This window comes from Mauremys reevesii, linkage group 6 (assembly GCF_016161935.1).
Source record: "Mauremys reevesii isolate NIE-2019 linkage group 6, ASM1616193v1, whole genome shotgun sequence".
Lineage (NCBI taxonomy): Eukaryota > Metazoa > Chordata > Testudines > Geoemydidae > Mauremys > Mauremys reevesii.
In genome coordinates, this window is record NC_052628.1 from 59,643,571 (window position 1) to 59,787,749 (window position 144,179).

Genomic DNA, 144,179 nt, shown 5'->3' on the forward strand with positions numbered 1-144,179 from the left:
TGTCAAAATCAAGGCCATCCAAAAGCACTAGCTTATTTTACTAAAGGGGGACAAAAATGTTTTTCAAGCCTCAGTGCCTCTGCTTTCAAAGAGATATGCTCTAGATTCCTTCAGTGTATAAAATTTGCTTCAGTTTAGAACCAGTTGAGGTACAAGCAAATGAAAAACAGAAACAGACCTGCTTCATTTCTTATATCTGATCAATGGTATGTGGCTTTCTGCTACAGTAACTTACACCATCTCAGGATGTTTCTCTCTAGAGCACACTGATTCATAACCTGAGTCTGTTGAGTATTTAACATTAAAGAATAAGATCAATCCTGGCAAAACAAAATACACATATCCTTTGCTCTACAGTTTTCAGCATGTGGGCTCACCCTAGATCTAAATCTAAAAATCTTTTCTATCTGACCCAAAGCTTGTATTAAAGCTTCGAAAGCAAGACATTAAAAGAGACTTTAACACAAGCCTTTAAATATGTTTTTATATCCTACAACTCATTATGATAAAGCTTTTAATAAGAGGCCCACTTTCACACTAAATACCTTTAAAATTACTGAGTTTTACATTTTTGTAATCTACATTGTAGCTATGTAAACAACCTCAAGAATTGTGCAAAGAGGTGTGGCCATAACTGATATTAAGAAACATTAGTAGTCGTCAAGAATTCATTTAATTATGGCCTGAGGATACCAAACCATGTCCCGGGAGATATCAACTATACTAATTCACTCAAGTTTGGGGATTAATATTTTTGGTAGAAATTCTAAACAGAACAACATTTCATATAGATTTTAGTCATTAGTGTATGTATATTTTCACTGGTTTTAATGTGAAAACTCCACAAAAAGGAACTAAGCTGTATCAGAAATTTGCAGTTCAGTTTTAACAGACCTGATACAACTGGATTCATTTTCTTAAGGTGACAAAACAGGAGCTAACCGGGTTTCAAAGTGGCTACAACAGACATACCTTTATGTTATTATTGTAAAATATTCAGTTACAATGTTTTCCCCTGTACTTAAACAAAATAAGAGAGGAAGTGTAGTCTAGTAATTAGACAATCAGACTGGGATGTAAGCATTCTGGATTCTGATTCCATCTCTGCCACTGACTTAATACATGATTATGGTTAAATCACTTACCTTCTCTTTGGTTAAGAATCTCAATATATAAAATGGAGATAAAAATTACCTACCTTGGTTGCAAGACTTCATGTCTATTAAGGGCCTTGAGCGTCTTGTATACATCAATGGAAGAAAACAAGTCAAATACCTCCTCAATAATAAGAACAAAGAGTACTTGTGGCACCTTAGAGACTAACAAATTTATTTAAGCATAAGCTTTCATGGGCTAAAACCCACTTCAGTGGAAAATACAGTAGGAAGATTATATAGAGACTGGGAGTGGATGGGTCATTACACAAAGTAGAACTATTCCCCCTACTGTTACTCACACCTTCTTGTCAATTGTTGGAAATGGGCCATCCTGATTATCACTACAAAAGTTTTTTTTTCTCCTGCTGACAGTAGCCTACCTTAACTGATTACTCTTGTTATAACTGGTATGGCAACACCCATTTTTTCATGTTCTCTGTGTGTATGTATATATACACATATCTTCCTACTGTATTTTCCACTACATGCATCCGATGAAGTGGGTTTTAGCCCACAAAAGCTTATGCTTAAATGAATTTGTTAGTCTCTAAGGTGCCACAAGTACTCCTCGTTCTTTTTGCTGATACAGACTAACATGGCTACCACTCTGAAACCTGTCTCCTCAATAATGCACACATCTACAAAGTAAGTTTAAGTGAAGTACAAAGAAAAAAATCTTAACTATGCTTACAGACTACCATTACTTTATATATTTACTAATAGAAATATTTACTGACTGCTGCATATTAACATGGTAATTCTGCATGAAGAATTCTATGCTTCTATTTTACTCGGTTCACATATGCCTGTATACAATGACAAACCTTTGGAATGGACTGAAATCTGGGATTTAACCAGTCAGCATAGCCTCTTAACCAGCCTCCACAATTTGTCCTCTGGAATGGTGGCCGAAGCATGAAGAAGCATATGAATGTTTAGCATATCTGGCATGTAAATACCTCGCAACACCAGCTACAAAAGCACCATGCAAACACCTGTTTTCACTTTCAGGTGACATTGTAAATAAGAAGCAAGCAGCAGTATCTCCCATCAATGTAAACAAACTTGTTTGTCTTAGCGATTGGCAGAATAAGAAGTAGGACTGAGTGGACTTGTAGGCTCTAAAGTTCTAAACTGTTTTGTTTTTGATGCAGTTATGTAACCCAAAAATCTGCATTGGTAAGTTACACTTTCACAACAAAGAGATTGCACTTCAATACTTGTATGAGGTGAACTGAAAAATACTATTTCTTTTATCATTTTTACAGAGCATGCATTTGTAATAAAAAATACAAAGTGAGCACAGGGCACTTTGTATTCTGTTTTACAATTGAAATCAATATTGAAAATGTCAAAAAACATCCAAAATATTTAATAAATTTCAATGGGTATTCTATTGTTATAAGTGCAATTAATCACAATTAATTTGAGTTAATAGCATGAGTTAACTGCAATTGACAGCCCTACTTATCACCCTCAATTACTAATGGGCTACTGTTTTTATTTGAACAAGTTAATGGCTCTCTTGTCCTTTCTTGTTTAATTTAATATTTCTGTGCAAATTAACATTTATAATAATCATTTGTCTACATGAAACTTCTAGAATTTAATTCATTTAATCAGGATTTCTCTCTCAAAAAGAGATACCTACAGATTTCGCAATTTAAAAAATTACTGAAAGTTACCTACTTACAATGCTTAACTACTGTTCAGGAAAATGAAGAGAGTAACTTGAGTTCTTCTGGATGCTTTTGCCCACATGGATCCCATTGAAGGTGTGCATGCAAGCTCAGAATCGTTTAGCTAGCAATGTCTGTTGGGGCTATACGTGTGCCTTGTGCATCTTTGTGTCCCCCACAGTGAGGGTATAAAAATTTGAGCAGTCCCAACAGCCACTCAGTTCCTTTCCTAACATAGAAATACAGGCAAAGACTCCAGATCACTGAGGAAGAAGGGAAGGGGTCCATGGGAACAAAAGCATCATGAAGAACACCAGGTACTGTAAGGTAAGTAACCTTTCTTTTTCAAGCGTTTGTCCACACACATCACAGTGTAGGTGACTGGCTAGCAGTTTCCCTCCAAGGAGATGAGTAATTGGAGTCCCTATCTAAATATTGACTGTAGGACAGCCTTGCCAAATGGGGCATCATATCTAGAAGCTGTGACAATGGAGTAATGATTGGTGTATGTGTCAACCAAACATTGGTAGCTGTGCTACAGATTTTGGAGATAGGGAACCCTCTTAAACAAGCCACAGAGGATAATTGGGCCTTAGTGGAATTTGCCTTCACTTGAGAACTATCAATTTTTTCAATAAGTAGGAAATTTTAATTTACATAGCCTTTGTGATGTAACAGCCTGCCCTTTAGACTTCTTAAAAAAGGCTGAGATGATTTACAGAAAGACTGTGTTTTGGAAAAATAAAAGGACATAGCTCTAAGAGTAACTAACATGTGGAGTTCAGCCTTCATCGGGGAATCACCAGGCTTAGGAAAAAGTATTGATAGAAGAATAAATAGGTTTGTATGAAAGTCAAACTATTTTCAGAAGAAATTCTGTGTGGTCTGAGTGTTATGCTGTCCTTATGAAATACCACTTACAGGCAATTGACCCATAAGAGCTTAAATTCACCCATCCTACAAATTGAGATGACAGTCACTAAAAACATCATTTTAATAGAAAGATGTTGCACAGAATATACCATAGATGCAAAAGAAGGGTCCATCAAAGATGTGAGTACCACAGTCAAGTCCCAGGTACTGAATGGTTCTTTAATTGGTGTGTTTTGAGCATTGGCCTGCTAAACTCAGGGTTGAGAGTTCAATCCTTGAGGAGGCCATTTGGGGCAAAAATCTGTCTGGGGATTGGTCCTGCTTTGAGCAAGGGGTTGGACTAGATGACCTCCTGAGGTCTCTTCCAACCCTGATACTCTATTCTATTAGACATTTTAAAAACCTAGAAACCTTAGGATGGGGAAAAAACATCAAGAAACAGTCAACAGATGGATTATATACTGATATAGCAACCATGTTTCAATGACAACAAATAATAAAATATATCTTAAACAAGAGACTCCAAAGGCTGAATATGATTCTGGGTAGACCACAAAGAGAAATACTTCCACATGGCTAGATATATTTTTCTGGTAGACACCTTCCTGCTCTGTACCAAAACATACTGTATACTGAAGAGCTTCTGCCCACAGAACAAAGCCTCCATTCTGTCAAATGGGGGGATTCTTGGGCTAGGTAAAGTACCAGGCCCTGGCTCTGCAAAATTATGTCTTATGGGTTCAGAAATGGAGGAAGTGGACTGATTGATAGCTGCATCAAAACAGAGTACCAAAATTTATGCACCCATGCTGGAATTATTTATATTACCTGAGTTTTGTCTTAATTAATCTTCCTTAGGACTCTTGGGATTAACAGAATGGGGTAAAAAGGGGAGAGGAACAGATTATTTCCCCATTAAATTAGAAATGCACCCATAGACCCCATGCTTAATCCTGCCTAGAAACAGAACACTGAATGCTTCATGTTCATAGCAAATAGATCTGTCAAAAGGACTACCCTTTTAAGAAAGACCTGAACTAAGACCCAGTCTTTCAATTCCTACCCAAGAGATGGAGGTATGTCTTCCCTGCTCTGGGCAGCAGGAGCCACTGACTGACCTAAGAAGGGCTACGTGTTTGCTAGCAGCATGAGGACTCTTAGAGCTAGTATATTTCTTACTACTTAGTTTGGCATCACTGGTAGCTAAAGCAGTCAATGAAACCTGCTTTGAAGCAGGAACAGACTGCTGCTCAGGGGGTACCGCTGAGTTAGGCACACTCCATGTAGATTTTTCCATTAGGAACAAATTTAAATGAGCATAAGCCCTCTGTGTGCACTTTGAAAAAGAATTACAGGTGGCACAGTATACTTATAGGGGATATGAGACTCCCCTGAACAAAATAAGCAATTAGAATGTGCATCATTAAGCAGGCATAGCAATCTCACAGGCAGAGCAGATTTTAAAACCTGAAAATTTGGTCTCCACCTTTGGACTTTGTTCTCGGTACCATGGTGAGACTAAACGTAAAAAAATTCAATAGCCAAAGTACTTAAATAAAATAAATAAATTATCAAAACCTAAACTACCTGCTAATACCACCATCCAAGATACAAAGTAAGCAGGACACAGAAGCTCCTCTTTTTTTTTTTTTCTTTTCCTTCAAATGTATGGCAAGACAGGTGATTAGCAACATTCAGATAATGAAGTCCAGATTAGCAAGTCAGCGGGCAGCTTCAGGAATGACTTTGTAAGTCTGAGCCACACACCAGCGCTGTGATTGGCCTCCAGGAATAAGGTATATCAGAGAATGCTTTTATAAATTTTTGTTATGCAGCCTCTCTTTGTTTTGTTGTGATGAGCTCTCATCGGAGCCCGCTCTGTACCTGGCTGTAAACAATCAAATGAGAGGCAGGCAGGCAGAGTGAATGAAAACAGAGCGGCCGACATCAGCCCTTGAACTGCTTATCTATAAAAACAAACACTGATGCAGGCTGTTAGGGTTCACAACATTTTTGTGATTTTTTTTTTCTCTCTCTTCCCCCCTGTCACAGTACAACATGTTGGCTCCAAAATCCACTCTCTATCTTCCGCTCTCCCTGTCACAGTACACCCCCACCACCTTTTGCTGCAAATGTGGCCACACACCAGCGCTGGTAGCTGTGAGTGTGGCCACACACAGCGCTGCTCTACACAGCTGGGACTGAGAGGCCACTGACACATGATCAAATCGGGCACTGATTTAAAGTTTGGTACATAATTCATGACTGGTAACCACAGTCTCATTGTGCATTTTCTCTTCTCTTCCGAAGGTATAAGAGATGACAGTATCTGCCATGCAATGTTCTAAAACAGTTTAATGGTGCGCAATATTCATACTGGTGCGCAATGTTCAGCAGTCAAGTATACCAGTGCTCCAGTCAGTGTTTGAAGAATGTGGACATCAACACCCCATATTGAACCCAGGAGTTTTCAGACAAGACTAGTCCTTGCTTTCACTTTTCCAGATGGGCTTTAAAAATCAAACATCTACCACAGATGGTGAGAAAGAACTGAGTGGTGGTTGGAGCTGCTCTGCTTTTTGTACTTTACAGGGGGATCCATGTGGGTCAATTCTTGAAGAACCTTCATTTCAACTTTAATATTTTCAGAAACTGGAAAGTTTTATTTTATACAATTAGAGATCAGAATGAGAAATCTGAGTAATATATAATCTGACATTAGTCTGAAAGGTAGGGATGATAAATTCCCTGTCATGCACAATTACCAAACCAGACCTAACTGTTCTGAGGTATTTTATATTACAATTTTATTTTCGCTCTATAAAACAATCACATTATTTAGGGAAAAGCTTATTTTTCAAGTTTTATTCTGTTCTAACAAAGCCAGCTGACAGATAGATTGTGGTTAAAAATAGGGCAGCTATCAATTATTTTTTATTTGTTTCAAATGTGATATATATACACACACACACACACATATACACACACACACACACAGCCAAGATCTCAACCTTAACTTCTTCATTTTGTGTCTAAGTATATTGGATTTTTGAGGATAAAATTTTAACAGACAAAAATGAGTAACTGTCATCTTCAGGAAAAAGTTTGGAAAAAAATTCTGCCTGCATACCTTTTTCTGTAATTTGTCTTCCGCATTTTATTAGGAACATTCGTATAAACATCCGGGATCTTTGACTTTTCTTAGATTGCATCTGCTTATTATCCTTCTGGACTCTCAACCTCTATTTGTGACCTCACAAATAATTGCAGTTCAGATGATGATCATAATGTAAAAAACAAAACAAAAAAAATCCACAAAGACAAATTGTAGGCAGGGATCACAGAACATGAAGTAAATTAACTAAACAACAGAGATCCTGGTTTTAGACATATGGCCTAAAAAACCATGGAAAATAAAGACAAAAATATAATCTAAGTACCCTAAAGATATAATTTGAAGTATTCCATCAAGTCAGTGGGTTTTTAACCTTATTAAATTATTCCTCCCGCCATACATTTCAAAGTACTATTTTGCTACAATATTCTGAAATTTGATATAATCACTAAAATTAGTATACATTTAAGGGTAAAACATTTTAATAATGTTTAACTTATAAGGAACGTAACACCATACGAAAACAGCATCAGAAAACTACAAGAGCCCATATATCCTTTAGTTAAATTTAATTTGTCAGATAGAAGTTATCTGTTTACAATCAGTGTGTATTGTAACAATTTCTATTAATAAAGTCACTCAAATCTTCTAAAATATTAACTGGCTGCATAGCACATTTGACATTATTGCCTATACTGAAGAGGGAAAACAAATGGATTTACAATAAAATTTGGCTGATATGGATTCTGAAGGGTTCATGTGTTGAACTCTCCTCCTCCTTTTAAAACAAATACACCTAAAAAAATTTTTTTTTCAGAGCCTAATTTAGTTGTATATTTCTCACCATTTCATTACAACAATCACAACATGGACAGTTTAATAGAAAAACAAAACAAAACATGTATCGCACACAGTATCTCAAACAAAACAAAACCAAACCAAACCAAAAAGAGCACTAAATGGAATAAAGTGTTCCCTTCCCCCAATTTTACATTCTGAACAGTGATTCCATCAAGATATTTTATTCAAAAATGTAATACACTGATTTTGTTTCATACTTGTGACAAGAAGGCCTGAGTTGGTGGGGAAAGGAACAGTCAAAAAAAGCCTGAGAGGGGGAAAAAGCTCATTTAATTAATTTACAATAATTTACAGCTCTTTTTTGTAAAAAGGCATTACAATTGATCACAAACAGGAGAAATCCTGGCTATTTTACAGTTCTAGGTACAGAATTTAAATATTCAAGCTTGTGATGAAAAGCGGCAAGGTGGTCGCAGTGTACAATGTAAACAAGTAGCTTTGGAAAGTGAACAAGGTCCTTGAGAGTTCTTTACTAAAAAAAATAAAACAAAATAAAACCCAAACGCCTCATTCCTTCCTGATACACGATCACAGGTCAGTGTGTAAAAGTTCATTTACAAACATAATTTAAACTGTATTCAGCCTAAAAGCACTTTGACATGAAGAGTTTTATAATAAGATCCAGTCTGAATGGGGCAGTGTTGAGGTCCCTGTAAAAGTAAACATCTTCCATTTCTTAAAAAAAGTGCCACAACATTTGCAGCACTGTGCAGCATAAATTTTAAATACAAAAATATTTTTTTCTTCTGTTGGGATAATAGACCTTGCATCCTGGAAAGAAGTAACAATACTGCTACTGATAGAATATCCAGTCCATGTCTTTCAAGTCATGTAAGGCAATTACTGTGTTAGTTTACTGTATATGGCTAAAAGAAGGTCCAGAAAATGTTAGTCTTTGTTATGTTTTCCGGCTACTCCATGTATGTTCAGGTGTACTTTTGTGATCTGCTGAGTGTTCAAATGGAGATCTGTGTCCTAAGGGAGACCTTGAGCCATAAGGAGACCTCTGATCTAGTGGTGACCTTGGGCCACTACTGGAAGCTCTATGGTCCATTTGCCAGTCTGAGTGGTATCTATAGTCCCTGGAAGATTTATGATGGCTGTACTCTGAACTGGATCGGTGATCTGAGTGTATCCGGTGGTCTGAATGAGACCGGTGGTCTGAATGAGACCGACTGTCTTTTAAATTTCCTTCCAGGCTTGACCTGTGATCTCTACTCCTGTGGTCATCCAGCTTTCTATGTTTACTATCACTGTAGTATCTGAAAGATAGGATAAATTGTTATTTTGGTAATAGTAATGAAAACAAGAGTTAAAATGGTAGCAATCTAGCAGAATTACTTTAACAGCTCATTCTTTGAAATTCTGCACTATACACAAAAATTAAGCTTTGGTGCTCAGAAACTTGGATATTCTTGTGTTTGTCAGAGGGAGCATATATATAAAAAACAGATGAGATATATAGTTTGTCAAATTCAATTAGAAAAGATGGAAGTGTTATAAAATGGAGATTCCAACGAGCCTGGTAACCATATTTCATTCCATGCTCTCATGCCCCATCATCACTGATGTCTTACGTGTCCAGTGTTACTGAAATAGGTCTACCTCTTATGATATCAGAATATCAATTTTTCCTCCCATCCAACACAATTTCCTTCATTTTGATTGCCTATCACTTCCATTGTCAGCCATCCTGTCTTATGTTGTCGTCTTCTGCCCTTTTTTTTTTTTTTTAGGGTCACAGTATTCACTCTATCAGAGCTTTCTTTCCCTTGGACTGACTTCAAATCTTACCTATATTACTATTTATGATAAAAGTTTATAGCAGAACACAATGTGCTAGGTGTTTTTCCAAAAGAAAAGAAGACAAAGTCCTTGACAAAAGGAGCTCACAATCTAAGAGATAGAGATTAGGGGAAGTAATAGAGAAGCAGAGGATTTGTATATGTAGATGCATAAGGGAATGGAGGTGTCCAGTTTATTGGTTTGATCCTGAAATTATTAGAGTTTCAAAATGGTGCTTAGCTGCATCTTGGCAAAATAAGGTGTCTGTCTGTCTGTCTGTCTGTCTGACACACACACTGACACACACACACTCACACTCTTCAAGCGGGATTTAAATGCACAGAGGGTAGGTGGTCTTGTGGATGAACTCAGGGAAGGCATTACATTATTGGCTAAGTGTAGAAGAAGTCACGTTTTAACTATAGCACAGTATTCTAATCAACTGAGTTTCACTAAGTTTCTGAAATATTTTTATGTGAGAACACGTCGGAGAAATATCTACAATGACCTAGCAAACTGGCAACTTGTTTTTGGTATGAACCACATACTTAACTGAAATGCAATTAAAAAATCCTGAGAAACAATACCAACAACAAAACAAAAAACAAACATCTCTCCCCCAGATTTCTATGGATTATTAGCAAAACTCACCTGCTGTCCTGTTTGTAGTGATCCCAATCCCTGTGATCTTTTCCATTACTGAAGGCAGAATAGGGCCTTTTTCTAGAGTCACTTTTTTTGTAAGCATCTCCCTGATGTCTGTCTTTGTGATGATCGTGGTATTGTGACAAATGTCGGTCAGAGGAATAACTGTCCCTGCTACTGTCATCATGGTTTGTATTCTCTTTCAGTCTTTCCACATCTGCTTAATAAAATAGATAGCTATGCTGAATGTGTGTTTCTGCGTAAGGGAATTTCATAAACTACAAAATTTCTAGTTGAAAAGTATGAAAGGATTATTGTACAGGACAACACGTCAACCTCTTAGATTTAACTGTGTGAGAGAAATACAACGATTTGCAACAGAACCTGACAATGGGAGCAAAAATGTGTGAACTGAGAGAAGTTGGGGTTGAATAGGCAGAAACAAGAATAGAAATGCAGAGTGGAATTTAGAGGTGGACAGATAGAGATTATGTAGGATCTAGAATGAATGGATGAAAAGTTCAATTTGATTAATTAAAGGACAGGAACCCAACGAAGTTTCAATGAGAGGTCAATGTGGGTGATGTTGCCTTTACTAGCAGAATTTTGAACAGTAGTAGAGGGAGCAGAGAAAGTTATAGTATTCAAGGTGAGAAATCACCAAGGCATGGACAAAAGTTTTAGTAGTGCAACTAATGAAACAATGGTATTTTTTATTGTAATTCAGAGGAAGTAGTACCATGGCTTCATGAGTGATTGGATATATATATATATATAGTGAAAGAGGGAACAAAAAAGTCAAATATTGCATTGTGGCTGCAAGCTCATGAGATTGGGAGGACAATGTCACTGTCAATGACAAAAGGGATATTTCATCCTACACCATAGATTGCTGGTCCCTGCTTTAAGTGAAGACCTTAGAATTCATGATAGTGATTACAACAACTGCAAGAAAACAAAAAACTAAACAAAAAAGCTTGTAACAAAACAAAATAAAAAGCAAAGAAAAAACCCACGTTGGAGCCTGGAACTAGTCTAGAGGCATCAAGCATTTCTCTTTCTTAACATAATTAAACACAAAAGTGTATTTTCAAATGTGGTCTAATAAAAAGGATTGCCAAATAGCGAATAACTGTTAAAAACACCAGCTGCAGTTGGATTTGTGCTTGACTTAGTTTCACCAGCAAAAGTATGTATGCTGGGTCTCACTAAGTAAATCTAGCTGTAGGGACAAGTTCACTTAATGCTAGGAGGAGTTTTAGAAGGTTTCAGAGTTTCAAACACCCTACTAGAAAACATTTCAACACAACACCACCATGCAGAAATTCGTACCTGGATTTCTAATCACATGTGTGTTCACATTGCTGCTGATGTTCTGGTCATTGTGTTGCTAAGAGAAATAAATACAACAATTGGCATTGCTAAATCTCAAAATTACAAATACTAAGTGCTAAAACATTCCATCTGATCAAAAAGGTGATATTAACTCACAAAAATATATCCTTTAAATCAGACATTTGTAAAAGATAAATTCAGAATCCATTAACACTTTACCCCCATAAAACAAGTTTTAATATGTCCAAAAGAAAATAATTATATCTATCTATCTATATCTATCTCCATTCAGAATGTCTCAAAATATAAACATAATATATTACCTGAGATTCCTGGCGTTTTTTGATTGCGTGTTTATATAATTTGTGGAGCTTTCTGGCATCGAATTCTGTAAACTTTGAAACAAAAATCCACAAATTTCTAGAGAAAGGAAAATAAAAAAAAAGACAGATTAGCCTTCCTGCATACACTAGTTTTCCTTTATACCATTTTGTATACAATGGGCCTGATACACCATTGTGATATTTCAGTGCCACACTGGTGTAATTACATTGAAGTCAATGGAGTTGTACTGCAGTGGTGAATCAGGTCCCATCGCATGCGAAGGTAGCATATCTAGCAATACAACAAAGAATTTTGCATAATTCTCTGAAGATATAAAGCACTAAATGCTACACACGTATTATTAATTCCTCTCTTTTTCTTTACTGCTGTATGATGTTTATATTAGTTTAGAATGCAGATATGGACCATGAAGAAGTAATGGACATCAGTGAAAACTCTGCTAGTTAAAGGTGGGATAGACCTGACTTTACAATAGGAGTTGAGTGCTCAATTCTCTTAAGAGAAACAATGGGTGATGTAATATCTTTTGTTAGACCAATTGTTAGTGTTGAACAAACTTTTGAGCTCTGATCTCTTCAAGGTCAAAAAGCCCCCTTTTTTGAAAATTCCCTCTAAAATGGAAGCTGTGTTACTCAATGATGTAACTTCCAAGATTGATTTTTCCCGCAGTGCAAGACTTTTGTGCCACATGCCTAATTTCCTGAAAATAGCAGAGGCAGATAAGATGCGTCCATATGATTCCAAGGGTTGGTCATACATCTACTGCCTTGAAACCAGATGAATTTTCACAACTGAGTAATCACAAAGATACTAGTGGAAATGAATCCTAATTCATTTTCTGGACGCTTGTCCAGCCTGGAAGAGGGAACAATTGGTGATAAAGAGTTTGGTGGGAGGTCCCATGTGGGGAACAAAGTCCTTGAAATTTCAGGCCCCATTGATTCAAAAGAGAGCGGGCAAGAGAAATTTCCTAGCTGCTGTCCCCAATTCAACTTTAAAAGCCAGGATTGCAATATAGAATGTAGAATATTAAACTGCCTCTTTAATTTTCATGGTTGAAAAAGAAATTTGAAATAGAGGGGGGAAGTGGCAAGGGTAAGCCTGGAACTATTCTGAACTACCTAACACTATTTGGAAGAAAGTAATGAGGTGCAGCCCAAGTTCTTGTGGAGAGGCCAAAATCCTTTTAAAAAAAGGTCATACATATGGTCATACATATCAGTTCTGGAGAAGACACTGTACTTGTGAAGTTTGCTGATGTACTGCTGAAAACAAACCACAGAGCATTCATTGATGCTCTCACGGGGTTCCAAAATACATCTTTAGTGCTTAGTTTACTACTACTTCAGTACACTAAACTTTGCTTTTTCTGGCAAGTGATTCATTATTACTACCTTGGCCTAAGAGCTTTACTTAAGTACAAGTATCAGAGGGGTAGCCGTGTTAGTCTGGATCTGTAAAAGCAACAAAGAATCCTGTGGCACCTTATAGACTAACAGACGTTCTGCAGCATGAGCTTTGGTGAACTGAAATTCCTTCTTCTTCTGCTTTGCACCCCTGCCTGCGCTGCAGTGCAGTCTGTGTTATTCTATAAAAAGTGCTTTTATTTTTACTTGATAGCTGTGTTTAATGACACTTGTATAACTGGTCACACATGGAATCTCTGAGAGCTGGAGGGAATGATTGTCTTTAGCATGCTGTGTGTCCAATCAGATATTGGTGTAGTTTGTCTTTCAGTGCCCTATGTATGGCCAAGAAGAAGCCAGAGTTTGCATAGCCACTGTATGATTAAATATAAGATAATCTACCACAAACACCATGCATGTTATGGATAGATAAAATTTCTTAATATTTGCTGGTAGTTTTTATGACAGTGATACATGGCTAGAGATAAGGTAGCCTGGATGATCTTAAGTGTGAATGTTTATCAATTTTTTCCCTTAAAAATAGAATAAAATTGTCTATTTAGATTGTATGGGTTTTGGGACATGGATCTTGCTTTCATACTTGTCTAAAGTGTTTAACAATGTTGGAACACAATAATTGAGTAAGAGCAGCAGCATTTTGGAAGTTGAGGATTTTTTTTTTCCAATTAGAATTAATGACTGAGGACTTAGGACTTTTTTAATCTATTTAGAATTGTGTGAAATGCTGAAAAATATCACCTTAACTTTTTATTTGAAAGTATAATCTAGGTACACTGAAGTCTTTGGTTTATAAATTAAGCACAAAAACACATTCAGAGATTCTTTCTGATCCTTTCTTGCCGTTATGTTAGAAATTTTAATGCTAATATTAATAACTAAGTAATTTTTTTAAAAAGTAAAACATCTTATTATATGGTGCCAAAGTTAATATTTCATTGTAAAGCCATAGCTGACAAGCAATCTAGTTTCACAATATATTTTAGTATTTTTCTAGAATGGAGGCTCTAAGCAAATTTACATAGACAAAACTTCAGAAGTGTTCACTATGAAAGCATAATGAATAATAATCAAAATTAAAAATTAGATGCCATCTTCTGTCTTTACAGATAAAAGTTCTTTGCCACTAAAGTTACTTATAAATTACTCAGGAACTTATGATTTGCTCACTTCCAGTCCTTTTTAAAACCAGGAGGAGGCTCCACCTAGTGGACAAAATACAGCTTGCAGGGGTAGTCAATTGTTTTTTGTCCAGGTCCAAATTTCTTGGTCAAGATATAGTCAATGTCCAGACTCCAGAGAAAATAATACAAAAACAACAACAATAATGATAAGAAGAAGTAAATAAAGATTTCGGGGTCCGTTAAAAAGCATCTGGCGGTCCGGATTTGGCCCACAGTTTTCCTATTGACTATCCTAAGCTTACACAATGATACACAATTCAGCATATGGAACATGAATCTGGCTTCAAAATCCACTACACAATTCACATTTTTTCCTTATAGGTCCTCATATGGTATTTTAAAACATCTGTAAGTAGATTCAAAAATGTAAGAGCTGGAAACCAACAAAAATGGACAGAAATCACTCTAGTTAATAGAAACAGTGATGATTTTTCCCTTTCATTCATGAAAAATGTAGAATTACTTACTTCCTCCACTGCTTAATAAGTTCAGGATTTGTGTACTCTTTTAGACATTCAGTGATGTGATCCCCAATTTTGATCAGACACTGTCTAGTATGCTCCAGCTGTTCCCTTTCTGAAAGACCTTTTTCTGGTCTATCCAGCTGTTTCAGCGCTGCTTTGACAGGCCTCATTCTTTCTTTGCACTGTAAAGTGGAAAAAGGAATATACAAGTCAGGAGGGAAGGGAAAAAAGCAAATTCTACAACATGACTCACCTTACTACTGTGCTATTTACACAGGAAAAGACAGTGCTACTCTAAGCCAAATGAAATATCAAGCCTCTGGCTCACAGCTCTTAAAATTCTTTTTTACTACAGGTTTCCTTTGGAAAAGTAATAATTTAAACCAATGCGATATTAGCTCCTTTATGAAAGCATTAGATTGTATTTAAGATTTAAGAAAATATTTTTCTTAGAAATAAGATATTACAAACAGATACGATGACTCTAGGTATTATAATTCTAATCTGTTGTCTTTTTTGTTGTTGACCTTTCAGCACAAATACACAATACTAGACCTGTGTTACTTTCAAGAAACTTGTATACAAATTCAGTGTCAAGATCATAAATGACAGTATTCAATAAATCCAGAATAGATGAATCCTGAAACAATTGGAGCCCAGAGGCAAAGTGACATTCCACTCAGGAAAGGATCTGCATTCCTCTTCCTCTCTTGTTGGGCGTGGTTCCCTACTCTTCAGAAAAATCTCTGCAGCTCTCTCTTGCCAGTGGATTGATCCCTATGAATGAAGCTAAGACTACCAAAGAGATGCTGGTATGGACAGACAGATGAAACTCAGTTCAAGCTTTCCTTGCATGAGGAAGAGTGGAAGAGGCTGGCTCTCCTTATCCCATATCCAGCCCTCCCAAACATTCATTTCTTCATGAACCAATGAGAAAAAGTGGAAAGACAGGGATATTTGGCTCTCCTTGTACGTTTCTTGATTCTCTAAGTGAAAAGAGAGAAGGGGGGAGAAGAGGGAAGGGGAAGAGGACAGATTGAACTGTAACATCTTATAGTGGAAGTGATGCTTTCAGTAGGTGAATAGGAGAAATTGTCAAAAGCAAGGCCTGACTGGACTATGTAGATAAGCTCCTGCCTGGTTCACTAATATTAGGAGGACTTCTGGAGAGACTGCAGCAAAAGTGCTATGATCTCCAATACAACTTTGTCTCCTTCATCAACCTGTTCAGTATCTTGAGCTCTAAAAGCACCTGGACTACTCTTTTATCTTTTTCTTATTATGACGAATATGGGGAAGAGTGTATTTAAAAAAAACAAAACAAACAAAAAAACAAACAAACCCCTCACATGGCCTGAGCATTCAACAGATACAAATTGATTGTTGAATAAAGAGTAAGCACCGAGAGGGTAATAGGATAATAAGCAATAGCCAGCATAGATTTGTCAAGAACAAACTGTGCTAAACCAAAATAAGTCCTTTCTTTGACAGGGTTACTGGCCTAGTGAATGGAGGGGAAGCTGCAGACATGATAAATCTTGTTTTTATAAGGCGTTTGACATAGTCCCATATGATATTCGCATAAGAAAACTAGGGCAATGTGGTCTACATGACATTGCTATTAAATGGGTGCAAATCTGACTGAAAGACTGTACTCAAAGAGTAGTTATCAATGGTTCACTGTCCATCTGGGAGGATGTATCTAGTGGGGCCCCACAAAGATCAGTCCTGGGCTGGTGGTATTAATATTTTCATTAATAATTTAGATAATAGAGTTGAGGGTATGCTTATAATATTTGTGGATGACATCAGGCTGGGAAGGATTGCAAATACTTTGGAGGACAGGATTAGAATTCAAAACAACCCTGATAAATTGGAGAAATGGTCTGAAATCAACAAGATGAAATTCAATAAAGAGAAGTGAGAAGTACAATAGATTTCACTTATCAGCAACCCCTCCGTTGCCAGCAAAGTTGCCATTATCTGGCAGTTGCCAATAAGAAAAAGGCAGGTTTACAAGGCTGCAGCTGGAGAAGGAAGTGCTGGGATGTCCCTCCCCTGGCCACAGATCTTCTTGCAATTAGGACAGCCAGTGGGGAGGGGGGGACTGAAGCCCAGATTCTGGAGCTTTCTATATGAAACAGGGGGTGCTGAGGGACCACAGAGCTGTATGATAACTTCCCCTATGCTCTCCAGGGATTGGGGCTCAGCATTTCCGAGTGCTTTCTTCCCTGCATGCAGTCACCGACAAGGCAAAGCCAGGAGAGTCAGGGAGTGGTCTGACATCCAAGCTTCAGCCCCACTTCATATTACTGCCCTGCCCACAGCCTCCCCTCCCAGCCCACAGCCCTGACCTCATGCACGTCCCCATGCACAAGCAGGTTTGTGGGGCTGTAGTCCCAGAAAGAAGCACTAGGACATGCTGAGCACTGGTCACAGGCAGCTTTGTGGGCGACAGGCAGGGAGGCACGTTCTCGCAGCACTTTCTTCCCTAGCTGCAGCTGGAGTGTCTCTTCCAAAAAATGTTGTTAATTTGTTAATAAGCTGCGTGCTGATGCCAACATCTGAAGCTCCTTAACATAAAAGGCAATGGGATGGGATTGGTTCTCAGCAACATGTTGCTATTAACTGGAAGTTGTTAATATCCAGGTTACTATTAAGTGGAATCTCCGTATTACATTTACAAGGAAAAAACCAAATGCACAAATACTCAGTGGGAAATAACTTCTAGGTGGTAGCACTGTTGAAAAGGATCTAGGGGGGGGATTATAATGGATCACCAATTGAGTATGAGCCAACAATGTGAAAAAAGCTAATATCATTCTGGTGTGTATTAACAGAAGGATCATATTTAAGACAAGGTAATTATCCCACGCCACTTAGCACAGGTGTTCTGGACACCACACTAAGAAAGATGTGACCAAATTAGAGAGATTCCAGAGAAAAACAAAAATGACAAAAGGTTTAGAAAAACATACCTGTGAGAAAAGGTTAAAAAAACTGGGCATGTTTAGTCTTCAGGAAAAAAAGACTCCAGGGGTGAGTTAAATTTCTTGTTACCTATCTCTCTCTTATGGCCCCAACTATAAGTTAAACCAATCTGGGTTCCTTTGGATATAGCAGGCCCAATTCAGGAGGAACGTAAAAGGGTGTGTAAACTACACGGTTGATAAATTGGGTATGGATGTTAGTCAAAGTCTGCACTGGTACAATATACACAGAGAGAGTAAAAAAGATGTAAATCATCTCTGAATCTGACATGTGCTACACCCAGTCTGAAAATTCAATTCAGGAAGTCTAGGCAGTCTGAGAACTCCATGTTGCGCCTAAGGTAGTCTGACACAACCTTCCCCATTAACATTTTCTATTAAGGTAAGATGAGAAACCAAGTGACAGTCAGCATGATAGTCAGTGTTAAGAAATGCTTCTTGCGCATGAACCTGACTGCTGGTTTGAATGAACATGGCATATTGTGTTTCAGTATGCACGTATTATGGCCAAACAATGGGCCCAGTACATCCATCCCTCCTGAACACACACAGGCCCATTTTATAGATTGCAGGCCACAGCTCCCTCAGCAAAGGCAGAACCTCAATGATCAAGACAAGACTAAACAAAAATGAAATATTACATTCATCCATTCCTCACATAGACCTACAACAAGGATCCTCACATATGCCTACAACAATCCAAACTGGTTCTAACCTATCTTGTCTGTGAAGCACACAAATCTCAGGATTTTACATTTTTAAATGTTATATGTTGCTGGACATATGCATATCAAATGATCTGTGAAGAGATCAGAGCATATTTAGGCACCACAGTATCATTGGAAGATCACTGTCATGTTTTCATAGGACCTCACTAAAAAGGAGAGTGCATATTCAATATATAACTCAGAAGTGCAAACACATCTGAAAAAGCTGGTACTGGGCTTGTGAAGAAATTCTGTAATGTTTGTCTGCATGAAGACAGAACTGAACCTTTAATATATATCTTACCCACACATTTGGTGTGCTATTCTGAGACCTCACTGGCAAGGGATCAAGTGCAACAATGCCTAAGCACATTGGCGTTAACCGAGCATATAGAAGCAGTTTTAATTCAGAACATCATTCTTTTTGTGCTAAATATCAGCATTAAGATGGCAATAAGGAACTTACTACACTGAATGTCTTCTGATCCAGTTCTTCAGATTCTTCAGATATAGGAACTGGCTCACTAATTGCAGTAATATGAACTGGAGTATCTGCTGATGTAGCTTTCTTGATTTTGTCTCTGTTGTCAGATTTGACTTCATTTATCTATAAATAAAATATTAAAATAGATCTGAAAAGGGAATTGCAGTTTAGTTCTACAGTTACACTATCTTACTACACATAGCAAAGAATCCTGTGGCACCTTATAGACTAACAGACGTTTTGCAGCATGAGCTTTCGTGGGTGAATACCCACTTCGCCTTGCATCCGACGAAGTGAGTATTCACCCACGAAAGCTCATGCTGCAAAACGTCTGTTAGTCTATAAGGTGCCACAGGATTCTTTGCTGCTTTTACAGATCCAGACTAATACGGCTACCCCTCTGATACTTACTACACATACTGACCATTTGCATATAATTAATTTTTTCTTTCTTTTTTTGCCTAGGGATGCGGAAAGGAGTGTGAACGTTTCTTATCCCACTTGCACTTTCAGCCAGCTAAACTATGTGGCAGAGCATTAAGAGCAATAACAGAGCATTAAGTGATCTGAAATGCCTGTCTACCTCAAAACCAACCTTTTTTTTTTTTTTTTAATTAAATTGTATTACATAATGTACTGAAATCTAATTACCTTCTCTTCCTTTGCTTCTTTTTCTTTCTGTGTGGACTCCTTTACTTTGTTTTCTCTCTTTTCTTTCATATCTTTTTCCTTTAATTCTTTCTTATCCTCTTTTTCTTTTTTCTCCCTTTTCAGCTCCCTCTTGTTTTCCTTTTCTTTTGTTTCTCTCTTTTCTTCAACCTCCTTCTTTATACCAATATCTGGCTCAGATTTTTCATCATTTTCTTTTTCTGCTTTAATTTTTTTATTTGAATGTTTCACTGAAGTGATCTCATCCTGCAATATTTAAGTATAGGCATCACATTGCAAACTCAATTCCTAGCTTTACAAATTTTACAGTTGTCAGATTAAAAATATACCATTCTTCCTCAAAGTGTGATTTTTTAAAAAACTGTATAGGTATTAAAGTGCAGCTAAATCACACAGTGATACTGTAAAAAAACAATTACACTTCTGAAGTTTAATAGGCATGTGCCAGAGAACGCTGAATTGGTCAATACCAGCTTTACGGGAACACAAGGGAATCACATTCTAGAAGTTTTCCTGAGAAGGAAATAGAAAAGTCAGTTGGGCAGTCTCTTTGCTTGGCTCATCTGGGGCGTGGACTGAAAAGTCATTATTTAACTTTAACATTGATCCTCCCAGAAAGTAATTTAGCAGGTTAAGTTGCTGAAGCTACGCAATAGCGTGACTGTACTCTAAAATATCAAGGCTGATTGGAGGAGGAGAAAAACAAGCTTTACACATGGTCTTAGTGGCTGTTTATAATCAAAAGGGAATACATACAGGAATTATTAACTAAAATTAAGTATTGATCCTTATAGTAAATAATCTTGGTTTTCTTTACATCTGTTTTTGTTGTTGTATTTGTAAAATAAGCCTGACTCAAACCAAAATGAATTGCACCAGTTCATCCCATAAATGCACCAGTTTATCTCAATATTGGTTTAAAAAATCACATCTTTAAACATGTGCAACAAGGCCTTAGACTTTAAATACATTTATCTTTTTTTATTGGTTTACATGATATATTAAAAACAAACAAATGGTAGCAAGGAAGCCTGGAGGTTGGGAAGGTAAGTGTGAGAAAAGTTACTTAACCTTGCCGTGCCTCACTTTTTCCAACTGATAAATGGAGAAAGGAAGCATTACTCACTGTCATTTGAGCATTTGACTGAAAATGCTTCAAGTGCTAAAACTGGCTGTCTTTGAGGGTTTGGTTCAGGCACCAACATAACTGTTAAAAAAAAGTTCCACCTGAAGAATCAGTACAGCTAGTAATGATGCCCTAGGCACAAAGCAGTACAGCTTTATCTATAGCTCCAATGCTGGATTAGTATTTCTAGCAAATTTTAAGTCATGGGTGGGGAACCTTTGAAATCACACAATGTTTTTTCAGACTATAATTAGTTTATTATGTAAGAATTCAGAATTCCATTAATACTGCCACAGCTGCAGTTTTCTTTATAATTAGGGTCCTACCAAATTCATGGTAAATTTTTGTCAGTTTCATGGTCATAGGGTTTTAAAAATTGTAAATGTCATGATTTCAGCTATTTAAAACTGATATTTCACAGTTTTGTAATTGTAGGGGTCCTGACCCAAAAGGAATTGTGTGTGGTGGTGGTGGTAAAATAGATATTGCAGGGAGGGTTGCGGTATTGCTACTCTTAGGCCTGGTCTACACTGGGGGGGAAGAAATCGATCTAAGATACGCAACTTCAGCTACGAGAATAGCATAGCTGAAGTCGACATATCTTAGATCGACTTACTTCGCGTCCTCATGGCTCAGGATCGACGGCCGCCGCTCCCGCCTCTTGCCCTGGTGGAGTTCTGGAGTCCACGGGGAGCCCATTCAGGGATCGATGTATCACGTCTAGATGAGACGCGATACATCGATCCCCAATAGATCGATCACTACCCACTGAATCGGCGGGTAGTGTAGACATACCCTTACTTTTGATGCTGCTGGCGTCGGTGCTGCTTTCTGAGCTGGGCAGCTGGAGAGCGGCGGCTGCTGGCTGGAAGCCCAGCTCTGAAGGCAGAGCTGCTACTAGCAGCAGCGCAGAAGTAAGGATGGCATGATATGGTATTGCCACCCTTACTTCTCCACTGCTGCCTGCAGAACTGAGCTCTCAGTCAGCAGCTGCCACTCTCTAGCCACCCAGCTCTGAAGGTAGCAGTGCAGAAGTAAGAATGGCTTGGTATGGTATTGCCAGCCTTACTTCTGCACTGCTGCTGGCAAGGTGCCGCCTTCAGAACTGGATGCCTGGCCATCAGCTGCTGCTCTCTGGCCACCCAGCTCAGAAGGTAGTGCAGAAGTAAGGGTGGCAATACTGCTACCCCCCTGCAACTTCCTTTTGGGTCAGGACCTCCAATTTGAGAAACGTAGGTCTTCCCTTGAAATCTGTATACTTTAGGGTAAAAGCACACAAAAGACCAGATTTCATGGTCCATAATGCATTTTTCATGGCCGTGAATTTGGTAGGACCCTATTTATAATTAAATTAAAAGGGATTAAATCTCCTCCATAATGTTTAACTAACACAAGATTAACAAGAGCAGTCACAGAAAATATGAAGAACTCAAACGTTAAACATGCTTTGCTAGGAAAATGCCATTCTAACTATTTTGCGTAAAACCAATATTTAAGTGAGATGGAACAAAATGAACTACAGAAATGATTCCTTTAAGAACACATTTCAAAAATACCCACCTTGTTATCCTCCTCTTCCTCTTCATCAGATTTTTCTGAGAGCAGTGGAGAAGAATCACTTTTTATCTCCTCTTTAACTTTTGCAAGTTTTACCACTTTATTCTTCTTAGCTCTTGTCTTCCTCCTCTTTGAGTTTCCCTGAATACAAAAACATCATCTTAATTCTGTCAACTGAAATGCCTCATTGCCATGAGCCATTCAGAAAGATTTGTTTCTATATTAAATAGAAGTTGATTTTATTAAATGGTATTCAGATATACAAGTTACCTTGTTAGACCAGAAATGGGAAAGGGAGCCAGCCTGATAATAAAGAGCATATACAAACTAAAGACAAAACCCCTACATAATCTGATTTTATAAATCATTATTTGAGCTAGCCAGACATGCTCTGATTAAATAGAGTGTGTAGAACAACTGGAGGGTGTGGGGGTGATGATCTGCTAACAAGCAGATTACTACTTTATCATTGTTAAAGATCTGAAATTTCACTTACTGCCCCAGAAAGTCTTTGTGCTTCCTTCCTTGCAAGATCTTTATTGAGTAATTTAATGAGGTAGTCTGCCCGGGTCTGCAACTGCTTGGCCTGGGGTTTCTTATCCGGATCATCTGGTAGAATCTGAGAGGAGAATAAAAAACATCATCAAGTATGACCACCAGTATTTCCAATTTGGAAGATGCCAGAATGGAGAAGCAGCAGCAGCAGCAGGCTGGAGTAGCAGAAATACAGAGCAGAAGAGCACTGGAGGTGGAAAAAAACTGCATGATTCTGGATTCTGACACTACACTGTAAGTGTGCTGGTGTGCCTGAAGGAGTGGAAAACTTGAAACCCACCTTCAGCTTTTTGCTCCTTCCCACTACGTACACTAATATAGGAGCCTCAAAAGCAATTCACCAACACAAAAAAGTTACCAGCCCTGGTTTTGTGTTTCTGCTCTCATAACACATAATTCAGCTAGGAGAAGCTGGGCTCCTGCATCACATGGCCATCAATGGATGGAACTTCCACCTCAAATAGCATACTTGCTTCTAGTGAGTGGGGGAAATGAGTCAGGTGAGCAAACAGGGATGGGGAGCAAAAAACAAGAGTAAAAGTGAATGCAAACAGCCAAAAAAGAAAGGGTGATAAGAGACAATAGAAGTGGAGAGTGCTAATGGTTTGAAAAAGGAAGATAAACATTGTACCAGGACATGGCACAATGGAGTCAACCACCAGAGGGGTTCCAATAAAGCAGAGTTGACGTACACTTTTTGTGAGATTTCAAATTACCATAAAATAAACAGTTTCAATGGCTCCTCCTTATCAACTAAGCAAAATGAATTTAAAATATGCTCACCAGCTGGATGACAGGACATACCTTGTGTGTCAGGCTGAGGTCAGGATCCATTTTTATCATTTCCCAACTACCATATCCATATTCATAGATGCCTATTAAAAGATTGGAGTCATCCTCTTTGCCCCAATCTATATCGAAATGAGCTGCCTTAGTGTGGCATGGAATGGCATATCTAGAGGGAAGAAATCAGAAAGCCAAATAAAACCTAACCTTTTCCCACCTTTTTAGTTTTCAAAAATAAGAATAGTTTGACTTGATGAGAAAGTAACTCAGATGTATTTTCTAAGGTTTTCAAAAACATTTTACAACAAGTTTATTTAATTAAATTAGTGCTGTGATCTGTGTGCTAAACAGGCCAAGATTACTATAGAGGCACTATAAGGCCTGTATCAGGGATCACTGTTCCTGGAGTCATGTGACTCATTGCATTCTCAGCACTCATTTTAAAGTTTCTAACTTCAGATAGCTGTGAATATAAGCTTGAAAATGTGAGCTAAGTCTAACCAATTCAGTGTCTGAGGACAGACTAAAACAATAAGAGGTGTGAATCTCAATGAGTTAACTCAAAAGCCACATGCTTTGGGAGGCCTGGCCATTACCACCTAAGAAGACGCTTCAGCATGTGGCTAGAGATAAATGCCCATCTCAGCCATCCAAGTAAATACACTCCAGTAGCCAGGGTAAGTACTGCCATAGCCCATGCTTCTTCAGTGATGGGAGAGGGAGGAGGGAAAGAGAGGGGCCCCCCTGTTGTCACTCCTGGAAGGGAAAAGAAGGGAACTCCCCACCACCATTCTAAATATAGGACAAGGAACCACAGGGGAGCCTAAATCTGCCTAAAATCCAGATTGCTTTAATCAGGCCCGGGTGCTAAAAACGTTTGCATAACTCAGTATATAAAGGCATTTAATATAATAAGTTAAGCTATTTTCTGTTATTTTTCATATTAAAAACAATTACTACTACTCACCGTTTCCTTTCTTCTGGATCTGAAGGAATAGACTTGTGCAATGGTGCCAACTCTTCCTCATGAGAGATGACTAGCTTTGCATTCACTTGTACTCCTGATATTCGGAATGTTGGGCCTTTAACTTTTCCAAGTCTGCCCCCTTGAATTAAGAACCATAACAATGTAACATATCTTGTACATAAAATGGATAAATGTTAAGTGTATTTTATCTACTGGCAAGTTTAAAGAAAAAATAAGCAAGATTTTGATCTTAAATGTCCGTCATGCAGCGGTGCACCGTAACATTTTATTCATCTACTCAAATTAATTTTGGTTAAACAAACTCCAGTCAACCCCCAGGATCTCAAGTATTTCCAGATTTAATTTAAAAACTTTTGAATAAAGTGAAAATGTACTGTCTACCCTTATAATTCACCCAGAAAAAAACCTTACACACACTGGTATTCATTGCCCAATCCACCTATTTGATGTTTCTAGTGTATTTGCAATAGTTAGACTCAGATTAATAACTCTGATATCATACTTAACTGCTTTATATAACTTATTCTTGATAAGTCCTTTTGATGTCATTTTGTTTTGCTCAAACATACTGTACCTGCTCTTTCTTGTCCAGAGGAATTGTCCTTTAAAGCCTTAATGCATCCATTGTGTACCAGTTCACCCAGTCGCCTAAGGTCTGTCTCAGATTTATCAACTAATTCAGCATCTCTAGCTATAGCATCTAGCCTGTAATAAAACACAAGTTTTTCTTACACCTCTGAAGCTTTGACACTTTGTTAATGACCCCTTCAAAATATGAAACTAGAGAGGTAATGTCAATCTGCATTCATCCTACTGCATGCACATCTGGTATGTTGTTTGCAGTTCTGATCAATACAGTTTAGAAATGCTATAGAAAAACTACAGAAATTGTAAAAATGTCAGTAAAAGTGATCTAGAGATGAGAAAACAAGACAAACAGGAACAATAAGGGAGCTAATTTTACTTATACAGTATTGGAGCGTGTACATAGTGTGTGTTTGAGACAGACACACCCACATCGAGAATGATAACATGACCTCAGAGTCTATAGAAAGAAGGACAGAAAGAAAGAAATGAATTGCTCACATAATGCGAAGTAATACAGTTTAAGAAGAAAAATGAGGACTGACCTTAGAAAAACATACTTAACAGTAACACTAACTGGGCAACTGGGGCCTGACCATTGTGAGTCTTTTCATAAACTTGAATAGGCATTGAACGGGCTTTATGATAGCTTACAAAATGAGGTGGCCGAATAGCCATCACTGAAGATGATTTAACACTGAGTAAGATAGTACTCAGAAGGACATAGTGAACAGTCCTGCAAAATGGATCAGATTAAATGACCTGAGGTATCCTTTTGGCATTCTGTACATATAAAAAAAGAAAAATACCGAATATGCAGATAATTTAATAATAATTATTATTAAGCTAACAGACTAGCACAGCGTTCTCTTTTCAAGATATGGATTCTTGGTATACTGTTTTGATGTTTAATCTTATAAAATTTCAAACTGCTATGTAACTATAATCAAATAGGTTTACCTTTCCAGAGGGCCACCAAATTTCTTGTAACTCTTGATAAACCTAATAACAGAAAATAATTGCACCGTTTAAGTGTAAGCTTAACTAATCACGGTTTAAAAACTACAGTGAATAATATGCTTACTGCAATATAAAACCCAAGTTATATGGATAATGCTAAAAAGAAAAATCACCAGGGCAGTTTTATGAATCAAGATAATCCACATTTAAAAACAAATGCTTCATTAAGTTTACTAGATAATATAAATAAAACAATAGAAGCTACAATTTATTTCAGAAATTACTTTATTAGTTTCACAAGACAGATATTCAAAGCAACTAGATGAGTTTAGTCATAAGATCAAATGTGGATTTACAGTAAATAGTGAATTCAGAGATATTATTTCTTGTGTAGTTAAGAAGGAGTAATGATTCAAGACAGATTATTTCAATTAGGATTTAAGATACATGGCAGAAAGGAGAAGAAATATTATTACAATTAAAAGAATCACATGTGGATGGTAGGTTATTAAGAAATATGAAACATCTGGGATAAAGAGGGGAAGCAAAGCAGCTCAATTTCCTTTTCGCACATGATCAGAATCCGAGTTACTACTGTAGTCACAAAAACACCCTTGGAAAAAAAGCAGCAATCCATTAATGTTGCTAGATGAAATGGAAAGAGAATGAGGATCTTAAAGTTAAAAATTATGTTTATAACCCAAAATATTCTTCAAGTGTTACAATCGTTTGAATAGAGATAAATTTAAATACTTAAATTATAGAAACAAATCAGCATTTTACAAAATGCTGAAAAGGTAAGATTAAAAAAGTACACCTCTACCCCGATATAACACGAATTTGGATATAACGCAATAAAGCAGCACTCTGGGGGGGCGGAGCTGCGCACTCCGGCAGCTCAAAGCAAGTTCGATATAACGCGGTTTCACCTATAACGTGGTGAAATTTTTTGGCTCCTGAGGACAGCGTTATATTGGGGTGGAGGTGTAATTATTTTTCTCCCTCATGCCAAACATTGTTTCCCGACCCAACTATTTGAAGGGATCACTTAAGCTAAGGGGTCTTTTGATGTGATTTCTTACGGCATTAAAAACTTAAAGCATCATGTCACAGGAATTCAATTACAAATGGTGAGAAATTCAAAACAAAACCCACTCAAATTCTTGTAGGTCTTCCCACAAAGATGTGCAGGCTCTTTCTCCACCTATGGTTTTATATAAATAACTATGAAAATGAAAATATTTAGCCTACACATACATATATTTTATAAAAATTTCTCACCATTGTAACAACTGGTTTTTGAAAGTGCAGTGTCGGGAGAATGCAGGCATTAGGAGCTGTACATACTATGAAACAAGTCAATTAGGCATCATACTCAACTTAATAGTATACCATATTAAAATGGGATCTCACTGTGTACGTATTAATAGTCCATAATGTCAGCACCATATAAGTACTTAAAGGAGAACACCCAAATGCCTAGAATAAAAATTCTTAATCCAAATTCAGTAAAAATTGACTTTGTTACATAGTTTTAAACTACAATCAGGTGAAATTTCATTTCACAACTATAAACAAGCAGTTCCCCCCCAGCCCCCCATCTTACCGCCTAATCTCTGCATCACTAAATCCTTTAATATTCTCTCGTGGAATAGTGCGTGGTCTTCCTCGTTTTTTGGGTCGTTTTCTTTCAGAGATAGAATCACTATCAGAACCAGAGTATCTTCTGTTCCTACTACGCCTCCCTTCACTTCCATTGAAGCTGATCTGGAATTTTGAAAAGGAATAAGTCACAAAGTTACATAGCCAAAATTAATAATAAAATGTTTCTCAGTTTATCTAAAATACACTGTAATTAAAAAAAAAATAAGGAAAGAAATGACAAACTTTTCTTCACAACTCAAAGATACCTGTTTTGCACAGTTTCGCATTCTTGGAAGCATATAAATTTCTTCAAGCTCTTTCTGTCTTTCCTCCTCTTCTAATCTTCGCCTTTGGAGCTCTGGAATGATTTCTTCCCAGTTCCTTGAATTTCGTTCAGGCTCCAACCCAATGTCATCTTCATCCATATTTGAAAAATTGGCCACCTTATAAAGCAGAACACATTTAAGAGCCAATAAGAGTATAGGAATCTACTTCTACACCATCACAAACTATAATATTAGGAAAATATGGTTCATGTATTCATGACAGCATACGCATACTTTTATATTTACAACTCACTCCAATTAAAAGGTATAATGTATACATTATGCACTCTTTTTTCACATGTGCATGCATGACACACAACACCTTGCCTTGTAGTGACACTGCATGGTGGTGGTGGGGTGGGTATGAAAAAAATATGGAGTACAAACATTAAAATGCCTTAATCATAGTTAGGGCTACGACTTTGTCATGGAGGTCACAGAATCCATGACTTCCAGAGACCTCTGTGAATTGAGCCCCCACCGCCTAGGAGCTGTAGGATCCCCACCACTCCTGGCGGCTGGGAACTGTGGGGCCTGAGCTCCCAGCCACAGAAGGCGGCAGAGATGCCCCGCAGCTCCCAGCCGCTGCGAGCAGTAGGGTTGCTCCTCAGCTCCCCGCCACCGTGGGCCCTCTCGCAGCTCCTGACCACCATGGGCAGCACGGATGCCCTGGAGCATAAAGCCGCTGTGGGCAGTGGGGGTGCCTGGGAGCTCCAAGCCAGAGCCACTGCAGGTGGTGGAGGTGCCCTTGCAGCTCCGAGCCAGGCACCCCTGGGTTGTGTGGGGAACTTGCAGCTCCCTATTTTGTCATGCATATTTTTAGTAAAAGTCATGGATAGGTCACGGGCTTCCGTGAATTTTTCTTTATTGCTGTGATCTTTCTGTGACTTTTACTAAAAATATGCATGACAAAATTTTAGCCTTAATCATAGTCATTTGGTCATTTCATGGTATCACTACAAGGCAGAGTTAAGGTTGTTTTGGTGCCCTAATTGTACATTTCTTATCTTAATATATTTGAACTTTGTTTAAGTGTAACTTTGTCTCTTTATTTTTTAGCCTTTTAATGCTTGATTTGGGGACAATTACAAGGTCCCTGTAATGTTTTGTACCCTTAAACTACAGATACATTCTCTCAAACCTAACTCCGTTTTGATGGAGCTTTTTCCTCAGGAATTATTTTGACACTGCCAAAATTTTCCTCAGGAATTCAACCAAGACTGGCAAATGGTTATTTTAACTGTTTATAATTCAGCTAAACACAAGTGGAATTTCACTTGACAAGCTTCTCCAAACAAACAACCACAGAGCTTTTAAAAATGAATGTATTAAGCAACCTAAATTTAGAGGATGTGACCAGCTCCCACTACCCCGACACCCTTTTTAAACAATGTTAGATGTATATGCCAGTCTTGACATGAATAGTTTATAGATATCACAGTAACTGAACTGACAGCAGGTGAATTACTTGATATCTTACTGATCAGGCAAAATAAGTCAAGTTTAGGGTTTTTTTTAAAACCTCATGTTGAAGACAACCACCTTGTGCATGTGAAAAGTGATTTGTGAAAAAAAGTTTAATGAATTTTCTTAATTTTATATGGTTGTTACATATGAATAAAAATAAGATGGATATTTCAGGTATTTCTGTAAATTAACAAATACCTGTTTGTAAAGGAAACTGTCACTAACAGAAATAAATAGAGATCAGTACCTTAAACTGGGAAAGCAACTCATCTCCTACAGTTAATGGACCTGGCTCATTTTCCCGTGTTTCAGCCCTCTTCAAGATTTCATCTATATCCATTTCCTGAAAAAATAACATTTCTTGTTACCATTAAAAGACTGAAAACAAGATTAGATTGATGTGTCCAGCATACGTAGAAAGTTAGCCCTGCTTACCTGCGGCTCCTGCTCTTCTCCTTCTGGTTCCTTAAAAAGTTCCTCAGCACCAAACTTTAAAATTGCCGACAACTCTTCCTTATTAAAAGGAGCAGAGCTGAAAATACAGGAAATTAAATTTCATTGTCTACTATTTACAGAAAACACCTTAACTTTATATTTGGGAGACAAATTTCTTCATCGTTATTCAAGCCAGTTTTCTTCTCAGTGCACTGTTAGAAAAAGTTGCATCTAACATGCAATATGAAAAAAGGTTTTTGAAGGTAGCAAAAGTAATTTTGAATCAGAATTAAGAATTCTTTAAATTTTACATATAGAAGTTCACTAGATATACTTCCTCACTCAACAACTAAAAAAGTAAAATTATTTTAATTAGATTCCAATATATTAAAAAGTTATCACCCTTTCTGGATTGTGTATCAATATACCTTGAAGGAGTGGAACCTGTGTGGAGTACAGTCTTCCCTGTAGTGTCCATTCTCTGAATTACTAAGTGATCTAACACCATCTTCTTCTTGGCTCTTTCAAGAATTTCTTCCTCTACTGATCCCTTTGTGACTAGCCGATAAATATTAACCTATGTACAAAAACATAAAAACTTGACAAACATTCAGAACTTACACATTAAAACTACCTTCAAACTAATCTAAGACTAACAAAAAAATTATGCAAAAAGGGGAAGAAAAAATAAAGATAGCAAATCTTTGTTTTCAATGTCCTGAACGTTGTTGATCTGTGTTTCCAGATTTAAATTCAGTTTAGAGACTGAGTCAGCTCTGTCACTCAAGTCTCTCCATAAGCAGTTTCCTAAATAGTGTAATTCCAGAACTTTTAATCAAACTCCAGTGATGAGGTACATAGATTCAGCTATCTTCTAGAATGACATCCAGGCACAATTCACGCTTAAATCATACTGCACTGGTGGCAGACCCACAGCTTCCCCTATACTACTTTGCAGCTGTCACCTGGTATTCATTGCCATAAAGGAGCAAGTTCCGGCTGCTCAATGAAAAAGTTCTATTTTAGTCAATATAAGGCTGTTAAGCTCTTGCAAGGCAGAAATTTCACATAATATTTGATTTAGGGAGCACAGCAGTATGAATGTACTATTACAAACTTACTAGTGTGACAATGAGCATTAACTAAAAAAATTGTTTACACAATTATTTTCTCATTAGATCTGTTATTCTTCTAATGTATGATGTTGTATTCTAATGTTGTGCTGTTGTAGCCTAGTCAGTCCCAAGATATTAGAAAGACAAAGAAAGCTCATCTCTCCAACAGAAGTTGGTCCAAAAAAAAAGATATTACCTCTCCCACCTTGTCTCTCTAGTTGTTCCAATGTGTATTTTGCAAAATGAAAATTCTTTAGCAACTAACATGGTTATTGTTATTAAAGTCAGCATCCTACTTACACAGATTTTATATGTATTATACACAAAGATATACAAACACATTGTATTGATAGTTAACTATGAACCCAATATTTATTGCTCTAAAAATGTACACAGACTTTGGCCTCCAATCCTGCAACTGACAGAACCTAAATGCAGGTTTGGGGCTTAAAGCTGAAATACATACCTGTTTCTTTTGGCCAATCCTATGAGCTCTAGCCTGTGCCTGCAGATCATTCTGTGGGTTCCAGTCAGAATCAAATATAACTACGGTGTCAGCAGATGCCAAGTTTATACCTAGCCCTCCAGCTCTTGTAGACAGTAAAAAGCAGAAATCCTGAAAGTAGAAAAAAAAAGAAATGCATCATAAATACAGTATCAAAATCCAGCCAAAAATCAATCTGAACTAAAATGAATTTAGATTGTGCAAGCTCTTTGGGGCAGAACCATCTTTTAGATTGTGTATTTGTACAATGCCTACTATAGGATCCTGGGTCCGTAACTGTAGCTTGTTCCTGCTGCTACCACAATACAATTAATAACCAATAAGTATTGAGAGAGAGAGAGAGAGAGAGAGAGAGTGTGCGCGTGCGTGTGTGTGAGAGAGTAAAAATTAAGGTAGATTTTCATGCTGATCAAAGTCCCAAGGATGTGGGGCTCCCTACCGCAAAAGGTAAGGATGAACCTGTCTTGCTAAATTTAGATGACTCATCTCTTGGTGCAGGTTATCTCCTAATGCTGGATGACAAAAGGAGCCAGAATTCTAGAAGGTAGACACCAACAGAAAGAATAAGTGAAATAGTTAAACTATGAAGCAGAATATTTGTGACCATTTGGATAAAATTAGTTGTAGGTCTCATTTAAACCTAAATAATATGATCATGGGCACTTAATGTACACACAAACGGATGTGAAACAGTAGGAGATTCATGATCCAAATTGTTTTTAACAAATTAATTTTTAGATACATGCCTAGAAATATAATTAGAACAATATTGCAATAGACTTTTCTGGACAAATTGTTGGTTCCTTTGTGAGGTGAGGGGAAACAGCTTCCTAAGTACAGAACTTTACTCCACACATTGAATTGTTATGTACACAGCAAAATCCATTAAAGAAAATAAACTCTATTCAATGTAAGAAAAATCCTATTTTTATAAGGCCTGATCTACACTACGCGTTTAAACCGGTTTTAGGAGCATTAAACCGATTTAACACCACACCCGTCCACACTAAGAGTCTCTTTATATCGATATAAAGGGCTCTTTAAACCGGTTTCTGTACTCCTCCCCAACGAGAGGAGTAGTGCTAATATCGGTATTACCATATCGGATTAGGGTTAGTGTGGCCGCAAATCGACGGTATTGGCCTCCGGGCGGTATCCCACAGTGCACCACTGACCGCTCTGGACAGCGATCAGAACTCGGATGCAGTGGCCAGGTAGACAGGAAAAGCCCCGCGAACTTTTGAATATCATTTCCTGCTTGCCCAGCGTGGAGCTCTGATCTGCACGGGTGGCGATGCAGTCCCAAATCCAAAAAGAGCTCCAGCATGGACCGTACGGATGTGATCGCTGTATGGGCAGACAAATCTGTTCTATCAGACTCCGTTACAGATGACGAAATTCCAAAGCATTTTAAAAAAATCTCCAGAGGGCACAGCAGGGACTCAGCACGCTGCTGTGTGATAAGCGTAACGGAAAGACAAAGAATCAAATGGATGCTCATGGAGGGAGGGAGGGGGGGACTGAGGACTCAAGCTATCCCACAGTTCCTGCAGTCTCTGAAAAGCATTTGCATTCTTGGCTGAGCTCCCAATGCCTGTAGGGTCAAACACATTGTCTGCGGTGGTTCAGGGCATAGCTCGTCAATTTACCCCCCCCACACCCCCAGAAGGAAAAGGGAAAAAAATAGTCTCGACTCTTAAATGTCACCCTATGTCTACTGAATGCTGCTGGTAGACGCGATGCTGCGGCGCTGAACTGTAGCATCCTCGCCCCACCTCCTTGGTGGCTGATGGTACAATATGGCTGATATCTGTCATCATCATCAGCCTTGTGGCAGATGGTATAGTGCAGAAGGACTGGTATCTGTCCTCATCGTCAGCCCATGAGTGCTACTACTTCCCAGTAGATGGTACAGAATGGCTGGTAACGGTCTTCATCATAGCAACAGGGGGCTGAGCTCCATCAGCCCCCGCCCTTCATGTGTAAAGAAAAGATTCTGTTCTGCCTGGACTATCATAGCAGCGGGATGCTGGGCTCCTCTCCCCCACACTGCTTAATGTCCTGTCTGGACTATCATAGCAGCTGGAGGCTGCCTTCCCCTCATTTTATCTCACTAACAAGTCACTGTTTCTTATTCCTGCATTCTTTATTACTTCATCACACAAATGGGGGGACACTGCAACAGTAGCCCAGGAAGGCTGGGGAAGGAGGGAATCAACAGATGGGGTTGTTGCAGGGGCACCCCCTGTGAATGGCATACAGCTCATCATTTCTGCGGGATCTGACACACAGCGGTTGCACTCTCTGGTTCTCTGATACACTGGTCCACTAGTACACTTGCCCCATATTCTAGGCAGGACTGATTCTATTTTTAGATACCATAAAGGAGGGATTGACTCAGGGAGTCATTCCCATTTTTGTCTTTTGCGCCCCTGGCCGATCTCAGCCAGGGGCACCTATGACAGCAGCAGATGGTACAGCACAGAAGGACTGGTAACCGTCATCTCATTGCCAATTTACAATGGCATGGAAGATGGTACAGAACGGCTGATAACCATCTCTGCTATCATGCAAAAGCAAATGAATGCTGCTGTGTAGCGCTGCTGAATCGCCTCTGTCAGCGGCATCTAGTACACATACGGTGACAGTGACAAAAGGCAAAACAGGCTCCGTGGTTGCCATGCTAATGGCATCTGCCAGGGCAATCCAGGGAAAAAGGGCGCGAAATGATTCTCTGCCATTGCTTTCCCAGAGGAAGGAGTGACCGACAACATTTACCCAGAACCACCCACAACAATGATTTTTGCCCCATCAAGCACTAGGATCTCAACCCAGAATTCCAAGGGGCGGGGGAGACTGCGGGAACTATGGGATAGCTACGGAATAGCTACCCACAGTGCAACGCTCCAGAAATCGATGCTAGCCTCGGACCGTGGACGCACACCACCGAATTAATGTGCTTAGTGTGGCCGCATGCACTCGATTTTATACAATCTGTTTTACTAAACCGGTTTATGTAAAATCGGATTAATCCTGTAGTGTAGACATACCCTAAAAATCAGTTTATAGTGTTTTGTTAGATAACAAAAGGATAATCCAACTAATATTCAGATCTAGTGTAAAAGTATATACTTTTCTTATGGCTGAAGAAAGTGTTATTTTACACAAGTAATCAGGATCATATTTTATGATAAAAGAAGATGCATAGTCTTGTTGCAAAAGCACAGAACTAGAAGTCATATCCCACACACACGTGAGGTTTAATGCTTTATGTTTGTTAAGTGTTTTGAAATATTTGGATGGAAGGTGCTGAAGAAGTGTGAAGTATTATGATATGGCCAATACATTATAATGAATTGTTTTGTAAATGTTTCCAATAAGAAGTTCTACTCAGAACATTTATTAACAGTTGTAAACATTATGTTTCATTTAGATAAGGATGACATTTCAATCTTAATGCTAAATTTCCTTGGTTTTAAGCCCTAAAAATCTTGACTTTTACTGTAATGGTTTTTATCATAATTATTAATAGCAAGAAACAAAAAATATAAAAGTAATAGAAAAAGACATAGTAAATTCCATAAATGAAAACACACAGTAGCCTACCTCTGATCCTTCTGCATTAAAATGATCCAGTGCTTGCTTCCTCAATTCCCCTTTTATTGATCCATCTAATCTCTAGAAAGGTTGAATGCTCCAGTTAAAATACAAGTCTATATAAAGGTTAGTCCTTACAATGTACCACTAATTATAGTAAATTTGAATTCTGAACTGACAAAAGTACAGCCATAAAAAAATACAGTAACTTGAAATCTCATACTCCACCTCATGTTCCCCCTAAATCCAGCAATGCAGTTTCAAAATAAGTTTTAGGCTATATTACTAGTCTTAGTCTTCTGTTCATAAATTCAGTCTTCAAGAAGGATATAAAACACTGGTTAATTTTTCTTAAGCAAAATTGTAAAGATCATTTGGCAAGGCATTTTCTGCTAAATAAAAGGTGACATTAAGACATTAAATGCTAAAAGAGAATGTAGACTACTTAGGCCAGTACAAGAACAAGATTAAACTCTTACCTGAAAGGGGAACTGACGATACTTCAAATATTCTGCTAGGATGTCCAGCATCCTCACCATCTGAGAGAAAATAAGAACTCTGTTGCCACGCTCCCTTAGGCGAATCAGTAGCTTGTCAAGAAGGATTAGTTTCCCGCTACTACGGATTAAATGCTGCAAGAATATTAAAATTCTTTATTACAAAATGAATCCACATAAATAAGTATTCTGTGATAAGAAGAGTAGACAGTGTACCGTATGCATGAATCAAAAGTTGAATAATTAATGAACAAAATAATCAGGATATTATATTCAGTTCCACCCCAGTATAACAGGACAGTATGAATTTAGCCTGCCTAAAGCAGGCAAAGGTGTGCAGTGAGAGCCATGGTTGCTAGGCAGCTGATGAGACCTTTCACATCATACATATACTTGCAACTTCTTGATACTTTAAACATTTAATCTAAAATGACTCCTCACTCCCCAAAATATAATTTGCTGAGCTGTCCTAGTCAGTAGCAGCAGTCAGAGGAATGTTCATGCTATCTTAATATAAAACTTCCCTGGAACTTCCAACTAAGGAACTCATTCACCTTGGTATACTATACGTAAGGCCCTTTAATTATTATTTTTAAAAAAATCCCCAGGTGTTACAAAGGCTATTCTTTTTTAAACAATTTTCACCTGAATTTTGGACCACTTAAGTACATGAAAATATTGATTATGTTAAGAAAATCCAATATATTACATTAGGTGGATGTGTGTATGTTAATATTAACTTAAGTGCAAATGTGAGGCTATCTGTTAAAGTAAGGCAGCATAAGGACACATATACGCACAAATGGGATGTGTGTGTGTATATATGTCAGTGATTGAGTCCTAAAGAAAGGTAGTGCTGGAATTCTCTGGACTTGTCTCCCTGATACGGAAGGAGAGATGCAGCATTGGTAATCTGATCTGACCTGACCCCAGCGGTACCAAGATGCCTCTCTTTTCCGGAAGAAGTATGTACAGTAATATGGTATTACGCAGCTAAATATACTTCATTAAATAAACAATCACTGCATTACACTGTTTTTCCTTTCAATACTCTTATTTTTTACTCTATTTGTTGCATTTTTTCTGCCTTCCTGTCCCCCCAATATTAAGCCCACTATTTATCCAGAAAATTGGGAAATCAACATTTGGCACCAATTTTCGCCAGTTTTTAATAAATACTGATATTTTTCTGGGAATTTTTAAACAAAATATAAACCAAAACCAAAAGATCTGGACTATACAGAGTTAACTGTATTTAGCTACAAAGGTGTTGTAGGAATATGTTACTACCCTAGGGGATGTTCAGGTAACGGGGAGGTTATCTGGGTATTTTAGAACATCACTATGGTATCCGAGTGCCTTTAAGGTAAAACAAAAGTAAAACAATGTAATGCCTTAAAAGTGAAACAATATCATGGTGAAACTTGAAACAATATAAAAGTAAGTGCCTTAAAAGTAAAACAGTATAGTATTTTTTCCTCTCACACTCTCTCTTTCCCCTATCTCTTCACATCCAATCCTTTCATTTCCTTTACAATTTTTTTTTTAATTATGCTATAACTAGTTGGATTTGTTTAATTTTTAGTTTACTAGCCTGAGGGAATGTGGGGTATATTCCTGAATTCCTGGAAAAAGTGTGTTGTCCCCTAGGTACAGCAGCACATTGAGTTGCCCACCATTATCTTCTGTACATAGTAAAGATGCTTTCATTAGAAATTAATATTTATACAGTGCAATACGTGCATGGCACCTTACACAAGGATATGATCAGCAAAGGTCTTAATCCCGTAAAAATGTACACACATGCTTAACTATAAGCATGATAGCAGCTTCACTGAAATCAATGAGACTACTCAGCTGCATACATTTAAGCCCAAGTATAAGTGTTTGTATCATCAGGGCATAAGAAATATCCTAAGGTAAAATTAAGATGGAAATTGCACATCATTTACAGTTTTTCACTAATGCTAACTCATTATCTTATTAAACTGGAACAGGGAAGCACTTTGAATATGCATTTATTAAAATGATGAATGAAGCAGTATTTCTGACAAATATGGCCTGTGATTTATGTATGATTTACACTCAATATGCCAAATTTTAAGATAACTATCTTTCAGCCTTCTTAGGAACTAATTTAAAATGCAGACTGGGTTGAAATCATGGGCTGTCACTGCAGAATTCAGTACTTCTGTGAAAAATATTTAAAATGAGAAAAGAGCCAATGAATAATTTTTCCTCTCTGATCTTCAAAAACATACAAAAAGGCCCACACTTCAGTCACTACAGTACACCCTTGCTATAACACCCTTCACAATAGCGAACCTAGTCCATGGATCCCACCTCAAACCCCAGGACTGCTGTGAAGGAATGAGAATTCCTCTGGCTCCAGGGCTGCAAGCCGGGGGGCTGACAGCTCCTCCAGCCCTGGGATTATGGCAAAAACTCCTCCTGCCATGTGGTACAGTGCTCCTGAGGCCCTGCGGCCAGAGGAGCTGTCTGCCTCAGACACAGTCCAGGGGTTGAAGGAGCTGTCTGCCTTAGCCACAGGACCGGAGGAGCCGCTGCGGGGTTTGAGGTGTCAGCCAAAACCCTCATCCCCACAGCAGGACTTTTTCCCTTTAACGAACCCCTGGGTAGAATAACCAAATGGTTTGGATCTCCAGGGGTTTGTTGTAGCAAGGGTGTACTGTATTGATTGTTTAGAATGCTATATTTGTCATCAGTTATTCTATGGTCTACTTGACTACAAATTCACATAGGTTTATACTTATACAGCATTAGAAAGTAGTTATTACAGAGGCATCTTGGTCTTTTCATTTTTTCTATTTCAGATTGATTTAAAATCTGTCAAGTTTTGCTTTGGTTCAAAACACAGTTCCAAATTCTTAACCCAATAAACTACTTTCCTTTGAATTTAATAAAATCAGCTCTATTTTTATTTAGAAATAAAGGAAACATCACAATACTAACTACAACACAAAATCTATTCAATTACATATCTATAATACAAAATGCACATCAAAAGTTCAAGTATTCACTTTACATAGTATACTTCAATAAGACAGCTGATAAATAGCTAAATAATGTATAAACCACTTGCATGCAAGTTTCAGAAATAGAAGAAAACGAAGAGAACCATTTTATTAAAAAAGTGTTTTTACCTGTAAGGCCTCTTGTTTATTATAGAATTCATTGTCATCTGGTGGTTTAATGAGGTAGCAATGGTTACAACACTTCTTGAGTTCCATCATGATGTTCAAAAAGCCTGAGGTACTGCCCTTTGAACCTTTACTTAGGGCTTTGTAATTCCTGGTTAAAATCCACCTATGATAGAGAATATGTAGTGTAACTCCTAACCAAATTTTTTTGGAGGGTGGAGGGAAGGAGCAAAGAGGAGACAAAAGGTGGCAGGCGGCTATTAAAATATGCAGTAACTGTATGAAAAGAATGGAGCTCCAAACAAAAAACTCACAAGTATCCCATATAAGACAAACTGATTGAAAGGAATTAAATTAATATGAATTCCACTAAAACAAATCTGAAAAGCAGAGCGCATATACTAACGGTGAAATCCAGAATCCATTCAAGTCAATGACAAAAATCACATAGGCTTGAATAAGACCAGGATTTTACCTAAGTGGGTTTTACAAGTCTTTATATTACATGCTGAAAAATATCTGTTTAGCAGTTAGCATCATGCAAAGACTCAATAAAATACGGCAAACACTTATGTGTTTGTTTTTGTTGGATTTTTTTGGCTATTTCATGGTAGCCCACTTACTTGTAATATTGCTTCTGCAATGCACTCATCTCCATTCTCAAAATCTGTTCAACCTTGGCAGGTAGAGATTTTTCTACGTCTTTCTTAACCCTCCGTAACAGAAATGGCTCAAGTTCTCTGTGAAGACTTGCATAGCCAAATTCTCTCCCTTTGCCATGCTCCTCTTCAAAATCTTCCCAGGAAGAAAACCTTAAGATAACATAAAAGATTTTAGTGGTATCAAGTTTTTCTATTCCTCTGTAATGTTTGAAAAATTAAGCACGGATGCACCGTGGATGACCTGAGAGGGACATGGACTAGAAAGTGAATATATGGAGAAAAGAAAATGACTAGCCATTTAAGCAAACTAAGAGCAGATTGGAGCAAAATTCAGAATATCCTCCATGGGTGGCGCATGCCTCTCGCATTTGGGGAGGCTAGCCCAAGCACTGGAAGCTCCCCCGGTGCCCAGACCAGGGCTCCGCCCTCAGACTCCAGGCCCAGCCAGCCTCCTCCATCAAGACCCCACCCACTCTCCATCCCTGCTCCGCCCCCTCCCTTAGGTCTCCCTGCCTGCTGCTGGCAAGTCCCTCCTCTCCTCCACTCCCATCCCACACAAGGCTCGCATTCTCCACCTCTCCCACCTGACTTGAACAAGTACAAAAACTTGCGGGGGAGCATTCGCTGCCCCCAGGTACACCTAACCTCCTGCTAAGTAGCAAGCGGCAGAGGGTCATGCCGAGCGGCGGGGGCCTTATGGGGGAGGGAGGTGAAGGAGAGGAGGAGCGCAGCCAGGGGTGAGTGGTGGGAGCAGGGATGGGAAGAGGCGGAGTGCAGATGCCCAAGGCATCCGTGCACTGAAAGGCAGGGGTCAGTGGCTGTGCTGCAGAGGAGGCTTAGCCTCCCTGGGCCTATTATAACCGGCACCTACGATATCCTCCTGTAGAAGATGCCAATTTTTCAACATTTGTTTTAATCCCGAATTAGGATGAAAAACTGAAATTTCAAAATTTTGTGGAAAGGAAATTCTGATCAGGAAACACAAATGTTTCTTTTTGACATATTTGATCAAGAAATGCAACATTTTGATAATACGGAAACTAAAATGTTTCATTTTGGTTTATTGAACTGACTGAAAATGCTTCATTTTGAGTTAGTTCAATAAATAAACTGCCTTTGCTCATAGTGGCACATTGCCTCATGGGAACTGTAGTATGAGAGCCTGGTGCTCCTAGTCTTCCTCTATGGGTCAGGTTCCCTGGCCCAGACTACATTTCCTGTACTTCATCCAGTCACATTTCTCCCATAATGCATCATGCAGCTCAGAGGCAAATCCACACTGCATTATGGGAGACATAAGTCCTCTGAGGAGCCCAGCCTATCGTTAAGAATGGGGGTCAGAACTACAACACCCATTAAGCAATGCACTGAAAGGGAAAAGCAGTTTCGTTTGGTTTCAGATCAGTTCAACAAAACATTGATTAATCCAATTTGAGTTAAGCTGACCAAAATTGAAATATTTCATTTAGATTTTCCCAACAGAAAATCAAAGTATTTCAGCAAAACTGAATTTTTCACAGTAGAAAAATTTGAGTTTGCAGAAACTGCATTTTCTAGAAGAAAACCATTTAAATGGAAAACTCCCAAACAGCTCTGAGAGAAATGCAAATATATTAACAGCACAGTGAAAACCAAATTACTGTTCAGATTGCTTGCATTTTTATATAAATGTAGTTTTGGCGGGGAGGGAGAGGTTTAGGCAATGATTTTCAATAGTGTTTAGTTTAGTGCAATGGGCCACACAGCATCACTAGTTCTGAATCAATACGGACTTCTGCATAAGAACCAATGACACTGTATTTCCCATTGTATTTTATGGACAAAAATAAGCTTTATTAGAAGACTGTGTGACAGACAGGCTTTTGCTATGCAAACATAATTGACATTAACTGATAACCTTATTAGCTGTCTCAAAGACTGATTGAAAGGATGTTGAGAATTAACTGTGTAGAGACTATCCTCCAAAACAAGGTGAGGCATACTGTCAGGGTTGTAACCCATATTAAGGAATTTGGTTTCCAGTATCAATCCATTTATTTTAATGGTTTTCTAAAATAGAAAAGTTTAAAAAGTATTATCAAAGTTATTTGTCAGATGTGGCATGAAAAATAAGTGCATCTGCTACATGTTTAAATATTATATGATATTTTAAAATATTTTTCACTGTGAAATTTTCTGTTTAAGAATACTATAACTATATTAACAAGAGTCTGAAAAATTGCATTTACTTTTCTGGCATGATGAAGTGCAGCAAAGACCAGAGCTCTTTGAGGGAGTTTTGCAGAGGAGTTCCAGTGATAAGAAGACGATGGTTCGACTTAAAGTCTATTAGCGTCTTGTATAGAAGGGAATCATCATTTTTTAAACGATGAGCTTCATCCACTCCTATAAATGCCCAATTTAGACCACCAAGGAAAGACTTAAAAAAGAAAAGAAAATTATGTTAAAGAAGCTTTTCATAGTTAGAATCATGGCATTATATTATTTTTCTCAAATAAATAAATAAAATTCAAATCTTAAAAACTGACTGCTAGTTCTGCCAGTCCCTTTCACACACCAAATAGGAAGCAGAGTAACCAATAACTGGATATAATGTTTGTTATTAAACCTTTAAATTAATGGTATATGGACACCGGTGTGTTTTAATATTGAACTATGTCTTTTAAGTTGGCTGGGATCAACAGCAGAAAGAGAGTTCTTAATTGTTAAAATATTATAGTTAGCTGAAGTGTAAGCTATACCAACAAAAACTCAGGCCTCAATACGTCATTAGCCTCCATTAGCTTTCCTCTTGTTCCATTAACTCAGACTTTCAATTAGCTTCCTCTGGTTCTGCAAGAATTCACAGGAATGCTATCTATTACACATGAGGCAGTACAAAGTACACTACAAAAAGAAATAACCATGGTCCTTCTTCCCAGAACATATAAAACAGAAAAAGGGGGGAGAACACACCTCTTGCTGCTAGGAATAGGGAGAATAAGAAGAGAAAAAAAACTTGTCATTAACCACAAAATAACTGTGGCATGATGCTCTGACATGCTGTTGTGATGTTTGTATTGATAATGTTTTTTGTTTAAAATTCAACTATGAAGTTCTAAGTGCTCTGAAGTCCACATGGTTAATTGGAGTGCCTTCAAACTGATATATGAAAACACTGCTGGTCAGCATCAACACACATTGACCAAACACTGCAATTGAATTACAGGATATTGTGCTGTATCTGTGGCATTCTGATGTCACTCCTCAAGGTTCAATATCAAAATTGAAAGAATGGCAGCAGGTAGTAGTAGCATTAATAGCTTGGAGAAACAAATCAATGCCTCTCAGAAATTTGAAGAAAAACAAATCTAAACTGCTATAGAAAATCTATCATGTTTATAAAATAAAGTATGCACATTTCCAGGAACCAAAATAAATGTAAGGGCAAGTACAACTCTATATGTTGTGGTACAGGATAAATGGTGATCTCTATTAATGGAAAATAAAATAATTTAAAATTATGACTTACCTTATCCTTTAGCAAAATTTCGTAAGTTGTCAAAAGAATATTAAATTTTAACCGCTTGGTCTGTGGATGCATCCATTCATGAGTTCTTATCTACAAAGATTATAAATTTGTGAGAAATTTAAGATAGAAAGTTAGGATGGTCATTTTCAACCTGATTAACTTTAAATGCTACAGAAGTATGAATGTTAAATAATATACAATAACCTGATTATTTAAAAAAAGCACAAAATAGAAAAAAAAATCACTAATAGGAAAGAATTAGACTTAGAAGTAGGATAATATCTATGATAAACACTCAAAAGTAACTTGTTAGATATAGGGGCAATGTCATAAAGTGATCAAAGAAAACCAGGAAGGTAATTTGCTCCTCTAAAATTAGAAGTAGCATTTGAAGGAGGAAGGTGAAGAAAGAATTGGTCAACTATTTTCCATTTTGAAGTATATGCCACCTTCAGTCTACAAAAACATTTTAGATACATTAGCAATTTATTCCAAAATAATAACCTAGACAAGCTTTAATGTTATTTCTGGCCATCAAATGATTTTATTTCTCATGTAAACATTCAGTAATCAACTCATAAAATCTGTTCCCTGAAATAATACAAATCTATTCTAGTATTATAAAAATTATTTAAAAAGTTATTGTGTGTTCATCGTGCATCGCTCATCTGTGTCCTAAAGCACGTTTGTAGCTAAAAGGACAGTTACCTGTTCCGTAACTGGCGTTCTTCGAGATGTGTTGCTCCTGTCTATTCCACAGTAGGTGTGTGTGCACCGGTTCCGGAAGTTTTTCCCTTAGCAGTACCTGCGGAGAGGGGTGGGGGGGTGGAGCACCGCTGCGACCCCCGGAGTGGCGTCTCTATATCGCGCTAGGGCCAGGGCCCCGGTCCTGCAATGGGATCTGAACCTAGTGCTATCCCGCCTCACAGGTCCTCCCTTTGAGCCCTTAGCCACATGTTCCTGGCTCCACCTGTCATGGAAAGTGGCATTCCTGGTGGCTATCACCTCAGCCTGTTGTGTCTCGGAGCTTACGGCCTTGACCTCGGAACGGTCTTCCATAGGGAAAAAGTCCAGCTTCGCCCACACCCTGCGTTTCTCCCGAAGGTAATCTCCGCCTTCCACATGGATCAGGACATTTTCCTACCGGTACTCTGTCCTAAGCCCCATTTCTCCAATGAGGAACACCGCCTACATACGCTAGACGTACGTCGGACGCTAGCCTTTTACCTGGACCGAACCAGGCCATTCAGGAAATCCTCGCAACTATTTGTTGCGTTGGCCGAGGGGACAACCAGTTTCTACCCAGCGCCTTTCCCGCTGGATCACCTCGTGCATGAGCATGTGTTATGACTTGGCAGGGGTTCCCCCACCACCTATCGTAAAGGCGCATTCTATGAGGGCGCTGGCTGGCTGGCGTCGGCTGCCTATGTAGCCCACATCCCTATCCAAGACATATGTAGGGCTGCCATGTGGTCCTCTGTCCACATCTTCTCCTCACACTATGTGATCGGCTCCCAAACAAGGGATGATGCCGCGTTTGGTAGGGCAGTACTCTGTCCCGCTAACCTTTAAATTCCTACCCGCCTCCATCAGATATAGCTTGGAGCCAAGAGTGGAATACACAGGAGCAATCACTCAAAGAAGAAAAGACAGTTACCTGTTCTGTAACTGGCGTTCTTCGAGATGGGTTGCTCCTGTCTATTCCATATCCCGCCCTCCTTCCCCTCTGCCGGAGTTGTCTGGCAAGAAGGAACTGAGGGTTGGGGGGGGTGCGCAGCTCCCCTTATAGCGCGATATAGAGGTACCACTCCAGGAGTTGCAGCGGTGCTCCCCCCTACGGGTACCGCTAAGGGAAAAACGTCCGGCACCAGCGCACGTGGCGAGCATGCACACCTACTGTGGAATACACAGGAGCAATCACTCGAAGACAACGGCTTGGCTACTTCGTTGTTACTTTAGTAAAATAAGAACTGGCTAAAGCCTCCTTAACTGCAAAGGAGGAAAAGTAATAGGTGATATGTGGAGAGTGCTTACTTATAGAACATTCCACGAATTTTTGGGGAGATGAAAAGGCTAATATGAAAAATTAAAGGTTCTTGTTTTTTAAACTTCCATTCTGAAAGAAATTCACAACTCAGAACATTACAGCCAGAGGTTGAACTGGAAGAGAAAAAAAAATGGTTCTCTTCCAAACTCTGGTCACAAACAAAACTCAACCCTGTGACTTCACTCACATCAGATCTTATGTAACTGCTGTGACCAGCAATGAAACAGTCAACTATGACATTTAGTTAACAATCCCTTGATGTGAATAGGGTCAGTTTGCACTTTTTAAACTTACTGTTTTATATTGTCTGCACACCTGGACAGATGTCATTGTATTACTTTATTCTCTGTTCACAATTTTAAATTTTATCTTCTCAACCACAAGGGTGAGAGAAAATTTATTTTTAAATGGAAGCTTAGATTTTTTTTTAAACAAGCTCCCTGATTGTAATAAGCAGAGACTAAGAAAATAAAAACATATATAAGTAATTATTTTACATAAAATCTAAACTTTCAAATTTGCATATTAAATATTGTATTTCAGGCAAATACACGTTTTCTAATTTTTAACCAAACACATCAAAGATTGAATACTAGACAAATGTTTGAAAGAACCCTTTTTTATAGTACTGTGCTTTTCATTACTGTTCAAATGTACTCACCATGTTTCTGCTATTGATGTCTCCTAAATAAACCACAGCATTCATCTGAGGAGCCCATGTCTGAATTTCTCTTTGCCAAGATGTCAAAGTAGAAAGTGGCACAACCAGCAAGAAAGGCCCATACAACTGATGTTCATGAAACAGGTAGTTCAGAAAAGAAATAGTTTGTATTGTTTTACCCAAACCCATTTCATCTGCAAGAATACAACTATTCCCTCTGCAAAATGAAAGAAATGTAAAAATGTTTATATAGTACCATACTGCTAATCACCAGGATAAAAATTACATTCCTTTAAGGATTTGTAAACAGAAGTTCAAAGATGTTTTGCAAGATTTTTCAAATGTATATCCTCTGAGGAAATTTAATTAGCTCACAGATTATGAGGACTATTGCTAATAACTGTATATTCAGCAATAAAGCAAAGAATGTTTTCATACTACCAATTCAGAAAAAAATGGTTACAAACTTTTTTGTAATGGTGGTTCTTTGAGATGGATTGCACATGTCCATTCCACTGGAGTGCTCCAGTGCACAGTTGTCAGAATTGTTCCCTTAGTGGCACCCATCAGGGCAGCACAAGTGCCCTCTGCTGCCTCACGCAGAGGCAGAGAGAGCCAAGCCACACAAAACTGCCCTCAGCTCTCTCTTACTGAAAGACTCAGATAGAGATGGGAAGGAGGGCAGATCATGGAATGGACATATGCAACACACCTTGAAGAACAGCAGTTATGGAAAAGTTAGTAACCATTTTTCTTCAAGTCACTGCACATGTCCATTCCACTATGGGTGACTCATAAGCAGGCTCAACTGGAGGTGATTTCAGAGTCTATTTGAACAGGGACTGGAGGCCCACTTGTCCAAAAACATCATCTCTAGATTACTGAGGGATAGCAAGCGAGAGGCAAGCGTGTGACATGATGAACAAGTTACCGCTTTGCAAATGTCCAATATGAGCATATCAGCCAGAAAAGTCACAGAGGTCACTTGGGACCTAGTCCAATGAACCAACATACTATCTGACAGCTTCACAGCCAATTGGTAACACAGTCAAATATAGACAAAATCCTTGGTGTGGACACAGGAATGCCCTTCTTTTTGTCCACAAATGTAATGAACAATAGGGAGAAAGACCTGAGAGGCTGAGTCTGTCCTAGATAAAATGCTAAAACTCTTCTATCATATATATAATATAATATAACAGGAGATATACCAATCTCCTAGAACTGGAAGGGACCTTGAAAGGTCATTGAGTCCAGCCCCCTGCCTTCGCTAGCAGGACCAATTTTTGCCCCAGATCCCTAAGTGGCCCCCTCGAGGACAGAACTCACAACCCTGGGTTTAGCAGGCCAATGCTCAAACCACTATCCCTCCCCTCCAGACAGAGAGTGTAGTCTCTCCTCCCCTTTACTACTTACTATTATTTTTCATATTAACCGAGCAATATTGTTACTGACCTTTCAGAAAGAAGGCCCCTACAGAAACAGTCTGTCCAAATCCTTTAAAAATCTTCCAGCCATCAGGCTGGAAAAGAAAACAGTTACCCACAGATGGGTGAAATGCCAAGATAAATGCTATGTGTATTGTAATTGAGCTAATCACTAATCCTTGATGTTTCAGGGACAGAAAGTAGTCCAGTGTGTGCTGAATAGAAGCAAGAACAGAGGGAAACTCCTTTCCATCTGGAACAGGAGGAAAACCTCTTCCATTTAGCCAGGTAAGTAATTCTAGTGGATGGTTCCTACTATTCAGCAGCATATTCTGAAATTTTCTAGAGCAGGACTCCTGCCTAAGTTAACCATGAAACCTCTCGGCCGTCAGGTGAAGGGCCTGAAGGCTGGGGTGGAAGAGGCAGCCACAGTTCCGGGAAATCAAATCTGCATGGTGTGGGAGTAACAGTGGGGGACTAATTGAGAGGTTTAAGAGCTGTGAAAGCCACACACTGGCAACCAGTGTAAAACTGGCCTCATCCTGCTTGATCTGGGCGGAAGAGGGATTGTGGGTGTAAATACATGCCAGACAGACAAGAGACCAAAGGGGAGCACTGGGAACTGATAATGACTGCTGACAGTGAATCTCAGAAATTTTCAGTGGCTCTGATGGATTGTCACAAGGAAGTAAACGTCCTTTAAGTCAAGAGCAGCATACCAGTCCCCTGGCCTCACTAAAGAGATTATGGAGGCCAGAGTGACTGAAATTTCAGTTTTTTTTAGGAACTTGTTTAACTCCCTTAGATCTAAAATAACCAGGAGTCCCCCTTTTGCTTTCAAAATCAGGAAGTATTGGGGGTAAAAACCCCTTTCCCCTGAACAAAAGAGGGACCTCTTCTATGGCTTCTACAAGGAGAAGTGATTGTATCTCTTGCAGAAAAACTGCCTATGAGAGAGGTCCATGAAGAGGGATGGGCAAAGACAGTGTGTGGGAATAAACTGGAGTGTATATCCACCATGCTTAGAACCCATCGAATTGTTGTGATGTGGGCCCAAGAATGATGTTAACGGCAGAGGCAGTTTGCAAAAATTGGGGAAGAAAAAAATGGCACTCTTTGAAGTGGTAGGCTGCTCTTGACCCAACCATCAAAACGAGCTCTCTATTTAAAGGACGTTCACTTCCATGTGACAATCCATCAGAGCCACTGAAAATTTCTGAGATTCACTGTCAGCAGTCATCATTATCAGTTCCCAGTGCTCCCCTTTGGTCTCTTGTCTGCCTTGTATGTATTTAAAAAATGTATGACAATGGTAGCAGCATTTCTCTGGTAGTCAGGGGATGTCTTTCCTTACCGGGATGACTGGTGATAAGAGGTTGATCCACATCACAGAGAAGTTGTTCAGCATAAACATAATGGATGATGCCATCTGCCTTAGTAAACTGGCAGATGCAGAAGCAGATGGTGGCTGTGGGTGTCTTCTGTAAACTCTGCTCCTTCTCTTTGGCAGATCCTAGGCTCAAGGGGCAAACCACTGAAAATGCTGGGACTGGTGAGGACAGAACACCCTCTGCTTCACTGCAAGGGTGTAAATGTGCAGGGATTTCAGGATTCCTCTCATCAGTTTTTTGTGATAGGAGTGATGGCCCTTCAAACTGGGGTCCTGGACTGTTGGTTGCATTTCTGGAGGGAGGCCAGAAGAGCATAACCCAGATGAGTGCCTCATCATGATGGCAGAGGCCATGCCACGACTGTAGACAGGGCTGGATTAATGCAGGGACTTTAGGGGCTGCAGCCCAGGAGGGTAAGAGGGGTCCAAGCGCAGCAGGACTCAGGTAGGCTGCTTGGATGCCATGGCTCCACGCCACTCCCAGAAACGGCCAGCTGCTGGCACGTCTCTGCAGCCCCTGGCCAGGGGCAGCTCTGTGTGATCTGTAGATCACTAGATTTCCCTAGACGGTACCATCTTGATTGGTACCCTGATGGCCAAATCAGCTGGATCTGCCCAGTGCAGAGGTAAAGCTGCTAATGCCAGTGTCTTGGGAACTGGTAGCAGGCAAGACTCCTGAATTGCCGGTGACAGCAGCACCAAGAGGTTCAACAATGCTCTCGCAGCCTCAAATGCCTCAGGAGTAGATGGTTCTGGGAAAGTACTCTCCAGTACTGGGGAGTAAGGTGATCCCAATGATGGTGCTTCGAGAGCCAGTCTCAACAGGCCCATATTGGGCTCTGCAGTCAATGAACTCCCCTGCTTAGAGTCCTTAGCACTCTCCCGAGTCCTTAGATGACCTCAACCTCCTTGCATCCTTCGAAGATTCTGGTACCAAGTCCAATTTACAGTGCCTCTTCCTTGGTAACAGCCATGCCGATCTACCTCTCTCTGCTGGTAATGCCAGAGATGTGCTACTGGTGCTGAGCAATGACAGTATCTGGATTGAGATAGACGGTTGAGATAGAGGACATAGCGTCGATTCCAGCAGCAGATTTCAGTCTAGTTGCCCTGTCCTTTCTGGAGCAGAGCTTAAAGCCCTTACAATCAGCACATCTGTCATTCAAATGAGCCTTCCCCAAGTGCTTAAGGCAGCTTAGGTGAGGGTCACTGTTAGGTATTGCCTTACCATAAGAGTGGCAAAGCTTGAAACCCAGAGAGCAAGACATATCTCCGGTACTACAGTATCCAGACGGGGTGCCAAATCCACACAACCTCACAATTAGAAAAATTATATATTTACTTACTACTCTGACTATTAAACTATATTAACAATACAGGACAACAACAGGTACTAGTTACGTGCTCGACTACAGACTCAGAAGGAAAAGGATCTCTAACAACCAACATGGGCAGCAGGAAGGAACTGAGAGGGGTCAGGGGCAGCTCAGCCCTTTATGTCTGCACATGGTGCACGAGATCTCAGGGTACGTCCATACTACCCACCCGGATCGGCGGGTAGCAATCGACTTCTCGGAGTTCGATATATCGCGTCTCATCTAGACGCGATATATCAAACTCTGAACGCGCTCCCGTCGACTCCGGAACTCCACCACCACGAATGGCGGTGGCGGAGTCGACGGGGGAGCCGCGGACGTCAATCCCACGCCGTGAGGACGGGTAAGTAGTTCGAACTAAGGTAGTTCGACTTCAGCTACGCAAATCAGCTACGCTATTTGCGTAGCTGAAGTTGCGTACCTTAGTTTGACACACACACCCCCCTCCTCCCCCCCCCAGTGTAGACCAGGCCTAAGAGGGCAAAACTCTCTGACAATGTGCACTGGAGCACATAGACACCTACAGTGGAATGGACATGTGCAATCATTCAAAGAAGAATCTTAATTACTGTCATTGCTGCAGTTTGAAAATCCTTCATTAATCAAATGGTAAAAAGGGACCCAAGATAAATTTTGTTCTACCTAAAGCTACTAAATAGTTCTTGTGCATGAATTTTAAAAATAAACTTCAATGTGTGATATTTGAGGATAAACGTAGTTTATTTTCTATTTCACCTACAAGCACCAGAGGGAAAAAGGAAAACCATGGAAGTCTTGCCTGTACAAATCAACTATGTGCTAAATTTATGTATTTGCAGGTGCAAGCAATCCCTCTCAAATCTTTACTTTAAAATTTACTACTCCAATGACAAAATAATCCATTCTGCAAAGGTTTTATGAATTTCTACCATTTACAAGCTATATAAAAGCATCAGACTTTCAGAACGTACTTACTTGCACCAGGAGTGAGCGAGCCAGTTTAGTCCATTTAACTGATAGTCTCTTAACTCTAAACCCTCATGCCCACCAATATATGATGGTTGCTTCTTCAGTGCAACAAACCTCGGCCTCTGTTTTAAAACCTATCAAAGTGAAATTGAACATTAGCCCTACTACTGAATGTTTTAAGATAAGATATAATTTTACTGAAGTTGCAGGAGAAAATCAAAAATAATTTAAATTATGTTTATATACATTACTATTTTAACTTCTAAAAGCTAACATAATTCCACTTTTGAGTGAAAATAATTACAATGGGGACATTTGTCTACTTAGAACTAATAAGACCACTGACTCAAGTTATATACCTTAACAGTCATTACTAACCTAAGCAATTTTAATATTTCATTCTGTGATCTGAAAAACTTTATAAAGTTTATAATGTATACCATCCCTAATTCAGGAACAATACAGCCAGCTACAAACATTTTTATTGTTTCAATTCTCAGAGGTCTATGAAAATTATCTTAAATCTCACTCACCTTGCAGTCCTTAAAAGGAGTTGTCTTGGATTGATTTCTGCTAAAATACTCATCAATGCATGACTGAAATTTTTTGGCAATGAGAGCACCATCTTCCCAGCTGCACTCTGAGTAAGGGAGACCCTGCCACTTGCAATAATAATCTGGATAACCTGCTGCTGACTTCTGGTTTGAATGAGCTGTAGAATACATTTGAGATACTTCATTAATAATTTTGATGAGACATTTAATTCATTTTTGTGACACAATCAAGGGACAAAGTGCTCAGAATTAAAGAACCCATGATTAACCTTCATCCTAATTTATATGCATATTATTTTAGTTTGAAAGTAAAATAATTAAGAATTCTAATAAATGTATTATCCACAAATATAAAATTTGGACAATTGGATCTTAATTCAACAAGATAACATTCAATAAAGACAACTGCAAAGTACTTCACTTAGAAATTAAAAATGAAATGCACAACTGCAAAATGGGGAATAACTGGCTAGACAGTACTACTACTGACAAGAGTCTGGGAGTTTAGTGGATCACAAATTGAATACGAGTCAACAATGCAATGGAGCAGAAAAAAAAGGCTACTATTCTGGGGTGTATTAACAGGAGTGTCATACGTAAGACATGGGAGATAACTGCCCCAGTCTACTCAGCACCTGTGTGGCCTCGGCGTGAGTACTTTTCCAATTCTGGGTTCTACATTTTAGGAAAGATGGGAACAAACTGGAAAGAGTAATGAGGAGAGCAACAAAAATGATAAAAGGTTTAGAAAACCTGACTCATGAGGAAAGGTCGAAATAACTGGGAATATTCAGTCTTGAGGGGAAAAAACAAACAAAAAAAAAAAACACTGAACCGAGACCTGGTAAGCCTTCAAATACGTTACAGGCTGTTATAAAAAGAACAGTGATCAGTTGTTCTCCATGTTCATTGAAGGTCGGATAAGTAGTAATGGGCTTAATCTAAAGCAAGGGAGATTTAGGTTAGATATTAGGAAAAACGCACCAACTACAAGGGTAATTGAGCTCTGGAATAGGCTTCCAAGGGGGGCTGTGGAATCTCCACCATAGAGGTTGGACAAACACCTGGGATGGTCTAGGTTTACTTGGTCCTGCCATAGCACCAGGGGCTGGACTTGATGACTTCTTGGGTCGCTTCAAGCCCTACATTTTTAAGAATCTATAAAAATAGTATCAATGACAGTATATTATCCTTATTGTTATTTCCAGTCTCCAATTTGTCACTTACCAATTATTCTCTCCACTATTTGATATTGTTTATGCAGATCATCTGTAAGTTCTTGCTGGCAGTTATAATATTCCACATCTTCTGGAGAAGCATTTTTCAACCTGGAATGGAAATTGTGAAAATAGTCATCACACTGTTTCATTCTAAAACTAAAACAATCTGACCGTTCTAAAGGTTTCAGTATGAGCACCAGAGGAAAGTTGCAGGGAAAGCTTCTTTGAGAAAAGAATTAAGGGATATCTCAGTGGAGAAAAAACACCAGCTACAAAAATTCCTTATCTGAATTAGGTTCCCTCCTGCCTGGAAGCTGAGGAAAATTACTGATAGGCTACTAGTGGCAGCTACACCTGATAAAAAAAATAACTAATGTATGTATAATACAGAACGTCAGCTCCCAACAGTTAAGGTATTTTACTCTGTAGGACACTTTTTTCACTTAATGAGAACAACACTTGAAGAGGGTTAAATCTGGAGAAATCCATCTCAACCATTCCTAAAAGTAATGGACAAGAACCATCACTTTTCATATAGGACACTGAATAACCCACTGGAAACCAGTATCAAAAGAGGGCAGCGGAAGGTAAAGATTTTCTCCAAACATTTAGTTCAGGACTTCTAACAACACTGATGGAGAGCGCTTGTTGATCCAGACAATGGGCAGAAAAATGAGACAGCAGAACTGGAAAGCCATAGCAATAGAATTTAGGTAAATTTCTAAGAAAAAAGATTTAAGTATCACTGTGGAGAATGTAATGAACAGTTCTGCTTAAAGTACCATGGTCAAGAAAAGCAAATGGTAGGCCATTTGAGTAAACAGTAAACAATGCAGACTGCTTATTGTGTAAATATTTTATTTATACTATGCGAATTATAAACATTTAAGAAAAATAACTTCCAAGCAGGCTTAGCTATTTATTAAAGGCATGATCCTGCAAGATGCTGCATATCATCATTCACTCAATGGAATGAAGTTGAGGATGCTGTACACCTTGCAGGAACTTAAAACGTGGAGGTGGTTTTAACAATAAAAAGATCATGTATTATCTTCTTGCTGAACATACACTATGGAAAAATATTCTCATATGGAGATCAATCCCCTTGTAATGCTACATAAGCACAAATGCTGGTAAAAAAATCTGTATTATGAAAGATGGCTATTGATAACATTCACCATCGTTTCGTTTCCTGATCCTTTTTCTTGTAGTTGTCCAGTTTCTTCATTCCTTTAACATTCTGCTGCTTCAAGGTTTCTTCAGTCTCCCATGTATTATGGATATGGGACCAGCCTTTCCATTTAATCAGATACTGTATTTCTCCTGGCTCCTTTGATTTATCAAACCCTGCATTTGGATCACCGTCTGCCTCAACTGCATAGATGGTGGTTGTAGCACCAGTGGCTGAAAAGGAAATCACAACGTAAGTTTTAATAGAGCATAAGTACCGGTAAATCACCTAACAATGAATTTGATATTAATATAATTCAATTGGTAATTTTTTATAATATGAGCATTTATCAACACATGATCAATTCCTTCTGTAGTTCTCTTCCACCTAGTGTTACTTGCATAATTCTGCTGTAGAAGTATATGTCAGTCAATAAATAGTCTCAAAGACCTGATTTAATAATAAGACAATTTAACCAATAAAACTGAGCATCTAAATTAACTGAAGGTGAAAGGAGAGTGGATGAAAGGACGGGGTGGACAGCCCTTAATATGTTCAAGGCTTTGCCACTACATGTAACCTTCTGCCTTTTAGAAAGAGTGGATGAATTCACATTTTTGTGATGAAATTTTATTTTGTTTTGGAGTTGCACCGAAAATGTAAAACAGATTGAACTGGTTTTGAAGATGGTTTGGAAGAGCACTAATAATGCAAAGCGTTGACCAAAACCGAAATTAATAAATAATTCAATAGACCATATTCGGTATCCATTCAGATATCAGCCACAGACCTTTGAAAAGAAAGATACAGAACCCATATTTGAACTTAAATTTGGCATATCTTTGATTATGAAGTTTATTGTTTCTTTATATGTTTAGGCTCATCCAATTAGAAATGCGATTGTATATTTATAATTTAAATAATTTATAAAACAGCACACATTAAAATGTAAGGGGACAGCAGCAGTGGTGAATTTCTGGTGTGGATCAAGGTTATTCACTACGTCAGCAGTTCTCAAACTGTGGGTCATGACCCCATTTTAATGGGGTCACCAGAGCTGGCTTAGTCTTGCTGGGACCCAGGGCTGAAGCCAAAGCCCACAGGCTTCAGCTCTGGGTGGCAGGGCTCAGATTACAGGCCCCCTACCTGGGGCTGAAGCCGTTGGGCTTCGACTTTGGCCCCCTTGCCCAGGGTGTTGGAACTCAGGCTTTGCCACCCACTGCATCCTGGGCAGCAGGGCTCAGGCTGGCTCAGGCTTCGGTCCCCCGTTCCTGGGGTCGTGTAATAATTTTTGTTGTCAGATGGGGGTTGTGGTTGAATGAAGTTTGTGAACTCCCGCATTACATACATGCACTTGTGAATTCCCTTTCTAACTGGCCTATCAAGTCTAAAGAAGAAAAGATTCTATCAAATTGAAAATATGAAACTGTATTTTCCCAAAATTCTTAATACTTCACTAGCAAGGAGAAATAATTCACTATGTGTTTTAAATCTAATGTATGTTTAACATTACTTTGGAGGAAGATGACAAACATAAAAAAGTTATGCACGCTATATATTTTTGAAATGTAAAAATGTTTTTTTGTTTAATTGTAAGTTACAACAAAAGTTTTTAAAAGAATTTAAAACAGGATTATCAAAAACTCATTCTGGACAGAGCCAAATTGCAGTTTTAATTATGGCTGTGGGACAGGACATAAATACTTAACTCCATATACTACCCTCATAATCCACATGAAATTCCCACTAATATCAAAGGAAAATTTTCACACACAAAAATTTAAAATATGTATTTTACGTCTTAACTAAAGTTTTAGATATTATTTATCCATTATCTTATTGCCACATTCAGCATCACTCAGTGGGGAAGTATGCTCACCTCTACGACCATCATTCTTTCTAACCTTCTCTTCTCATTCTCTCTCCCCCCCCGCCCATGGCCATATCAACACTAGGAAGAATGGTGTATTTTAGCACGTGTTAACTAACACATGTTAAAATCCTAACATAGACAGGGTAAATTGTGGTTTTAAAATGTTAGCTAGTTGAGGTCAACCCTAGGGCTGAGACTAGGGTTTTCTTTGACCAGTTAACACACGTTAAAAAGGACATTTTTTTCTTAGTGAAGACAACACCTGTATTTCTTTCCCTGAAGCAACTCCCAATTCCCACCTCCAATGGTTTCATTCCCACACCCTTCTCCATTTTACCCCCCAAACTACTAAGCAATTCAACAGTTAACGCAGATACGTAAGCCATTATCATTACACTTTGGCGCTAACATCCAACATGTATGCAAGCATGCACGCGTGAGCAAAAATACTCCATTTGTTTACTCTGAATTTAAAATTAGGAAGTTATCTTTGCATTTATTAAGCTAGAAACTGGTTTTTAAATGAAAGTTTTGATGCTGCAGAAACTGTAACAAATACATAAAAGTTGTAAAAACTGCTTTTGGATTCACTGTAGTAGCATTTTGAGAATCTAGGTCAAAAATACCTCCTTTTCGTCCAACACGACTATCCATAAACTTTTCTATCGTTTCAAATTCATCTTCTTCAGGTTGTGGGACATCCTCTCCACAGACTTCCAGCAAGTCATCTGAATCTGTCTTTGTTTCTTCAGCTTCTTTGTAACTAATGTTGACTGTTGCCTGGCGACGAGATCCTCTTTTATCATAATCATCATCTTCATCCTCATCGGATGAATCAAGTTGCCTCTTTTTCTGTCCTGCACTCTTTTTCCCACTTTTTGGCTTAATTCTTAAAAAGAACAAAAGTTGACAAAACAAAGATGTTTTCAATACAGATATACCCACAAATGTTCTGCCATTTCTTACAGAATATTAATATTTCACAGCAATTGTTCAACTGTACCACACTCAATTAGATAATGTAGGGGAAAACATTCACTATGACTCACTGCTGTGATAACATCTTTTGTAACTTCAAAAAACAACTTCCACTCTTAGTATACAGAACTCTACTAATAAATAGCTACATTTGGATTTGAGCTGAGAGAGAGACAGAGAGAGACCGAGAAAGAAAAAAAGACATTCATATTCTCATCAGAAATCTTATCATAACGTATCTTAATTTCCAGAATTCTTACCTGCTTGGAGGTTTCCTGCTTTTCACTTTATTTTTTGGCTCATAGTCAGATTCACTCTCTTCACAACTGCTTTTCTCTCTATCCTCCTCTGATTCAGAATCTGAACCAGTCCCAGAGACAGATCCTGACCCAGACATTTGCCAGTCTTCACTGCATATATTAAAAGGCAGAAAAGTCAAGAATTAGAATATTCAGCATTACAGTGAAGTCCGTATATATGAACGCCGAAAACTGGAATAATCTTGTTGATAGAAATAAGCATTAAGGCAGTTAATAATTCAGGGTCATTAAAAGGATAGAAAATTACTAAGAAAAGACAGAAATGTTATGAAACTCATTGATCTCTCTACTGCCATGAACATGGATACTGCATCTGGAAGCAAGGAACACCATCCAATTTCTGAAAAAAAAAAACCCCATGTCAGATGCCTTTTCATTAAGCTGTAAATCAGGAAGTAATAGAATGATGCTAGAAACACTTTCCTTCACCTCTTACAGAAACAAGAAAGATTATATTTTCCAATGTTCAGTGTTCCAGTAAATGGATAATTGTTCAGGAGTTTAATGCTATAGTGTTACGTGAACCTACTATAATCAGGGTTTCTTGCATGGATATTAATTTTGGGCATCCTGACAAACTGATATGTAGGTTGGCAAGTGAATATTTGGACAAATAGGAAACAGCTATGAAAATTTGTCTTTCAAGAAACATGGACAGAGGTTTCTGGGTATTTGGTAAGATAATACAAACAAATGCGCTAGTTAAAATATTCTTAGAACAAAATAATTAGATCTATAAAATTCAACAGCAGTTTTTGGTTTTCCATACTCTAATAGATTTCTGTGAATTTTTAAAACTACAAAGGATAGGGGAAAATAAATAACTTTTGTCAATCACAACCAAAAAGAACTAAACATACAAAATTACACACTAACTTTAAAAGAGTTAAAAACAAACAAACAAAAAAAAAAAAGAGTTCCTGAAAAGTACTAGATTGACAGTCCTAGAAATTGAAGGGGTTTATTTTCCACAGAACCTGTATCAGACAGGCAATGACAGTACAAGCTTCCCTACACTGCACCTCTAACATTCCTCAACCCTGACCAAGTGAAGGGCATGCTTCTTGGGGTGATAGGATAGTTTTAATTTCCATAGGTCATTCAATCCTTGGTTGCTGAACTGAGATCAATAAGGTTGCCAATTAGTATCAAACATGATGGTCATTTTTGCCCTTGATATTTCAAAAAGATGTCAAATTGTAACAACTTTGTCACTAACTGCTTAATTCCAACTAGTGACCTGGAGATAAAATGACCTATATAACCTATTCCCAATTACCATGGCCATATATATAGATAATTTTCAGGATAGGATATTGAGCAGGAAAAGTATGTTACAACTAATACGCTGCACTGTAAGATTCTACAAAGCATTGCTGGAGGTGCTTTTGAACAGACACTACCAATACAAGTGTACCTGGGTACAGGGTATTTTACTAACTGGGGAATTTAAAGTCCTGTTTTACATATAGGACTCAACTTGAAATATATGTTGCATTAAATATCTATGTATTAGAAAATATCCCAACATTCTAATCAAAAGTGAGAAGTGACAAAATCAAGTCCAAAAACCAACTTGAAGTCAGAGTAGAACTAAAATACTTTTATATATTAGATGAAGTATATATAAATACTAAAATATGCAAGTAGAAAGGACATTTTTATGTTGTATTCTTATATGTAAAATAGCCTACTCTTTATGTTTTTTCCTCTTGGTCTCACTGGATGAGTCATCCAAAGTGTCTTCACTACTAGAGGAATCCTGCAGAGAAAGCAAATATATAGACTTTATTATCAAATATTAAAAGAGCAGTGCAACTGTTAGCAATCTGGCTTCCATTCTTGAGTTGGTATACATTTATTTTTCATGTTTGATTACTTGTCTCCTTCAATACACAATGATGCGCTGAATATGACTAGAGTTTCTACATTTTAGTATGATTCAAAATCCATCACAATTGTTTATGCATTCTACTGGAATATCTTTTTTAAAACTGTCATAAGTTAGTCAAAATGAACTTCCATCAAGAGACTGAAAATCTCTGTAGTTTAAAGATAAGCCCTGTACAAAATATCATCCTTTTACCCACTCAGGCCCTAGAACTGTTTAAACTGTTTTTTAAGAAAGCAAAAATATATCTGACTCCTCACTACCTTTACTCTCCAAAAAATTGGATGGACCATATCAACTCAGACTTCCCTAAAATAATTCTCACTCAGGCAGAGAACAGTTCTGGAAAAAAATCATCTTTGAAAAGAAACTTTTAGAAAGAACCATTTAGCAATAGCTGTAAGGTAAGATTTTGTAAGTGTTTACATAGAAAATCTTAACTTACATTTACCATAAAACTAAACAAACAGTTAAAAATGAAAACAACTGTATCATCCAAAAACAGAAGCCCAGGGTAACAGAAGAAGAAAATGGGAGAAATTATGAGAGAAGATACTTCTGACCATACTGTTTAATTATTCTTTAGAAGTTGAGGAGAGATGGCCACAAACTTTTTTGCTTAACAGATAACTTTCACCCTCTTAACCTCATTAGTATCCCCTTTAAACATATGCTCGCATCCTAGATTCAAATAAAATCAACTGTTCAGACATTAAAACCTTCTATTTGAATAATTCTAAAATCACTACAAGAAGAAAATGTGATTCCTTTGAAGAGATTACAAGTTTAGGCCAAGGTTTCTCAACCTTTTTTTAAAAAAATAGTGTGGACCATATTCTCACAGGGGTTGGCATGGAGCTACATCTCCTCCTGCATAACATACTTTCAGAAATGACAGCAATTGCTTACATGGAAAAGTAATATTTGGAAAGTACTTTTATGCTTTTAAGTAATTTAGAAGCTGGAAACACAGATGAGAGCCAGTAATACGTGACTTGCCAGCTTGGTACACGGATCACAATTTGACAACATCTGGTTAAAGTGCTTTCTAAGGTAATTTCTGCAACACTTACCCAAATATATGAAATTAAAAATGATTCAACATTTCTCTAGAAAAGCAAAATTCTCTCCTGAGATGTGTGTACACAATGCTTATTGTCATCAAACAGACTTTCACACATACATACAGAGAGAGCTATGAAACTTCTCTGTTTACATTTAAAGCATAGATTCAAAATAAACTATTCACCTCTTCCGACCCACTGTTTGATGAAGCTGCTTTCTGCTGCTGCTGCTGCTTCCTGAGCATTGCTGATCTCTGTACAGCCAAAATACTTGGATTTGATTTCCAAAACTGAAACAGAAGTCAAATAGAAGAGTCATGCAGACAAATACAGTGGAACTTTACAATGATTTAATTCAGTCAAATTCCCTAACTGAAGTTTTGCTAATAAAATTATCTATTTTCGGTTTAAAGAATGAAGAGAATGTTTCAATTTGTTACAGCATTTTAATGCAAAATGTAGCATGCTTTACAGTAAATTTAAGAACCATTATATTAACACAAAATAATACATATACTATAGCCATTGCTAACACATTTCAATTTTAAGTTGTTATAACTCACATAATTCCAATGCGGAATGTAGTTAGTACAATTGTCAAATAAAATAATGAATGAAGAGGAAAAACTGAGTTTTAAGCAGAATTATGTTATTTAATATTCTGTTACATTTATTATACTTTCATTCAAGGGGAGTCATAATACTTTACAAATTTTATATATTACACACAGAAGCAACTGGAGCAAATTTGAGGTTATTTTATCCCACAGGATATGCTCAGAAGAAATTTTCTGAACAATTTAGATTTTCTTCTGAAATTTTGCAAACTTCTTCCTTGTAGAAGACTAACTACATGCAAATTTGAAGTGTTGCAGTTCAACAGTTTATCAGATAACAGCAAGCTAAAGTATACAGATATGATTTTCAAAAATGAATAGAGTTAAGAAAGGATTTAGTAGCGTAGGGGCCTAAATAAGCGGCCTGATCTTGAAAAGTGGATGATCAATCTACTACAATCAATAGGAGCAGCTGGGTGCTCAGCGCTTTTGATAATCAGGCTATTTATTTAGGTACCCTGGTAAGAATTTAAGAGCATAATTTCATGTACCTATTTCTGAAAATCTTGGCCTTAATATTTTCCATGATATTCCAGTCATGGTATGCAGATATTTTACTAATCAATCCAAGCTCAAATCCTAACAGCTTAAGAAGTCTTTCATTCCAGTTCTTATCTATAGTGAAAATAACTATAGGAAATAACCACACAAAGTCTAATATCTTTCACTGGAATGTTTGTTTGTGCATTTTACCTCGGCTCCACCAACTTTTGGTGGTTTTGCTTGAACTTGTTTCTTCTCTCTAGATGTGTCAGACTCTGATTCTGACTGACTGCCTGACTCTGAACCAGAGTCAGAGTCGCTGCTACCTGACTGGCTGCTACTTCCATCGCTACTGCTTCCAGAACTTGAACCAGATCCAGAACCTGATGCTGAACCAGAATCGTCATCCGACTGGCTGTAATTAGACATAAAAGATTATTATACAGCATTTTGAGTAGTAGAATAAAATCAAAGTGAAGTTAGAAGAAATAATTTAGCTTCACCTGTAAAATTAATTGTGAAATTAGCCAAGCATGCATATAATAGCCTACTCTTAAATAACACACTACATCCATTTATAGGACCTCCATGCTGTTATAACTGGGAGCACTTCACAAGTTGGGTCAATTAATAATATATCCATATGCTCCCCTGCAGCCCACAGCTTCAGAGAGAAAAAAAGACTTTGCCAGTTGATTAAATTCCACAGTTTTACTTTCATTCAAAGGAATGGGCAAAACAAACATGCCTTGCTTATCTTTATAAATAGGGCCAACTTCAAAGTGAGAGGTATCCAACTATTCCCTGTAAGAGCAAACTGTAGAATGATCATCTTGCTATTGTGAAAGCCCTACACCCAACTTCTATAAAGTTCAACTTTGGGATAGGTAGTTCTAGCTTTCATGTCCAGTGTAGGTTATACGATGGGTTTCTGATAGAGACATGTACTATGATTTTCACGTGCAGTTAATTAACAGCTAGTGCACAAAGCAGAACTGAGATGGAAAGAAAGGATCAGAGATATCCCTCCTCCTTCCAGACAACGGGAAAGGAGAAAGGGGTCTGATAAACTCAGAGCTATTAGCCAAACCTTGTAGAAAAGATTATGCTTCAAGCAAGGACCAGGGACAGCACCCTGATAGGACAGGTCATCCATGATCAGGGCATACAGTCCAAGCAGGCAGAATGGTAATGGCACTGCATTTCACACCCATCTCAATTATTTGTTTTAAATAATATCTATATAATTTCAGTATCACCCATCACTGTCAGGCAAAGAGGTCTTCCAGCAAAAGCAGGATAGATCAGATTGTCTTTCCTAATATTTCTGAAGTAAAAAGAAAAAATTTCAAAACTTTTAAAAAACCACACATATTTCAGCCCTTCTTTATATTTCATAAAGAAACCAAAATAGGACAAACCATCAAATTTAAACAAAATCCTTTGTAGGTCACATTTCAGGCCTTGTGTTGCAAATCTGGACCTGGTGATTTATACAAAGACAGGGTTATCAGGAAGAGTTATCAGGACCCTTGGATTCCATTCCTGAGAGCTCACCTACATAGGTAATTATACTAGCATGATTTTACTGGTATAGTTATCCAAATGTAACTCCCCATGTTGACATACTTATGCCAGTAAAATTCCCCATTTAAAAAAGCTCAGAGTTTCCCACTAAACTACTGCATAACCACCAGCAAGTCACCTGCCTTACATACATAGTTATGCTTGAGATGACTGACTGCCCCTTCTCTCTCTCTTCCTCCTTTAGTTACATCACACTTCAAATAATTTATTTAATTTAAAAGAATGAATTAGTGTACATAAGATTTTGCAACAATGTTTTTATATGCACATATGGTGAACTATGTTCAAGATACAAACAAATCTGGTTTCTCAAAACAATTTAAAAAAAACAAAACAAAAACCATAATACACCTCTACCCCGACATAACGCAACACGAATTCGGATATAACGCCGTAAAGCAGTGCTCTGGGGGGGGGACGGGGCTGCGCACTCCGGCGGATCAAAGCAAGTTCAATATAAGTTTCACCTATAACGCGGTAAGATTTTTGCTTCCCAAGGACAGCATTATATTGGGGTAGAGCTGTATTAATTTAACATAGAAGCCCCAATATTTTTAGACAGACATCTTGATGGAAAGCATTATAGGGACAATTTTGCCTTTAAAGTAGCTGAATAATTTAAAAAGAATGTATACCAGGACTGTAAATAAGCATCTTGATAGAACAGATAATATTAAAAAAACAATTATAAAAATCAATCCATCCTCTTAACAGACTTTCAGTTGCATCACGTTAAAAAAAAAAACTGTTATCATATAACTTTAAACAAACTTTCCCTTGTGTTCATGGGGTACCTCATTTAATTCTGAAATAACCCTTGTAGCAAAGCAGAGTTGACAAGTTTTCCAAGACCCAGAAAGTCATCATAAGATGCAGGGGTTGTCTGGAGGAAAAAAAAAGTAGAGGGTTGACTGGAGGGTTTTTCTGTGTGCACTGGAAAGGTTTTGGAGAGTTGGGATGTTAAGACTGGAGTAGGACATCGGGGTTTTGGCATTCCTCCCCCAGGTCTATGAGGACTTGGAGGAAAGACCCTACTCCATTCCCACCAGCCCTGGCCTTCCAGTCTTCTTTTTAACCAGTACCTGCTCTCTTAGGCAACATGTACAAAAAAGGGAATTGAGGCATTGGTAAGTGAAACAGTGGCAAGTGAACCAGCACCAGCGTAAGTACCAACAATGCAGTGAGTTCACATCAGTCATGCTATTTCAACGGTAGGTTCTTTGCATTTTTGTCCCACACACATACTAGTGTTCTGGCCACTGACACATTTCCCAGCACAGCACTTTGCAGCAGGTGTATAATCTCTACAGTATATAGTGTATGTATGTGCACTTATTCACATACTTTTGTTTTAGCTGTCACTTTTGAATGGTGCTGTTCTGCATGAGGAATTGCTCATCTGATGCTGAAGGGTAGAAGCTATGCCCTCCTACTCACTGCAGATACCATGACAAAAAGCCTAAACCTCTGCTGACCACGTTCCATGCACCCCACCCAGTTCCTCCATTGCCTTAGGTGGGAAGGCAGAGAAGGAAGAAGAAGAAGAAGAAAAAAAGGAAATGGGCAAATGAGAGGCTGAGATTGCAGTCAGAAATGAAGGGTGAAAAGACAGTCTGGGGCATATACATTAAAGCCTCTGTTCTGTTTTTCAGAGCGTAGGGCTATGGAAGATGGTCCTAAGAGAAAGGCTTGGAAGTTGTAGCAGCCCCACTCGTATAGGGAGATGAGGAGTCCGTGTGGGAAATACTCATTTCACGAGGAGAGATGTTTCCAGGTGGAATTCCATGAACAAAATATACATACCAGAAGTTACAGGTTTAAATTACATTGTACTTGAAGCTATTTTTGTGACCTTCATTGTTTCTCTGTAAGATGGAATTGGGGATGTATCCATTGGAAGCCAACAGAAGCCAACTTCAGCAGAGTTCCACCTTGGCTGGTCTCAGGCAAACACTGAACTGGGACAGGAAGACTGAGTTTGAGCCATTTGCATGCTAATCTGCAGTCAGCTTGACAGATAGATGATAGAGGCAGTAGTCTGAGCCATCAAAACTGTCAGTGAAGAATGAGTAAAGATATTCTAGGATAGCACTAACTCCCATCCAAAAAGTGTTTTTTCTGAATATACATCCAGGTGTATATATGTGCTAAGTGATCCACAGAATGATTAAAATTGAAGTTTTCCTAGTGCAGCATACAAGACCTATCTTGATCAACTGCCTTGACATAATATGGTTCTAGAACAGTGTTTTTTTTCCATCTCCAACATTCCCACTGTCGACTGGCCTTAGGAAAGCAGTGCATCCATTCAATTTTTGAATGGATTTTCAAATTTTTTGCTGAGTCGTTGAAGAAACTTAGCATTTAAGCTTTCTTAAAACAAAAAATGAGATCTACCAGAAAAAATGGATATCAGAAATCCATCACCCAGATTTCTAGTGCCACAAATGAGATTTACTTCATCCTCCAAACTACTTCCTGTTCCAACAGTTTTAGTTACAGAAGAGAAAGAGGAAACTATTCCCAAAGCTAAATCAGTTTGAAAAAAAGTTTAAATATGGACAAGCTGGATTTATGGAATTAAAAGACCCCTCTCTCTCTCTAAGTTATGTGACAGTGCCAGAAGTGGTTTAATCTTTCTTGAAGTGGAAAAGAAGAGATGTGATGTTAGAAGGGAAGTGATCAATATGTTTCAAGAAAGAATCATTACAAGCTTTCATTTTTAATTGAACTACTACTGCTAGTGTTTCACACTATATCAAACCTGACCTTTAAAATAATTGTTTTACTGGGGAACAACAACATGACAACACAACAGTTAAGGTAACATTACAATAAAACTGTATGTGAGCTCCCTTTGTGACAACGATGTTAAGGTGTGAATCCAAACTATATCTTAATGCCTCCTTTGCTTGAGGTTTGCCCTGCTTTAGAAGCAGGGTTCCTTCCTCAATATATTATTTCCTTTTCTTTTTTCTACCCTTCCCCACTTTCTCCAAAGGCATTTTATGCCAGCAACTCCCTTTCCCAGCTGAAGAGTGATGGATATTGCTCACTGTTATCAACTCTGCAACCCTTTCTCACAATGAATACTACCTGTTCATGCAAGCAGTCCTATTGAGCTGTATGGGAATACTCACCTGAACAGGTACTGCTCATTATGAGTTAAGGTTCCAAAACTGTACCCCTCATTCTCATAGTTCAAAAGACCACTGAAACATTCCTTCACCCAGGAGCTCAAAATGCTGTCACCCAGTCTGACGTGGATAAATATTCCTGAATAGAACTACTGCAAATGAATATGCCTTAGTTCACCAATGCAAGTTTCTCCACGTTTGCCTCTTCCCTTAACTTCTATTTGGGTTCAACTCTTCTCCTACTGCCCCAGGATCATATCTGTTTCATGCTGTTCAAAATCAGGAAATTAACTTGAACCTGAAGTTTTCATTCTGTTATTCTTGCTGGGATTGTGATCCTCTGCCGCTGCTGGAGGTGTTCTTATGTGAGGAAAGAGAGTGGAAAGAAAAGGTGTGATGGTCAGTTTGTTCATTTGCCTCCCCCTCACTTCAGAGAACTCCTAGCAGCAATGGAGAGGATTGTATCTTTGCTTCAGCTGTTCTTAAACACAATAGCAATAGAATGAAACTAGGTATATGTCAGTCTCATCTACTGAGACCAAAAAATCTCTAATGATAGTAATTCCATGCTCTAGTAATAATATAGCAGTAGGATGTGTTACCAACCACCTGACCAGAATGGCGACAGTGACTGTGAAATGCTCAGGGAGATTAGAGAGGCTATTAAAATAAAAAAACCTCAATAATAATGAGGGATTTCAACTATCCCCATATTGACTGGGTACATGTCACCTCAGGATGGGATGAAGAGATAAGTTTCTTGACACCTTAAATGACTGCTTCTTGGAGTGAAACCCACAAGAGGGCAATTCTTAATTTAGTTCTAAGTGGAGCACAGGTTCTGGTCCAAAAGGTGAATATAACTGGACCGCTTGGTAATAGTGACCATCATATAATTAAATTTAACATCCTTGTGGCAGGGAAAACACTACAGAAGCCCAACCCTATAGCATTTAATTTCAGAAAGGGGGACAACACATAAATAAGGAAATTAAACAGAAATTAAAAGGTACAGCGCAGAAATTGAAATCCCTGCAAGCTGCATGGACACTTTTTAAAGACACCATAATAGAGACTCAACTTAAATGTATACCCCAAATTAAAAAACATAGTAAGAGAACCAAAAAAGTGCCACCGTGGCTAAACAACAAAGTAAAAGAAGCAGCGAGAAGCAAAAAGGCATCCTTTAAAAAGTGGAAGTTAAATCCTAGTGAGGAAAATAGAAAGGGCATAAACTCTGGCAAATGAAGCGTAAAAATATAATTAGGATGCCCAAAAAAGAGATTGAAGAACAGCTAGCCAAAGACTCAAAAAGTAATAGCAAAAAATGTTTTAAGTACATCAGAAGCAGGAATCCTGCTAAACAATCAGTGGGGCCACTGGACAATCGAGATGTTAAAGGAGCACTCAAGAACAATAAGGCCAATGAGGAGAAACCAAATGAATTCTATGTATAGGTCTTCACAGCTAAGGACATGAGGGAGATTCCCAAGCTTGAGCCATTCTTTTTAGGTGAAAAATCTGAGGAACTGTCCCAGACTGAGGTGTCATTAGAAGAGGTTTTGGAACAAACTGATAAACTTAACAGTAATAAGTCACCAAGACCAGATGGTATTCACCCAAGAGTTCTGAGAGAACTCAAATGTGAAATTACAGAACTACTAACTGTAGTCTGTAACCTATCATTTAAATCAGTTTCTGTACCAAATGACTGGAGGATAGCTAATGTGACACCAATTTTTAAAAAGGGCTCCAGAGGTGATCCTGGCAATTACAGGCCAGTAAGCCTGACTCCAGTACCGGGAAAACTGGTTGAAACTATAGTAAAGAACAAAAATGTCAGACATATAGATGTCAAGTATCAGAGGGGCAGCTGTGTTAGTCTGGATCTGTAAAAGCAGCAAAGAGTCCTGTGGCACCTTATAGACTAACAGACGTTTTGGAGCATGAGCTTTTGTGGGTGAATACCCACTTTGTGGGATGCATGATGAAGTGGGTATTCACCCACGAATGCTCATGCTTCAAAATGTCTGTTAGTCTATAAGGTGCCACAGGACTCTTTGCTGCTTTTAGACATATAGATGAACATAATGTGTTGGGGAAGAGTCAACATGGTTTTTGTAAAAGGATATCATGCCTCACCAACCTACTAGAATTCCATGAGGGGGTCAACAAGCATGTGGACAAGGGGGATCCAGTGGATATAGTGTACTTAGCTTTTCAGAAAGCCTTTGACCAGGTCCCTCACCAAAGGCTCTTAAGCAAAGTTAGCTGTCATGGGATAACAGGGAAGGTCCTCTCATGGATTAAAAGATAGGAAACAAAGAGTAGGAATAAATTATCAGTTTTTAGAATGGAGACTGTAAATAGTTGTGTCCCGCAGGAGTCTGTACTGGGACCAGTCCTGTTCAATAGATTCACAAATGATCTGGAAAAAGTGAGGTGGCAAAATTTGCAGATGATACAAAATTACTCAAGATAGTTAAGTCCCCGGCAGACTGCAAAGAGCTACAAAAGGATCTCTCAAAACTGGGTAACTGGGCAACAAAATGGCATTTGAAATTCAATGTTGATAAATGAAAAGTAATGCATGTTGGAAAACATAATGCCAACTATACATATAAATGATGGGGTCTAAATTAGCTGTTACCACTCAAGAAAGATCTTGGAGTCATTGTGGCTAGTTCTCTGAAAACATCCACTCAATATGCAGCAGCAGCCAAAAAAACGCAAACAGAATGTTGGGAATCATTAAGAAAGGGATAGATAATAAGACAGAAAACATCACATTGTCTCAATATAAATTCATGGTACACTCACATCTTGAACACTGCGTGCAGATGTGGTTGCCCCATCTCAAAAAAGATATATTGGAACTGGAAAAGGTTCAGAAAAGGGCAACAAAAATGATTACGGATATGGAACAGCTACCATATGAGCAGATACTAATAAAACTGGGACTTTTCAGCTTGGAAAAGAGATGACTAAAGGGGGATATGATAGAGGTCTATAAAAACATGACTGGTGTGGAGAAAGTAAATAAGGAAGTGTTATTTAGTCCTTCTCATAACACAAGAACTAGGGGTCACCAAATGAAATTAATAGGCAGCAAATTTAAAACAAACAAAAAAGTCTTTTTTCACACAGCGCACAGTCAACCTGTAGAATTCCTTGCCATAGGATGTTGTGAAAGCCAAGACTATAACAGAGTTCAAAAAAGAACTAGATAAGTTCATGGAGGATAGGTCCATCAATGGCTATTATATGTCATCAAGTGGGGCTTGGTGCACAAGTTCACAATGTATAGTTGAAAAGTTTCATTTCATGTTCAATGTTTGAAAAGAACCTTTCACAACATTACACATGTATAACTGATATTTTCAGAATCAGCACGAGGAGCAACAGTGTGGAAAAAAGAACATTTCCCAGAGTGGTTGAGATTTCTTGCAAAAAAGGGGTAAAAAGAAAAGCATGACAATCCAGTGAAAAGTTGGCAGATTTAATTTATTCTTTCTGTGTAAATCCATTTTTCATCGAACTATAATGAAAAATAAATAGTACTCAGTTTACATTCCATTTTTTTAAATTGTCATTTCAATGAGATTCAACCCCTTGTCACAGGTTGAGCTCGCCCTTTGAGAATCCTGGGCCCTGCCTCACTCGAGACTTAGTTTACCACGCTGCACCATGGTCACCTGACAGGAGCATGAGACTAGAAGCCAGGTCTGCTGGGGGATACAAGGGCAGCCTGAATTCAGATAGGAGTGAGAACCAAAAGAAGAAACAATTGGCTGAAGAATGTAGGATCTGGGAAAAAACAGGTTTTGACTTTCATTCACACTGAACTGTTATTTTAATAAACTAGAACCCCAAGGAGAATGTACTTGAATGACAAGGACCATGCTATTATTAGAGACCTCAGGAAGGGTAAACAGAGGGAGTGAGACACCCATAGCCAGACTAAGTAAGCCACTACTACATTCTTGTTAAACTGAAATCTGAAATGTGAGTATGATGGAGCCACCACTTTGACATAATTTCGTAGACAAAATTTTGCAGACATATGCAGCTTAAAAACTGAAAACTCATCTAGAAACTTTTTCATAAGAGTTTTTAAATTAACTTATCTGTGTGAAAGTACATTATGCAAGATTTAGCATCCTGGCACAAAGAGAACAAGACAGTAGTGTCCACTTCCATACTTCCAATGATTTTAAAAAAATTAAAGTGTAAATTTAAGTTTGATTTTCCAAACTTAAAAAAAAGCAGTATCCTTAAGCCATATTCCCCTGAAGTTACCAATAAGAATGTTCAAGCTTAAACTTCTTTCCAAAATAAATATGACAGCATGAATAATTTCTGTACTGAGCATCTGTTGCTTTGCTCCTATGCAGAAACACTAACTCTGTTGCTCCTCCCTACAGATATCCTCCCAATTCAGTTACCCCTCTTAACCACATACTTCAAAAAATCCACAGCATTTCCATGTAAACCAATAAAACCCCCATATGGCTCTCTTCTTGTGCTTCCCAGTTCCCTCCCACCCCAACCCACTAAACTCCTTTATCTCCATGTGGCTCCCTGCCATCCATTTGCCACCCTGATCAAATTCACTGGCCTTCCGTATATGGAGAAGAGCATCGGCTCACAAGACGGCCAAGTCCATGGCCCACAATCTACAACCATTAAATCAGGGACATGCAAACTTTTTGGCCTGAGAGCCACATCAAGTTTCTCAAATTGTATGGAAGGCTGGTTATGGGAAGCTGTGCCTCCCCATACAGTTAGGCGTGTCCCCCCCCCCCGCCCCTATCCACCCCCCCCCCCCCGCTTCTCATGCCCTGACAGCCCCGCCGGGACTCCTGCCCCATCCACCCCTCCCTGTCCCTTGATCGCCCCTAGCCTCCCCAACCAACCCCTCCGTTTCTTCCTGACTCCCCCCCCCAGCACCCCTGCCCCATTCAACTCCCCTGTTCCCCACCCTCTGACCGCCCCCACCCCTATCCACACCCCCGCCCCCTGACCACCACCTTGAACTCCCCTGCCCTCTATCCAACCCCGCACCTGCTCGCTGCCCCCTTACCGCACTGCCCAGAGCACCAGATCAGGCCGGCTCTGCAGCTGTGCTGCCGGGCAAGAGTTCACAGCCTCACCATTCAGAGCACTGCGCCGGCGGCGCAGTGAGCTCAGGCTGCTGGGGAGGGGCCACAGCACGAGAGAGGCCAGGGGCTAGCCTCTCAGGACAGGAGCTCAGGGACTGGGCAGGAGGCGCCTGCAGGCCGGATGTGGCCCGCGGACCATAGTTTGCCCACCTCTGTGTTAGATCATCCCTACACAGGATTAGAATACCTGTATCAGAGCAAATGCAGCTGAATACATTGTGCAATAGCTAAATTAAACTCCTAAACTAGCCAGTGGTTCCAGTCCATACTGAATCCAGCACAATTAAATATAATTGGAAGGGCCAGTTCTGATTGTTTGAGATAAGCATTACCACGCATTACTAATACCTTGGAAGTGAAAAACTCACTTTGTTTTAAACTTTTGTATCTCAAATACCCAGTCTGAGTTTTTCCAACCTAAAAAAAATAAAAAAGAACTCTGGCATCAGATGACATATGGGGAATTTCTCACTGATTTAGCTTTATTGTAGTGGAGTGTAAACAAAAACAACTTGTGATAGTACACAAAACAACTTGTGATAGTACACTTGAAACTTAGAGGCTCTTTGAACAGAGGTACTAATTCTCACCAACACACTTTAAACTTCATTCACTAACACTAATGTTATATACGACCATAAGAATGGCCGTACTGGGTCAGACAAAAAGTCCATCAAACCCAGTATCCTGTCTGCCAACAGTGGCCATTGCCAGGTGCCACAGAAGGAGTGAACCCAGCAGGCAATGATCAAGTGATCTCTCTCCTGCCATCCATCTCCACTCTCTGACAAACAGAGGCTAGGGACACCATTCCTTACCCATCCTGCCTAATATCTATTAACAGACTCAACCTCCATGAATTTATCCAGTTCTCTTTTAAACGCGTTATAGTCCTAGCCTTCACAACCTCCTCAGGTAAGGAGTTCCACAAGTTGATTGTGCGCTGTGTGAAGAACTTCCTTTTATTTGTTTTAAACATGCTGCCCATTCATTTCATTTGGTGGCCCCTAGTTCTTATATTATGGGAACAAGTAAATAGCTTTTCCTTATTTACTTTCTCTATATCACTCATGATTTTATATACCTCTATCATATCCCCCCTTAGTCTCCTCTTTTCCAAGCTGAAAAGTCCTAGCCTCTTTAATCTCTCCTCATATGGGACCCATTCCAAACCCCTAATCATTTTAGTTGCCCTTCTCTGAATCTTTTCTAATGCCAGTATATCTTTTTTGAGATGAGGAGACCACATCTGTATGCAGTATTTGAGATGTGGGCGTACCATGGATTTATACAAGGGCAATAAGATACTCTCCATCTTATTTTCTATCCCCTTTTTAATGATTCCTAACATCCTGTTTGCTTTTTTGACTGCCGCTGCACACTGTGTGGATGTCTTCAGAGAACTATCCACGATGACTCCAAGATCTTTTTCCTGATTCGTTATAGCTAAATTAGCCCCCATCATATTGTATGTAGAGTTGGGGTTATTTCTTCTAATGTGCATTCCTTTACATTTATCCACATTAAATTTCATTTGCCATTTTGTTGCCCAATCACTTAGTTTTGTGAGATCTTTTTGAAGTTCTTCACAGTCTGCTTCGGTCTTAACTATCTTGAGCAGTTTAGTATCATCTGCAAACTTTGCCACCTCACTTTTTACCCCTTTCTCCTGATCATTTAGGAATAAGTTGAATAGGATTGGTCCTAGGACTGACCCTTGGGGGACACCACTTGTTATCCCTCTCCATTCTGAGAATTTACCATTTATTCCTACCCTTTGTTCCCTGTCTTTTAAACAGTTCTCAATCCATGAAAGGACCTCTTATTCCATGACAACTTAATTTATGTAAGAGCCTTTGGTGAGGGACTTTGTCAAAGGCTTTCTGGAAATCTAAGTACACTATGTCCACTGGATCCCCCTTGTCCACATGTTTGTTGACCCCTTCAAAGAACTCTAATAGATTAGTAAGACATGATTTCCCTTTACAGAAACCATGTTGACTTTTGCCCAACAATTTATGTTCTTCTAGGTGTCTGAATTTTATTCTTTATTGTTTCAACAAATTTGCCCGGAAGAACTGACGTAAGACTTACCAGTCTGTAATTGCTGGGATTGCCTCTAGAGCCTTTTTTAATATTGGCGTTCCATTAGCTATCTTCCAGTCATTGGGTAAAGAAGCAAGTTTAAACGACAGGTTACAAACCACAGTTAATAGTTCCGCAACTTCACATTTGAGTTCTTTCAAAACTCCTGGGTAAATGTCATCTGGTCCCGGTTGCTTGTTACTGTTAAGTTTATCAATGAATTCCAAAATCTCCCTCTAGTGAATCTCAATCTCTGACAATTCCTCCGATTTGTCACCTACAAAAGCCAGGTCAGGTTTGGGAATCTCCCTAACATCCTCAGCCGTGAAGACTGAAGCAAAGAATTTGTTTAGTTTCTCCACAATGACTTTATCGTCTTTAAGCACTCCTTTTGTATCTTGATCGTCCAGGGCCCCCACTAGTTGTTTAGCAGGCTTTCTGCTTCTGATGTATGTAAAAAAAAAAATTATTACCTTTTGAGTTTTTGGCTAGCTGTTCTTCTAATTCCTCTTTGGCTTTTCTTATTACATTTTTACACTTAATTAAGCAGTGTTTATGTTCCTTTCTGTTTACCTCACCACGATTTGACTTCCACTTTTTAAAAGATGCCTTTTTATCTCTCACTGTTTCTTTTACATGGTTGTTAAGCCACAGTGGCTCTTTTTTAGTTCTTTTACTCTGTTTTGTAATTTGGCGCATACATTTAAGTTGGGCCTCTATTATGGTGTCCTTGGAAAGTGTCCATGCAGCTTGCAGGGATTTCACTCTAGTCACTGTACCTTTTAATTTGTTTAACTAACCCCCTCATTTTTGCATAGTTCCCCTTTCTGAAATTAAATGCCATAGTGTTGGGCTGTTGAGGTGTTCTTCCCACCACAAGGATGTTAAAGGTTATTATATTATGGTCACTATTTCCAAACGGTCCTGTTATAGTTACCTCTTGGTAACTAAGCAACAGAGAAAGAGTCTCTCCCCTATGTGGAGGACTGTGGTGAAACTCAGCAGGGTCCATGAAGACCATAGGTTGCCCTTAGATTTATAGCATCTTCTTCCAGAGGTTTTTTTAAATATTAAATCTTTTGATGAAAAGGTGCCACAAACTGCTTTTACTTTCTGATTTGTGCTGGAATTCCACAGAATGTCTTGTCTGTAGTAACAGGTGTTTTGTTTCCTCATTTCCCCCAAAAATGTGTTTCCAGTTTGGGCCAGGGGAATGGGTTAGCTTTAAAGTAGAATTTAAGCATGGCATCTCATTTAGCAGAATTAGTTCTCTGGCTAATAAGCGTACGCGATGTTCACACAGAGGGGGGTTCAGGGACAACACTACCCAGGGTAATTTCTTGACTACTAGCGGGGAGAATGACACTTCTCCTTTCCCCCTTCCCCAGGCACTCTTCAATGCTTCACTGCCCTGTTCTATCTGAAGCACACAGTAAGATCAGAAAAAATGGAATCCAGATCACAGCAACCCTCTGTTCAATCCATTAGTGTTGATACTATCCTTATGCAATTCAGGAGTAGATAATGCAGTACTGAATTTCCCCAGAGGGGCTGCGCTAACTTGCTCGCTAAGCTTTTCTTGACACTAACTAGCAGGCAATTGTAGCTGAGCCCCCATAAAGAGCTACCACTCCCCAAAGGAAAATTTTGTTTGAATCAGGTGTTCTTGAAAAAAGTTTCTTTCCTCCTTTATAGCAAAGGCCATTTGCACAAAGACAGTATTATTGTTACTGAATTTATCTGCTCATGCTTCCTTCCTACTCAGAGGAACAACAAACTGTGATGTTACAGTTAACTGCTCTGGACACATTCCATAATCCTTTGTTTTGTCTTTACATACTAGAATAAGCAGAAAGAAAAGAAGTCTCCATAATAATTATGTAACAGAACATTGGGATGACACAAAGCAGGGTTAGATGATAGGATGTTTAGTCTTGTCCAACCTACAGCTTCCACCATTGCCAGCACCAGCAGTAAATTATAAGCACAAAGGCTGCTACCATAGACAAGGTTCATATGCAATACTTGGCAAATGCTTGGACTATGAACATAAAAGTTACATTTTTTTTCACAAGTGGTAAAATAAAGTTTTCCTAACTGGCAGCTGCTATGAGTGGACAGGGATAGAAAAGCCAGATGATAAATTTAATCAGCCTCTGGATGGGGTGGAGACTGGACACAAAAGTAAGGGAGATCTGTACTCTTCATAGGCAAGATCTCTGTTTCCTTCCTTCCCCATCACCAACAGAGGGAAATGGAAGACAGCTGGAATTCCATTACCAGGCTGCTGATGGAACAATCTTTTGAGAGTGTCACCTATGCAACAACTTCTTGCTAGTGTGTGAAATTTGAAGTCCGTAACTAATGTTTCCCCCAGTCCCCTTCTCTTCTTGGAAGAAGCTGAATTCTCTCTCTGCTCCTCCCACTCCAGAGCTTTCTAATTATTGTGATAGACAGCAAAAGAGGTTATCTGATGATCTAGTGTTACCCAGCCTCCTGGCTGCTACTTTACAAGCTCCTTTTTAGGTCCAGTTGTACTCAGTCACTGCTCAACTTTCTCAACCAGTAACAGCAGCAAAGAGTCTTGTGGCACTCAACCAGTAACAGCACTCTAGATCAAGAGTGACAAACTCACTTGGAGAGGACTAATTTTTATGTTTAATTATGATCCATGGACCAGGATATACACTGAGGTCTACATATTCCCTGCAACACACAGCAATATCACAAAGTTTGTACAGGGCTCAAAGGAAGAATATGCCTTATTTGTTGCATTGTCACCAAGAAGATAAGAGACCCTTTTAGATTCACCACTATATCTGTTCTTTGTTTCTCTTCCTTCCCCAACCTCTTATTATCAGTTTCTCGCCCCCATTCCCCGTCTTTGAGTGCTTCCTCTGTCCTTTTCTCTGCATTTCCTTCCCTGAAGCAACTCCCAATTACCTACCCAGTGTGCTTCAATCCTATTCCCAACTCCATTCCATCCACTAAAATGATCTGTGATTAAATAGTTAATGTTGACAGTGAAGTGTCATCACTGAGCTTTAACACTGATCTTCTAGTCAGATTAAAAGGGAACATGGGAGTTCATATCTCTGGGTTATGGGCTGAATGCAGATATCACTGCGCTGGTTACATTTGGAAGCTTATCTGTGCAACGAAGAGGATTAGATGCCCTTTTAAAAAAGCTTAGATTCTGGAGACTCTGAAAAGCATTACAGTATAACAAAACTACATGGGTGGACCATACATTTAAGAACGCTTTGTTAGATTTTAAGCTAGACAGTACTGCTGGAATTTACATTCAGTTCAGATTACCTTCACAACTAGGGCTCAAAACTTTTTTACAATGAAAATGTATATCTACCATTCACAAAGGAAAGCTTCCTGCTTGCAACTTGCAAGTAGGCAGGTGGATTGTTTAAGCTCTGTTCATGCATTATTAGGCTATATGGTTAATAAATAATACATTTAAACAAGCTGTGTTTAAATGCAGAATGAAATTTGACTCCACAGTTAATAATCAAGCTGATTAAGTATATTAGAATCTCTGCTTGATATTCACTTTTAACAGCTTATTTAATAGTAATATTTTTAATGTATGTTACCTTTTTTTAAACAAGAAAACACACATACATTGCTATTCTATATACATTACGCAGCAGGTGCAGTGTTTCAGTTTGATATGAGGCATCTCTCTTCCTACATTATCTTTAATTAGGTTGGCTTGTGTTTCTTTTTAAGTAGGCAATGCAATCCCATACATTTGCAAAAACATTTGAGATGTTCCAGACAAGTTAGCCACAGTTTTTGAATTTTGATTTACAACATTTTGAAATTCAGGAGGACAAGATTTGTTGTCACTACTTTTTTCTGAGAAAGTGAAAATAAGCATAGCTCTGAACTTGTGCAACATTATGGTATTAAGCTGCAGCTGAAATTCCACAACCTTGCTGCTTCCAATAAAAGCAAGATAATTGTCTACGCAATAAAGTAAGCCTTCAGAAACATTAGAGGGAATCATTATCATTATCAAGCACTAAAACAAAAATTTCAAACTTGTCATTTTAAAATGCATATACATTATTAATTCTAGGTATAACTGAAGTTCTCATTACACAGAGGCATAACAACATTTACCGTGTAAATACATTTTTGTATGTCTTGTCCCCTCCCATGTGCAGCATGCATTATATTACTTTAATTTAAATAGAAATCTTTGAACTTCTTACAGTCATACAAAGCTGTGAATCATAGAATATCAGGGTTGGAAGGGACCTCAGGAGGTCATCTAGTTCAACCCACTGCTCACAACAGGACCAATCCCCAAGCACACCATGCCAAGCACATTTGTAGGATAACAAATTTTAATTCCTGCCCATAGTGCTTAAATACATTAACGGGGAGGTTCTGTTAAACTGATTAGCTAAATAGTTAATATTTACACACTGAAGCTTGAATGAGAATTAGTTAAAATCCCACTGAAAGAAAGAGGTAGTTCAAACCTCCTTCACAACTATTTCAGTCAGAAGATGGGAAATTTTTTTTTTTTTAAAGGAACAATTTGGCTCAAATTCTCTGCAACCAAGCAGAGAAGCTTTCAGATGGAAGTTGTATTTTCTACTACAGAAAACAGCCATGGAGATTATCAGAAATCCAGAAAGACCCTAAATTTACATAAGTTATAAAAATTATACACACAAAGTTTTAATCTCTTACTCTAATTTATGAAAACCAAAAAAATAGCCTCTGAGGTTCCATGAGGACTGTTTTGCTTGGTTTGAAAGACACATTCTGTATTATACTAAATAAACTTCCCTATAGCAAGAGGAAAGTCTTCTAAACAACTAAAAGCAGTATACATTCTCAAGCATCAAAACAAAATTTGAGACTAGTAACTTCTAGATTACAGATTGTTAAATTCAAAATGGCAATGAATCAATGGCCGTACTTGAGAAGGCAATTTTGCTACCTGGTTATTTCACACTGGTGAAGCCCCCAAAGCTTTTGTAGCTCAGCAACTAAGGAAAACTACAGATTACGTAACAAAATCAAAGATCAACCTCCTCTTATAAATTAGGTTGGGCTTTTATACTGCACCCATCACCAGGGTACCTGAGTGCATAGGTTGCATTTCCAATATCCGAGGCTTATTTTGATATTCTGAATACATTTTTCCCACCTTCAAATTTATTAGGCAGGACAAAAATTAGTTTTATAAACAGTAAAACTCTTCTCTTGGACCAACTATATTACCTAAATACTAATTTTAACACACTAAAATAACTTCCTTTACTAAGGTCTACAGTTTTTATAAAACAATGCTGACAGTTAATAAATAATGCCAAACAAGCTGGGTTTTTTTTTCAAATGCAGATAGCGCAGGCTAAATACAAATAAACTAACAGTATGCTTATATTATAACATGCATTAAGATGCCAAGGTGACAGGCATTATATAAGAATCTGAAGAGGACAGAATAAGACCTAAAAACTATGTTCTGCATCTATGCCAAAGAGTTTCAGCTGTCCACAATAAAGTTATAAACTCAAGCTGTCTTCAGACAAGGCCATATAGCAGAGACTTGAAATGATTAGTGCTTACCTTGATTCTCCACTACTGTTTCTTATGCTTTCCTCATCACTGTGCCCATTCATTGTAAATATTCAGAAGTTTAAAATATAAGTCCACTCAGTTTTTGAGATGGATATTAAAAGTTCCCTTTATAGTCTTCCTTGTACTCCACGTGTTTTACAGGTGACTTGTTTGTTCGACTGTTCACTGAAGGTATTCAAGATCCTTTCCCAAATTACCTAAAACACAGATACACAAAAAAGTGTTAAGAATATGATTTTAAATATTGCATGGTTCCATACAACCTCTAAGGATGCTAAAGATAACTGACCTAACAAACTAACATTTAAAAGGATCAAATGTGAAATCTACTTCATTAAAAAAGTGAAAAGTACTTTCTAGCACTACCCGTTGCAATTGCTGATATTTTTGTAATCACACTTTCCTGTTTAAAGAACATTTCTCTTTCCCATTGCTCCGTGAAAGGCCCACACAAAGAACAGAGTATGACTGTCTATACAAAGGAACTGTTAAACTGAAAATACTGTGACAAACACAAAGTACACAAACTGAAAATAAATAAAAGTATTTTTCTAATGTATAGTAAGTGAGAAGATACTACTGGTCAACATTTTGGGACAGGAACTGTCATTTATTGTATGTACCAAGCGCTGAACAATGTGATCTAGACCTACTTGGCTTTTAAGCGCTACTGCATAATAAACTTTAAACAAGTACAGGTTAAAAAGGCAAGTATTTTATTTCAACTGATGGAACAATAATCAAATCAGTAAAGAAATACTATAAACATACTGTAAAAGCATTTCCAGGTTCAAGCATAACATTTTCTCTAATTATCAACCAGCCTAACTGCCACACATTTAAAAAGTTATGCTTGTCAAGAGTTAGCTAATAACAAATCTAACTCAAGATCCCACAGCTGTGATGGTCAATATTTCACATACCACGATAATCAGAGCTGTGTGTACTCAAGTATCCGAAGCATCAGGGGTCACTGTAAGTGTCCTACAGCAGGAGTACAAGGATAAACCTCGTAACAAATCAACGAATGAAGAGTGCCCCGAAGGCACTGAATGGACGTGAATGAGAAGAGGGTTTAATACACAGCTCACCCGTCCGCCCCTCCACCTCGTCGTTTGCCCGCAGTGATTCGACTGGGGTTTCCTCAGGCTACTACTACTACTCTCAGGCGTCACAGTTTCTCATCCAGGCCAGTACACAAAGGACATGGCGGAGGGTATGAGCGACCAAGCAGCCCGATAATCCTGCCCCAGCCACAAGCCCAACCCGACTGGGAATCAGAGACAAGGGGGACAGCGCGTCCGCGAGGCGGCCCGTCGCTGCAGCACTTCCAGGCGCTGTTGCGGCGGGAGCGCCCCTGTCGATTACAGACCTGGGGGGTCTAGTGGTTCAACAAAGCTGCCCGCTAGGAGGCCTGGCTAGCACCCGCTGCGGGCCGGGCTCCTCGGCCCTGCCATCCCAAAGCCACTCACCGGCATCCCCATCCCAGCCATTCGGCCTTCGGCAGCTTCCAAATTTACCCGCCCAGGCCGGAGGGCGCAGCTCTCTCTCCCCACCATGCTGTGCTGGGGGACCCGCTAGCCAAAGAGCTTCTCTGGCTGTAATCCCAGAAACGCAGCGGCCTCTTCCTTTCCCAACCGCCCGCCCTCCAGGAGAGCCCGGGTCAGAACCGCTCTGGCCTCCGCCCCCTCCCGGCAATGGTCGGTCTCCCTCCTCCTCCGTGGACACTTCCCCGCTCCCGGCGCGGCCTGCACTGGCGCCGCTCTTGGCCACGGCTCCCCGGCCGACTCAGCCCCCGCACTGCACGCTCCACACATCGCCAAGGCAGTGCGAGGGCCGCGCTCCCACCTCCCAACCGACTCCCCCCGCCGGGAGCCAGCGAGCCCCGCTCCCCAGCGCTCATCACCCCCGCCCCGCCTGGAAGCGGTAAACAGGCCCCGCTCCCGGCTTCTTCCCACTCAGCCCCCGGCCTGGCCGCCGAGCCCCAGCAGCCGCAGTGAGTCCAGCTCCAGACCTGCGAGAAACTAACGAGCCCAGCCCGGGCAGGCCGCTTCCTACCTGCGCGTGTCTCGGCCGCGCCTCCCCAGGGCCGCGCTGCCGGGACACAGCGTTATCCCAGTGGAGAGGAAAGTGCTGCCTGCAGCCCGGGCTCGGGGGCTACTCCGGCCGCCGCCGCCGGGCCTGGGCCGCTTCTCCCCCGCCGGCCGCACTGGGCCCCTCGCTGACCTACACGGCGGGCTGGCCCGCGGCGCTTCGCACAATGAAGCCCGAACCGGGAGGGGAAGAGAAGCAGGGTGCGCGCTGCGCCGCTGCCGCCACCGCTTAGGTCCTCCCGGCCGCCGCCATCACGCTACCGCCGCTCAGTACAGTCAAGTCTCCCCCTCCCTCGGCCCGATGGAAACCCCGGGCGTGATGTCAGCCCGGCGCCCTGGGACAGTGTGAGCGGAGGGAGGAGCTAGGCAAGGGGGCAGGACTCAGCAGCCGGGAGAGCGAGCGACGGGAGGAAGTTGGCGGCCTGACGGGGCCCAAGGGAGAGGGTGGCGGACTCTGCAGGGCGGCAAGGCGGCTGGGATCAGAAAGAAGGGCACAGGGCAGGGGCAAGTCAGGGGGGTATTGGGCCTGCTACCTCCAGAGCACCAGGGAAACAGCGAGTGCTGCTGCCAGGAAAGGGAACCTTAAAGCTTGGCCTCTTGCAATGTACCAGGTTTAAGTAATTGTAATCTGCTCTGACTGTGAACCTCGCTTATTTTAAAAATTCATGGCTCAATTTTGCTTCTTACCAAGAACCTTAAAAACAAGCTTAAAATTGTTCATCTCCGTTTGTCTTCTTCCAGGTTTGCAAGTAACCTCAGTAGAACAGGAAGGTGATTAGTTCCCACACCATTTCTGGGGTTATATGTGGGCTCTACCAAATTCACGGCCGTGAAAAACGTGTCACAGACCATGAAATCTGGTTTTCTGTGTACTTTTATCCTACTACACAGATTTCATGAGGGAGACCAGCATTTCTCAAATTGGGGGTCCTGACCCAAAAGGGCATTGCAGGAGGATCATGAAGTTATTTTTTGGGCGGTCACCATATTGCTACCCTTACCCTTACCCTGGGTGGCCAGAGAGCAGTGGCTGTTAGCTGGGCACCCAGCTCTGAAGGCAGCGCCCCACCAGCAACGGAGAAGTAAGGGTAGCAGTACTGCAACTCCCCCTACAATAGCTTTGTGACCTCCCCACAACTCCTTTATGGGTCAGGACCCCTACAATTACATGAAATTTCAGATTTAAATAGCTGAAATCATGAAATTTATTATTTTTAAATGCTATGGCCATGAAATTGACCAAAACGGACCGTGAATTTGGTAGGGCCCTATTTATATGCATTAGAATAGAGGACCATGCCATGCTCCTCCAGGAGCATGGAAGCCTAGGTACATTACTGGAAGATTTTTTTCCTCTCACTCCAGCTGTTCTCATCTTCATGAATAAATGGACCATTTATTTAATGTTATTAAATATGGGGGGAAATCAAAAGGACTAAATATTTGTAAAGAACTATTACGTTCTTGGTATTGTTAATTAAAGACTACATATTTCTATGTAATATACTACATGTAGAATGGTTCTGTTGTACATCTTATATATCTTCCATTCAGCAGCCACTTCTTTCCCAAACCAAACACATCAGAACTCCAATTAATTCCCCAATCCCTGCCATTAAATCTTGCTTTCTACATAGCAAGGCAAGAGTTATAGATTTTAAGGCCAGCAGGGACCACTGTGATCATATAATCTGACTTCCTATGTAACACAGGCCAGAGGAATCCCCCAAAATATTTCCTAGAGCAAATCTTTTAAAAAAAATCCAATTTTAATTTAAAAATTGTCAGTGGGGGACAACTCACCACAACCCTTGGTAAACTGTTCCAACTGTGAATTACGCTCACCATTAATGCCTTATTTCCAGTCAGAATTTGTCTAGCTTCACTTCCCACTCTACCTTTCCCTGCTAGCTGGAAGAGCTCATTTATTAAATATGTGTTCCCCATGTAGGTACTTATAGGTTGTAAGCAAGTCACCCCTTAACCTTCTCTTTTAGCTAAATAGATTGTGTTCCTTGAGTCTATCACTATAAATCATGTTTTCTAATCCTTTAATCATTCTCATGACTCTTCTCTGAACTATCTCAAATTTATCAATATCCTTCCTGAATTGTGGGCACCAGAACTGGACACAGTATTCCAAGAGCTGTCGCACCATTGCCAAATACAGAGGTTAAATAACCTCTCTATTCCTACTCAAGATTCTTCTGTTCAGTATCCCAGGATTGTATTAGCTCTTTTAGTCACAGCATCACATCGGAAGTTCATGTTTAGCAGATTCTCCACCGTGCCCCCCAAATCTTTTTTTAGAGTCCCTGCTTGCCAGGATAGAGTCCCCACATCTTGGGATAGTATACCGGTACTCTAGTGCAGACTTGGCCTTTGTCTCTATTCACCTGCCATTTTGTACCCTCAAAAATTATATAGATTTATATTCTGTAATACTCCATCTTCCTGTTGTTACTTACCTGGTGGTGGTTACTTACTGGGTCAGCGCCACAGGACAATTGTGGTGACAGCTATTAAAACCTTTATCACAAATGCTTAAAGAAAAGGTCTCATTCATAGTGTTACCAGATATTTAGTAACCAGAGGTATGAGTTTCTATCCTCTCCCTTCAAGGGTTGAGCAGGGTCAGAAGAATGTATTGTTTGCTAATCGACAGGAAGATAGCAAAAGGGAAGTATCATGAAGTGGGTACTAGAAGAGAGTTGCCGGATTATTAGAGTAACTGGAATGAAGAAGTTATACAATATTTCTCTGCTTTTTGGGCTCTATTGGTCTGGAAAGCACAAGCGCAGCACAGCCTGAGACAGCAGCAACTAATGCCAAAAGAACCTGTCATTTTGGCATATATGGAGTCAGATATTTGTCACGTACCTTATGGCTGCTACCTCTCTGGAAGGGTAGGCGGTGGGCAATGGCCGGGAAGGGTAGGTGGTGGGCAACAGCCGGGAAGAAAAGGATAGGTGGCAGGTGACTGGGCAGGAGAAGATGGGCGACAGCTGGCTGGGTGGGAAGTGAAGGGCAGGCAGTGGGCGACAGCAGGGAAGGGAAGGATGGGTGACAGCCACCTGGGCAGGAGGAGTAGGGTAGGTGGCAGGAGATGGCAGGGAAGAGTGGGTGACAGCTGGTTGGGCAGGAGGGGTAGGGTAGGTGGCAGGTGACAGCCAGGAAGGGAAGTGGAGGGTAGGCGAGGGAAGGGTGGATGACAGATGTCTGGGCAAGAAGGGTGGGTAGGTGGCGGGCGATGGCAGGGAAGTGGAGGGTAGGCGATGGCAGTGAAGGATGGGTGACAGCCAGCTGGGCAGGACAGGTAGGGTAGGTGGCCGGCCTTAGCAGGGGAGAATAGGGTTGGTAGCATGAGGTGATAGCAGGGAAGGGGAGGGTAGGTGGCAGGCAACAGCAGAGAAGGGAAATGGAAGGTAGGCTGCAGGCGACAGCAGGGGATGGGAGGGTGAGTGACAGCCGGTTGGATAGGAAGGGTAGGGTAGGCAGCAGGCGGTGGCTGGGCAGGAAGTGAAGGGATGTGGCTGGAAAGCCCAGCTCCACTGCAGAGACTGGACAACTAAACTGTCCACCATCCACAGAGGTGACAGTTGGGATCTCCAACAGCCCCTCTTTAGAACTCTAGAGCTGATCTTGGAACTGGGTGTGTCTGATTGGCTGTAGCTTATAATGAGGTTGCCACCTCAACCAAAGAGGTTTCAAAGTAGAGATAGAGACTGGGGAAGGGGCAGCCACCATTCCACTCCTCACAACCTTACAGTGATATTACACTAACAGCATTGAAAGACAAAACAAAATTAAGAAAGCCCAGCCCCTGAAGGGAAGAGAGAAGGAATTTTTTGAAAATTTTTAAAGTGTTTAGAAAAAAAACCACCCCAAAAAACAATGATTCAAGGCCTTGAAAATCTGCCTTACAAGAGACTTAAGCTAAATAGATTGAACTTATCAAAGAAAAGTGAAGAAAAGTAACCATTGGAAGAACTTACTTAGTGATGTAATGGATTCTCCATTACTTGAAGTCTTTAAATCAAGACTGGATGTCTTTTTAAAATATATGCTGTAGTTCAACCAGAAGTTATAGGTGTAGAGCAGAAATTACTGGGGAAATTCTATGGCCTGTATTTTGCAGGAGGTCAAATTAGATGATCATAATGGTTCTTTTGCCCTTAAAATCTATGAATATGGAATTGTACAAGTACAGTTGATAAATTTGTGAGGGTCTCAGGTGTCATGATGATGGGTTTGCAAAGGATTTTATTCTGCTCCCCCTGAAGTCAGTTGCAAAACTGCCCCAGTATCAATGGTGCAATAACAAGCCTTAAATGAGTTCATATCTATCAAACAAACATGGTCCACAGAACTATGAACACCTTCAGAAAGTAAGCAAACCTTCAGAAATGCATGCACCCCTAAATAAAAGCAGAGGAAGGAAATAAAAGGTATCCACTAAAGAGAAAGGGACTGTAGGCATCAAGCAGTTCTTACATTGTGTCTAATCAGGGGCGGCTCTAGGATTTGCGGCGCCCCAAGCAGGGCGGCATGCTGTGGGGGGGCGCTCTGGCGGTCGCGGGTCCCGCGGCTCCGGTGGACCTCCCACAGACGTCCCTGCAGAGGGTCCGCTGGTCCCGCGGCTCCGGAGGACCTCCCGCAGGCACGTCTGCGGGAGGTCCACCGGAGCCGCAGGACCAGTGGACCCTCCGCAGGCATGCCTGCGGGAGGTCCACCGGAGCCGCCTGCCGCCCTCCCGCGGGACGCCGCCCCAAGCGCGCGCTTGGCGCTCTGGGGTCTGGAGCCGGCCCTGTGTCTAATCCAAAGATATATCAAAAGTGCTCAAGGCAGGAAGAAGAAAACAAATTCCTACCAATATCAACAACAAAAAGTGGACAACCAAGACAACTTCAATTACTTAATTACAGATACAGTTGGCTCTTTTAATAAGCATCCAAACTCTAACTGCCACCAAGGATACCAACTGCCAGGGCCGCCCAGAGGGGGGGGGGCAAGTGGGGCAATTTGTCCCAGGCCCCGGGCCCCAAAGGGGCCCCCATAAGATATAGTATTCTATAGTATTGCAACTTTTTTTATGGAAGGGGCCCCCAAAATTGCCCCAGGCCCCCTGAATCCTCTGGGCGTCCCTGCCCAATGCTAGTCAAACAAATCCTTCTACTTTCCCATCTCAGTTCTAAAATCTTTTATATGCTCCTAATTAGCCAAAACAAAACACATTTCTGTTTGTTCCAAATCAGAAGTGTATATGTAGAAAAGCATTAGCTATCAATAGAAAAGATAGTTAAAACTAAATAAATTCAAAGCTGGTGTGTGTTAAAGACACTGGATAAATGCCTATTGCCAAACAATTATTTTTTTTAAATCTACAGTTATATCTACAATGATGACAGAGTCATATAGAGGAGATGGAAATCAGGCATCTTTCCAAATAAAATGATTAGTTTAAAAATCCATACCATCATTAATTGGAAAAAATTACAGTTTCAAACAAAAGTAAAAATATAATGATTTAGTCACACATGATCTAAATTTCTTCACATAAATTCCAATCCTGGAAAAAGAACCATCTGTACATAGCTGATGGAGCTGCACCTGAAAAGTTTTCTTTGAAGGATCAAAGCATTAGCCCGGAAATACTTTAAGCAAGTGTATAACTTCATGCAAGTGAGTAGGCTAACTGAATGCTTAAGGCCTTGTCTTCACTGGGAAAAATGCTCTCCCATAGTCTTTACCTTAACTTGCTAACATGTGAAAGCTACAAAGTGCCTGGTCTTTGCTGGGATTTTGACTTGTGTTACCATGTATGTTCTAACAGGACCTAAGAACATCCCCTTTTCCCTAGTGCAGTTGCATGCTAAGTGTTTCCAGGATCAGGACTTTAATGACGTTACTGTTGCTTACAGCATCACTCATTAGGAAAAATGATACAAAGCTCCTAAAACCAGGGGCTATTTTGTTTAATAGATCGTTAGCATGTTATTGCATGTTTTGCACACACATTGTCAATGTATTGCATAAAATAGGGGCACAAATTTGCACTTAACACTTACATTATTTTAAAATCTGGCTCTTGAAGTTATCATTTAAATGTAATATCCTTTTGATATTAAAGGTGCCAGTTCACACTTTTCAGACTATCTGCAGATGAAGGAAGATAATTTTGCATTGATTTAAAATCAGTTCATATTTGGGAACTTTTCTTCGTAATCATAAAGGCATAAATACTTTTTTATTTTAAAAATGAAGGCATAAAGGCTGCAGTCTTTCATGGGATGAGAGAAATACCTAATACAAATAATAAGTTTACCTGCCCTTGGGCCAGATTTTTAACACCATTAGTTTAGTGTTGTCCCTTTTCTTTGAAAAGCAGTGCCTCCATTTCTTTATTACGTCTCTTTTGTTATTAATTATCTGTGCTACACATAATACAAGCATCGTAAAAAGATGGCCTCTATCACCAACAGCTTACAGTTTAAGTAAAAAGTCTTGTCTACCTCAGTGGTTTTCAAACTTTTTTTCTGGCAACCCAGTTGAAGAAAATTGTTGATGCCCGCAACCCAACAGAGCTGGGCATGAGGGGTTTGGGGCGTGGGAGGGGCTCAGGGCTGGGGCAGAGGCTTGGGGTGTGGGGGTGAGGGCTGCAGGGTGGGGCTGGGAATGAGAAGTTCAAGATGTGTGAGGGGCTCTGGCCTGGGGCAGGGGATTGGGGTGCAGGAGGGCATCAGGGCTCTGGGCTGGAGGTGCAGGCTCCGGGGTGAGGCTGGGGATGAGGGGTTTGGGGTGCAAGAAGGGGCTCTGGATTTGGGGGGGCTCAAAGCTGGGGTACAGGGTTGGGGTGGGGGCTTACCTCAGGCAGCTCCCGGTCAGCGGCGCAGCGGGGGTGCTAAGGCAGGCTTCTGCCTGTCCTTACACCGCAGACCACACTGCATTCTGTAAGCAGCCAGCAGCCAGCAGCAGGTCTGGCTCCTAGACGGAGGTCCACAAGCAGCTCCGGGCATCTCTCGCCCGCAGGAACCGCCTCCCTCAGCCCAGCCAATGGGACTGTGCTTGGGGTGGGGGCAGCTCGCGGAGCCCCGTGTGCCCCCCGCCTAGGAGTCGGACCTGCTGCTGGCCGCTTCTGGGGCTCAGTGTGGTATCAGAACAGGTAGGGAGTAGCGTGCCTTAGCCAGACAGCACTGTCAATGGGACTTTTAACAGCCCGGTTGGCAGTGCTGACCAGAGCCACCATGACCCAGTGCCTTACATTCTGCGACCCAGTACTTGGTCGCAACCCGCAGGTTGAAAATCAGTGGTCTACATGGCCTTAAACAAGGCCTTGTCTATTTTCTCGTCAGTCTTCTATTCCCCTGTTGCTATTACATTCAGTCTTGCAGTCTATGTTTCCAGCATCATTCTCTTTTCTTTTATATAGCCATTGGAGTTCCACAATGGTAATTTATCTAGGTGTTTGTCATTGTATGGAAGTATTTCATCTTTCTTACCTTTCTCTTTATTGTTCATATTTACTTTGTTATCCTAGTCCTTTCAATTGCTTCCCTTCTTGCCATTCAAGCCTCTTCTCACTTCTCTTCTCCCTGGACTCCCCTTCTCATCTAGGGCCTAATTGTTCGTTGCTCAGTACTGAGGAGTGGAGAATATTACATTTTGGCCAAAGACAGGGAAGAACCTTTTCCTCTTCTAAAAATAGCTATGGGATCTATTAAAATATATGAAATATGATCAGTCATGCACAGAGAGTGAATGGTGTGGCACTATTTTTATCTAAATAAAAAACACAATATATGCCGCCCTCGCTACAATGTCATACTTGTGCCGGTATAGTTGCCATAGTGTAGACATGGCCTTATCCTGCTTTACCAACACAAGTTACACTGATACAAAACAACTTTAATTGAAGTGTGTCCACTTTAACTAAATTAAATGAGTGGAAAAACTCTGTGTAGACCAGCACTGACTTGTCCTACTTGTTCCAGGGAGTTCAGCAATCTTGATAGTGTGGCCATGTCTACAGTACAAAGTTTGGTCAACAAAAATTACTTTGAAATATAGCCATCAAAGTTTCTATATTGCTTAGGCATATGAATACTTGGCTACTTGTGTCAGCACTGTGCATACTCACCAGCAGCACTTGAGTAGCTATAAAGTGTGGTGCACCACAGGTAGGTAGCCTACTGTGCCATGCACCAAGGGGTGGCCAGGGATTCCCCTCCCTCAGACTCCCCATGGATGAGGCCACCGAAGCAGAAGTCACATGCGTGGTTGAGTCAGTGTCCACCATTGAGGGCAGGTGGCAGGTACAGGCATTGGAAGGGAGGGTAGAAATGATAAAGGGAAAGGTCAGGGTAAGGAAAATGGAGACTATATGTGGGGGAGAAGGGTGCAAACAAACTGGAGGGGTTAATGAAATAAAGCAAGGAGGGTGTGGGCCACAATGGGCAGTGTTGGTGGGGGGGAATTACTACTGACTGCACTGGATTAGTGGCAGCTGTAAGTGTGAGGGAGTGCAGAGAATAGTGGATGAAACAAAATGGTGGGGGCAATCACAGCTGCATGGGGGCAAGTAGGGCTTGATGGGACAGGGGAGGCAGGGAACAAACAACAAGGGGGGCCTGGGTGGTGTAAAAAAATAGCAAAAGGGGAGGGGGCTGGGTTTGGAAGGTGAGTACAAAACCATGAGGTGGGGGCATGGGTAAGGCAGGTACCAGACAGCAAAGGGAAGAGGCCTGAGTGGGGCAGGAATCAAACAGTGAAGGAGGGGCTCTGGGCAGGGCAGGTAACAAAATAGCAAAGGGGGTCCTGGGTGGGGCAAGAGGAACAGGCAAATATATAGCAATGGGGGCCTAGAGCAGGGCAGTGGAGGCAGATACCAAACTGGGGGAGGGGGAAAGCAGCAAGCTTCGAGGAGGGGGACCACCTGAGCTGGGGGCAGTGAACTGCAAAGGGGAGGGAGGTTGTGCAAGATTGGAGGGGTTGCAACCACAAGGGGGGTCTGGTGGGCAGGCATGGACAGAAGGAAGAGAAGGCGGCCCCTCAGCCAAATGCAAACTGGGGGAAGAGAGCGGGAGGAAAAATCCAAGGGAGGGGATGTGCATCCACATGTGCTTGTTATAAGAGTCCCTGTTGCAGTAATAGTCCCAGGGTAGGTGAGTGGAGGCTGGCAAGGAAGTAGGCCAGCAGATGGTCTTCAACACCAGCAGCAAGAGTGGATGGAATATGGGGTAGCACAGTAGCAATGCTAGCAGCTGCCTCCTCCTCCAGCAGCAGCAATGGCAAGCCCTGCCCACAAAGCCACAGGCAATAGTGAATGTGGCAGGGGATTGCAGGAAGAGAAAGGATGGTTGTAATTGTAATATTTTGGGGATCATCCAGTTCAGTAAGGGATTCTGTCACCACATGCCCTGTAACTTTAGCACACTGCACTCTGCTGCACTCTTACACTGGAGCTCCCCAAGCCAGCAGCACTTTCGGATGTCCAGCTTGAGACATCTGAGGTCTGATTTTCAGAATTCTCACTCACAACTGCAACTGCAGTCACAGGGAAAGCTGTTGTATTCTGTACAAATAAAGCACCATAAAAATGCTAAGAAAAAACAGGTCATAGGCATCTCAGTTTGGGCACCCAAAATTAGTGGATACTTTTGATCCTAATTTCTCTGTGCCACAGTTCCCCCTGTGTAAAAGGATAATAATATGCCACACCTCACAGGGATCTTGTGCAGATAACTTAATTAATATTTGTGAAGGACTCAGATGTTACAGTAATAAGCATCTCACAGGGATCTTGTGCAGATAACTTAATTAATATTTGTGAAGCACTCAGATGCTATAAGGATGAGCCCCTTGAGAAATTAATAATTCTGTATTCAGAGCAGGGTTTGAAAGTGTGTAGTAAATAAGGCACAAAGCACACACTGAACCACGAGGATAAAACAGAATTCTGAATAAGTGCTTATTCATTGAGCACCATCCATTCTGTGCACTAAATGAGGCAGGGGTCCTGTGACAAAAATAGTGTGTGATCATGAAATTAGAGACTGTATGATAATCCATACGCATAAGGAGACCAAATTAAACTGGAACAAGCAACCTTAATTATGGCATTTCCTAACTTTTGAGAGCTTGACTTTGCAGCCTCAGTGTTCTTTTAAAGCAGTTTTTGGTAAGTAATTAGTATAATGCTCTATCCTAAATGGAGTTATAATATACACTGAATCACAGCCTTTCCATTTCCTAATTCTGCCACAGAAATAGAGTTTTGCAGCCTAGCAAATTCCACTCTTCATCAGAGGCTAAATCTCTGCAAAATGTGTGTTTTGACATCAAGATAGCCATTTTCATACACCTTTATTGTAGGGAAGTCATAGAAAGTGAGCACAATAACAAGACCTCCTTCCCTAATTGCAGCTTCATTTCTTTTTAAAATCTTCCCTGTTTCTTAATGAATTCATTAGCATACTCAATTAATGCACTCCCACTATCTTTAACTGCCATGCAAAGCATCACAGAGTCATTATATTTACAGTTGTAAAATGCTGACTTATAACATTAATATTAAAAATTACAAACTGGCTCAACTTTACTAGTTACACATTTACAGAACTGCAGACCCAGAAAATGTGCATGATAGAAGGCATCTTAATCAATGAGAAATCCCATCACATCTCAAATACACATATATAACTTTATATATGGAACATCTGCTGTCCACTTTCCCTATGATTTTATATTTGGACAGAATTTGTGAAAATATCGGATTATAAAACTCAACATCGACAAATTTGAAATATTAGTTCTCAGCTGAGACAGAAGAAAAATTGATCCTGAAATATCAAAGAAAATGGTGATTGCTGTAGTAAAATTCCTGGTAACGAGACTCTTGTGATCTCCTTCCATATTCTGGGACAATATGACCCCCAGGCTGATGTCAGAGGTGGCCATTTGCAAGATGAAGGGTTTTGAAAAATCAGGATGGAACAGGATAGATTCCCAAGTCAGCTGATCCTTAAATTTTCTGAAGACTGTGGCATGGTGTTTAGACCACTGGACTTCCTTGCAGGGGGGTGGGGGGGCACATCCTTCAGTAGGTCCATCAGTGGGGTCACAATTGTGGCAATGCTATCCCTGGAAATGTTATTCCTGCCTCTTTGTTGTGGTCTCAGGCCATTCCACTAGGGTTTGAACCTTTCCCACCAATGGGTGTAGGCATTCCCCTCACTACCATATTTCCCTGGTATGTCACCTCCCACATGAATGGGTTATCTGTAAGTCCTGGGGTCCACTGCCACATGCTTTAGATGCTCATTCCAGGACTTGCTATAGGTGGTGATGTCATCAATATATGCTGCCTCATTTTGGTCATCAGGCTGAAGCACCTTATTTATCAGCCTTTGGAAGGTGGCTACAGTGCCATGTAAGCCAAAGGTCATTATCTTAATGGCATGTAGAAAGCTGTCTTTTCTCCAGATTCTGGGGCCCAGGGGATCTGCCAATAACCCCTGATAGGCTGAGGCTGGTGATATAACTGGCAGCCTATAACCACTCATCCACACTTTGCATTGGGTAGGTGTTGAATTTTGACACTGCCTTGACTTTTCGGAAGTCTATGCAGAAGCTGGTACCAATGCTATGGGACTTTGCTGCTCACTGCATGGCTACTTGACTACTCTGAGGTAGTGTAGCCTGCTGCTCCTTCCACGCTGTTTTGCACATGTGTCTCAGCAATGGTCTAAAACTCTCTCACTTTTCCCCCTGGCTCAGTATTTATGTGGTGAAACAGCAGGTGAAAAACAGGTGAGCCTGTCGAGGCACTGTAGAAAAGATCAAAGTGAAGAACTGGGCAAGTTTTCAGATCTTCTGTTTTTATTCTGTCTACAAGTCCCCTCTCACTGCAGCTTGGTCAGAACTGGGGGGCTACAGGAGCCTGTGATCCAGGTTCTAGTTCTGGGGAAAACGGTGTTACCTGGAGCCCCCCCAATCTTTCCAGGCATTTAGCAGGTTGACATGGTATACCCTAGAGTCCTCCCTCTTACCTGGTTGGCGACTCTCATAGTTTACTGCCCAATCTATCTGATCACTTAAAAGGGGCCTTGTGATATGGTAAACAGTTTGGATTCTGAAGCGGGGAGCATAAGTAATATCTAGTTCCCTAAATGGAACTCCCAGACGCAGGTTCCCTTGCTGTAGGCTTACACTTTTCTTTATTGTACCTTCACTAGGTTCTCCCTCATGAACTCACCTAAGGTGTTTAATTTCTTCCTCAACCACAGCACATACTGTACCAAGTTAGTGGCTTTGGAACTTTGTTCCTCCCAGGTCTCCCGAAGGAGGTCTAGTATTCCCCTTAGCTGTCTTCCATACAGTAATTTGAATTGCAGAAACTTGCAGATGGAGAACACAAGAGGTGGAAGCAATTGGTCCCAGTGGTGAAATTTCAGAGGTACAAACTTTCACAGCATATTTTTCAGAGTCTTATTGAATCTCCTCACCAAACCATCCAATTGGACATGGTACATTAACATCCTTAAGAATTTTATTTTCAGCAAGCCACACAACTCCCTCATAATGTGGGACATAAAGTTGGTACCATGATCCATAATTATCTTGTGAGGGATCCTCACCCGGGTGAAAATTTTCACAAGCTATGGGGAAAGGGCTGCCACCTTTCGGAACAGAGCGGAATTGCCTCAGGGTACCGTATGGCATAGTCTAATATGTACTGCACTCTTCTCTAAGGGGCCTATCAGGTCCATGCTGGTCCTCTCAGATGGTATCCACACCACAAGAATACAGTCCTCAAAGCCACTTTAGAAAGTGGATAATAGAGTTGTTAGGTCCTCTGACAGGATCTTCAAAGCTTTATGGATCAGATCATGTCCTACACCAAAAAGACCTGCAGACAACTCAAAAAACCACTGCAAGTTTCAACTCATTCAGATCAGATCTTGAGCTATTCTGGAAAAGTAAGGTATTTATTAGGAGTCACAGTACTTCCATACTACTTCCTCAGACTCCTGTTCCTAATGATAGTATTGACCCCTTTGAAAAGGATAAAAACAAATTCCCCCCTCACCCCAAACTGGTGAGGGTGAGATTCTAAAGCTAAGAGGGGGAGCAGAATTAATGTTATTCTTTGTAAGAAAACTCTTGCAGAAACTTTCCTCTGCCCTTGTTTACAATGTGGTTCAAAGACCTGAGCTCAACTTTCCCTAAGAAAGTTATAAAACTGTGTTTTTTCCATCCACACTGGCAATAAACATCTGTATTATTTATAACACAAGCTCTTCTAGCCAAGGCAAAGCACTATGTGCTCTCATACTCATTCTTGTAGCATAGGTGGGCCCTATGCTTTTTAAAAATATCAAGCATGTTGTCAGTGTTGATTGAAAAATAGCTTTCATGAATAATAAGAGTTAATAGTTCTTGTTTGGAGGAAGAGAGACAAGAAATTACAAGGCATTTTATCTTTACGCAACCCACTGTGGCAAGCTTCCTCCCTTCCTTGATCAGGTTGTTACAAAACAATGTCTCATCATTCTCCGAAGTCACAATTTGTACATGGGGTTGAGTGGGCAGCAGTGGAAGGGAGTTATTTTCAGTTTTAGTCTTTTGAGAAGTTACTGTGGGCTTTTCTACACTTTGGGCACTATAGTGGCACAGCTACGGTGCTGTAGCACCATAGTGTAGATGCTTCCTACAGCGACAGAAGGCGGGTTGCCAACACTGTAGATAATCCACCTCCCTGAGTGGTGGTACCCAGGATGATGGAAGCATTCTTCCATTAACCTGGCTGTGTCTATGCCAGGAACTAAGTCGGCATAGCTACAGCACTCAGGGATGTGAATTTTTCACACTCCTGAATGACATAGCTATGTTAATCTAAATTAAGTGTAGGCCGGGCCTGTGAAAATATTGCATCTAGAAACTTAGTTTAAAAAATCTGATTTAAAAGTGCGGACATTATTTTAATTATCTAATTTTGAAGATAGACTTCTACTCTCTTATGAAAAACACTTTTTCTCATCTAAAAATAGAAATTGAAAAGACCATCCCTTCTCCTTTCTGGATATAAGTGATTGACTTCATAATCAGAGAGGAAGCATAGTCTTGTGGTTAAGCTTCTAATGGAATCTGGGTTCAGGTTCCAGGTTTGCTGTAGACCTCTGTGTAACCTTGGGAAAATCACTTAAGGCCTTTTTCTCCTTTCACTTACATTGGTGAAAATCAGGAATTACTTCACTGAAGACAATGGAGTGTCACTAGAGTAAAAGTCAGGGGAGAATCAGACCCATTATCTGTCACATGGAGATAATATTGCCAATACAGAGAAGGACCGGGATATCCTTCTCTCGTTACCAGGAAACCATCAAAGAAAATGGTGATTGCTGTAGTAAAATCCTGGTAACGAGACCGGGATATCATATAGGAAGATCTGGATGACCTTGTAAACTGGATTAATAGTAATAGGATGAAATTTAATAGTGAAAAATGAAAGGTCATGCATTTAGGGATTAATAACAAGAATTATTGTTATAAGCTGGGGATGCATCAGTTGGAAGTAACAGAGGAGGAGAAGGACCTCGGAGTATTGGTTGATCACAGGATGACTATGAGCCGCCAATGTGATATGGACATGAAAAAATAATGTGGTCTTGGGATGCATCAGGCGAGGTATTTCCAGTAGGGATAAGGAGGTGTTAGTACCATTATACAAGGCACTGGTGAGACCTCATCTGGAATACTGTGTGCAGTTCTGGTCTCCCATGTTTAAGAAGGATGAATTCAAACTGGAACAGGTACAGAGAAGGGCTACTAGGATGATCCAAGGAATGGAAAACCTGTCTTATGAAAGGAGACTCAAAGAGCTTGGCTTGTTTAGCCTAACCAAAAGAAAGCTGAGGGGAGATATGATTGCCCTCTATAAATATATCAGAGGAATAAATACCAGGGAGGGAGAGGAATTATTTAAGCTCAGTACCAATGTGGACACAAGAACAAATGGATATAAGCTGACCAGCAGGAAATTTAGACTTGAAATTTGACAAAGGTTTCTAACTATCAGAGGAGTGAAGTTCTGGAACAGCCTTCCAAGGGGAGTAGTGGGGCAAAAGACATATCTGGCTTCAAGACTAAGCTTTATAAGTTTATGGAGGGGATGGTATAATTGAATAGCCTAATTTTGGCAATTAATTGGTCTTTGACTATTAGCAGTAAATATGCCCAATGGCTTGTGATGGGATGTTAGATGGGGTGGGATCTGAGTTACTACAGAGAATTCTTTCCTGGGTGTCTGGTTGGTGAGTCTTGCCCATATGCTCAGGGTTTAGCTGATCACCATATTTGGGGTCGGGAAGGAATTTTCCTCCAGGGCAGATTGGCAGAGGCCCTGGGGGGTTTTCACCTTCCTCTGCAGCGTGGGGCATGGGTCATTTGCTGGAAGATTCTCTGCATCTTGAAAAGTCTTTAAACCATGATTTGAGGATTTCAGTGGCTCAGACACAGGTTTGATACAGGAATGGGTGGGTGAGATTCTGCGGCCTGCGTTGTGCAGGAGGTCAGACTAGATTATCATAATGGTCCCTTCTGACCTTAAAGTCTATGATTCTATAATACAGAAGGGGCTGGACTGTGGGTAAGACCTGACCAGAAGGCCAGGAGCCCAAGTCCCTTTTTCCCTCCCATCTGCCTTTCTTCTCCCTGACAAGAGGGAACAACCAGATATTGAAAGGAACTGGGTAAACCCCAGCTGACTACTTGAATTGCTGTTTGTCACAATAACTATTAATAATAGGGTGACCAGCTATCCTGATTTTATAGGGACAGTCCTGATATTTGGGGCTTTGTCTTATATAGGCTCCTATTACCCCCCACCCCCATCCTGATTTTTCATACTTGCTCTCTGGTCACCCTAATTAATAAAGAACTAGAGAAATGGGAATGACATGCACGTAACATTTTATTCTGCTTTAGATGCCTGGCAATGAGTAATAACAGATTCTGGGTCCCTCTAGTGGAGAAATACTTTTGGTTCCAATTCACAACCAGGAGACACCGGAGAAAATCATTCCAAGCTATTTGATGTATTATATTGATGGAGCATAGAACTTCTGTATACAAAGCTCAGCATAGAATTTGGTGCCATAAATGCCAGTGATATATGACCCTTTACAGAATAAAGAACCATGTAGTTCTGAATTTCCCTTATCTTAGAGATAAATCTCTAGTATTTTATCTTCTCTACAGATATGTTTCTTCTCATCACTGTCTGAATTTTACATCAATGATTTCATTACTGAACACGTGGGAACCAATTCTGAAATACTTCAACAGTATTCTAAAAATAGTGTGCTACATATGTTTTGAGACTTTCCTAATTCCTATGCTTCTCATTGTCACTTGTCTCCAGACTCTGCTGACCTCTTGTTAGTGCATCAAAACAAGAAATTAACAACAACCACATTAATACAAATGTCTTTTCTTTCCTGTGGAAGGAAGGAAGGTCCAGAGTTGAGAGTGCCAGAAACCCAGGTTCAGTTTCCTGCTCTTCCACAAATTTCCTGTATGATGGTAGGCAAGTCACTTAAGCCAGGGCTATACTAGAAAAGATATGCTGGTATAACTGTCATTTTTGTGAGAAAGTGTTTAGGCAGTTAACTCTAGGGGATGGTTCATGATTGTGGAGGGAGGAGCTCCTCCTGTCTGAACAAAGACACATAACTTCCTCTGAGTGAGACCTAAACCTTGGCATTTCCTATTGGCTAGTTTGGGTGGCTCCTTACTCAGCTTGCTGGCTTTTGTGAAGTCCATCATTCTTAGATTCCTTACTTTCCCCATGCATTGTGTAGAGAGCTTGAGCACTCAATTCAGGCCTATTGATTGCATTGGGTGGCAGGGAGCCTAAAGTTAAAGGTTGAAATGCTGAGATTATGTCACCTTTGTGGACCTATCCCCTAGTGTAGATGCAGTTTTATACCAGCAGCAAAGTCCTATTGCTAGTATAACTTATACCAGTTCCTCAAGTGAAATAAGCTTTACTGACAAAAGCACCACTGCCAGTATAACTGTGTCTATATTAAGAAGACTTGTTGGTATGAAATTGTCTCATTTAAAAAAAAAATCACACTCCTAACAGACATTCCTATACTAGAGGTCAGGGAATAGTTCAATGGTTTGAGTATTGGCTTGTCTAAACCTAGGGTTGTGAGTTCAATCCTTGAGGGGGCCATTTAGGGATCTGTCTTGGGATTGGTCCTGCTTTGAGCAGGGGGATTGGACTAAATGACCTTTTGAGGTACCTTCCAACCCTGATATTCTATGAAAAGTTTCTAGTGGTCTTAGGCTCTCTGCACCTCAGTCCCCCAGTAAAATGGGATTAGGAATAGTTCTTCCTCACAGGGGTGTTGCAATGATAAACATATTAAAAATTGTGGGACAGTTGGATACTATGGTAATGAGGCCTATACCAGTACCTAAATAGTAATTATGAAAATTAAAAAAAATCCTGGCACTTTCTTCTACTTCAGCTACTCACTTCAGCACAGGCACTCATGTTTCCCTATATTGTTATGTTTGTGGATTTGTTACCAGTTTTCTGAAAAGGTGTGGTTAGCCCTACAATGCACCAACAATAGTTCTAGAAGAATACAACAACACATGCTACAGAGAATGGGAAGAACAAAAAGAAATACTACCCAGCAAAGCCAGATGCTAGCAGCATGTTCCCCAACCTACTCCTGTGTGATAGCCAGAGGAGAAACATCTGCTGTTCTTTGCACAGCTGAGAAGCATAAAATCAAGGTTCAGTATGGCATGAGCAACTCAGCCTGATTAATGGCTGCTCTTAGTGCACTAATATATCTGGGACCGTCAAAGGGATGGGAGTAAAGGAGAAGTAGAAGGGGGAGGGGAAAGGAGGACGAGAAAAAGAAGATGACTTCAGGAGGACTAGGAGAGAGAGAGAGAGAGAGAGAGAAACAGCACATGCTTCAGGCTAGGCATAAACAGGAAGCAAAATGAAAATAAAACTAAGAAAGGTAGCAAAAGAACAAAATGCACACTGAAAAGAGTATAAATAGAATCAGAGAGGTAACCAATAATGTGCACTTGAAGCAGAAAGAGATAAAGAACAATCTGGTGGTGGTACACCAGTGGGAAATTTCCTGAAAAATCCCATCATAAACAAGGCTGAAAGGCAACTAGCACCTAGCACAGGGATCGGCAACCGTTTGCACGCAGCCCATCAGGGAAATACACTGGCAGGCCGGGACTGTTTGTTTACCTGCAGCATCTGCAGGCTCGGCTGATCGCAGTGGTTCGCCATTCCAGGCCAATGGGGGCTGCGGGAAGCGGGATGTGCTGGCTGCAGCGAACTATGGCCAGTGGGAGCTGCTATCAGCTGAACCTTTGGACGCTACAGGTAAACAAACCATCCTGGCCCACCAGCGGATTTCCCTGATGGGCTGTGTGCCAAAGGTTGCCGATCTCTGACCTAGCCCAGGGGTCCTGGTCTGCAACTAGGGCTTCTAAGTGGTACAGTAATACAAATAATAAATAACAACAATAATTGGACACTGCTTCAGCTGTATGTATGTAGTCCTAGTGCCTCCTCCTAACTTATATAGCACCACCCCATGTGGAAATAAGGCTGATTGTGGTGACTTGTCTTAGTACTAGCTAAAGCTCATTAAGATGTGGGGGGTTAAGAGGAATAAAAAAGTTAGCAATTATTGTTCTGTAGATTGTGAAAATGGATGATTTTTGACTTATTCAAAATGGTTGTTTCTAATTCTCTTCTACTTTCCTATCCCTACTTTTGTTTTCTACTGAAAACATGAAACTTAAAACTTATGAGGAGAAGCTGAGGGAACTGGGTTTATTTCATCTGCAGAAGAGAAGAGTGAGGGGGGATCTGATAGCAGCCTTCAACTACCTGAAGGGGAGTTCCAAAGGGGATGGAGCTAGGCTGTTCTCAGTCGTGGCAGACAACAGAACAAGGAACAATGGTCTCAAGTTGCAGTGGGGGAGGTCTAGGTTGGATATTAGGAAAAACTACTTCACTAGGAGGGTGGTGAAGCACTGGAATGGTTTACCTAGTGAGGTGGTGGAAGCTCCATCCTTAATGGTTTTTAAGGTCCTGCTTGACAAAGCCCTGGATGGGATGATTTAGTTGGGGTTGGTCCTGCTTTGAGCAGGCGGTTGGACTAGATGACCTCCTGAGGTCTCTTCCAATCCTAATCTTCTATGATTCTATGAAAAAAAAGACAACTAAACTTCTTTTTCCAGTTTTGTTAGAAAAAAGGGGGGAAGTTTCAAGATAACTTTTCCACAACAGTTTCTGAATTAAAAACAGGCTGTTTTCCAAACAAGAAACACTTGTTTGAAAAACTTTTGGACAACTCTAATAGCAGCTCCTGTAACAAGAATTGCTCAGCACAGAGCTTAAAAACACAACAGAGCTTTAATAAACAGGGTTAACAATGAGCTGAACCTAAATACAGACTGTGAGAGGAGACAAGAAAATAAATATACTTATTTCTCCAAAACTTACTGACAACTCTAATAGCTTCTCAGAGCAGAGCTTCTCCAATTGCTCATTCTCAATATTGAACTTTAGTTTTTAGTGTACTTGAGCTTCTCTGAGAACTCTTCCTACACAGAACTTTCCCTCCTTGAGCACTTTGTATTGAGAGACTGTCAGCTATAAGCAAAAAGAACGAGGAATACTTGTGGCACCTTAGAGACTGACAAATTTATTTGAGCATAAGCTTTCATGGGCTAAAACCCACTTCATCGGATGCATGCAGTGGAAAATACAGTAGGAAGAGATAAATACACCTCTACCCCAATATAACGCTGTCCTCAGGAGCCAAAAAATCTTACCGTGTTATATGTGAAACCGCATTATATCGAACTTGCTTTGATCTGCCGGAGCGCTGCTTTACCACATTATATCGGGTCGCATTATATTGGGGTAGAGGTGTATACACAGAGAACATTAAAAAATGGGTGTTGCAATACCCACTATAACAAGAGTGATCAGTTAAGGTGAGCTATTTCCCCATGCTTATTTTCCCCCGTACTGTTACTCACACCTTCTTGTTAACTGCTGGAAATGGACCATCCTGATTATCACTACAAAAGGTTTTTTTTTCCTCCTGCTGATAATAGCTCACCTTAACTGATCACTCTCATTATAGTGGGTATGGCAACACCCATTTTTCATGTTCTCTGTGTATATATCTCTTCCTACTGTATTTTCCACTGCATGCATCCAATGAAGTGGGTTTTAGCCCACGAAAGCTTATGCTCAAATACATTTGTTAGTCTCTAAGGTGCCACAAGTACTCCTCATTCTTTTTGCTGATACAGACTAACACAGCTACTACTTTGAAACCTGTCTGCTATAAGAATTTTCTCAGGTTGCTGTTGTTAAGAAAGAGCCTATGACTCACTTTTATATTCCCACTTCTACTAGATGGATACCTGGACCTCCCAGCTGCATTTCAAAGAGATAAAGGAAAGAGAGTCCTGAGATTCTGGAAAGTCAATTCTAAGGTACGTATTCCCAAAGGCTAATTCCTTACGATAAGATTCTTTTTCTTTTTAAACTTCTAAGTCATAGGGACTCTATCAAATCATTCTATAAGTTAATTGTTGGTTCTGTTTTTCCTAGAATCTCCTACACATAGACTTTTTGGTACAGAGAGGTAGCTATAAGCTAGTACATTTAAACAAGGAAAGGGAAATGGGGAAAGAATGGTGTAAATACGTGAACAGAATATGTCAGCTCTTAAAACAGGGAAGTAGCAGAACGGGAGAAGGAAGAATGACAGATTTGTCTCTTCAAGAAGGTGTCTTAATTTTCTTAGGAGAAGGTGCAGGTTTCATGTAGGAGGGTTTCTAGGAGTATGGCTGCACCAGATGGGGACTGGATTGAAAGCTTTGCCTATCCCCTCACTGGGACTCTGGTGATGTCTTTCTTTGGCTGCCTAGCTCATCTTCTGCCTTGGGAATCTGTGTGCATAAGTGTGTGCTAGGAAAATCTTTTAATAATCATAGCTCTGTAAGAGAGACTAATTATGTAGCATGATGTAGCTCTAGATTCATTGATATCAGAAAGAAGGATGAGGGTTTGCCAATAAAAAGAGCTCTGATGGTGTGTATAGACCCCACACAGGTGTGACTAGGTGCATTGGTCTGTCTTAACTAAACTAAACATATTGTAGGGTGTCTCTTTTGGTAAAAGTGACTTCCTGTTTAACAATTATATGGATGTCTGTTCAATGGTAATAATTACAGTCATTTTGGGCTTCCATTTAAAAACATGCATAGTCTTGCAAATGACTGTCTTGGAACACAAACTATCACAGTTTTGCATTTGTGTTTGGAATATGCCAGTCCCTCAAAGTTGGGATGGCAGCAGTTTGGTTAATGCACAGAACTGATTCTCTGGGGATAGCAGCATTGCATTAATCAAAGTTGTTACCTGAATAACTCAATATTTGTCACTTTCCCCCAAACTTGGTTTCAACTATGCATCTGAGAACGTTATTGCAATAAGTATGAGCTTCCAAAAACTGGTTTTCCATTTGGGTATCAATTCTGCCACTAACTTTCTTTCAGAAATGGTAGCTGCTAACTGACCATGTATGCTGCTCACTCGTTGCATGATAGGTAATGTATGCAGTATTCTTCCAATCACTGAAGCCTTTGCAGAACATTCCCCACATTTTGGTATCAGGAAACAGGCAGCAATAAAAACAATACACTTTCTTTTTAGAAGGTGAATAGATGAACCATTCTCACTTGCCAATCTGTTTGTTATGCTTCACCTAGTCAAACATTGAATTGGTCAGATAAGGATTCCGATTGGTGTGCTCTTGCTTTGTCAATGAAAAGTCAGCATCTAGATTCTGGCATTTCTGTGGGCCCTACTCAGTCCAATATGCAATGAGATCTTAAGAAGTCATGTCCTACTCGTCTGGATCATTGGAGAAAGATATTTTTGTATTACTATCACTGGGAAAGTCTTCAGAGGAGTGGGGTGAGCAGGGCCGATGAGGGTGGGGGGAAGCCGGTACAAATTACTGGGGCCCAGAGGTCCGGAAGGGGGCCCGAGGCCTGGCTTGCCTGGCTTCGTTGGCCCTGTTTAGCTGGTCTGCCCATGCTGAGGGGCCCAAAATTTTTTTTCACCGGGGTCCGAACCCACTCTCAGAAGCCCTGGGGATGAGACTGCAACTAGAGAAGTCACAGGAGGTTCACTTGGGCTGGTATTCACCTGGACTTCCTCACCACCAGACTTAGTAGGAAGGAAAAACATTAGGAGAGCAGGAGTACCTTTCAGCACTACATCTTGTCTTTTCTGTCTTTCTTTGGACTCCTTCAATTTCTGCCATCCTCTTTTTTTCGATGTGGTTTCTATTGTCCAGTGTAGGCCTACAGTGTACAAAGTTCAATATTGCTTGCCACACAAACACCTACTTAGCCCACAAAGACAAAAATCACAATCACCATAAACTGAATTCACAGTCTTGATGGATTCATTTGTACAAAGCAATATCTAATGAAACATAAAATTTCTGATGGACCTGCTACCATCGCTCAGCTGTTACTTCAATATGGAATGGAGGGCCTACAGTAGGGCCTAAAAATAGGAGGATTAATCCGGCCCTGCTTGCCCAGGGTGGGGGTGGGGCTGAAAGCAGCACCCTGCCCATGTCCCCGCCCCCCTGGTCCCCTGCCCAGGGAATGTGGAGGGACCCAGGCTCCCCACAGCTTCCCACACAGCTCTGTCCCCGATCTGGCTCTGGCCAGCGGGTGGGGCCTTGGAGTTGCAGCCTGGCCATGATAAGATATAAGAGCCACATGGAGCTGCAGTGCAGACCCTCCATCTGTCCTGGGTAGGGGCCCCCGAGAGCAGCCCCCGGCCCATGTCCCTGCCTCCCAGACTGCTTGCCCGGGGCAGGTGGAGGGTCCACGCCGTGCCTCCCCACAGCTGTCCACGTGACTCTTACCATGCTGGTCTGCAGCTCCAAAGGCCCCCTTGCCTCCTCCCCCCCTGGAGCCGGATCAGGGACAGAGCTGTGTGGGGAGCTGGTGTGGAATTGTGGACCCTCCACCTCCACCTGCCCTGGGCCAGGCAGGGAGCTCGGGGTGTGGGGACACGGGCTGGGGACTCCTCCTGGGGACTCCTCCCAGGCTCCTCACATCACAGGCAGGTGGAAGGTCCACACAGCTCCCACAACTGCCTGTGGTCCCAGATTGGGCTCCAGGCTGGCCTGGCTGGAGACCGCAGGGGGGAAGAGGAGGGGAAGGGGCAGGGTCGTGGATGAGTCAAGCCCATCCACTTTCAAAAGGGAAAGGGGTAAACAGTAAACAGTGAGGTGGCAAAGTTTGCAGATGATACTAAACTTCTCAAGATAGTTAAGACCAAAGCAGACTGTGAAGAACTTCAAAAAGATCTCATGAAATTTAATGTGGATAAATGTAAAGGAATGCACATTGGAAAAAATAACCCCAACTATACATACAATATGATGGGGATAATTTAGCTACAACGAGTCAGGAAAAAGATCTTGGAGTCATCATGGATAGTTCTCTGAAGACGTCCACGCAGTGTGCAGAGGCGGTCAAAAAAGCAAACAGGATGTTAGGAATCATTAAAAAGGGGATAGAGAATAAGACAGAATATATTATTGCCCTTATATAAATCCATGGTATGCCCACATCTTAAATACTGCAAACAGATGTGGTCTCCTCATCTTAAAAAAGATATACTGGCACTAGAAAAGGTTCAGAAAAGGGCAACTAAAATGATTAGGGCTTTGAAGAGGGAAAGATTAAAGAGGCTAGGACTCTTCAGCTTGGAAAAGAGGAGACTAAGGGGGGATATGATAGAGGTATATAAAATCATGAGTGATGTGGAGAAAGTAGATAAAGAAAAGTTATTTACTTATTCCCATAATACAAGAACTAGGGGTCACCAAATGAAATTAATAGGCAGCAGGTTTAAAACAAATAAAAGGAAGTTCTTCTTCATGCAGCGCACAGTCAACTTGTGGAACTCCTTACCTGAGGAGGTTGTGAAGGCTAGGACTATAACAGCATTTAAAAGAGAACTGGATAAATTCATGGTGGTTAAGTCCATAAATGGCTATTAGGTAAGGAATGGGTAAGGAATGGTGCCTCTAGCCTCTGTTTGTCAGAGGATGGAGATGGATGGCAGGAGAGAGATCACTTGATCATTGCCTTTTAGGTTCACTCTCTCTGGGGCACCTGGCATTGGCCACTGTCGGAAGACAGGATACTGGGCTAGATGGACCTTTGATCTGACCCGGTACGGCTGTTCTTATGTTCTTATGTTCTAAAAAGTAGGAGTGCCATGGGCAACTGTGCCCCTCTCCCATTCTGGCACCACTGCTTGAGAGTACTTGCTGTGCAAGAGACAGAACAAAACAGGGACATCCCCTTTTAAAGGCTAAGTAGGTGGGAAGAAATTCTGCAGCCAGAGAAGAGCATTTCAGGAGGACTGGTCTATTAGGGAACCACCAAGTTTATTCCAGTGGGGTGGGGGAAGAGGTTATTCCAGTAGTTCCCCTAAATTATGTGCCCTGGGTGTCTACCTTGCCTTTGTCTCATGCAAGATCACCCCAGAAGCCAATTGCAGTGTGGGCATGCATGGCCAACTGCACTCATTAAACCTCACAATGTTCTTGTGCCATGAAGACAGAGCTGTATCCAACTATTTACACTGTATCCAACTATTTATATGCAAAACACAGTTTCATTTGTAATAGAGTTATAGGAGCAAAAGCGTTAACCTCTCACTTAAAGGAGTAAGAGACACAGTTATACTGATATACTTAAGCCTAACCCAGTAATTAAACTCCAATGGCACACAGGGAGCTTCCCAGGGATTCATGACAGACTGGAAGAGTTCACCTCAGGTCAGACATTAATTGTAGGAATAGATTAATTTTTGAGGTCCTCACTGTTATTGTAACCAACTGAATTATTATTAGTTTTTTTAATACAAATCTGACTTTTCCCCCCCCATTTTGCACTTTGACACTTCTTCAGATTCAGAGGAAAAAGTAATATGAAAGACTGATTTTCATCAGGCATCTCTTAGAGAATAGTTGTCAATCACACCGCTACTGAATTTAATACTATTCTAGTCAGATTATAATAAATATATATAAATTAATTAATTTACAGATGCTGTAAATTAATCCTCCAAAAATACACTTTTGTGGAATTATTTATCAGGTCACACCATACTGTAATTTATTTATTTATGCATCATTTTTGTAAAGGAACTCTTGGATGAGAAAGTAATCACAAATATGTTTCATGTTTTTTTAAGAAACACTATAGCTTTGAGTTTCAAACCAGCATGAAATCAAATACAGAGAACCCCAAAAGATTATAATATCTGTCAGATGCAGTTTATTCCTGTTCAGGCAACTTCAAAAAGGAAAATGGATCGTGCCTTTTCATTTTAAACAGCAGTCTGAAAAAAATGGGATAATGAATCTAGGACTTGGAAGTGCTCACTAGTCCTATGTGACACATAAATTATCGTGTCTGGAAGTAAACATTGTAAGTGAAATGGCCTAAGCCTGTAAGAAGACAACAACATATCATTACATTGGCAACCCCCCACACCCACCCCCTGTAGCCAAGGGACAATGATTCTTGCATTTTACAGCAGAGGAAAAGTGTTTAATTTATAATCACTCACTTTTTGGTGAGGATTTGAGTGACTTGTTATTTCTTGAAGGACCAAAGGTGAACCACAGGCAGCAGTTTTGACGATATTGTTTTAAGCCAGACAATAAACCAGAATAAACTAAATCAATAAGATTTTATTAATCATTAAAATTATAGGGGTTAGATAGATGCAAAGAAACAATAATGGCATTCTGATCATGTATAAGATTGAATAAATCTATCATACAGCCATTACTCATGCAAATTGTCCCATTTAAACGAATGGAACTGCTAACAGGAGTAAAGTTTGTAGGATCAGGCTCTAAATTGCTTAGTAAGTGCCAGGCTGAATCTTCTGCATTCACGCTAAGTTTTGCTCATTTTGTTACCTCATCCTCCCCTCCTTGTCCGTTTCATACATCTGTTGCAGCCTGACTGATAGGTAGGCCCTCGATCCTGCAAAGTGATCTATGCAGATAGACTGCTTACACGGAGCCATGCTGAAATCAGTAGGGCTCCACAAGGGCAAAAGATTCTTCCCATACAGAACTGAATGCAGGACCTGCACCCTTGATGTTGAGCTTGCTATGTATTAACTGTCCTGATTAATGTTGCACTGTCAGCAGCTACTGCTACAGAAGAAATGAAAGACTTAAAATCTTGAGTCATTGGATTCAGGGCCATTTTCAAGCTTGTGAACAAGTTGAAGGCTTTGTTTTACATAGTGCAAGACTAGTGCAGAGCCAACTGCCAATTACCTACCCCTGTTATGCCACATCAGTGGATGAGCTTATATTTTGCTGCCTGACATGTAAATAATATGGACTGTGCTAATGCATCTCCTAGAGCATCCTGAGTTTGTTGGTTCTAAAGCAGAGACTCCAAAGAGACTGCCAAATAACCAAAATGACCACCAGATTCTGAACACGATGGTAATGTTCATTGTTGAAAAGTTGGAATCACTGTGTGATGCAGAGAAAACACTGGAATTTCCTCTGACTACTACCAAAATGTTTGCTAGTACAGACATTTACAGGATTCTGATAACCAGAATCTCTGCTGAATTGAGCACAAAAGCTGCAGGAGAAACATATGGCGAGAAAATTCTGCTGTTTCTGGAAATCCTTCTGACACGAGAAAACCAAAAAAGCATTCAAAACCTTCCACACAATGCTCAGTGAGAAGTGGGAGATGACTGTAGCCCATAATCTGAACCCTGAGGTATTTGATGGTGAAGATTGTTTTTGGAATGTCTTTCAAGTGTTGTACTCCTTCCTCAAAGTGAATTTTACAGCAGACTATGATCATTACCCCACAGTATTTCAACCATTTGCCACTGAAGATGAAATTTCAAATCAGAAAGGGGAATTTACTACTTAAATGAACAAGCCTAACTTTGACCATGTGAAACTGGATTGCTGACTTTTATGGAACAGTCAACACACACTTCCCAACTTCAGCAAAGTGGCATGGTGAGCTTCAAGTGTATCCCCTGGATCTATTGATGCAAATCACTTATTTTTAAAATTTTCCACAACAGCAAGAGGCTCAACATGAGGGAGGATACTTTGAAGAAAATTATGAGATCATGCGCAAACTGGGATTATGGAAAAAATAATAATTACGAGAGAGAAAAAATACCTTTTTACATAAAGTTTCAATTATACTATAGTAAAATGTGTATATTAAAGGTCTCCCCCCCATTTTTTCCCTATTTTTTTAACTCAATTTCATCCCAATTTTAATGTTTGGAAAATAATACAGAAAATTTCCCCCTTTTTTTTTACAAATAAAAAGTGAAAATGCAGAATACTAAGGACACAATAAGGAAGGATGCAAAAAACATGCCAGATGTGGTTTAAATAAAAAAGAGTGACTTTTTTTTTAACTGTGGAAAAACTTTGATATTTTGATAGAAATCTAAAAACTGAAGAATTTTGGCCAAAAAGAAAGATTTCAATCTGGAAATGCTGCTGAAGTACCTCATGGGAGTTGCAATGCAAGTGCTTCATGTTCCCGTTCCCTTCTATAGGCTGGGCTAAATGTCCCATGATGTTTCACATCTCTTCTTGTGGAGAGGAGAGGTGGTGAGTAATGGGAATCCTTGACCATAATGCAACATGGGAGACAGGGAACCTTTCCCTTAGAAAAACAAGAGGCAACAAAAGTACAATTCCCATGGGACACCTATTCTAATAGTAGGGTAAATTGTAGGCCCGAACTGTGAGGTCAATTATGAAAAGTACACAAAAGTTCATAAAATGTCAACAAATGTTTATAGGAAAAGGTATGAAAGGGAGACAGACTAAATTAGTCTAAACAAAAAGGCCTACAGATATAACTCAAGTACTGTTAAGATCATGTCTGGTGAACAAGACAAGTGCAGAATCTAAAATTAATTAATCAATTTTGGTTTGTCAGAAATTAGGCCTAACTGGTGGCCAAAATGAGGAAATGGGCTATTCCACCCATCACTACCATCTGGCATCCTTAAAATAAATTAATCTTGGGAGGAAAAGAAAATCTAACAACTATTTAACTGCCTTTCCTTTTTCTGTACCTTTAATAAGATTTTTTTTATGCTGTGCTTGCTATAGGATTAAGCAGGCCGAGGTCTCTATACCAAACTCTGAACTTGTTTAACACTATTTAATATTGGTCAAAGACAGGATCATGTTAACATCTTTGACACTTGGGCACATTTTTATTCCATCAAAATTAATACAACACACCTTGGCAGCATTTTCAAATCAAAGTATTTTGGTTTTCAGGCATTCTGTTTTTCAAACCCCCACCCCTCCAAATAATGTATTTTTTTCCACAGAATGATGGCACTTTTTTCAATAAATATTTCATCTTGTTAAAAATCCAGTTTTCCATAAACAGTTTTTCAACAGCTCGAAAATGTTCACAGTACAGTACAACCTGATGAAGGCTGATTAGGCTGGTGAAGAATAGTGATAATATTGTCTGGCTAAGAATTATGCATATCCTATTTGTTACCCTATTGCTTGTTTTTCTCATTTACCTTTTAAGTCTTCTAGGTCACAAGTTCTTTGGGGAGACACTGTTCTTTAACACAGGACCTGATACCTGGCTGTGGCCTTGAAATGCTACTGAAGTATATATGTTAGACAAGGCAAAGTATTTTAGTCAGTATTTTGATATATCTATTGTTGGAGGATGGAATCTGTATAGTGTAATGTAAAAATGAGTTACCAAATCATGCTCACCATAGCTGGAGGCTCTTGGTAGTACACATGTAACCCCCAATGCTGCCAGAGGCATGGGCCTGTCTTCAGATCTGTGCCCCTTGGAGCTGCTGCCAGTATGCAGTGCCTTCGTCTGTTCCTACTCACATGCAGAGCAGGCAGTAGCTTAACGTCTGATATTATATGCTACTTGGAGACATAGTAATAACTATGAAGTACTTTATACATCCATGTGTAATTGACATCTGTAAAAGTGATGTGACAGTTCCCCTCCTCCCATTGTTCTTCCTAACCAGGGACTAAGTGGCACTAGTAGGGCTGAGTAGCATCCTGCAAATGAATTACTTCAATATAAGGAAGCGAGCTCCATGAGAAGTATAGGACAGCACACCTGAAGGCTTGCCTGGAGAGACGATCAGTTTATACATGCTTTTGAACAGATGGGATGTATCTTCTTCTATGAACTATAGTAGTGAATGAGAGAAGTGGAGATTAGAATCATGTTTGGTTTATTTATAGTAGTCAATGACCAGAGGGAGATGTCATACCATGGTGAAGTGACAACATCACCCAGGTCAAAATAAGTCTTTCACAACCAATAGAAATCAGACCAAATGATAAAAAAAAAAATCTGTGTCTGTTGTAATGGAATTAGACTATTATTCATTCCATAAATAGGTATACATTTGAAACTAATGAAGTGTATTTACATGCACTAGCATGTTTTATGTTATGTAATGAAATGTTGTAGTATTTCAATTATTCAGCTTAAAGTCACCATTCATGCCACCCCAAGTGATTGAAAATCATGAGTGAGCCCCTCCAAAACTCTGAAGACTCTTTAGCTAAAAATCATCAGATGTTTCTAAAATAGTCTGCTTTTTATTTGGCTTCTGGTTCTTGAGTTTTCAAGATGGACACTATAATGGTGTTTGAACCCAACAATGGAAAGCAAGCAGTTAAAAGAGTTGCTCTGGACCCAGGGGGCTCTGCCCCACTGCACCTCCAGGCTGGAGGATGGGAACAGAGGAGCTCAGTGGCAGGCAGACAGTCAAGGTGAGTTGACCCACACTCTGAGTTTGTGGGAAGCAGTGCTTGCTTCCTGAGGTCTGGCTACAGGGATCTGACTAAGCCTAAAAGAAGGGACCCGTGACTCTCTCTGGTTAGAGGCTGATTTAGTCTTTGCTTTACCCTGTGGGAAGGAAAGGGGACTAGCAGGAAATGATCCAGGTTGGCAGCTGCATAATACCACAGGGTGCAGGACTTAGCTGCCTACCATTGGGCCCGGGCTCCTCTACCAATTCTGATACAGGGACAGCTACAGAGGCCTATCGCTGACATAGGGAATCTAGTTTGGGTGGGGGGAGATGACCCTAAAGATAAAAGGGGTGGGGCTATGAATCTCAACCCATGGCAGAGGGAACCAGAGGTGTGTCTACACTGCAATTAAAAACCCACAGTTGGCCTATGCCAGGTGACTTGGGCTCGCAAAGCTCAGGTTAAGGGGTGTTTAATTGCAGTCTAGTCACTCGGGCTGCAGTCCTTGCTCTGCGATGCTCTCACCTCTCAGGGTCCTAGATCCCAGGCTCTATCCCATGCCCGAACATCTACAGTGCAATTAAACAGTTCCTTAGCCTGAGCCCTGCAAATCTGAGTCAGCTGGCATGGGCCAGCCATGGGTTTTTAATTGCAGTGAAGACATATCCCTTGAGGCCTCCTGCTTAATCCTGAAGGCTCCCCCATTGTTGGACTCTATACCCGGAAAGGAACAGACTTGAAGATGTGACCTGGCTAGAGGGCAGAGTCATAAGAAGGACAGAGCAATAAAAAGGGGGATGTTCAGGAGGAAAACAACCTGCCTCCCCCTGCCCAACCACTAGGTGATAGCCGTGGTGAGTGTCCCCCTTAGTCACATTCTGAAGCTTTTCTCGACGATCAAGGGGACTAGAAGTGTGTGTGTGTGGGGGGGAGAGGTGGCAAAATTCTCAGCATGTCACATACCTTTAAGAAACATGAAATAAGGCAAGATTCCCAATTAAAATCACAAATATTGGTAACTTACTGTTCCTGCAAATAGAAAGTTTGTCCCAGCTTGGTGCCAAGTTTAAAAAAAGACATACTCTTCTAGATCTGCCTGAGGCTTAAACAATAATCATTAATGAGCCATGCACATAGGTCTTCCACTCATCCAGAAGATGAACCCCTATGTGTGTTAATTAACAGTTGCTAGTGTAAGAATTGCAGGATCAAATTGCAGAAGTTATTGATTTTTATAAAAGCTACAATTAAGCAGTAATTGTGTAAATGTCTAAGCAGCAATTAACTTCGGCCTCACTAGGGTAACTTCATCCTTATAATTAAGAATAATAAAAGTAAATAGATACTGTGATGGTGTGGCTGCCCCTCACTGGCAGCAAAGGGGTTAAAAGCAGCCCTAGGGAGGCTGCGCTTGTGGCAGCAAATCAGAGAAGGGCTGAAGGGAACAGCCAGGCAGGGCTAAGCAGGCCCATATAAAAAGGGAGCTGCAAGGCAGAGGGCAGTTCTCTACTGGGAGCCCAAGGAGGAAAAAACTTTCTCTGGAGGACTGAGAGAACTGCCAGCACTCTGTTAGCAGAAACTAGGGGAATGGGAGCAGCTACTGGCTGGCTGCTGGGATTTTGCAGGAGCAGAGGCCCTGAGGCAAGGGCAAAGAGGATGCTGGGGCCATGAGGAAGTGGCCAGACAATTCACTGCAGTAGCCACAAGGGGAAGTGGCTGAACAGTGGACTGCAGGTCTCCTGGAAGTGGGGAACACAAAGTGTGGCACAGCTGGAGGGCTGTGTCGCTGAAGAGAACACTGGTCCTTGAAGAGATGTGGGTCCTAGAGCAGGAGTGATGGTGCTGAGGCACCACCCAAAGAGGGTGCACTAACATGCAGAGCTAATTGCCAAGAAAGCCAGCAGGTGGCATCACAGTAGTGAAGCGCATCCCCATGACAGCTACTCTAACTCTAAGCTTTACAGGTACAAGGACCTGAGCTCATATCTCTTTTCATATGCAAATAGATGTACCCCTGATTATTTGCTCAGGATTTTAAAGTTTCATAAGAAACAATAATTTTTTTTGCAAGTGGAATTGACAGGGGGCACTTGCTGCATTAAGATTATTTTTAAAGGTATTTGAGTGAGTACAGAATCTGAAAGCAGGGAGGGGAAGCGTACACACTTAAGTGCAAAGGGGGACTGAAAAACCTAGAACTAAGTTATGCCCCTTAGTTTTAATCTTTTTCTAATTTCTCATTAAACAGAACCTGAGTAAGGTGGATGGGAAGGGTGGTGGTCCCTGCGTGACCCATAGTTGTTGAAATGAACGTGTTCGTAAATATTTTTTGTGTATAATTTACTCATGTAGGGAAGTAAATCAAATTTTAAATCTGAGTGATTTAGGAAATTGACAATTCATCTACAGAGTAAATAGTATGGGTTGGGGCATTTCAATAGCTTGTTGCCATATTTAGTTCTCAGATATTGAGTGACAAGTGTCAGCTACGGGGATAGCAGCACCTCTGACCTATCTTGGTTCCTTAGAGGATACCCCTACTATCACCTCTCTCTTGTGGTGGAATCCATGTGATTTCCAGTCCCACACTCTTAGATTGGCCCTTGGGCTGCACTTCCTTGTGGTCAACTAATTACCTCTGCAGACCTGTCCTTCAACATCTGCAGTTCTGTTCCCTCTGGGAACAATGACAGTGGTATCCAGTGACCAGACTGCATACTTAAAGCGAAGTATTATTTATAGAACGAAAGCATTTACGAGAAAGCAGATCTTAAAACAATGAACTGCTCTATATGAATGCCTGCTTTTCCCTAAGGCTTACTGTTCCCTGGATCTGGAAAGGCCTAGCTCCTTTAGACTACTCCTGCAGAGCCTGTCTTTATCAGCTTGTCCCTCTAGACAGTGCCCGGCAATTGACCACTTCCCACCACTCTTCCCCTCCTGAGCAAGACTCTTTAACTAGCCCTCTGATCTGTTAATTCCCAGCACTGACAAAACAGCCGTGCCTTTTTGGCCTGGGCCTGGAAGTACAGCCATTGTCCTGTAACTGTCTCCATGCCAATGTTTGCTAAGAAATTGTTTATCTACAATTATTGTGGTGTTTCCCTGTTTAGTCTTCCTCACAGGCCACTATTAAGTCAGATCAATGCATTCCTGCAGAAATAACCAATATAGGATAACTTTACTTCACTGACCAGGTAACATACAGTGCTTTATAATATTACTTCACAATATTCTTAGGTTATTACATAGCAGGTCCATGACTATCGCAATAGGTGCTGTAGAGATCACCGGGATGACATTATTGTGCATCCCCCCGCCAATTTTATGGAAATAAACAAGATTACTTTAATGGTATAATAACAGAAAAAGTTGACATGATGTGAAATTGCTTTATTGCTACATTTTAACTTCCATAAGATAGTTCTAGAAGCTTTATTAGTTATGTGCTTGTCACAGCATGATGAGAAAATATCATCCCCCACAGAAACTATTTTGATAGTGACTTTTGAGGTTATGGGCTCTGCTACAGCACATGACCGTTTCTGATGCTGAGAAATAAATTCCTTATTTGGAATATAGGAAGAATACTTGGAGCTGAAGGGGAAGGCATTTGTCTTCAAGGGCTTTTTTTAACCCTTAATGTAGCAAACTTCAATCAATGTGAAATAGATGTGTTTATATTAACTGATAATACAGTAGACCGGCACTTACAAAGAAGCCAGAGATGAGTGTAGTATAATGTTACAAACTAATGGAATCACAAAAAAGAGTTGAACTAGTTGTTTAGCAATACTTGGTTTGCCTTCAATCATACACTAATAAACATTCACCCTTGATTCTACTCTCTCTCCTTAGTCCACTGAGCACTAATTATATAGATTTAAAATAGTAATAAATTTTTACCAGGGTTTAAGTGAATTTTAATGCAAAACCCACAGAGCAGCTTTATTTCTTCACTTGCATATTTTGGTTCCTTGGATTAATACTTAACTTTTCAAATGTAATCCAGCCATATTTTTAAGATGCTTGTTGAGAATTTTAGTAGTAGAGTTCTGGCCTAATGTTCTTCTAATTCTAGGCTCTGGTCCCCCAGCTGAAAGCCATAACCTCTATAGCAGGACTAAGCTATCACACGTAGAAAGGCCAATATAAAACTTTATTGGTGTTGTGCTTGGAGATAAAAGTAAGGGAATGTTCAGGGGGACACTACTCCTTCACTGCTAACAGTAGAGGGAGAGTTCCTTTTTCTCCTTGGCTTAGGAAACTAGAACTCTCCCTCCCCTTTGGCTAGTGCTGTACGGACTCTATTCACCAAGAGAAGGATTCTAAAAGGAGAGTAGCAGGAACTCATGCCTAACTGAAAAGTTTCTGTGGCTCTTGTTCTTTCCACAAGAAGATGAAACAGCAAAAACACCTGACAGGTGAATGAGCTGGGAATCACCCATCCTCATCTCCTCTAAGAAGATCTGTTTCCCTCCTCCCTGCCACACACTATCTCCCTCTCCTTTACAATGGGGAAAAAGAAGACAACTTCCAACCCAGGCTCATGGGTCCCTCTCTCGTATGGGAGGAAAGGCAGAATCATAATTTTGCAGAAAATCAGGTTTCAAAAACTTTCCAGCACAGCCCATCCTCTTTATAAAGCTTATCTTACATCAGTTCAGACTCTGTATACACACTGGCATTTATCAGAATAGGGTGGGGATGCCAAGAAGCTGTCACATACATGTTTTCTTACACTAACTCTTGTTTGGCTGGCTATGGGCTTCCTTGTGGACATGACCGCTATTAAAATACATTTCTTTTCTCAGTCCCACTTTTTTTCACTGTGTATCCTGTCAACACATGACATAAGACCCATCAGGACCTCCAAGACTGAGCTCCCACTCATACCTTATCTACTTTAACTAAAGTAAACTCAGAATACTGCTGTGGCTTTGCCCCCCACCATGCTGTTCATGACATTAATTTACCTATACTTGCTGCATAGTATATAGTGAAGAGTGCAAACTTATTCCATATTTTTAGTACACAAATCTCTGCCACTCAACTGAAAATTTGGAGGCAACATAATATTGTATATTAATATACACTATCAAACAAATACAAGGGATAATAAATTGATTACTTCCATCTAAATCCCTTACAATTTTTATTTTTAAAAAGTTACCTCAAAATGTAGTAAAATTTCCAATATGCCATACCCAAATGCTGCAGAAAGTAGGCAGCCTTCTGACAAGTTATAGTTTTCCTAAGTACTCCCTACACTGTACAGGATTGTTGTTTTTATATTGTAGTAGAACCAGGGGCGGCTCTAGGGATTTTGCCGCCCCAAGCACAGCAGACAGGCTGCCTCCAGCGGTTTGCCTGTGGAAGGTCTGCTGGTCCCGCGGCTTTGGCGGACCTCCCGCTGCCTGCGGGAGGTCCTCCGAAGCCACGGGACCAGCAGACCCTCTGCAGGCAAGCCACCGAGGGCAGCCTGCCTGCCACCCTCGCAGCACCGGCAGAGCGCCCCCTGCGGCTTGCCACCCCAAACACGTGCTTGGCGTGCTGGGGCCTGGAACCGCCCCTGAGTAGAACCCAATATAGTCTCCAATCAAGACTTGGTCTCCAATTTACTAGGTGCTATTCAAATCCATTTAAATGAACAGCTCCAGCTCAAGAATTGGTTGCGGAGATCTTTGGACTGTTATCCAATTTTTTTTAAAATGTAACTGTGCTCCTTTTGGGGTTATCAGCAAGGACAGCCTGGGGTTTATGGCTCTAAAAACATAAGCTCTTGCCTGCATACTCAAACTTTATTCTTTAGGCTCTACCCACTAGAGGGGTAGGGTTGGGGGTCAGCAGGAAGGGAAGACAGTCAGTGTATGTCACACTTGTAAGACTGGAGAAGTTCTAGAGGAAATGGAAGAAATTTAATATTATGCCAATATTGTAAAAGGTAAGCAGAATAACCATAACTAAAATAATGCAATGGCTATTACAAAAAATTCTTAACTAAAGATGGAAATAGAGTTAATTCCAATGAATGTGGTCATATGGAAAAACAGGTGTTCTTAAGCTAGCACAGCTTTTGATGAGATTACAAGTTTGGCTGACAAATGCAACAGATTTAATATTTTGATTTTTGTTAGATTATTGAGTTAGTACTGTATGACACCTTATTTAAAAAATATAGTCTAGACAAAATCAATGTCACATCTTGCAAGGATTGAAAGCTGGTTAACTGATAGCTCTCAAAACAATTTAATATGGCATCAGTGAGTGGGAGAAACTTTTTTCACTCCCTCTGGAATCTGTTCTCAGCCCAACACAATTCAGTATGTTGAAAATAGGCTCTACTTCAGTCATAAATTATTGGGAACTATTGGGTGACATTCTATGGCCTATGTCAGGGGTCGGCAACCTTTCAGACGCGGTGTGCCGAGTCTTCATTTATTCACTCTCATTTAAGGTTTTGTGTGCCAGTAATACATTTTAACGTTTTTAGAAGGTCTCTTTCTATAAGTCTATAATATATAATTAAACTATTGTTGTATGTAAAGTAAATAAGGTTTCTAAAATGTTTAAGAAGCTTCATTTAAAATTAAATTAAAATGCAGAGCCCTCCGGACCGGTGGCCAGGACCCGGGCAGTGTGAGTGCCACTGAAAATCAGCTCGCGTGCCGCCTTCGGCGCTCATGCCATAGGTTGACTACCCCTGTTATGCAGGTGGTCAGAGTAGATTATCCTAGTTATCCCTTGTGGCCCTAAAGTCTATGAGGTAGATGTCCCTGCCACAAGAGTTTACAAAGTGATTTAAGACAAACCCACTTTTCTTGTCTTAAAAAAATACTCAGAAGGAATAGGGGAGGAAGGAAAGGGTAACAGTGTTTTGAGACCTGGGTTCAAGTCCCTGCTTGGTCACAGACTTTATGTAGGACCGTGGCAAGTCATTCAATCACACTCTACCTCAATTCCCCATCTGTAAAATGGGGATAATAGTGGTTCCCACCTTCCAGAATGTTGTGATGAGAAATATGCTAAGCTAATAAAGACTGAAGTGCTCAGATACTACAGTGATGTGTGTGTGGGGGGGGGGATTGGGCGGGGACGGGGGCAGGGGGAGCGAGAGCATATAAATATCTAAGATTGCCAGGGGCTGGGAGAAGGCTTCCCTTTGCAAATATTTCCTTTGCCAATCTGCCTGTAGTAGTTTAAAGACATTCACAAAATGAGTGTCAGATCATGTTCATTCTACCAAATAATTAGCTAACATAAGAAGTGGAGTTTTATTCAGTAAGAGTCTGTAAATAACTGCAGCTGGTTTATATAGATTATGCAAATGAAGGAAATGATTTTTACACTTGTTGCCAACACTTTGCAAATGTAGTAAAAAGAGCCAGAAAGAAATATCAGCTGTGCTCCATTTTAAGTATCTAACAAGAATTATTACAATATAGTGTGCCAGCTATAAATACTGGAGAGATGCTTGTACTAAAATACCTGCAAGTGTATTAACATTATCTGCTTCTCAGGCAGAAATCCACCTGCTTATTACCCACTCGTTGGTATGATTATTTTTTTTAACTCTTCTCCATGCCTTATTATTATTGAGCACTCAGTGCTTCTCTTCAAAATGCTTTACAAATATTGATCCTCACCACACCTACATGAAGTGGGTATTATCCTAGTTTCACGTAGAAAGCAACAGAATCAGATGTCAAGTGACTTCCTCAAGCAAAGGAGTCGTCAGACAGGCTTAAGTCTGATCTAATGGGGATAATTAGGTAATGGGGAAACAGGGGTTTTGGTTTTTTTTAGATATCTACATATTGCGGCATCACAATTGCAATGTTGCAGCTTTATGATCCACTGTAGAAATGAATAGAATGAGTATGTCAACATTGGAAGCTGAGCAACAGCAATAAAGAGATACCAAGGCTGGAACATAACCAAATCATGGTGCAATGGCTTATCAATACATGCAACTTTGTGGTGAAGCAGTTTCGGTTGTGTAACGTGCAACACACACACACAAATAGGAAAACTAAGTCAAGTAACATCATATACTTTCTACTCCTGCACCCACAAATATACAGCAAACCATTACCACAACATCTGTGGTATATAACCTTAACTCAGCGCACTAGGCGTGCCAAATTTCCATCAATCCCTTTAACAACAAATTTGCATAACTCTTCACCAGACTATCCTCTCCCAACACAATCAACCACTACACCAAATAAACACAACTATTAGTGCTTGGGAGGGGGCAGGAAATAGCTAGTAAAGGAATGTATTTGTAAGAGTGGGGGAAAAATGGGCCAGGGTTAAGGTTTTACAGCAGATTTTGTGATAACTGTAACTTGTGTGGAACAGTAAGTGGCTCTCACATGTGGCTAGTTCATCATAGCAATTGTACACTGAAGTGAAATCCTATCCTCACTGAAGTCATAGGAGTTTTGCTATCAATTTCAGTGGGGCCAAGATTTCATCCCAAGATTGTAATGTGATCAATGAACTCTCATTTTCCCCTGAGAGATAACAGTCCTAATTGCCCCTTCAGCTTTGTCGAGGTTTCTGCTGCATCACCAGCCATCTGTAAGGACCAGGGACTAGAAACCAGGTCTGCAGAGCCTGGGGTGGCTGATAATCCCACAGAGCCACCAAGTGACCATGGGCAGAGAGCACTGTGGAGAGTAGGCACTGCAGGAAGTACTGATCACGAGACCCAGAGTGACAGGACCCTGCTGCCCTCTGATTGGCCAGGTTCCCCTACTCAACCCCAGGGGTTGCCCCTGAAAGTTGTCAGGCTAATGATACAGACTTTGGCCTGTGGCAATGCCAAACTTTGCCTTGCCTCTTGTCTCTGACTCCAGCCTGACTTTGACCCTGCCTCTTGTTTATGGGACCTGGCCTTGTGATTCCTCCACCTCTAGTCTGGTGACTCCCATCCCTGGTGGGCAGATCTCAGCCCATGCCCCCATCCCTTACAACATCTGTGTGATGGGTTGGATCACAGAAACCCCCTTGGGAGCTGCCAACTGATGTGCCAAGACTACTTCTGCCTCTGCTTTCCCTGCCAGCGTGGGAATCCAGCATCCTGTCTTGCTGAGCCAGGCACTCCTGTCTGCTCCAACAAAGACCCAGGGTCTGAATTATCTGCCCCAAAGCTGCAGGTTTATCTAAAAACAGCTCACAGAAGTGTGCTTGTCTTTAGCACCCAGATGCCCAACTCCCAATGGGGTCTAAACCCAAATAAATCTGTTTTACCCTGTATAAAGCTTATGCAGGGTAAACTCATAAATTGTTCGCCCTCTATAACACTGATAGAGAGATATGCACAGTTGTTTGCTCCCCCAGGTATTAATACATACTCTGAGTTAATTAATAAGTAAAACGTGATTTTATTAAATACAGAAAGTAGGATTTAAGTGGTTCCAAGTAATAACAGACAGAACAAAGTAAGTCACCAAGCAAAATAAAATAAAATGCGCAAATCTATGTCTAATCAAACTGAATACAGATAATCTCACCCTCAGAGCTACTTCAGTAAGTTTTTTCCTCAGACTGGACACCTTCCAGGCCTGGGCACAATTTTTTCCCCTGGTACAGCTCTTGTTCCAGCTCAGGTGATAGCCAGGGGATTCTTCATGATGGCTCTTCTCCCTCTTTGTTCTCTTCCACCCCTTTATATATCTTTTGCATAAGGCAGGAATCCTTTTGTCCATCTCTGAGTTCCCACCCCCTCCTTCTCAATGGAAAGACACCAGGTTAAAGATGGATTCAAGTTCAGGTGACATGATCACATGTCACTGCAAGACTTCATTACCCACTTGCCAGCACACACATATAAAGGAAGACTTACAGGTAAAACACAGCCATTTGCAGACAATGGTCCTAGTTAACGGGAGTCATCAAGATTCCAAACCACCATTAATGGCCCATACTTTACATAATTACAATAGGCCCTCAGATTTATATTTCATATTTCTAGTTTCAGATAGAAGAGTGATACATTTATACAAATAGGATGACCACACTCAGTAGATTATAAGCTTTGTAATGATACCTTACAAGAGACCTTTTGCATGAAGCATATCTGAGGCCTGGTCTACACTGGGGGGGGGGGGGTCGAACTAAGGGTATGTCTACACTACAAGAGTAGTTCGATTTAACTTAGGTCGAATTTGTGGATTCGACCTTATGAAGTCGAATTTGTGTATCCACACTAAGGACACTAATTCGACTTTAGTGAGTCCACACTAACGGGACAAGCGTCAACATTGGAAGCGGTGCATTCTGGGCAGCTCGCCCACAGTTCCCGCAGTCCCCGCTTCCCATTGGAATGCTGGGTAGAGCCCCCAGTGCCTGCTGGGGGAAAAATGTGTCGAGGGTGGTTTTGGGTAACTGTCGTCATTCAACCGTCACTCCCGCCCTCCCTCCCTGAAAGCGCCGGCGGGAAATCTGTTTGCGCACTTTTCTGGTCAGTGACAGCGCGGATGCCACAGCACTGTGAGCATGGAGCCCGCTGCGATCATCGCTGCACTTATGGTCGTTGTCAACTCCTTGCACCTTATCATCCACCTCTTCCACAGTCAGCTGCTGAGAAATCGGGCGAGGAGGCTCCGGCAGCGCGGTGAGGACATGAAGTGTCAGAGTGGCGCAGACCTCTCACAAAGCACGGGATCCCGCGCCGCGGAGATCATGGTGGCAATGGGTCACGTTCATGCTATGGGACGGCGATTCTGGGCCCGGGAAACAAGCACGGACTGGTGGGACCGCATAGTGCTGCAGGTCTGGGATGAATCACAGTGGCTTTGAAACTTCAGGATGCGTAAGAGCACTTTCCTTGAACTGTGTGACTTGCTGTCCCCTGCCCTGAAGCGCCAGGACACCCGGATGCGAGCAGCCCTGACTGTGCAGAAGCGAGTGGCCATAGCCCTCTGGAAACTTGCAACGCCAGACAGCTACCGGTCAGTAGCGAACCACTTTGGCGTGGGCAAATCTACCGTGGGGGTTGCTGTGATGCAAGTAGCCCACGCAATCGTTGACCTACTGCTCTCAAAGGTAGTGACCCTGGGAAACGTCCAGGTCGTCATAGATGGCTTCGCCGCGATGGGATTCCCAAACTGCGGTGGGGCTATAGATGGGACTCACATCCCTATCCTGGGACTGGCCCACCAGGCCAGCCAGTATATTAACCGAAAGGGCTACTTTTCAATGGTGCTGCAAGCACTGGTGGACCATAGGGGACGTTTTACCAACATCTACGTCGGGTGGCCGGGCAAGGTTCATGACGCGTGTGTTTTCAGGAACTCTTGTCTGTTTAGACGCCTGCAGGAAGGTAGTTTCTTCCCGGACCACAAAATAACTGTTGGGGATGTGGAGATGCCTACAGTGATCCTCGGGGACCCAGCCTACCCGCTAATGCCCTGGCTCATGAAGCCCTATACAGGCGCCCTGGACAGTGACAAGGAGCTCTTCAACTACTGGCTGAGCAAGTGCAGAATGGTGGTGGAGTGTGCTTTCGGACGTCTCAAGGGGAGATGGAGGAGCTTACTGACTCGCTCAGATCTCAGCGAAACCAATATCCCCATTGTTATTGCTGCTTGCTGTGTGCTCCACAATCTCTCTGAGAGCAAGGGGGAGACCTTTATGGCGGGATGGGAGGTTGAGGCAAATCGCCTGGCTGCTGATTACGCTCAGCCAGACACCCGTGCGATTAGAAGAGCCCAGCGGGAAGCGCTGTGCATCCGGGAGGCTTTGAAAGCTAGGTTCCTCAGAGAGCAGGGTAACCTATGACTGTCCAGTCTCTTTACAGAGAAGCTGAACCTGCCCCTGTTTCAGTTACTATTGACTTTTTTCAGCGGTTACATACCCCGTTCCCCAGGTTTCCCCCCTTCCAACAGACGTTTAAAAATAAAGTTATTGGAACATTTTTAATTAACAAAGTTTTCTTTACTAACGAATTCACGTTAAAGGGTTCAAACAGGGACACAGACTGTGGTGGGTACGGTGTGCAGTGATGTACAGACCACTTCTACACTCGAGGAATGACAGGCTCCTGCTCCTACAGTGGTCTCTGGGGGGAGGACGGTTACAGGAGGGTGTGCTGGAAGGGGTGGGTTTGCAGGAAGGGGTGAGGGGTGTGTGGGAAGGGTGAGTAGGTGTAGGGGGATGATGGCTCTGGCTGGGGCTCAGGGCATCGGAGAGGCTCATGGCTAGGGTGGAAGGGCATGGTAAGGGCAGCCTGCCTTGCCATTTGTGGATGCCAGGCGCTCGGACCCTGGGGCAGCATACACCTCCCAGACTGACCTGGGGCAGCAGACATCTCCCAGAGTGACCCGGGTGCTTAGTGACTGCACTCTGTGTGTGACCTGCTGTTGATCCTGCCCCCATGTCTGTACCCTGGTAATGGTGGCTGTCCTATGCAATTAACAAACCCCTATCTCCCCTTCACACAAAGTCTTCTGCAAAGAAACATGACGGAAACAGTAATGAACAGCAAACTATTTTTAATACTCAACTACACAGTTGGGGGATGAAACTGGGATTTTGGATTGGGTGAGCCAGGAAGGGAAGCAATTCTCATACTTTAGGGAATGAGAGCTGTTTGTTACATGAGCGCTCTGCTGGGGTGGAGTGACAGTTTTCACGGCCCCTAGCGCCCCTCCTTCTTGTGATTTTGGGTGACGGGGGGACAGGACTTTGTGGTGGGGGAGGGCTGTTGCAGATACAGTTCAGGGGGGCTCTCTGCTCCTGCCTGCGGTCCTGCAGAACATCCACAAGGCGCCGGAGTGTGTCCGTTTTCTCCCTCATTAGTCCAAGCAGCGTTTGAGTCGCCTGCTGGTCTTCCTGCCGCCACCTGTCCTCCCGTTCGCTGTGTGAGCGCTGCTGCTGAGAGAGGGTCTCCCTCCACTGGCTCTGCTGGGCCGCCTTGGCTCTGGAGCAGGCCATCAGTTCAGCGAACATCTCGTCCCGAGTCTTTTTCTTTCGCCGCCTAATCTGTGCCAGCCTCTGTGAGGGGGATGCCGGGGCAGTTCGGGAAACAGCCGCAGCTGTGTGATGGGAAAAAGGAAGTGATTTCCTTGCAAAGATACATGTTTGCGAACACTGAACACAGTCTAGTCTGTTTCTGTGAACAAGACCATACACGGCACCTATCTCATGTGCTCTCAGGACAAGTTCGAATTTTCGGCATTCGCTTTCGTTGCCTGGGGTCTTGCACTGGAGATCAGACAAGCGGGGCAGGACAGCAGAATCCGTGTAGCAGCCAGGCCTGGTAGGCTGTAAACTTTAGGCTGCTTAACAGTTAATGGATAGCAGTGCCCTCCTGCTGCAGGCAATCTGGAAAGCATAAAGTCTGACCCTGTTCCACCCCCTCGCGGCTGTCCCCGGGAAAGATCCCTGTATGCTTTCCCTCTGCAGCCTCCACCACGTGGCTGTTAAACGACGGTCATTGTTATGCAAAGGAAAAGTCAAGCATTCCCAATAGTAACATTACACTAATTCCCCTAATTAGATGCAGCAGTTGCCGAGCGAGATCACCCTGAGGCGGGTCACTAAGAGAGACAGAGAGCACATGCTGTGTGAAACCCTGCACAGACCAGGGCCCTATGCTGCCATGCTCGTGGAGGCAATGCTCCCACTGTACCTGAGGATAGCCTGGCGCGGAAGAGTGTGCTTCCACGGAGCACCCAATAAGGCACCTCTCCCCAGGAACCTCCTGCGGAGGCTTTTCGAGTACCTCTACAAGAGCTTCGTGGAACTCTCCCAAGAGGATTTCTGTTCTATCCCTATATGTATTGACCTTCTTTTCATATAGTTTTTATTCCTGTTTTTAAAAAAATAAATGTTTACATGTTTATAGCACTTACAGACTGATCCTTCCCCTGATTCAGTGTCCGGGTTAACGGCCGGGGAGGGTTGGTAGGGGATCTCTGTGAGGCTGATAAAGAGATCCTGGCTGTTGGGGAAATCAGCGTTGTAAGCGCTGTCGCCTGCCTCGTCCTCCACAAACCCTTCCTCATCTTCCCCATCCGCGAACATCGCCAAGAAACTGCCCGTCGACACTATCCCATCCTCAGAGTCCACGGTCACTGGTGGGGCAGTGGTGGCAGACCCACCGAGAATGGCATGCAGTGCCTCGTAGAAGCGGCATGTCTGGGGCTGGGCTCCGGAGCGTCCGTTTGCCGCTTTGATTTTTTGGTAGCCTTGTCTCAGGTCCTTGATTTTCATGCGGCACTGCGTTGCATCCCGGCTGTATCCTCTGTCTCTCATGGCTTTGGAGACCTTCTCGTAGGTCTTTGCATTCCGTTTTTTGGAGCGCAGCTCTGAAAGCACAGACTCATCGCCCCACACAGCGATCAGATCCAAGACTTCCCGGTCAGTCCATGCTGGGGCCCTCTTTCTACTCTGAGATTGCATGGACCCCTCTGCTGGAGAGCTCTGCATCATTGCCGGTGCTGCTGAGCTCGCCCCGATGTCCAACCAGGAATTGAGATTCAAACTGGCCAGACAGGAAAAGGAATTCAAATTTTTCCGGGGCTTTTCCTGTATGGCTGATCAGAATATCTGAGCTCGGACGGCTGTCCAGAGCGTCAACATAGTGGTGCACTGTGGGATAGCTCCTGGAGCTACTAAAGTTGATTTCCGTCCACACATAGGCTAACTCGACATAGCCATGTCGAATTTAGCGCTACTCCCCTCGTCGGGGTGGAGTACCGAATTCGAACTAAAGAGCCCTCTAGGTCGAACTAATTAGCTTCCTGGTGTGGACGGTTGCACAGTTAAATCGAATTAACGCTGCTAAATTCGACATAAACTCCTAGTGTAGACCAGGCCTAAGGTACGCAACTTCAGCTACGCGAATAGCGTAGCTGAAGTTGAACTACCTTAGTTCGAACTGCCTACCTGTCCAGACGCCGCGAGATCGAAGTCCGCGGCTCCCCCGTCGACTCCGCCACCGCCGTTCGCGGTGGTGGAGTTCCGGAGTCGACGGGAGCGCGTTCGGAGTTCGAACTATCACGTTTAGATTAGATGCGATAGTTCGAACTCCGAGAAGTCGAACTCTACACGTCGACCCGGCGGGTAAGTATAGGCCTACCTTCAGTTACATTATATTCACTTATTATTAAATTTTTATAAAACCATATAGACTGCACAACATCACAATCTGTTCTTGTGATCAACATTCTGTAGGGCTTGTCAAAAATAATCATATGTATTCCATTAATTTTCAAAAACACAAGTGTGTTCTCTAATTTTTTTCAAATAATTATTTGTCAAATCTCAACAAAAATCCTCGTCCATTTTCTGCACTATGGAAACCAACCCACTCTCCCCCACCCAACCTCTATGAAAGCAAACCCCAATATTGATTAGATGACAAATTGAATACAAACATTTTCCATGGGAAGGAATTCAACCAGCATTCTGGTCCCAGTGTTGTCTCTGGGTCTGGATCTCTGCAACCAGACTGCTCCTTGGATAATCTCTTAACTCAGTCTTCTTGTGTTTGGTTGTCTTGCTGTGCTCCTGCTGTAGCCCAGTCAACCACCGGCCCGTTGCTGATAAGGTATCAATTGCCAGTCCCTACTTGAGCTACCCCTTGGAAGCAACATTTGCCTCATTCAATGGGAGATGGGCTGGCAGCTGGAAGTCAAAGATGGGATTTCTTGCCAGTTGTCTAGCAAATCAGAACTTTGAATGTGGAGATATTGGCTTCCCCTTAATCTGTTAGGGATGGGGAGCAGCATGGCTGCTGGCATGAGGAGTAGGGGCTCAACAACAGCATGTACAATTAGTCAAAAGCATTTAAGAATGGGGGCAGGTGACCCTGAAAAGATCAAAAGTCCAACTCCTGCAGTTAACTTTGGTGTCACAGATGTAACAGGAACTAGGTTTTTATTTTAGTCTTAATATTTCTCAGTTTACAGCCAAGAAGTTTCTAGGAGGAGGAAGACAGTATTCTTCCACATGTGGCTTGGGAAGTGCTTGCTATAGCAAATGTCCACTCTACCGGCATTACTGTGGCTATATTGACAATCTCTCTCCAAAAGAAATAAGTGGCATCTTCAAAAAGGGATAGCAGATTTGCTTTCTGATAAGCAATTGAAACTTAACACTCTCACTACGCTTCCTAAAGGCCATGTTCATTTTTCTTTACTCTGGCAAAACTGGTTGCTTCAATGAAATACGTGGGTTCAAATGATTCAGTTAATTACTCTGTAAGCCTGTGGGCGAAATATACTTGCTTACCATGTGTGTGATTCTCCCTCACCTCCTTTTGAATGGCAAGCTCCAGCCAGCTGTAATTCTGGCAATTTATTAATAGCTAAGGGAGTTATTTAAGTTGCAGTGATAGCTGCTGAAAGTCCTAAGTACACTCCCAAGTGATCACCGCGGGGTTTATACATACGTGGCTGTGATTGGTTATATTTATTGGCCCAAAGAGAATTGACAGACAATCCATGTGATTGTGCACCTGCAAATATGGGATTTTGGCTGTCCTATTGAACCTCTGTCTGAGACAGAGGATTGTGTATCTATAATTTACATATGATAGGAGTATTGGTGAATGGAATTAATGTCTATTCAAGGAAACAAGGGTTGGTTTTTTTTAAGTACAGACTGAAGACTTGTCTAGAAATAAATTGGAGCCAAAATTGTCAATTGCAATTCATACCTTTATATTTTTTATGTCAGTCTGACTTGAGTTTTAAATAGAAATAAATGTGTCCACACACAGACTTGCACTGAAATGATTAAAGGTGTGAATTATAACTGACTTAATTAGTAGTTTGAGTTTCCAAGTAGAGAAGTCTTGAGATAATGAGACCTCTATCCAGGAACAATGTCAAAACAAACCAGAATTCTATCTTCTTGATATATATTTTTTAAATTATGGTGAAAGTGCAGGGAAGGTCAAAGTGATCTCTGGATTTAGAAGCAGGAAGGTGGGATGGGGAGAAAGAAGGTGCCATCTGGAGCTAAAGAGTGTGATGTGGGGTTTTGGGGAGGGGAGTGGAGAGGAGGAAGGGGATTTAGCAGAAATAGAGAACAGAATATTTTCTCCAGATGATGTACCAGAAAAATGGTGCTCTGAAGTGTGGATGTAATCGTGCCCTGCTAGAACAAACGAACTCTTGAGCTGAAATGAATCAGAGGAAAGATCTGATGAAGAACTTGAGAGACCTGGAAATCCTGGGACCAAAAAAAGGTGTGTGCATGTATTATAGTAGCCAAAAAGATAAGAGGAAAACTAGATATATAGAAACAGAAGAATGAAAAAACTAAAGATAGGGTGGGCCTAGCAAATGGAGCTTTGCATAGTTTGAAACTTGCTATGACTTGTACACTATCTAACTTTAATATACCTTTTTTTCCTCACTGAAGTCTGAATCCCATAGAGGAAACTACCTTCAGAAAGGTGGGTGTCTGGAGACTTACCCTGACTGATCTCTGTCAAATGGGTATAGACAGAAGAGTTCTCTTCACAGCCTGTGTTGTGTATGGGACTGCAGTCAGATGGACACATGTAAAACACCTAATTACCAGATGTGATACTGGTTGATGCAGATGATACCAACTTAGTCACATGGTGAATAATTGTATGTACAGAATACCATTTTATAGAAAAGGCAGGGACAGACTTGAGTTCATAGCTCTTTACTGCTCAAAGCCCTCTTGCTTATTAACATGCCATTCTCTTTTTTTTGCTTTCACTGGTACTACATAAACAACCAGTAACAATTCCTGTTCACTCAATCAAGCTACAGGCTTTGCAACTAAAATGAACATTACACTTGGCTTACTGCTATCTTTCACTGAAAATGAGATCAAAATATGTACTCTTTTCCCTCCAACTCCACTTGCAATTCTTCTAACACAAGGACTGATTCTGCTCTTAAAATGTTGTACAGCAAACAGAGTAACTCCACTGCCTTCCACAGTAACTGTGAGTTTACATCAGTGTAACTGAATGCAGAATTTGGCTCATTAATTAGTTTGTCTAGCCTAAATCTCTTAAATAATAATGGACAGAACTAACCTTTTTCTGTATACATCACTAGCAAAGTAATTTGCCTTTTCTTTATTTTCTTCTCCCAATTCATATATTAAAAATATATGAATGAATGTTGAACTTTATACAAGCATATGTAATAGCCTTTTCATATTTACGTGGACTGTGAGAACTTTGCATTAGAGGTGCTTCTATTTTAAAATATTTTAAAACCCTGAACAAGCTTGCCAGGGGGTCAGGCTGGGAACTAGAGATGCATGCTCAACTCCCATTACAATTCACTGGGAAAAGGGCACCTAACTCTCTTCGTCTCCTTTGAAACTCCTAGCCAAGATCTAAGCAGTGTTCGTAGAACAGTGTGACTATTGCCACAGATACTAGTGGTACAGTAGTCCTGCTGACCATGGTCTGCTGTGATTCAAGGGCACATGGCTGGCATATCCTTGTCTTCTTGCATATACAACTATGCACCCCTTTTGAGAAAGACAGCAGCACCAATATTCACTTCCTGCACCTCCATAATATATTTCAGTGAGGGACAGAATTACCACCACTACTGCAGCATACATAGACTGGAAGTTGACCAGTTCAGTCTCCATTTTGGGCAATGTGGGATGAATACTAAAGTGGCCTTCTGTCTGTAGTAGTTTTGTTTCTCTGAAAATAAAGTAAGTAAATTTCCCTAGTTCCCTAAACTACACTCTGGTGGAGGTGGAAGACTCCCAAGCATTAAATCCCACTCCCACCCGCTGTAGTCCTCCAGCATATAGCTGTTGCCACAGTAACATATTAACTGCCTGCCCCCCAAAGGTTTAATAGGGAGAGGCATGAAATACTGTGATACTAGCTGTCACAGTTCTGGGCAACTGAGCCTGTATTTCCCCTCAGTGATTCAGCAAGGGTAAATCTCAGGCTTCTAGCTCCCCTGTTATTACCTTTGTGGTGGAGACCCGCACCTCACTCCCTTCTGAGCAGTGTATTTACAGGTTTCACACTTCTCTGCCTTCAGTGTGTTTTCCCAGCAGAGACAGGCTACCCAAACACACCTGCTTACTTTCTCTTCAGAGACTGGTAACAGAGTGATTGACAACAGTTATAAGTACCATGCTGTTCTTTCTATGCAAACCCTATGATATTCGTAAGGGTAATAAAAAGCACTACAGAAAAATATATATTTTAAAAGAACCTACTAGCATGCTAATAAGCCTACAAGGGTTCACTCCAACAGTGACATGGATTCTGGCAGAAGCAGTCCTCCAAATCACTACTCTTGTGGTTACAAGTTCAGCTCAGAACAAGCCCATGGTCTTATGGGGCCTCAGTAAGCCCAGTCCTTTGAACCCTACACAAAGAATTGGGGCTGGCTGTGAACAAGGAATTCTATCCATCTGCTGCTCAGGAAGAAGGCCCTGACTCGGTTTAAAACGTTATGTATCCAAAAATCCTTGCTTTGTCTGTTGATCCCTGGAAACTCCAGTTTGAACTAGTATATGTGTACCTTTCCAGAGGTTGGTCTCAAAGGGTTGGTGTAGCAGGGAGACCTGAGGGCTTGGAAAAGCAGCCTGGCAGGGCTTGAGAGCTGTGGCTGGAGGCTGCACTGATGGGGAAGGTGGCTGCAGCTGGGAGCCACGCCCCAAACTGAGGAGCAGGGCCTTATAAGAGGCAGGAAAGCCAGAGCCCAGACAGAGTCTCTCTCTGCCTCAGAGAGAGATGGGCCTGGCTGCTTAGAGGCTGAGGCTAGATACCTGAGGGAAGCAGGGCTGGGGGACAGGCTGAGGAGCCGGGGAGCTCTAGCCAGGAAAGCCCCAGGCTGCAGCCTAGCAGTGGGCCAATAGGTATTGGGGGTTGCAGAGGGCAACCCAGGGGTAGGACAAAGCAGCAGGTCCAAACCCCCTTTGCCTGTGATGAGTGGGCTGATGAGTGGGCTGATACTGCAGTCTGCCCCAGGGTGTGGGGCTAGACCATGACTGTCAGTAGCCACTACTGAGGCAAGGTGGGGATAGTAGCGTGGGGTTCCCCTGGGAGGGGGAGACCCAATTATAGATAGCGGGCACCGGGTCCAGGGAGGGACGCCGGGGCCAGAGACCAGGCGGGTCACCAGCCTGCCGGGGGCGCTCCAGGGCCGGACTGAGGGACATTCCAGGACTGACCAGCAGGAGGCGCGGCAGGGGTGAGTACCGCCCTGTTACAGTTGGTAATGGAGGAAGTACATTAGCATTCCGCTCCTACTACAGAAGGTACATATAAAGCCAAAATAACATGCACTGCTGTGTGCTTAATACAATGGATCTCCAAATATATTAACCCTAATTCAGTAAAGTTTATCTTAATTCTATAAGGTTTGCCCCAGATATTGTCAGTCTGTCATACTAGCATTGATGTCCTAGCCTCTCATGAAGAAATGGGATGACTGCGCTACTGTTTGAGTTCAGTATTATTCAAATATACCTTATAATTTAACAAAACACTAGATTTTTCTTGTTTACCCTTTAAGAACTCATGCAGGGAAAATATTTAATCCAACCAATGAATTATATAGTCTCATTTTCCATAGTCACTTCCCTACTAAATTCATATGAATCAGAATAACTTCTTGGATCTTCAGTGATACCTTTATTACAGAAGAAAAACTTCAAGAAGTCAAGGACAAAAATGATCAAACCTTTATTCTCAAAGACCTACTGAATTCTCTTAAGAAATCAGTATGTGGCTACAGAGTAGTTTAGCAGTTACAATTAATGCTATTTCTTGACTCCTCTGTCAGAATGGCTGTCTGTGAGTAGTATTGAAATAGTGATTAGAAGCTCAAATCAGGACCCCACTGTATCAGGCACTGACCTCACAAAAGAAAAGATAATCCCTGCCCAAAAGAGTTTATAACTGAAGCAGAGGCTGTTACTTCTGATATAGATGTTGGATTATTATGGAAAGACATAAAAGTTAAATTAATGAGTCCCTTTGTCGTGCATAGTGTAAACTCAGTTCTCATTGACAGCCTTGTCAATCCTTTGGCTGCTATCTTCTTGATGCTTAAAATTGCAGTGAGCATTGTGCTCATGATATCTTCAAGACCTTGTGTCCAGAGATCAATGACTGACTTCCAAAGCCCCCTCAATGTTCACTTGGGAATCCTGGTAAATGGTGATGGTTTGTGTGCAAACCGCGTTGTCTTCGCTTATTGCCTGTCTCTTACTGAATTAAATGAAAACTGGAACTTTACTCCTTCTGGGTAGGGTTTCCTGACAAATGTGTGAATTCAGTGGCTTCATGCTTTCAGGAATGTCCAATATACAATTATAGTTTGATAAACCACTAAAAAATTTTTAAAAAATAATCTCCATAGACTTGGTCCATGGATGACAGTTAGGGTCACAAATAGTGCTGAAAATTTCAGGAAACTTTTCTTCTTAAACTGCTTTTGAATATCCTATATCTACTTACTACATTTTAAAATATTCATGTTGCATATAAATGCTTCAGTATAACTATAGTGGGAGAAATACAGGAACACATGACACTTTGTCTTAGATCTTTCAAATATTTACTCCCATACTTCTTTGAAATTTATATATCATATGTCAATTCAAGAGTAATAGTCATCTGTAGTCATTTCTTGTTTGAACAAATAACAATTTTTATAACATATTAAATTTACATAGAACTAAAATAATGCATAAAACAAGTGTACAAAATATAACATTTACTCCGTACAATTCATTAAATTTGTAGAGGACATGTGTATTCTTCTATTTAGTATTTAAAATGAAAATGTGTAATCATTTTAATAATCACTTTTAAAATCTTAAATCAGTCCATCTAAATATGACAAGTCTGTAAATGTTATTAAATTATAATTCCTTAAACAAGATGTTACAAATGATTCCAATGTGCACCCCACTTTGAAAATTGTGGCCCAAAGCACTAAAATGATGCTAGTATATAAATCACAATAAGCAACATGCAAGAATATATAACTATAGTCATTCACCTGACGGTGTACCTATTTGTTAAGCATCCAAGAGTGTTCTTTGTATATTCCATATACTTCAGAGACAGTCTATTATTACTCAGAGTTTACCGTCTCATGCAGGCTTTCACTTGTTTGAACTGATGGTCAAGCTCCCATATCCGTCCACTTAATTCTGTTCTCTCATTTTAAATCCAAAATAGTTTCTGTCGGGTTAGGCAAACTGACTAATACCTTTGCAAAACAGCTAGAATATTGCCACAGTTGGAGAATGGAACATAATTCTGTGCATTTCTATAACACCTTTTGTCAGAGGCTCTTAAAGTGGATTTGAATGCTAGTTAAGCCTCTCAACCATCCAGTTAAGTACCATAGCTAAGCAATTAGTGTCCTGAATTTTGATAGGAAAACAGATACATAGATAAAATGACTTTTTGAAGTTCAGGAGCCTGTGATGGAAACAAGACCCAGATCCACAAAAGGACATAGATGTTGCAAAACTAATTGTTGCAACACCTAACTTTTAGGCATCTAGCTATGAATGGCATCCACAAACCCTGGGTTAGGCACTGGGACACCCTATGCAACACATGGGGAGAGAGATGCCTGAAAATGGGATCCACGAAAGCCAGTGTCCCAGGTAGGGATCCACCTAAGCTAGCCAATGATGCCAAGGAGAAGTTGTGTCCTAAGCCCAGTCCCTCTCAGATTTAGGGGCCTAAATATAATCTGGAAGGAGGTGTCTTTCTTTTGTTTCAGATTCAAAGCTGGCAATCGTCTCCTGTACTCAGGCACCTAATCCACTTTTTGCAAAAATGGCAGTACAGCTACACAGTGGGTTTCCATATGACTTTTCTTATAACATTTAGACCAATGATCAGGGAACTCACATGGGTTATGGGAGATCCTGGTTCAATTCCCCCCCTCAGCCTGATTAGAAGAGATTTGAACAGCGGTTCCTTATCTCCAAGGTGAGTGCCTGAACCACTTGACTATCATTATGCTCTTTCTCCCAATACATGTTTAATGTTGTCATAGGTTTCTCCCCCACTTAGAGCTGTTGGGTTCCAAAATGGGGACCTGCATGGACTCCTGTAAACTAAAATCCTAGTTTAGATCTGGTAAAAGCTGCCACCACCCAATAATGTACGTGTATTGGGACACAGTCCTTCCCCAAAATCCTTGGGGATCCCAAGAGCCCCAAATCCATGGAGTTCTTACACGTAGGAGAAATAAACCATTCCCCCCTGCTTCCTCCCCCCTCCCTTTTCCTAGGAGAGATACCGGGATCCAACTACAGAGGGATGCCGTCCTCCTCCCTCCTCCCCTTTCCCTGAGAATTCACCAAGGAAAGATCAACCAAGTCCTTAACAGAAAAGATTTTTTAAAGAATAAAAAGAAAGTAACTGTCTCTGTAATACCAAGATGGAAAAATACACAGGGTCTAAACTTATCAATCTCTGGAGAGAATCCCCCTCCTTTCTTTCTCAGTAAAAGCAATAACAGTACGGAATTAAAGAAGTTCTATAGCAAAACACAGAATTGCAAATACAGAAATAAAAGTATAAGAATACTAGTTCCTTGCTAATACTCACTAGCTTGAATAGAAGAATTTATTGCAGAAACCTGGGAGGACTTGATTAAGATGTCTGGACTCCCTTAACTCCCAAGAGAGACTCTCTAAAAACAAAAGATACAGGAAAAAAAACTTCCCTCCACAGGGATTTGAAAATCTCTTGTCCCTGATTGGTCCGCTGGTCAGGTGTTCACAGGTACTGCTTGTTAACCCTTTACAGGTAGAAAAAAACCTTAACCTTAACTAACTGTTTATGACAAATGTGAAGTGGAATGATGTTAACAGAGGCAATTAAGAGATCTACTCAAAACTATCCTATAGCTCTCTGGTTTGGGCACTAACCTGTTCAAATCCATTCTCTTCAGCAGGTGGAAAAGGTTAGTAATTGCTTTATAGACTTCAGTGCCTACTACTGAAAATAGTGTGCAAGTGCAGCAGGATGCTTAGTTAGGCGCATAACTGCAATTTTTCTGTGTATAGAAGAGGCCCTTTTGAAAATGGAGTGCTATTTTATGATGACAATCCTGTAATACTGTTCAATCTACACACACAGAATTTTTTTTGTCATTTTCAATATACAAAGCAATTTTAAAAATTGGACGTGCAGATTGTTGTATGGTTAAGTTCAAAGGAAGGCTCTTGATTGAGGATTACTCCAAGATATGGACCTGAGGGCATTTCTCTTGTCAGGTAAGAAGATGTCCAATTAGGTGAAATTAAATTGAAGAAAAGTAAGAGGAACTCAGATGTGCAGCAATGGAACTACTGTGGCTTTGTGAGATTCTGTTTGATTGGCATGTTACAAAATGAAACTGTAAAGCAGAGCTGTACAGTGGTGACTGATAGTATGCAAAAACATCTACCACTGCAGAAGAAATCCAAAATGGTTACAAAGCATTTTTGGTTCTATAAACTATTTATCTACATTTGTCATTTCCTTCCTCTCCCCAAGTTGCATCTCATACCTTTTTGAAAGAAAAAACAAATCACTGAGGAAAAAGAAAATTTCATGTTCAAAATCAAAATGCTGTTCCAGAAGAGGCAAACATAAGAATGGTGGCATAGCTCCTAATAAGGGCCCTGTAAGAGCTTTAAATAAAGAGAAATAGTAACAAGCAGGAAAAAAGAATCAGCCCTTTGCTCCCCTCTTTGATCCAAATTGTTACTGAAGAAATAATTCTGTCCAGCTGTCAGCAGAGGTCCTCAGTTCCATACTTTATCCAGCACATTCGAATGCCAACAAAACCTTTGTCCTCAATTTACAATAAGCCTAATTCCTGTCTTTATATTCTATTCCTTCAGCCAACTGATTGCAATTAATTGAAGTAGTTTCAAATTCTGGCTCAGAGAGGGTACTTTTAGGTTTCTCAAAGAGGCATGATGGAGCTAAATGATGCACAAAAATATACAATGGAGTAACATTTTAAAAAGGATTGACAGATGCAAACCAACAAGGGCCTTGAAATACAAAGTGAAAACACAGACCTTGAGGAGGAGAAAAAGCAAACCATTTTGTTTCTATGGTGGTATTTGTGTATCTATACTTGTGAACAATCAGTTTATTAAATTACAACTTGTACTCTAGAGGCCACTCTGGGAATGGATAAAGACAGTACCATGATGGTGGTGGGAGTTGTTTTGAAAAGAGTGGTTCTAAATGGAAATGTGAAAGAAGTAGAGAGGGCATAGGAGTGTAATAGGGGGCAGATTAAAACATTTTGGCAAATTCGTACCTGGAATAATTTGCCCAGTTGCAGTATGACTGATCCAAAATGGACAAAAAGCAGGGGATTGACTTAAATCATGATTTTTACAATTGTTTTTATTGCCTTGATAATGCAGGCTTTATAAAATGCTTTCTAGACTCATGCTTTTTAAAATGAAATTTTACCTAAAACTATGATTACAAGAGGTGCGGCTTAAAAAAATGCACCAAATATCACAAGATCTGGGTTAAAATCACAGTAGCTGGCAACGCTTACTCTTAACTAGCCCTTCCTTAGCATTGCTGCTGCCCTTGCACCTGAATATTAAGGGTCTGATTCTGCTCACTGGCATAAATTGGGAGTAACTTAATTTGAGTAAAACTGTTTATAAGTGTGTGTGTGTGGGGAGGGTGATCTAGACTTAAAAAAAAAAAGTCATGCTATGAAATAAAAGTCTTCCCATTTCCGGGCTCCTCTGAGTATTGGTGCTTTCCTACTTCTGTCTCTATGGCTCTTGACTCTGTTTCTTTCCCACAGCTGATATACTTCAGCAGGCTCATTGCAATTCCAGAGATAACTGACAACTGCAAAACAAATCTGGGGTAGAATTGCAGATGGGAAGACACTGGATGGAAGCTCTGAGTGCATTAGCAATACTGCTTGGGGGAAGGGGACAAACAGCTGAAAAGACCCAGCTGGGGAGAACACTTGATTTTTTGTTCTAATTTATTCCTTGTATTGGGGGGGAATGAAGAGATCAATCAAATTGGTCCTCTGAATGACACCACTGTAGAATATATACTGTATAATATGCAATATAACACAATGTTTAGAGGTCTTGGTAGTGCCCAGACACAGTAGCATTCTCCTTTATTTCCTTATGGAGAAGAAGCCTGGGTGGGAGTGTATATTTTTTAAAGAACATAACTAGAACAGAAAATCCCAGGGCCTTATTAGTATGCAAGTTAGGCTCTTTACTGTCTATCTTGTCAAGGCCCGCTGTAGTATATGGTTTAGTTTGTTTAAGTACACAGATTTTTTAAACAAAGTTCCAAGGACTGCAGGTTTTGTGTATTACTTTATTCTACATACGCATTTAAAGTGTTTATCAGAAGAGCTTAATTATCAAACCTTTTTGGAACAGTAGGATTAAAAATAGCTAGCATGCCTGTGAAAGAGCTGATTTTCAGAAGTCACTGCTTAAGTATTGGTAAAGGGAACCATCAGATACTGGTACAATGTTTAATTCAATTTGAAAGTGTTTCATTTCTTAAAAACTGAGTAAAAAAGTGTCCCCCAGATAACCTGTCTGTTTTCCTTTCCTTCCTGTTATTTTATTGACTTTGCATACTGTGAAAATCCAATGAATAAGAGTGGGAAAAGGATGCCTATAAATTATGATGCATAGCATAGATTAGTAGTTATTTTCTTGCAGATATAAATAATTTGAGTGCTATTCCTGAGAAATATCCCAACATATTTGAAAAGTAAGTTTGGTATCTCAACATCCAGTTTCTGTCCTCTCACTAAATTCTCTATAAAAGTTTAACTTGATTTTTTTTTAATGACTCAAGGTGACTGTAGCGGTGTGGTTACCTGCTCCTGCCCTGAGGGGTTTAAAAAGTGGCCCTGGAGAGGGTTGCAGCTCTAAAAGCTGGGCTGATTGGGGAAGCAGCTGCAGGTGGGCCATGCCCCAATCAGGCCACTGCTGGGTATATAAAAAGGCTGTGAGCCAGGAGCCCAAACAATTTCCCTCTCTCTGTAGAGGGAGAAGGGCCTGGCTGCAGGGAGCTAGAGATGGGTTACCTGAGTGGATCAGGGCTGGGGAAAGGCAGAGGAGCTGGGGAGCTCTAGCCTGGAAAACCCCAGGCTGCAGCTTAGCATTGGGATAATAGGTACTGGGTGTTGCAGAAGGCAGCCCAGGGGTAGGCAAAGGCAGCAGGTCCAAACCCAACCTTGCCAGTGATGAGTAGGCTGATACTACAGTCTGCCCCAGGGCATAGGGGCTAGACAATGACTGGCAGTAGCCATATCCTGAGGCAACATGGGGATAGTAGGTGGGGGTTCCCCTGGGAGGAGAGACCCTGAGAGAAAGGGGTTACTGCCAGTGACTCCGGAGTCCAGTGAGGGACACGGGGGGCCAAGCAGGAGTGGATCACTGCTCCAGAGAGTGCTCTGGGCTGGAAAAAGAGCTAATTTCCTGAGACCAGCAGGAGGTGCCACAGGGGTGAGTCCGCACGCTTATATAGTGGTGGAGAATACGGGCATAAGTGGTCTGCCCCGACACACAAGGCCAAGGCAAGGACTGTTGGACTATTGCTCAGAGATGGTGGAGAGGCACAGGGGATGATGGATCCTGGGTATGCTGGGGTGTATTATGCTGAGACCCCAGGTGCCATCCCAGGTTGGGCCCCAGCGTCAGTGCCCCAATGGAAGGGGGCAGACGACCTGCAGGGACTTCGGGAGGCCCAGAAGAGACTGTGGGAGGGGCAGAGGGCCCTCCATGATTGGATGGGGTAGCTGGCTAGGGAGCAGCGGGTCCTGATAAAACTCCTTGGAGAGGGGTTTGTGCGGAACCGGGAAGCATGGCGTGAGGAGCTGACTGACCAGGCCAGGAGGCTGAGGGCAGAGCGTGAGGTTTGTTACATCTGTGGATGGATGGGACATTTAAGGTGGGACTGTCCCTATGGGGCTGGAGGCAGGGTACCTCACCCCGAAATGGGACGACGCCCAACCCCTCAAGCAGTCTGCTGGGTGAGGGGACCCAGGCGGCTGCAGGCGTGTTGGATGGGAGTGCCCTGCCCCAAGGGCCGTCCAGGGCAACCCAGGGAGGGCTGGCCCAACGAAGGACCAAGAGAAGAATAGGAAGTCCCGTGCAGCCCAGAGGTGGGAAACCTGCTGGGGCTGCCGGGAACCGGGCCATCTAAAGATGCACTGCCCCCTCAGAGGGACTGAGGTGTGACAGGAGGAGGTGCCTGTAGGCCCAGTGGGACTAAACATGACTGAGGCAGTGACTGGGATGGAGGGGACCCCGCAAGAGGCTGGGGCCCAGACCCTTGCCACGCCAGTCTCAGAGAGAGAGACCCAGACGGAGTGGGCCCAACAAGAGGCTGGGGCCCCAGTGGGCCATGTCCAAGAAACAAAATGGACACCAGTCATTGTGGGACAGACCACCAAGGGGACCCAGACTCTGAGGGAAGAGGGCCTGGGGGACCCGAATCTATGGGCATGGCTCGAGTGGGCCCTCTGCGAGGCTGAAGCGAGTGTGGTGGACCTCGCTAAGGAGTATGCAGCCGTTGTGGATGAGGAGGTCCGCTTGCGGAAGTGGTTGGAGGAATCTGAAAAGAAGTGAGTGGCGCTGGAAGCACATGGGCAGCTGGTCCAGGCCAAGAAGGCCCCTTCCCCAGGGGTGGCGGTTTTGAGGGGGAAGGTGTGTAGCGGGGTGGTTACCCACTCCTGCCCTGAGGGATTTAAAAAGCAGCCCTGGAGAGGGCTGCAGCTCTAAAAGCTGGGCTGATTGGGGAAGCAGCTGCAGCTGGGCCATGCCCCAATCAGACCACAGCTGGCCTGTATAAAAAGGCTGTGAGCCAGGAACCCAAACAATCTCCCTCTGCCTGTAGAGGGAGAAGGGCCTGGCTGCAGGGAGCTAGAGACGGGGTACCTGAGTGGAGCAGGGCTGGGGAAAGGCAGAGGAGCTGGGGAGCTCCAGCTTGGAAAACCCCAGGCTGCGGCCTAGCATTGGGCTAACAGGTACAGGGGGTTGCAGGGGGCAGTCCAGGGGTAGGCAAAGGCAGCAGGTCCAAACCCAACCTTGCCAGTGATGAGTAGGCTGATATTGCAGTCTGCCCCAGGACATGGGGGCTAGACAATGACTGGCAGTAGCCATATACTGAGGCAATGTGAGGATAGTGGGTGGGGGTTCCCCTGGGAGGAGAGACCCTGAGAGAAAGGGGTTACTGCCAGGGGGCAGCACCCCAGCTAACAGGGCACCGGAGCCCAGAGAGGGACACGGGGGCCAAGCGGGAGTGGATCACCGGCCCACAGGGTGCTCCGGGCTGGAAAAAGAGCTAATTCCCTGAGAGACCAGCAGGAGGCACCGCAGGCATGAGTCTGCACGCTTACAGTGACATTTCTTGCTAATCTCAAAAAAAGATTTTTTTTCAAAACTTCAGTGAAATCCCTGAAAGATGGGGATTGCAATTCAGGCACTAACTCTTAAGTTGCACTTGCAACATACTTCATAACCAAGCCCTATAAGCTTGTGTCTCCCCACAATCATCTTTTTTCTTCATGTGCCAGCTGGGATTCACTTTACCACCTTTACCTTGTCTGATAAGCTAAGAGATAAGAAATCAGAGGGGGTAAAAAGAGAATCAATGGAATTCTAATAATGTTGTACTCCTACTTATGTTTTTACACATGGGGTTTTCCTCACTTCATACAATACTCATCTGAACAGCTTTTAAAAGTTAAAAATGTGGTGGCTTGGACTGAGTGAGGTTCATACATCCTAGTACCATCATGCTGAACATCTTCAGTTACAGAACAATATATGAAACCACAGTGCTACTTAAACAATATGCAATTATTTAGGAAGATCAAGTCTCATACGAGTAAAATTTCCACTCTTCCTCAGGCAAAACTGTTCTGTTTGCCTGTAGGAAACTATTCCCTTTTCCTCAATTATATCAATACAGGGATAATTCCTCTTAGCAGGAAAGAATTTTATAGAGTTAGGATGGAATTTTCAACAGCTGTCAGTGTTGGCCTAACTCTGCTTCCATTACAGTTAGGCAGGTGCTGAATGCTTTTGAAAATCTCACCCTTAAGATAGTTGCAGTAATAGATTACTGCCTCTTTAAAAGACAATAGAAGGAAATGGGGAAAGTATTATTAGGGAGCTAAGACACAAGCTTCAAGATGAATTCATACTGAATCAATTGTTCATGCATTCATTCAAAAAGATTAATGATGGCCCCATTGTCTGGTCTCCCTCAGGCCATTGTATAAAGTGGCTGATTAATACAAATATAGATAGATAGTGTCATAAAGCGGTGACCACCAAGGACTTCATGAATGTCACTATGCTGCATGCCATGGCCATTTGAAACTTGGCAAGAGTCACAGAATCCAGATCCTCCTCCTCCAGAAGCAATGGCCTATGTCATTTGAGCTAAAGAAGAATCTCAAACTGTTAGCAGTACTGTACAGGGCTTATAACATAGTTGAAGATTTCTGATGTCATCCAGTAGATGGCAGTGGTACACATCCAATAAGCCCATCCATTACAATGTGATTTATGATCCACTTTCCTGGTAGTGAAAAATCATCTCCAGAACTGCTGTCTTCTACAGGATGCCATCTAAGTGATACAGGGAAAAAGGGGTGCTGAGCAATTTTTTTTCCTGTCTGTAAAAGGTGGCACAGCTGAAAAAGAATAACTCACTCTTTTGTTAGGTAAAAAGCAAGTCCTACTCACCTCTCCAGCACCCGAGTTTGTGCGGAGTTGGTATAGGGCTCAGAGATCTGTCAGAGACCAGACAACAATTTGTTGATCAACGGGCTCACACCATCCTTAGCTTAAGAGCAAAGCAAGTGTGGCAAGTTTATTAGGGGTGAGCATCAATGTTTATACACAGAAGTAAACAAAGTGATTAACAGATCATAATGGTCATGCATAATCAATCAAGATCTCTAGATAAAAAAAGTAAAAAAAAAAAATTAAAGCTTGATTAAAAGTTTCAGACACAGACATGTAGTCTGAGTTTTAAGTTTCAGTCATAAAGAGTTCAGACTCAACATTCCTCCATTTGTAGCTATTGGGATAACTATAACTTGGCTGAAGTAGAAAAAGAATAAACTGACCACATGAGTTTATGAGGGAGGGAACACACTGATACAGCAACACAGTATTATAAGGATACTATGGCCCCCCATACCCACCCACCAACTTTTTTTTTTTAACCAACAACCAAATCCCAAAATTCCCCCCACCAACCAATCACCAATCTGGGCAGAGGCTGAGAGTAGTTCTTAGCCATCCCCATGATGTTTGTTACGTTGAAAGTGGTCAAAAGGGTGTCGTCAAAAACACACATTCTTCATTTCTTATGATCCAGGTGCTCCCTCCAGAACACTGCAGTCCTGGGTTTTTAAAACCAGGCCACTTATATCTGCAAAGTCAATTTGAAGATGTTGAAATGGGGCAGCAGGCGGAGGTCTTCACCCAATTTTTTTTTTAGAGGCGGAGCAGGTCCATTCATCGATGACATGTGCTCTGCTTCACACTTGACAGGCAGTAGGAATGATGCCTGGAGCATACCAAGCGGCGCGCGGTATCCCACAAGGTGAAGGTGTGCGTGTCCCCCCCCTATCATGGTGCAGAACTGCCACGGGTGTGTGGGTGGAGGGAGGGGAGGGGCGCTCGGCAGCCCAGTAAGCCAAGCCAGGTCCCCAGAGTGGCGGCTCTGTCTCCCCAGTCTCCAGTTTCAGCAGCGGTACTGGGCACTGGTAAAAGCAAAAAAAAAGCATAAAAAAGTAAAGTAAAAGCTTACCAGCGCAGCCAACTGGCAGCATAGGGCAGGGGCCCCAGTTCGGCCCCAGTTGGCTGCCAGTTGCCTGGCAGTGAGGCGGTGATGCCAGAATGTCCCATTCAGAGGTGCATACCGACGAAAACAGCTTGCCATCAACAATCAACATCCGAGAAGAGGATGGCAAAAGGGCAGGGTTGTTGTCATGGCAAATGTCAAACACTACTTTGTACTCTGTTAGATGCTACTTGGACACACCACACAGTTGTGCTGATCCTGCTGGCAGGTCAGGAAGGGTAAGCAAGGTAATTAGATTATTAGTTTTTTTTAAATTAAAATTAGATTAGTTTCTTTATTCGGCCTCCTCTGACTGCTGCTGACGCCCGGCCGAAGAAGGGCTGACAAGGCATGAGGGGGAGGGCTGGGCAGGGCAGAGGAGGGTCAGGAAAGTAAAATGACAGAGGGTCAGTTAGGCAGTCAGTGCAGTCAGGGGGGAAGGCGCGGCTCTCTTAAGCAGGACGGCAACAAACCACAAAAGAAGCCAAAGCCTCTGTGTTTTTCTTGTTTTGGCAGTGTTTGCAGTTTTTTGGGAGTTCTTTATCTCCTCTGGCGGACTGGGTCCATTTGTCTCCTCTGGGGACCCAGAGATCGGACCATGAATCTTTCTAGGGAGACCTTTTGTGGATCTTGGTGTGTGGGTATAAAAAAAGTGCTGTACCACATGCCTTAAAGTCGATCTGGTGAGTTACTTCTTCAGCACTGGGCGCGCTTAGGTCTAGGAGATCATAGGATCCTGGCGGGGACTGGAAGCTTCTGAAGTCTGGTGAAGCTTTCGGGTGGGGAAAATCCTGTCGCTGCTGTGTCGTTGCTTGACATAGTCGTTGCCAGACATAACTTTGTCCCCTGAGAGAGTCCAAAGAGGAATGAGGAAGTCTGGAAAAGGAAAAATTAAGTCAATAACAGATGCAATAACAGCATCCCAGGCTGATCTTATGGATCTGATCAGATCATGAACCATGACTGGATGATATATGACCTAACTACTGCATATTTTGTGCAATGAATCCTCGACAATGGGGTGGATGCTCCCGGCTTCCCCAGACAGGGGGTATTGGGGACTGACGGGGGGCTAAGGAGGGCTTTTTCTTGAATTTACTGGGGCTCTGCTGAGGAGCAGGCCAACATCAGAGTGTTTCATTCCCCAGAAGTTGAAGGCAAGTGAGAGGTCAAACACTGTCATCAATAATCCTACCCCTTCAGGTGCAGGGTTTAAGTAGCCTCAAGCTTACATAAGTAAATCCCCATCAATCGGATCGATCGGACAAAGAAAAAAAAAAAAAAAAGAAAAAATTTATCAGCATAAATAATAAATAGAAGAGAGTGTGAGACCAGAGATTGCCTTGTGCCCCTTTGCAGTTTTGCAGTTGCAGTTTTAACCTCAGAGGGCCAGCATGATTTAAAAGAGAAAGAGAAAGAGAGTAAAACCAGGAAACAGACAGGCAGTCCCTGGACTGAACT

General features: G+C 41.1%; 1 protein-coding gene across 4 annotated transcripts; it reads right to left on the bottom strand.

Annotated features, from left to right (window-relative positions):
• Positions 1-7,933: 7,933 nt before the first annotated feature.
• Positions 7,934-84,470, bottom strand: CHD1 (chromodomain helicase DNA binding protein 1). 4 transcript variants are annotated; one of them, XM_039544190.1, is made up of 38 exons: positions 80,860-81,316; positions 79,725-79,785; positions 78,790-78,998; positions 61,425-61,629; positions 60,300-60,404; positions 58,854-58,921; positions 57,100-57,249; positions 56,488-56,750; positions 53,996-54,221; positions 52,825-52,925; positions 51,577-51,755; positions 51,050-51,177; positions 45,903-46,119; positions 43,195-43,284; positions 41,912-42,102; positions 39,645-39,833; positions 39,025-39,187; positions 35,843-35,995; positions 35,373-35,444; positions 31,728-31,877; positions 30,575-30,723; positions 30,147-30,243; positions 29,959-30,054; positions 28,185-28,361; positions 27,881-28,041; positions 26,275-26,316; positions 25,304-25,434; positions 24,709-24,847; positions 23,760-23,910; positions 22,897-23,019; positions 22,404-22,541; positions 19,700-19,963; positions 19,031-19,171; positions 14,871-15,049; positions 11,774-11,870; positions 11,448-11,505; positions 10,122-10,332; positions 7,934-8,947 (listed from the first exon to the last, which is right to left on the bottom strand). In XM_039544190.1, exons 3-38 carry the CDS (start codon positions 78,840-78,842, stop codon positions 8,584-8,586), a joined length of 5,421 nt encoding a protein of 1,806 aa, XP_039400124.1. In that variant the 5' UTR covers positions 78,843-78,998; positions 79,725-79,785; positions 80,860-81,316; the 3' UTR covers positions 7,934-8,583. The 4 variants fall into 4 exon arrangements, with proteins under 4 accessions (XP_039400124.1, XP_039400126.1, XP_039400129.1 ...); XM_039544192.1 differs by lacking the exon at positions 80,860-81,316 and adding an exon at positions 79,893-79,975; XM_039544195.1 differs by lacking the exons at positions 79,725-79,785; positions 80,860-81,316 and adding an exon at positions 83,775-84,470.
• Positions 84,471-144,179: the final 59,709 nt, after the last annotated feature.

Excerpts from the sequence above, each read along its gene's own strand:
- CHD1 (XM_039544195.1), bottom strand. The coding sequence starts at position 78,842 with ATGAATGGGCACAGTGATGAGGAAAGCATAAGAAACAGTAGTGGAGAA. Across the intron at positions 30,724-31,727 it reads GGATTGGCCAAAAGAAACAG|GTTAATATTTATCGGCTAGT; the intron begins GTATGTATTTCA and ends TTTTGTACATAG. Across the intron at positions 11,506-11,773 it reads AAAAACGCCAGGAATCTCAG|CAACACAATGACCAGAACAT; the intron begins GTAATATATTAT and ends TATTTCTCTTAG.